General features: G+C 38.5%; 8 protein-coding genes across 8 annotated transcripts; 4 read left to right on the plus strand and 4 right to left on the minus strand.

The window, feature by feature from the left end:
* Positions 1–6,564: 6,564 nt before the first annotated feature.
* LOC122653834 (subtilisin-like protease SBT3.11) lies at positions 6,565–11,942 on the minus strand. The gene is made up of 3 exons (XM_043847781.1): positions 11,710–11,942; positions 11,536–11,633; positions 6,565–6,811 (listed from the first exon to the last, which is right to left on the minus strand). The coding sequence occupies exons 1-3, from the start codon at positions 11,919–11,921 to the stop codon at positions 6,735–6,737; spliced, it is 387 nt and encodes a 128-aa protein (XP_043703716.1). The 5' UTR covers positions 11,922–11,942; the 3' UTR covers positions 6,565–6,734.
* A 4,858-nt stretch (positions 11,943–16,800) lies between these two features.
* On the plus strand, positions 16,801–22,174 carry LOC122656893 (trimethyltridecatetraene synthase-like). The gene is made up of 2 exons (XM_043851586.1): positions 16,801–17,756; positions 21,488–22,174. Exons 1-2 carry the CDS (start codon positions 16,854–16,856, stop codon positions 22,115–22,117), a joined length of 1,533 nt encoding a protein of 510 aa, XP_043707521.1. The 5' UTR covers positions 16,801–16,853; the 3' UTR covers positions 22,118–22,174.
* Positions 22,175–23,157: 983 nt separating this feature from the next.
* Positions 23,158–31,250, minus strand: LOC122653725 (ABC transporter G family member 25-like). The gene is made up of 3 exons (XM_043847660.1): positions 31,056–31,250; positions 29,953–30,796; positions 23,158–24,307 (listed from the first exon to the last, which is right to left on the minus strand). The coding sequence occupies exons 1-3, from the start codon at positions 31,173–31,175 to the stop codon at positions 23,262–23,264; spliced, it is 2,010 nt and encodes a 669-aa protein (XP_043703595.1). The 5' UTR covers positions 31,176–31,250; the 3' UTR covers positions 23,158–23,261.
* Positions 31,251–48,454: 17,204 nt separating this feature from the next.
* LOC122654978 (TBC1 domain family member 5 homolog B-like) lies at positions 48,455–49,132 on the plus strand. Its single transcript, XM_043849232.1, has one exon. The coding sequence runs from the start codon at positions 48,455–48,457 to the stop codon at positions 49,130–49,132; it is 678 nt and encodes a 225-aa protein (XP_043705167.1).
* A 20,930-nt stretch (positions 49,133–70,062) lies between these two features.
* On the plus strand, positions 70,063–79,724 carry LOC122654054 (receptor homology region, transmembrane domain- and RING domain-containing protein 2-like). The gene is made up of 5 exons (XM_043848023.1): positions 70,063–70,240; positions 70,414–70,736; positions 70,919–71,146; positions 77,617–78,021; positions 78,861–79,724. The coding sequence occupies exons 2-5, from the start codon at positions 70,562–70,564 to the stop codon at positions 79,421–79,423; spliced, it is 1,371 nt and encodes a 456-aa protein (XP_043703958.1). The 5' UTR covers positions 70,063–70,240; positions 70,414–70,561; the 3' UTR covers positions 79,424–79,724.
* Positions 79,725–82,321: 2,597 nt separating this feature from the next.
* LOC122654055 (protein disulfide isomerase-like 5-2) lies at positions 82,322–92,491 on the minus strand. The gene is made up of 5 exons (XM_043848024.1): positions 92,216–92,491; positions 90,126–90,229; positions 89,528–89,898; positions 84,226–84,533; positions 82,322–82,914 (listed from the first exon to the last, which is right to left on the minus strand). Exons 1-5 carry the CDS (start codon positions 92,432–92,434, stop codon positions 82,645–82,647), a joined length of 1,272 nt encoding a protein of 423 aa, XP_043703959.1. The 5' UTR covers positions 92,435–92,491; the 3' UTR covers positions 82,322–82,644.
* Positions 92,492–99,740: 7,249 nt separating this feature from the next.
* Positions 99,741–107,989, plus strand: LOC122654979 (serine carboxypeptidase-like 45). Its single transcript, XM_043849233.1, has 7 exons — positions 99,741–99,933; positions 105,917–105,996; positions 106,096–106,365; positions 106,465–106,597; positions 107,368–107,434; positions 107,565–107,682; positions 107,840–107,989. Exons 1-7 carry the CDS (start codon positions 99,741–99,743, stop codon positions 107,987–107,989), a joined length of 1,011 nt encoding a protein of 336 aa, XP_043705168.1.
* A 9,804-nt stretch (positions 107,990–117,793) lies between these two features.
* On the minus strand, positions 117,794–120,100 carry LOC122656863. Its single transcript, XM_043851545.1, has 5 exons — positions 119,840–120,100; positions 119,211–119,730; positions 118,627–119,125; positions 118,423–118,504; positions 117,794–118,064 (listed from the first exon to the last, which is right to left on the minus strand). The coding sequence occupies exons 1-5, from the start codon at positions 119,981–119,983 to the stop codon at positions 117,843–117,845; spliced, it is 1,467 nt and encodes a 488-aa protein (XP_043707480.1). The 5' UTR covers positions 119,984–120,100; the 3' UTR covers positions 117,794–117,842.
* Positions 120,101–122,748: the final 2,648 nt, after the last annotated feature.

Below are 122,748 nucleotides of genomic sequence, written 5' to 3' on the forward strand. Positions count from 1 at the left end.
TTCCGATTTGGATGGGTCCTCTCCATTCTTCATTCACCACTCTGACAACCCCGGTGCTGTGTTGGTCCCTCAGCCCCTCAAAGGCGATAATTACCCCACTTGTAGCCGCACCATGCACATGGCTCTCGAGGCCAAGCATAAACTGAGATTCATTGATGGCTCCATCCCTCAACCTGAGCCAACCTCTCCTAAGCTTCTCAACTGAAAGCATTGCAACAGCATGGCCCTTTCCTGGATTGTTAATTCTCTCACCACCGACATTGCCCACAGTGTGTTATATGCTTCCTCCGCTCATGAAGTTTGGGTTGATCTTCATGATCATTTCTCTCAAAAATATGCTCCGCGCATCTTTGAGATCCGTCGTGCAATTTCCAACCATCGCCAGGGCACGTCTTCCTTGGCTACTTATTACACCCTTCTCAAGGGTTTTTGGGACAAACTTGTGTCCTACGATTTCTACCCGGCCTGCACCTGCGGTGTTCTTCAACACCATTCTGATCTACTTCAACGTGATCGATTGCTTGAGTTTTTTATGGGTCTTAATGACTCATATTCTTCAATCCGCAGCTAGCTACTATTGATGGACCCTTTGCCTTCCATCAATCGTGCCTATTCACTACTTCTACAAGAAGAACGTCAGCGCTCCATCCTTGCGGCACCGGAGCCCTCTCTCACCCAATCGGCCCTTGCTGCACATGGCCGCCCCAACTCCAAATCTGGACACCCTAAACCACATTATCAGTGTGATTTTTGTGGTCTTGATGGTCACTCTGAATCCCGATGTTTCAAGAAACACGGGTGCCCCCCAAAGACCCCTTCCAAGGCTCCCGCTCCTTCTACATCATCACCCTCAGTTCGGTCTCTGCAGTCCTCCTAAAGTCCACCTTATCTATCTATTTCAAAATATCTTTAGTTAGTTAGTTTAATCCTAATCTCATGTAGATCCATCTATTAAGAGACTAAGATTAAATTAATGAGATATTAAAATGGGATTTAATATCAATAGATTTGTTACCTGCTGTTACCCAAAAAATTTAGAATTGTTACGTTGGGGTAACACCTCTCTCTCTCTCTCTCTCTCTCTCTCTGTGTCTGTCTGTTGTGATTCCATGCTTACAGTGTTTGAATTGATCTCTTCCTCCATTTTCTTCCTTTGGCCAACATAATATCATGAAATAGGAAGCCTCAAAGTTATTGACTTTGCTTTATGCTTCCTGCAGATATCACTAATAGGATGGAGTTTTTCAATCTAATTACTTCTCTCTCTCTCTCTCTCTCTCATGTTTTCTGAGGATAGGACTATAAGGGAAGAGGTTCAGGAAGGTATGACTGACTATTAATGTGGGATCGGTATATGGGGAATTATTAATTATAGGGGGTTTAGATTTATTTTTATTGACGGGAAGTGTTTCATGTGGGAAGCGTGGCTTTTGCATGCATGTGGCAGCCAATAAGAGAGAGCACACGGAAGCATTAATATAGGCGGCTTTTGATGGGGACGGGTGCCCACCCCCCTCTGTGTCTAGGTGCAGTGTGCATGCTCCCCCACAGAGTTCTTTTTCCCTATATATTGATTTACATTGAGAAAAAAATCAAATCTTTTTTTTTTTTGGGGGGTGGGGGTGGGGGGGGGGGGGGTAGAATCAAATATAAAATACTGGAGCGTGTAAATAGAATCCTAGGACTAACCGATTCTTTTATCGATTTTAGATTTTTAGTATACAAAGTTAGTTCAATAGTATTCCAGTTCGATCTAATTCAAAAGAAAACCACGGATTTATCAGTTTAAAGCTGAACCAATCCATTTAATAAATGGATTTACTTTTAAAAATAGATTCGAATGGTTCCAGGCTTCCGGCTTAAAAGGTATAGTTCGATTTCGATAAACAATTTCGATTTGCAATTCACGCCCTTGGATCTGGTTTACGATCCACTGGTTAACCAGACCAAACTGGTGTTTGAATTGGGAAAACATTACAACCGCCCACTTTTTATGTTTCAGTGATTTAAGTCATAATCAAATTGGTCAAGAATTATAAACAAAAAAAAAAAAAAAGGAACTTGTGCTTTTGATCAGTCTAGTTTAAAAAACCCTATGGACATACCTCTTATTAGATCCATGAGTTGGGCCCGAAAAGCTCGAGCTTGTGTGAAGCCCACCCAAAATATCCGTGCTTGAGCTGTGGTTTTTTTTTTTTTATCCCGTTGGCTTGAGTGGGCCCCTGAAATTCTAGCCCAAGGTCTGGCCTGGCCAGACATTGGTTAAGGATTCGGGCTAGGAGGCAGAATTCCCATCTTTAATGTGGTCATTTCGCCCACACTCTCTCAAGACAGAGTAGTTCTTTTTGACAATTATTAAAGAAAATAAAAAGAAATAAAAAAAATAAAAAAATAAAAAACACCATAGAATGTCAATCCGATTCAAAGTTTTGATTTTATTTTTAAAATTTTAAAATTATAAATGGGTTCTAACAATACTCAAAAGCCCAAGCCTGAGTTGGAGTAGCACTAAGCCCGATATGGATTGGGCTCTGAAGCTAGCTCAATGTTGGTCAAGGCTGGGCCTAGGCCAAGGCTAAGGGTAAGCTACCTAGGTCTGGACCTATGTCTTCAAAGACCAGGGCCAGCCCAACCCAGTTTCACCCCTACCTCTTATCTGAAAATTCTTCATTGTTGGGGTTAAACAGCTGGTTTTGATTTGGATATGATTAGTTGTTATAGACTTAATAAGCCATAAGATGAAGATCTAAGGACATTTATTGCATTCATCTCAGGAACACCTCCAATTTCTTCACCAAACAACATAATTATGCCTTCGAACAATAATTCAGGTACTAGATTCCACAATTTTTTTCTTCTTCCTCTGGTTAAATATGATAGATGGTGTTCATTGATGATCCTAATCTGAGAGGTGCTAGAACAGTGACCAGCTTCTCTTAAAGATATAGTCAATGTCTCCCACAAGGTGCAAGGGACTATGGCAATTTGGCAAAGTTATTTCCAAGATTCAACCTACCTCGGATTCAACCTTTTACCTCTCTAGTTTGCATTACTAGAGAGAGTATCCTTTCTATTGGGGGACATTGCCAACCAGCCCCCCGGTGCAGCGGATCTTTATCCTCTCAGGTTTCTTGTCTGGTACAGTTCGTCTAGTTTCTCTCATGGGAGATGGAAATGATTACCTTACCCCCTGCCCGAACACACTGTTCGGGTGAGGTCCACCCCCTCTTATTAGAGGCACTAGGGAATTGTACCGGACAGAGAACCTGAGGATAATTTTCCCAGTGCAGCTCTCAAGTTACTCCTACGGTCTGAGCCTCACAAATGGAATCCAAGGGAGGTGGGTCCCACATCCTAATCCTATCTGTGCCGCTCAGACCTATACAAGAATGGTTCTCACACGAGAACCTGAGCCAGCCTCAACCGTCCCCCCCCCCCCCACCCCAACCCTCCCCCCCAAAAAAAAAAAGGAAAAAAAAAAAAAAAAAAAAAAACTTTGTCAGTGAGGGATTCATTATTCATTACCATGGGACTCAAGAAACTATGTCAATGAGGGATTCATTACTGTGTCCATATATAATTCATAGTTACTACTATGTTTTAAATTCCTTTTAATTACAGGTAACAACAATATTGTTGGTGAGCATGTGCTCATAAGAAGTGTTGCATTGAGGGGACTTTATGGTTTACCACCGATATTGAGGTGGTTGTATGGTTTGTTACTATCATCATACAGGATCAATGCAGGAGTTCAAAATGGCCAGCGTCCAGGAGTAGAGGTACGTAGTTGTTTTTAGATCATCCATCATGTACCCATTCTTTTTGTTGTTCTTTTATAATGTTATGCACCTTTTGTATTAAGAAAATGAAGTTCAAAACCTTTTTTTTTTATTCTTTTTATTTTTTATTGTCAAGCAAGAAATACAAAATACAACTCACGGGAGCACTAACCATTCACAACAAGACAACAGAGCATGATCCAACAGGTAAATTTACCACACAAAAAAAATCCAACATGTAAATAAAGTGCTAAAAACAAAAAAAGATAAAAAGAGACTACTATTGGGAGAAAGTTCTTTGTCTGAGAATGTGACTTACGCCAGCACTCCCATGTGTCTATCTCTCTCCTCCTCAAAACAAGGGGGCAGAGGTGTCTTTTCAAATGGGTAGGAGATAGATAGACTCATTAAAGTACTAACATAGGCCACACTCCCAGATAGAAAACTACTTCCAATTTCTAATATATCCTTTGGAAAATTTGTTTTCCCAGTGACATTTCATGCTAATAAGCATATAGAAAACTACAACTACAAGAGTTAGGCCAGTTGGGTTGGGCAAATCGAAGAATTTTTATTCGTTTGACTTAAAGCACTAGGTTCTTCAAATATTAGCCTTATTCTTGTTGGGTTGGAAAATTAATTTTTCCAACTTTTTTCTTTCGATATGAGCAATGCACAAAGTCGGTATATGCAAGATCAGCAAACACTAAAGAAAACAAGCACATAGACAAAGAAGAGGCAAGAGATTTATATGGTTCGACAAAACCACCTACGACTACGGAATGAGATTCAACTTCCACTATGAATCAAGAAAAGAGAAAATAGTACAACCCCTGCAATTTGATATCCGAACCCATGCACATTCTTCTCTCATCTCCCATTCACTCTACATCCCTTCACCTTAATTGGCTCCTCATTTAGTTAGTCCTTATACACCCACATTGTACTTTTTGGACTCACTTTAATCTTCACATCTTGGCTAATCTCTTGGATCAACACTCACTCTCTTTGGTAGACATCTCTATCCTTAGAGAAAACCCACAAACTCTCTCTCCTCTACCTTGCATAATGTCTTCAACAACCAATCCACTTTCACTCCTTTAGAAGACCTAAACTTGTTGAAGACTCCACTATTTCACTTACTTGGAAGACTTAATCTCCTTGAAGGCTCCACTTCCTTGAAAAACTCCTCCTCTTCCACTTTCTTGGAAGACTCATCCTTGTTTAAAACTCTAACTCCTCCACTAACCCATCTAGACCATTGTTCCAAACCTTCGCTCAATCTAGATTAAAACCATCAAACCCAACAATTCTTTCATAGCCTAACACGAATTGCACCCTTAGCTGAAAACCAGCGAACTAATGGAGCCATCTCCTGCCTATTGAATCACACCTCTTGGGAGGGGTGATTGGTTCCCATTTTATATTCATATTCTTAATTAATAAAATTTCAGATTTAATTAATAAAACTATCCTCCAGGTTTGAAAAAATTCAAGTTCAATCATTATGTCAATGGTGCTTTAATGGATGAAACAAATCTAGCATTTAGAAACATTTTTCGGGTAAACTTTATCATTAATCATCCAATTTTAGAGAGCAATGAAAAAACAAAAAATCCTTCTATTGTTATTGTAAAGTTGAAATATCCTCTTCTACTAAGAAAAAATAAATCAATACAATATTAAATTGTTTTGTTCATTTATTTATTTATAGGACCTAGTTTCTCTTCACCCTTGTGAGTGAAGAAGAATGTAACCCTCTTGTATAGTAGGTCATGCATGTTTTGAACATGGAGATGACTGAACATCAAAATTTAATTTCAAAATAATATTCGTAAATACTTTTTAGGCTTCTTTAATACATTCAGTTTTGGCGTTGTTCTAATGACTTATTGGATGTGAGTGATATAGGAAACAAGACAAACAGACCTTCGCCATATGGAAGACCCTGAAGCTCTTATTAGATCAGCGGGAAATGAAGCTCTTGAGACAGAAATTTCCCTTTTAAGAAAAATTCTGCGTGTCACTACCATACTGATTTCTATAGCCATTGGTGGGATCTTTGGCTTCTTACAAGTACAAATTAGCAACGACAAAAAAAACAGCAACACTGAAGCTCATCTACATTGCTTGTAATGTATCGTTATCCGCATCATTCACTGTTGCAGTTGTAGGTGGGACACTCATTTTTATTCCTTGGAATTCCGTATGGAAGACTTTGATACTCAAATTAGTCATTGGATGCTCATTGATTCTTATCGTATTAAATTTGGCTTGGCAACAACTTTCAATCTCCGAAAAGGTTGATTTACACTATATTATCATCATTATCCTGCCGGAGCGTCTTACAATTGTTCACCCAATAAAACAAAATTGGGGAAGAAGGGGGAGGAAGGGAGGTTGGAGTAATAATGAGCCAAGATTGGTGGTAGAAGGAAAACTTTATTCATTTTCATTTGTTATAATTATCAAAAAAAAAGGGGGAAAATAGCTCAGACTCACAAATGTAATTGAGACTCTTGATTAAGTGGCTTCTATGAAGGAAACGGGGAAAAATAGTTCAGACTCACAAATGTAATTGAGACTCTTGATTAAGTGGCTTCTATGAAGGAAACAGTTCTTGTACCCCTCTGAAATTTTCTTTCCAACTCTTATCAATAGATGTGCCATGCGCCACAAATACAGTATTACCATACCGAATGACAGGTTTGAGACCATATACCAAAGTTTTCTTTTTTTTTTTTTTTGGTAAGGGGGAATTTATTCAAAAGGGGGACATGAGATATATACTATTAACTCTTTTCATGATCAACCACTTATTATGATGCCCATTATAAGCATTTATTCAGTTATGAAACCTTACTAAGGAGTTCGGATTACACCATGACTAGCCGCATGATTAACTATACATGCAAGTTTATGATATAACTGCCAGTACGAAGACCCCGGATTGAACTAAACATGTAGCTTACCAGGTCCCGAATGAAGCTGGTATGTCCTACTTGGCACCACCTGGAGAACACCTGGTTGCTCTGCCAAAAAATGGTTCTTTTAGTTTGCAACATTAACTGGAATCTCCACAAGGAAATAGACATCTTATAAAAGAAATCAGCTATCAAGGCATTTAAGAAAGTATGGCCTACACATCTTGGTAACTTCAGTTTCATACCAAACAGAACATACTCTACTAATATTTTCATATGTAACAATGCATTATGCATGCCAAAGAATAATCCATCACACCTCATACACAACTTATTAATATGTTAAGAGTAATGTAGGCATGACCTCAACATGTGTACCTGCATCATATGAATACATTATGCCATGGAGTCCAGAACAAAAGCCAGTGTCTCCAAGGTCTTAAAAATAAGTTGAGCCTGCATCTTTTTAAGTTTCCAGAGATTCAACGAACATAGAAGAATGATACTCAAGGGTATAGCCAACTAAATAAGCTGTAGGTGTAGCATGGACAAAATACCACAGCAACCCAAAGTGCCTACAGTAGAAGGTGACCAAAAGATGGTCGGCCCCTCAAGGCAGTGGTTGCAGATCTCCTCTGACTGATCTGGAATATGATTATGTGAATTCTGGCCAAAGAGATGGACTAAATTTCTGACCATATCATTTGACATAACAAGTACAATCCATTCTTCTAGGAAGGTTATAATGCCTATTCAGGGCCCTGCCATAGCCAGTAGGATAGAGGTAACAACAATGCACCAATGCTGCTACACCTTGGTCCTCTCGAGAGACCATATAGTGTAGCACAATAAAAACTGTCGTCCAGCCACCATATTGAAGTTCTGAACATCTTCAATTAACTATGCAATAATTTGGTGGGTTTAGAAATAGTTTCAGTCTTTTTATATCATTACTTATTAAATATATTTATAAAGATGTCCTATTTATTGGCCAGTAAAGTCTTTGGGATAAAGCTAAGAAAATGTCACTTGGTTAGATTTATGCAATTTTATGTCATAAGAAATTTCAAAAAATGACTAACTTTTTAAGCTCTACGTAGACATTAGAAACATACTTTCCAAAGTACCTTCAGAATTGTTTATAGAGGCTACAATATAAAGTTAGGGGCTGAAAAGTGACACAAACAGTATCTTCAGGTTTATTGCAAGGGAATTGGCTACATTAATGCTTTCTATATATTAAATAAACAAAATTAATTTTTCTACAACTATGCATCCTACTCCAACATAAAAAAAAATAACAAAAGAACATGCCATATGGACTAATCCACTAAAACTCAAGACACCCCTCGTTATTTTTGTTAAGTCCTTTGGGCTCCAAGTAAAATATTTTATACCATAACGGGAGCAACCCCTTATCTGCAAAAAGATAACTGGTTGTTTCCAGAAATCAGGGTGGACCGTGAATTATAATACTTCAATCTGCATAAGAACAAAAATAGAAAATATAGTTCCTCAAATGCAAAAGATGAGTTTTTCCTCTCTTCCTTACAAGACCCTCATTCCAGAAGTTCTATCATTCATCTCCTTCCAAATACTCAAAAGATGGCAAAGTTTATCATTACAGCAATTACTTGTGTTGTGTGTTGCAAATACCCACAAGAGGTGAAAAAAGTTACTGTAGTGTTAACCAATAAAGTCACCCTGACTAGTGATGAGCGCATCAAGAGACACAAGAGGCAAACAATTCTTTGAAGTTCTTCCATAAGTATATTCAAAGGCTGACGCCTATTCAAGAATTAGAAACTGGTGTCTAGTATGGTTTTGGTTAGTAGCTATGTTAAGTTGTGGTGTCTAGGTTCTAGCATTGGAAGTGTTAGTAGCTTTGTTAGTAATCACAATAGGGGGGGGGGGGGGAGGGGGGGTGTCCCTACCGTGAGTTGAATCTTAGTCATTGTTTAAGTCATTATTTCCTTTGTTAACTTGTATTACGTGCTGTGTTCTTAGGAGTGCTACTAGGAATACCACACCCCTCTTAGCTGATATTATAAGTTTACTGCCCACGATAGACTAAGCAAGCTGATTCTATCGTGGTTCAGCAACATTACTCTCTCTTCTCCCATCGTCTATCTCTGTCTACTGCTGCTTCTTCTTCAAAGCTGTGGGAGTGGTTGATTATTGATTTATACTCTATTACATGGTATCAGAGAATCAATAATCAGACTCTTACATTCAATTCTGGTTTTGAAGGTCTAAGAGGTCTCTGTTCATGGGTTGCACGACTCCGGATCTGGCCTATCTATCAAATATTGAAAATTGTTACATCATTAGGCCATGTGGCAAAATGAAGTTGACCATCAAGAGAAGGTTGTCGACACTAGACTGTGTAAGGGAAATTTTCCCAATTGAAAAATTCAGTAGAAGAACTTAAAGACAAAACAGAGTAAGAGTGAGTCGATTAAGATATAGCAATACTCATGGCATTATATAGAGCTATCAAAAGCATATGTATGCATCAAGAATCCCTGGGGTTTGATACTCATGCCACAATTGGGCCAACGTAATAAGGATTTGAGAAACAAATTAAAGTACGTGTGATATAGATTGCCTATGCATGGCATAGACAAGTCGCAAAGGCAGCCTCCAATTGCCATCAAGTAAAATAGCCTACTAGCACATCCTAAAAGAACATATTAAAGAACAGCATAGAGAATACTGCAAGGGAAATTCAAATTAAAGGTTCAGTCAGATGCAATTAGAAGATCAATGACTACATTTAGAAGTGATTTCGAGCAAATAGAAGGGATTAACTAAAAGGACAAGTTCTAAGGCCAGATAGGAGTACTTAGGTAGCAAGAGGACTAAAAAGATTATGATTCAACAGAATATAAAGCCTTAACAAGACTTCCAACATGCACTAGATTGATGGGATAAGGCTTAATAGAGTTTTCTAATATTCTTTACCAGATGATATCCGCACTTTGACACCCGAGATCCGTATCGAGTAGATACTTCCGCGGGAGCATAATCAAATTTCTGGTTAAATACACTATGAGATGGTTTTCCATACTTTGTGCATTTAGTTCTAGCTTTCAACATTATTTATCATTCATGGTGAAGATAAGATGACACAAAATCTTCATAAGGAGTATTATTATTTTGCAAAAAAATCATCAGAAAAGGTGCATTTCTCTCCTGATTAATGATTGTTGACATTTGGCTGGAAATCTACCACGAGTGTGCTTCCAACATACCCTTAGGGAAGGGAACTTTGTTGTGAATGCCCTTGCAGGTTTTGAGGCTCAAAGTCAATATGTCATCTTTGGGAAGGTGTCATCCCAGACCTCGTTTCTTCTTGGCTTTTCTTTGATCAGCGCAATATCTTGTTCCCTCGAGGTTTTTGGTAATGAAATTATCCTTACCAAAAAAAAATAAATTATAACACCCTTTCCAATCAAACTTCACTTACTTAACAATCACAACCTAAACCAGTTTCTCATCTGATTCAATTAAAATACTCTCTTTAATTGCAAAGCATTAACAGATATAACCAGTTAAGGCTACCTAATCCCTGGGTTTGATATTCATGCCACAATTGGGCCAACATAACAATGATTTGGAAAACAAATTAAAGTAAATGTGCTACAGATTGCCTGTACATGGCGTAAGACAGTTCACAAAGACAGTCTCCAATTGCCATTAAGTAGAATAGCCTACTGGCACATCCCAAAAGAAAATGTTAAATTACAGCATAGAGAATAACGCAAGGGAAACTCAAATTAAAGGTTCAGTCAGATGCAATTTGAAGATCAACGACTACATTTGGAAGTGATTTGTAGAAAATAGAAGGAATTAACTAAAAGGACAAGGTCTAGGGCCAAAGATTGGAGGACTAAGGTAGCGAGAGGGCTAGAAAGCTTATGATTCAACAGAGTATAAAGCCCCAACAAAAATTCTGATGAGCACTAGATTGATGGGATAAGCTTAATAGAGTTCACTGTATGTTCTTAGAATTAAACATCTTTACTGCTGAACACTATATTAGTCCAATATAGCAGATCATTCTTAATTCCTAATCCAAAGACACATGCACAGAACCAAAATCCAGAGACTTCAACTAGATAATCTAGGCATCAGCAACCAGTGACAACATACCATAAGCGCATATCTGATGCAAGAGATCCAACCTAGCTCAGTAAATCAAATTCACTTCAACATTATTTATCATTCACTGTGAAGATAAAATGACACAAAACATTCATAGGGAGCATTGTTATTTGGTACAAAATCATTAGAACAACCAAATTATAACATCCTTGCCAATCAAACTCCAACTACTTAATTATCACAACCTAAACCAGGTTCTCATCTCATTCAATCAAAATACATTAATTTTCATTTTAGTACATATAACCTTCCTTTCCTCTTTCTTATTGCCTCTCGAAATTCCTTAAACTCCAATGGAGAGAGAAAAATAAAAAGAAAATGGAAAGAAAGGAAAGGGGGGGGGGTCTTATGAATTGCACTCTGCTTAATGGCATGGCATCAACAGATATTGCCGCTTCAGAATACCTAATTCACTTTTTGATTGCCATTTGGAACCCCACTTAACCCCCAAAAAACAAGAAAAAAAGAAAAGAAAGAATCTCATCTTATGCATCAGAAATTATTTTTGTAATTTGGTACATTATGAAAATTATTACAAATTTCCTCATTCAGAATTATTCATTTTGATTCATTAATTGCAGGGGGGGAAAACCTAAGAAATAACGACGAATTTAAAAAAGAAAAAATAGATGCAGAGAGAGAGAGAGAGAGAGAGAGTTCCATACTTGAGATCTCGGCGACCTGTTCCGGGGTGAGCTTAGCGGAAAACCCACTTGCAGCGGTCTTGTAACTGTAAATCAGAGATTCCTTCGCTGCCTCCTCGCTGCAACATCAACAGATGCGTTTGAATTAAGAACACAACCCCAGAGAAAGAGAGAAAGGGAGAGAAGAAATTGAACCTGCCGAGAACGGAAGAAAGGGTTTTGAGGTGGAAAGCCTCGGGCTCTTCTCCCTCGGGCTGCTCGGTGTAGACAATATGAACTGCTGCACCCTTCGACGAAGAGTCCCCTGCTCCTCCTGCTTCTGAAACGCCTTTCTCCGCCATTGTCGTCGACCACAGAAACACCGAAAACACCACAAGAACAGAAAATAATCTCATGTTCCTGTTCATTCCTCGCTTCCCGTCACTTTACCTTCCTAGGACCGACACGATAAAGAAATTTCAATATTGGCGTGTATAGCATATCCTTCGCGACGAATAGATAGGGGCCTGGTAACCACCAGTCCACGGTCCACCCACATCCTAAGGGTATTAAACGGTTCGATTTCCGTGAAATCGGTTTGGTGCAACTTGTAAGGATGCTTGGTTGTGTAGCCCCTGGACCAGAGTGGGGGCCCCAATGAGAGTGTACATAGGGGCATCCCATACAAATGGTATTTAATTTCAAAAGAGGTTGGGCGGTAATTTTTCATACTCTTATGTTTGAACGCAAGAGCCACACAACCAAGCAGCTTTCGTTTTTCCCTTTTTACTGTAACAGAAACTATCATGATTTATTATTAAGAGCCTATCTAAAAAACTTACCATCAGAACTTTAACCACCATACATGAGAGAAACAAATTCAAAGCTTTAACAACAACACAATGAGCCTTCGAGCCTTCAAATTAAATCTACAAGAAAGAATCTTGAAAATTACAGAAGATAACTATTGAACAACAAATAGATATCGTCCATTAGAATACGAGTTGCCCAATCCACCGAAACAGGAGCTTGATTCATAGAGGCCATGTTGGTGCTTCGTGACAATTCTGGTCGTTTTATTGCCAGTAAGAGTTCCTGTGGTGTTAGGTTCTCTTCCTCTGCTATAGAAGTAGAAGCGCTCCAAGATGAGATTTTACTTGCATTATGGCTAGAGATACAACATTTAGTCTTGTTTTCTGATTGCTAGGTTGTTGTGGCCAGATCAGATCTTTATTGATCACCTACAGTTTCCTGCCCGACTTAGTTCCCCAGTTCCTCTAACAAGGGGGGCTACACTACCCCTGCCCGGATGAGGTCCATCACCATTGGATGAGGTCCACCACCCCCTATTAGAGGAATTGGGGAACTGAACCGGGCAAGGAACCGGAGGTGATAATTTTCCCATCAACAAACATAGAAGTGAAGAAACAGGGAAGCACTACCATAGCTATTGTGAGCAGAGACGTGATTGATATCTTATATTGAGTCATTGACCAGTCGTGTGTGTGTGTGTGAGAGAGAGAGGTTGCACGTGGGGTGGAGGTGGCGAATACATAGACGGGGAGGGTGGTGGCTACGATGAATAGAGGTTAAGGGGAGCGGTGGCTACCGTGAGCAAAGGGCAAGAACACATGGGGAGATGTTGGGAGGGAGGCAAGGGGCAGGGTGGTGGCCACAGGATGGGTATGGAGACCAAAGACAAGGGAGATGGGGGCTCAAAGTAGGATGGTTGTAGGGCCGATGGGGCATGACAGGGGGCTCGCGAATCCGGTGGGGCATGAGAGGAGGGTGGCTGGTAGAGAGAGAAGGAGGAAAGGGTGTTGATAGTTGGGCCATGTGGAGTCAAGTGTCAATGTGTTGGCAAACAATTTTTTTTTTATTTTTTTTGATAAAATGTTGGTAAACACTTTTGTTTAGTGAACTTTGTAGTAATACGAAGAGTCACTGGGAAAAAGAAAAGTAGAGTCTTTAGAGAAAAGAAAGGTTTTGGGGAGAGCAAGAAACAAGTTGTTGGAGAAGACAAAGGAAGCGTTTTGAAGCTTTTTTGAAGAAGTGTAGTTTTCTATAGGAGGTTTATTCTCCAATTTAAGTTATTCTTGAGGCCGTTTTGTCCTATCTCTCACGTTTTTTTATCAAACCATATAACTGAAACTAGTGTTTGTTTTTCAGTTGGCTTTCCAAGCTATTAGAGAGATATATTTGGGGTTTTTAGAAGTGAAGTAGCATTATCTTGTTGATGATTATGAGGTAAAATCTTTAAATTTTATTGTTCTTCACTCATTTTTGTTATGAATCTCAAGTTTTGGGCAAAAAACTTTAAGGGAAACAGTATAGTCCCCATTTATTATTAGTGAATTCATCTCGGAGTTGCCCCGTACTTGGAAAGAAAGGGATTTTGCAATTTCACCTGTCATTGCCAAGGCTATCAAACCCCTCATTTTCACTGTTGTGGCCAAATTTCATGTGTGCACAATAAGTCATCATTGATTTCACTCTTCCCTTTTTCAGGGAGTCCCCGTAGCAGAAACAAAAATAGAAACATCAAAATTATCTACCTCCCCTTTTCTTCTTTGTCCCTTGTATCACCAATAACTTTCAGGTTGAGAGTTGGGATTTCGGAGTTAAACAATGTCAAATAAGGACACAAAGTAGAAGGAACATGGATTGAGGAATTGGTATTGGATTGATCGAATTGACCAATTTGTATTGGTATCAGTAGAGATGATATCGATTCCTGAACGATCTCATATCGATAGATCGATTAGGACCAAGGGTAAAAATGTAAAAAAAAACCAAATTTTTTTTAAAGAAAATAATGGTAAATTTGTTTGATCCAAACTGATATGGACTAGACAAGTTTCATGTGAATTTGGTTGCAATGTTGACTTGGACAAATTCGGGTTGGGTTTGATAATTTTTTTTATTGATTGAGTCAACATGACTTTTGATCTGATTTTTTTATTTTTTGATTTTTTGACTTGACTTGAAGAACTCGATCGAGTCAAAGCCTGATTTTTCAGCTATGTTTGATACTAACATTCATTTTAGCTTATACCATTATATCAGATGTTGGCCTTACTAATTAATTAATTATGAATTAAAAAAGGGGCAGCAAGGATTCATCCTCCCCCTCATGTGGAAGTAGAACAAGTGAACACCGCCTTTACTTCCAATGGTCAAAGTCTAAAATTTGACACATAGCAAATTCATATAATTTTCTTGACATTCAATGGTCAAAATTTTTGGATTGCCCTTCCACACGAATCCAGATCCTCTGCCATAATGCATAATTGAGAAGATGACACATGGCAAAGGACCATCCAACAGTCCAAATTGAAGTCTAACAATTTACCCACCCTCCCCAAGCCCTGACCCTGATCTTCTACAGCTTGCTGCTTGGAGCGGCCTGTCCGGCACAGACAGTGTCTTGCGTGAAATGACCGCCTTACCCCCTACCCAGCACCTTGTCTGAGCGGGAGTAAGGCGGTTATTTCACGTGCGACACTGTCTGCGCCGGACAGGACACTCCGGGCAGCAGGCCGTAGAAGATCTCGATTGCCCCAACCCCTAACCCGATCAGCATTTTCAATCTCACGCCTCCATCTGTCACTGTCAGCAGCCTCTCACCGCTTCTCTCCTCTCTCACTCATCTCTCACTGCCTGTCGGAGCGTTCGATGCGAACTTGAGAGGATAAAAATCCGAGAGGGAGAGGGTGAGGGTGATGGTGATGGTGATGGTGTTTTATACACTCTTGGCGTTGCAATTTTCTTGGAAAGGTTTTACACAAACACAAACTCATTGCATTTGTTAGTACAGAAGAGGATCTCCCTATAGAGCTTCCTCTCTCTACATCCACTCCGAATTCCCCTTCCCCCTTCACCGCCCCAAACATATCTCCCTCTCCTTCCGCTCATCTCACCCGCATCTCTTGTTGATTTTGTGGCATCTGATGGTGTTCATGGGCTGAGAGATGGAAATATGAGGTGCTTGTATTCATCTGGAGGGCAGGTTTACCCTGCTTTGGAGTTGGCCTGGGTGAACTGTGTAAATTCAAGGTTGTTCTTGTCGAGGAAGGATGAGATTGTTGGTAAAGACTCAGGGTTGGGGGGTACAGGTATTGTGAAGACTAGCAGGGAAATTACAGGTTGTTTTTGCACCCCATTTACCTAAAGCTGCTTGTGAGTTGGTGATTGTGAGAGAAGGGATTTTTCGAGTGAACATATAAAGATTCTTTTAGTTTTCTTTTGTCTAGTTTTGTTTTTTTTTTTTTCAAGGGAGCGCTGAGACTTGACATTCTGAGATATAAAGCTCTTTGTAATATGTTGAATGTATCCTTGTTCATGCCCACCAAAAGATTTTTGAATTCGATGGTTTCTTTCTCTCTCTGCAATTGTGCTGAAGTTTCTGTGTGTACAAAATTTAGTGAATGAGAACAAATTCAACAGAAAGCAGCTGTTATCCCTGGAATTCGATTTACATTCTACAAATTATATATATTGGAGGATTTGGGATCTTTGCGTCTGATAAGCTTTAATAATTTGAACGAAATGCCTAAATTAAATTGAGAGGAGATTGAGAAAACTCAAAAGTGAGAGTATTTCAAAGCAGTGTGGTTTTGTTATTGGAGCTCATCAAGGGCATGGACTTCCATAAGGTTAGCCAATTGGTCCTAAAAAATTGGATCACAGAACAGATGATGAATTCACAAAACTTGAAAAATGCTTTTCAATCTTAAGGATCAGATTGGATACTCGCTGAAGAACCTTGCCCTATTACTTCAAAAGTAACTTTTCCTCTGAAAAGCTGAAGAATAAAGTTCTCCAACTGGTTTTTTAACAGACTTTAATTCCCTGTTGTACTCATTGTGCAGCGCTGCAGGTGCTATGTGTGCATAGCGGGCCCCACATGACATACATGACACTTGTAATGCCACACGATGAGTATAACAGCGCTGCAGTTAAAGCAATGGATAAAAAGGAGATCTCCATTGTCATCCTATTTTTTATTTTTGATTCATATTCAATCGGCCAAGAAACCGTAGATGATATAGATCCATTCAAACATATCTTTATGAATAGATTCGGATTCAATTGATGGCCCCACAACCGATTTGGTTTTCGGTTCGATTCCAGATCATACCTTCAAGTCATGGAACCGAACCGATTGACATCCTTCTAGACACATACTTTTCGATTAGACTTGCGCCTTTTCATTTGGATAGGTATGTATTTTGCAACTTTTGTCTTTTCTTTGAATAAAAAAAGTAAAGAGTTCTTGACAACGATCAGACCTAGTTAATACTGCGTTGTTCGACACCAAACAGAACTCACACTCACAAAACAGAACACAGCCTCTATTCATGGACATCGGCACTCCTTCATGGCCTCTCTTGACATCAGTCGTACTTGCAGCACTAACCCTTGTCTTTTTCTACTTCTCAGCCCATCCCCGGCGGCGGCGACCAAACCCTCCACCAGGCCCAAAACCATGGCCGATAATTGGAAATCTCAACCTCATAGGCCCTCTCCCCCACCGTTCCATCCACTCTCTCTCCCAACAATACGGCCCCTTAATCCAAATCCGTTTCGGTCCAATCCCTATCGTGATCGCCTCCTCTGTCGCCATGGCTGAACAACTCCTCAAAACCCACGACCAATGCTTCGCGTCTCGACCAAGAACCGCAGCAGGCAAGCACACCATGTTCAGCTGCACTTCCATGACCTGGTCTGCCTACGGTCCCTTCTGGCGGCTTCTCCGGAAGATCTATCTCACAGAGCTCTTTAACCCCAAACGTCTCGAATCTTACGAGAAAATTCAAATCGAAGAAATGGGGTTTCTTCACAAGGGAATCTATGCCTCTTCCGGCAAAGAGATCACTGTGAAAACCCATCTTTGGAATACTAATCTGAGCTTTATAAGTCGGATTGTAATGGGAAGGAAGTTCTCCGGTGAGCCCGCAGCGGCGTTGGAGGAGTTCAAGACGATGTTTGAGAAATTGTTCTTCTTGAATGGTGTGATGGATCTTGGTGATTGTTTTCCTTGGTTGGGTTTCTTGGATTTGAAGGGTTATGTGAAGCAGATGAAGGTGTTGGGGAAGAGATTTGATGGGTTTCTTGAAGAAGTGATAGGTGAGCACGAGATGAGGAGGAGAAGTGTGGACAACTTGAAAGAGAAGGATATGGTGGATGTGTTGCTGCGGTTGGCTGATGATCCTAATCTGGAAGTCAAGCTCGATAGGACGGCTCTTAAGGGGATAACGCTGGTATGTTTTGTGAATTTATCTTTATATTTTCAAATTTTGTTTTCTGAGTCCGGTGAATTACTATTTACTTCCAAAAAAAAAAAAAAGTCCGGTGAATCCACCACGCAGGTCCAAGCCTAGGTCCCAAAGATGTAAATGGATCGGATTCGGCTCGGATAGTACTATATCTGCATCCGCATCTGATTAGCTTTCGGACGGATTCGGATAGTGCTAAACGGATATGGACACGGATACGAATCGGATATTTTATCCATTTACATGTAAATATAGCTTTTCGGATAGCAATAGTCTATCCGTATCCGCATCTGTTTAGCTTTCGGACGGATTCAGATAGTGCTAAACGGATACGGACACAGATTCGGAAACGGATTTCGGCTATTTATGTACACCCCTAGTCCCGATCCCGATTATTAACGATAGAGGACATTATTGGTTCCTAAAATGGTTTTAGGCATAGTTAAAAAAAAAAGGAACTTTTCACTATTATGAGATCTAAGGTGTTTCTAAGAAATCAACTTAGAGTATTAAACCATGAATTTCATGGTTTTACTTCTTAGTCCGATCACATTTAAACTTTTCAAAATAACAACTAGGAATTAATGAGGATGAAATAATCAAGCACATATATGGTTTTAGTGTCATCGCTAAAGAAATTTATAGAAACAAATTTAAAGGTCCATCAGTTTAAACCACCATAAGAAAAAAAAAATACCACCCAAATACATCAAACTACCACCATAAAACTTGAATACAAGAACATGAAATATACCCTTTGAAAGGGCACTCGTGGTTTTGATTCCATTTGGTACCTAACTTGTATTTTGGTACTGATACTGTTGGGAATCCTATCCCCCAGAATTGTCTCGTATCATTTATTATTCGGTACCAAAATCAGATCCCAATACCCTTCCATTTATTAATGCAACAGCTCGATATCGGGTTTTAGCATGATGATTCTAGGACGATTCCCCAATTGTATTCCCAAATTGACACCAATAAAGTGAGAGTCCGCTTCACTTACACCCCTTAGGGCGACATGTGGATCCCACTCATTCTTTCTCCTATTGCATTAACTACCTTTCTTTTCCTCCTCATGGTTTATTAAATTTCTTTATTTTTTATATTTTTATTCAATATTCATTTTTTATTTTAATACTATAGTCTTAAGTATTGGCCTTGGTCGATATTAATCTGATACCCATAAAAATAAAATTAATAAAATATTGGTAAAAACTGGTATCATTACTAGATAACACCATGATACTATGGTGCCATGGTGTTACGGTAGTGATCAATATCAATTGGTATCTGTGTATTGAAAAAATTGCCAGCATTACGTCATATCACCTTCATGACGTCATATCACCAAATCGCCGGCATGGCATCAAATCCCCAAATTGTATAAAATGTCATATCTTCAAATCGCCGCCATGGTGCTATATCACCAAATTGCCATACTGCCATGGCAGCCATATTTTGGCGATATGCCAATTTGGCGCCATGGCGGGGATTTGGTAATGACAATTTGGCACCATGGCGATGATTTGGCAATATGACGATTTAGCTATTTAGGGATTTAGTGATATGACACCAAAGGCGATATTGGCGTCATGGTATATCATAACAACGATTTGGCATCATGATGACGATTTTTATCAATACGTTGATACAAATCCATACTGGTCTCAAAAATAGCGCTGTGGCGTTATATCTTATGTGATGATGATATTGGATTGATACCGAATTTTACAGTATTTTATTATTTTTTTAATTAATTTTTATAGGTATTGGATTAAAATAAAAACAAATGTTGATAAAAAATTAAAAGAAGAATAAAAAATAAAGATTTGATAAACCGTGTGAGAGAGAGAGAGAGGGTAGTCGGTTAATGCGATGAAAAAGAGAATGAGTGGAACCCAAGTGTCAGCTGAGGGTGTAAGTGAAGCGGACTCTCACATCACTTGCGTGAAGATTCCCAGACTCCCCGCCCCATATCACTTTATCACACCATCCATGGATGGTGTGAGATGGGGTGTGGTGGTCCACACCCATGGAGTGTGAAATGGGGTGGAGTGGTTATCCGCAGGGAGAGAAACCTGATTCAAATGACTTTCCCAAAACATCAGGGTGCAATTTCCTTGTATTTTTCTCTCTTATCCAAAATATGTGGATGATAATTTTTTTTTCAGAATATCCACTGGTATGGTGTGTAGATTCCTCTCTCAATTTGATTTGTTTTTGGAAATTTTTTTTCTTAATTGCTAAGGTTGTATTTTCTTGCCACTCGGAGACTTTGGATCCATGTGATTTAATGGAGGACTCATACCAATATCCGGCAAAGTAGGGTGAGTTTAAAGCTTCATAAAATTACCAAGATTGTCGTAGATTCCTACTTAAGTGGGATTTAGGGGTATACTTAAGGAAAAATGATGACTGATACTCTCTCTCCTCCCTGATATGTGACTTCTTTTTATACGAACCTTGCAATGCCCCTTTATGCTCTCTTATAGGCTTGGCGTGTGTTAGAAAAACACTAATATCAAAAGAAGAGGACAAAGAGATAGCCTGAGTCGAACGAGAACGCTCTGTCCTTAAGACAGTATTTGCACCCTATTACTGCACTGGGTTGCAGCAAATCTGCCTCCCAACATAAAACAGGCTGGACTGATTACTGATTTGCAGATACAGTAATCATTTGAAACTATCAGAGAATTGAGAATTTGTTAATGCCTGACTGACTGAAATCGTACCACAAAAATTGAATGATTTGGGCTGTCCATTTCACCTCTATTTATAGTGGTGGATGTATCCCTTCAAGACACCTCAGGGAATGGGTGTGTCCGTCCATTGACATAAGTGGATAGGATTAAAAGATTCTAATCCAAGCACTTATATGTAAGTGTCTCTTGAAGATACCCCATGGTGTAGGTGTCTCTTGGATCAATGGATTAAATTAAAAGATTCTAATCCAAGTGCTATGAATGCACCTATACAAATGGATGTCTCTTTGAAGATACATGTCCCTTGGATATGTCTCTTTGAAGATACATGTCCCTTAGATATGTTTCTTTGAAGATACATGTCCCTTAGCCAAAAAACCAGGCCAACATTGAACCAAAGAATGACCCAAAACCGTCCACACAATTATTGAAAAAAAAAATCCAACAGCATGGATCCCCAGCCCTTTTCATTATCTTGTTTCTTTGAATTCTTGTATATCCTTACTTGATGAGTTTGTTTCCTCAATCACATGAACTTAACAAAATGGCACAAATAGTCATTACTCATACATGAGCCCTTTGGGTTTTTCCCAAATAAATTTTAGGAAGGTCTTCTACCATATAGGTCCTGTGACTGAGAAAGAAAAAGATGAAAAGTTGCTAGAGTGATTTATTTCATTCCGAAAGGGATGGAAGATTACTACTACAATGAGATCTTCTACCATTGGGTAAAGATCTCATTGTGTGAACTTAGTAGTTCATCTATTGACAAGTGGTCATAATGTGGCAGCCATGTCACCAACATAGCCCTACTTCACAGCTGAGCTGGCTTGACTTTTCTCATCCCCAAGCCCTAGACCTTCTACAAATTGAATAGGGCTATAGAAGTGATCTTTGCACAAAAATCCATCCTGGACTCAGTTCCAACTGAGAATAATGTTCTTGCCCAATATAATCCTAACAATGACATAGACAATTGTAATGACTTGTTTTCATGATTTGATCCTTCAGGAACTACTAGCAGGTGGCACTGAGAGCTCTATAGTCACAGTGGAGTGGGCTCTCTCCGAGCTCTTGAGAAACCCAGAGACCTTGAGAGAAGCAACAGAAGAATTGGATAGGGTGGTTGGGAGAGAAAGATGGGTTGAAGATAAAGACATCCCACACCTACCATACATTGATGCCATAATGAAGGAGACAATGAGATTGCGCCCAGTGTCACCACTGCTAACACCTCACCTGGCTCAGGAAGATTGCGAGGTTGCCGGCTATACCATTCAAGCAGGATCCAGAGTACATGTCAGCACATGGACCATAGGGAGGGACCCAACACTATGGGATGCACCGGAAGAATTCCGTCCTGAGAGGTTCATTGGGAAGGCGATTGATGTGAAGGGACATGATTTCGAGCTATTGCCATTTGGATCAGGAAGGAGAATGTGCCCTGCCTATGTGCTTGGGTTAAAGATTATTCAATCATACTTGGCTAACATCATACATGGGTTCCTGTGGAAATTGCCAGATGAAATGCAACTTAAGGACTTGGACATGGATGAAGTTTATGGTCTCTCAACACCTAAAAAGATACCACTTGTTGCCATTCCTGAGCCTCGACTTCCAGCTCATCTATATTGTGGATGATAGATACTAGTTCAGTTTGCATATCCTCCTGGCATTGTAAGCTAAAAAGTGCCTTGGCCTTGCTCTGTTTGCTTAGCTGATCAGAGGCCATCTAGTGTACAGCAAAAGGAAGTGTAGGCAAGGCATGAACATTTAGGTACTCATGCTGAAAATTTTCATTTCTAGTTAATCAGAATCACTTTTGTTTCACATTACAGTTGGTGTATACCTATGGATATAGCCACTCTACTAAATCAAATATATTTTGCTGTGCTCATCTATCATTTATTCTTTATTACATTATGGTGCTAATTGTTTTCAGAACGTTTGGTTGTTTGTGATGGCTGCAAATATGTCAAGCACAGTTTGATAGATAGTTAGAGGTCTCCTGCTACAGAAAGGGTGATTACAGAATTAAACTGCACTAAGTGGTGAGTACCATTAATTCCTCACATATGAGCTCATACATAATGCCCAGAAAAAAAAACAAACACTTTACTGCTAGTTTGCCCCTTAAAACACAGCCGGACAGGGAACTGTTTTATTGTGTTGGGATTTCCTTGAGGTGCAAGGTTGGATATATGTGCCCCTCTATTTGGTTACAACTTCTCTTCAAGACTTGAAAATTTCTGAGGGCTGCTCAGGTGCTGAAGAACAACATAGGAAAGAAAAAAAAAAGAAACATGTATTCAACATATGAAGAAAACACAACTTTCCATTGCAATTTTTGCTACTAATCAGAACATTAAAATAGTAGCCTTTCGGGGCGATGACATTTCCTACACTCTTTTGTTATTGTTAACACTCCATTACAATGGCAACAACAATAAATCAGCCTTATCCCAACTAAATTAGGTTGGCTACATGGATCCTTACCCTCCAATCAGCTCTATTCGAGGTCATACTTGATACGAAATTTGGGTTGTAAGATATGGCTGAGAAAGCTGCACCCCTTGGATTAATTTCTATTCAAGAAATAGTGGATGACTAGACTCCTTTTACTTTTTTGTTTTTGGTACCCAACCTGAAATTGCTACTGGAAGTTACAATGTGAACCTAAATGAAAGAAAAATTCAATTTCAATACATTGCATCACCAAGCTGCAACTGGTTCAGAATAACCCTAGGAAGAAGCTTTTCCAATATCTTCATCATTGTTAACTGTTTCAGACTTTGATACGCCTTAATGCAGTGTATGCTATTAACCTATAGCCCACAAACATGATAATCAATATGCCAATGTTGACAATTGGATGGATTTGTCCTTCCAAATCCTCCTCCACAAACCTGCAACTTAAGCTGTACCTGTTGCTCCCTTGTGAGCAACCCAATAGAAACCAGATTGAGTGGCCTTCCCCATATTGAATATAGATCAAGAGCTTATAGCAGTAGAATGTAATCGAAGTATACTTGATCCAGGCCATGCAAGCAGGTATCTTGTGCACATAAAAGCCTCCTGTGAGCACAAATGCCAGCATTGTAACTGTAGCAACCGTTGATGCCTGTTTGGCATCCATGATGATCGCACCAAGTGCAAGGCCCAGCCCCTGAGCCACCAGTACATAGCCTAGCAACACTGCCAGCGTTGAAAGGAATGCTCCCAGCTCAGGCTTTAACCCAGTCATCCAATAAGCAATGGTGGTGAATACCATAGGCAAAATGAGCTCCATAGGGATATCTCCCACAGATCGAGCCATGAAGTAAGAGGATAGAGTGTACATGCCCGAGGACCGCTCCTTCATGAAGATGGCACGTTCTTGAGGGAATGTGAAAACAGAGTTGTATGCAGGTAATACACCCCAGAAGATGGCAATGAAAAAGAGGAGACCAAGACGGTCTTGAATGTCGCGAATGTCAGAGTGCCACCACATTCCACCAGCTAATACTGCAGCTATTATAACTTGGAAGACTTTTAGTGAGTTGAATGATTCATGCCTCCTCTCTTTTAGGCTTCTCTGAAGGAGGATAGTGAATTGGTTGAACCAACCACTGTTGCTGCTACTATAAATACTTCTTCGAGATTCTTTGTTTGGTGACTTTGATCCATGGCTCTCAAATGCCATTTTGGTTTTCACTCCATTTGTCATGATAGGGCTTGTATCCAGGCAGGCAGCCTTCACCTTGGGAGCTAACAAATTGTTGTATGAGGAGATAAGAGTTTGCTTTAAGTTAGGTTTATCTGTCTCACTAGTGCCATCAGTTTGAAAAACTCCTGCAAAGTATTGTACAATGTATTAGTATCTACACTGTGCCATCAGGGCAGCACTATCAAAGATCAACAGTCATAGTAAAGCTTTTTGGATCACAAGCAATTCATCATCTTTCAAGTGAATTGTATTAGATGACTATGATACCAAGATAAGTGTTGTCTCCATAGAATTGTTTCTTTCTGTTGACCCAATCCTATCCCCTACCCTTGCAGTTGGATTCAGTATATACCTTGATGGATTTCTAGGTCTAATTTGATTCCAAATAAAAGGGGGTCAGATATAAACCATGATGATAATGATAGTAACAACAACAACAACAGCAACAACAATATCAACAGATGAAGCGAAGAAAATCTAGTGAACCTGCTGTCACATTCAGATTGTGTGGTTTTCCACCTCAGGTTTCGTGACATTTAAAGTAATAGCTCGCGCACTAAACCATTTTATTTTAATATAAACATACTTAGCATCTAATCTCTAGTTAGCAAGTAATTGCAAGGCGGCCAGAGTTTATAGACCAGTGGAGTAATGGGCATCCACTGATGTTGGTTGTAGCTGGATTAGGCCACTTAGTTTCCTTTTATAGTGGAAATTTTCTATTTCTAAAGTGATCAACAACAGATTATATAATAATAAATGAATTAAACAAAGCATTGTACTAGGTTTAAGTTATTTATTTATTTATTTTTCTTTGTTGGGTCCCACACTCGAGCCGAAAATTTACTTTGAGTACCAATCAGAATTCATCACTTCACATTATCATCACAAGATCTTTCTGCCACAATCAAATCTTGACAAGCCTGACTAAGATAGAATGTATCACACGTTTCCAAACTAGATAATGTAATCACTCTTAAGATTTATTTAGTTGTTAATAATTCATTTAGTGCATTCTCCATGTCATCAATCTGTCCAGATTGATCCACCAACCAATGCTTCCAAACAGAGAAGCTTAATGGTTGGTTCTGTTTCAGAAATCCATCTGTAGTGGGTTTAAAAAGAAAAGATTTATCTTTAGCTACAGCCTATTAAAGAGAAACAAATCACTTGGAATAAAAAATAGGGATGATAAAAGGATCCAAGGGAGCGAAAAATGAAGTAAAGGCTATGGGAAAATAGAAAAGAAGGAGATGAGGAAGAGTGCTACCCAGAGGGTACCTCTCTGCCAAGAAATTAAGAATCACAGCATCGTAATATCATACTAAGCAAACTGTCATCTTAAATATATAACATAAGGGAAAATGTCCTCTGCACGGGGGTGCGGGCTACACCCAGACACATGGAGGATGGGAGAAATGACCACCCCACCCCATGTGTCTGGTGCAGCCTGCACCCCCGTGCGCTGTGGTGCAGAGAACATTGCTCCATAACTTTAAAGTTTTACTGTGCCAGATTAAGTTTGTTAATTTGCACAAGATTTAAGAAACTCAAATTAACCAAGCCAACCCATCCAGTTTGAAAACAGAGTAGCTAGCAAGTAATATCAGACGCATCCACGTGGCACAAAACCATTGGATGATGACCCAATCTAGATAAACAATTCCCTGGAAAAGCCTAACCACTACTTAAGGCCTTAATCAGTCAAAAGGGTACTGTAAGGTTTTCTATTTTCCACCCACACATGGTTGGGAAAAGCACAGAAAAGAGTGGTCCTCCCATTGAGGGTGATGGCTTAATGGGAAAAATATTCCCTTCACGTTTCATGGCACGATCATAGTGCTTAAGTGTATGAGCTAGCTTTAAAGGAAAATATAAAGTGTCACGAAACAAAGAAGAAGACTTGCTGTCGGTCTCTGCCTAACCCTTCCTTCCCTTCTTCCGTCTTTCCTACTCTTAGAAACACTCAAACTAAAGTGAAGTTTTCGAAAGAAAAACCAGCGCCCATGACTCATACCATAATAAAGTATTGTTGCAATGCGCCACACATGCACTTAGCTTCTCTCTATTCTTCATGGATAAGATGCTTTCTTACGCAATCTCTGAGGTCACACTCTGTTTAACCACATTACTATGATAGTGTTTGAAGAAATTCCTCAATGGTAGTTAATCAGCTTTTCTTCTTTTTCTCATCTTCTACCCTTTTAAGTTAAAACGACAATGGTCAAATGTCACTCCACCAATAGCTATAACATATTAAGACAAATCATGTATCATGGAAAGGGATGTACCTAAGAAAGTTGCTTAAGAACCTTTAAACAAAGACCCTTTAATTTATAATGATGACTTAGGGGATAAAATTAAGGATGTAATAGCTTTAAACATTGGATTAATTAGCACGTCTACCATCATAGGGCTTTTAGAAGACCCAAGGAGGAGTTTCCCCATTTGAAGAAATAGTTACATTAACTATATTAAGGTTATGTTTGGTACTTTGGTTATAAAAATCTGTAGAAAATTTTCAAAATAGCCACATAATTTGTAATTAAACTATTTTTTTCTTCTTTCATCTATGGTTTTATCCTATCTTTCTTTTTAATAACCAAACCTCTTCAATTATTGGATTAAATTTTTAGACCTAAGTAAAATTATTGTTGAGATCTGCATAAAAGTAGTTAGGCTCATACAAGGAGACACTTTCATAAAGGATCTAGTCACATGACTTTGATGGTTGAGAGCTTGTTTGTTTATAGAGGACAATTTTCCTTCCGTCATCCCTTGACCATGGTGCTCAGATGATGTTGAAAAAGGATATTGAGAACAACAACGAGGCATTATCGACTTCATACTATAGGGACAGACATTAATGACTCTAGATGTGTCTACAACAATGGTGTTTTATGAAGAATCACTATTGGGGTTTTAATAATGAGTGATCGTTGGATTAAAGAGAATAAACTATATAACGGTGACTCTTACCTAATAAAAATCACATCGATGAATACCTCCATAACACTAATGAAATACATATAAATCTCATTAGTCTAATGATTGGCAGCTCAATATTTACCATGCAACCAATAGGATTTCATTTCGTTTCAATTATAGATCTAAAACATTTTTGGCACGTCAAATATAGGCAAACTAACTTTATAACCCTCCTTTTAAAAGTGGTATGTGAAGTAAACAAGCAACTAATTGATAATTTAAATAAAATTGAGAAGGAAATGGGGTAGAATATTGTAACTCATATAGATATAAACGTAGAGAACCTAAGTTGTACAATGTTCCTAGATAACTTATGTGAGAAAATTTTGGCACACTTATCGTGACCCGAAAGTGTTCATTTCTTCAAAGCATATACAAACCAAAAGCAGGGGCCGGCAAACTAGAAAGCAATAAAGGATAATTGTTCTTACATTAGTGAAAAGATGAAATTTAAAACTAATACTTTATCAAATTTTAAATATTTTAATTAACTTTTAAGGCTTTCATGTTTTATTTTAATCTTTTGGGGACAAAGGGATCATGATGACTGAATCAGATTCAAAGTCCAGATTTGAGGCTACAACAACCATTAATTTAGAATACAAGAAAAATGATTGATGAAATAGACTATATAGAACATGTATCTAGTCATCTTAGAGAAGTTTGCTTCTATGCAATGGTAATTTGATTAATATGTTCCATACTCATTGCATGAGATATATAATAAAACTCTAGCACTCTATTGGAATATGCCAAATTTTTTAGAAAAAAGATTCCACATTATGAATGATTTTGACCCCAAATTTAGAGCTTTTAAGTTTTGACTAACACCAAGTTTCGAGCATTGCTTTTAGACCTTAGTTATGAATGCTTAAGACAAATGATTTTTCTCGAAATGAAAAATATTCTTCTAATGAAAAGTTTCGTACATATATAATTGTATATAAATACAATCATCACTTCAGTTGTTGGATAGATATAAAATAGTGATTATACGATATTATTTCTGCTCTTAACAAAACGAAGGACAACTATGCTCATACACTGTCTAAGAAAATAGGACCGAGTTTCTCTTTATCCATGGTGAAGGGATTCTCTACCTTCTTTGTCATTAGATCAGACTCCTATGGCCATGACCAACTTCATACAGTAAAGAAGCCGACATTTTTGCATATATGGTGGAGGAAACTTTTGCCAAGACAATAAGCTACTAAACTGTTTTTTTTTATTTTTTCCATTAACTTTTCTGGGATTGAGAAGGGTTGCTCTAACTATGAATCATTGCATGATTACCACAATCGTTCCTGTGTCTTGTCGATTTTTACATAGGACAAGTCTTCACGACTCTGAGTCATGACCAAGATTTCTTTTTTTTAGTTTTTACTCAACTAAGGTGGCTTGCTCGAGTCAAAACCTAGTTTTCTAACAATGATAAAAACACAATGTAATGCACATTTTTAAGCTATCAACTATTATAAACTAGTCTTTCTAAATATTAATTATAGTATTTGATATTCAATTAAAATTAAAATAAAAAGAATTAAAGTAGTGCTCAAATTTCAACACCATGGACCTTGAAATCAATGATGCATGAATTTAGTGCCATTTAGTGAAATATGTGGACAACTATCTAGCACAATTGGAAGAGGCTAATGCGGTAGGCGCTTAGGCCCTATGAAGTCTCAGTTTCAAGCATAAGTTAGACACGTAGTATCATCCCCCCACTTGGACCTTTATTCGCTCTAATACTGGAGGCGCTACTATGCACATCGTGCGATGCAATAGTGACCATGTGTGCATAGGGGGGCCCGCTGTGCATACATGTCCGCTACTATGCCGCACGATGGCACAGAAGTGCTACAGTGCACAGTAGCGGATAAAAATTCCCCCCCCCCCCCCCCCCCCCACTTTAATCCCTTGGGCAGAGAATGGAGGAGATAATTTTTCCTCTTATCTCTTCGATCCTTTGAAATGACTCTCCTTTGCCTCTATTATATGATACCCTGTCCTATAACTCCATTGGTATTGGTGTTAGCTTATCCCACCGTGAGTGATGTGCCTATCTCTCCCAATAGAAAAAAAATACAAAAAAAAGGTAAAGGCTAGCACAAGCACATATATCTGTTTAAAGTGCCATTATTTTGTCACGTGTCTCATCTTCAGAAGCCCAAGGCCCACCATAAAATCTTATAAAATAATCTAAAGGAGACAACCTGAACTACACTAGCATCATCAACAGATGGAGTCCATTTTACTTTTCCTAGCATCTTCTAAGAGTGTGACACATGGATAATGAGGTCGAAAGAGAAAGGAAGAGGATCAAACCTATTGAAACATGGACATGCACCAGAGCCAGTTGGGCCTGGCTCACCCACTAAACTCGTAAACTGTACTCTTCAGGAGGTGGGGTAGTATCCATCAAAATTTCCACATTCCAAAAGAGCCAGTTGGCTTTGGCTCATCTCACGTGGGGTCTCACCCTCATCACCATTGGATAGGAATATATGGTGGACCTCAAAAGAGATATTTATTCCAACCAACTACCCCACCTGGAAGTCCCCGCGTGAAAGAAACCTCATTCCATCTTTCCATTTTTGAATAGACAACACCAGTGATCAGACCAGACAATCCCCCTGGAACCCCCCAGTCCCACCCACCAACCTTTTAATTAAACCAATATTCCGATTCAGACTAACTGAGTCACCGAGCCCAACTCGGATTCTTATGGAATAATTATGAATTATAAAGACAGGTATAGGCGTATAGCGAATGGGGTACGTACCATTTGCGAGATCAACAAGAAAATCGGCGGGATTGACATGGAATGACGACGAGAACCCGATTGACCCGAAATAATCCATGGCATCGGACGCCTTGCCGTAGTAAATACACCTTCCTTCCGACAAGAGGAGAACCGAGTCAAACATCTGGTAAACTCGGCTCGACGGTTGGTGCATGGATGTGACTATGGTCTTACCCTTCTGAGCCAAAGACTCCAATGCCGACACCAACCGGTGCGCCCCGGTTGAGTCGAGCCCCGAGGTGGGCTCATCCAGTAGTAGCAAACTCGGGTTCAACAGCATCTCATGTCCAATACTGACTCGTTTCCTCTCCCCACCCGAGACTCCTCTAATGAAGCTATTTCCTATTATTGTGTTCTCACATTTGCAGAGTCCGAGTTCTGTTATCACTGACTGGGCCACTCGGATTTTCTCGTTCTTGGACAACGAGTCAGGCAATCGGAGTAACGAGCAGAAGACTAGAGTTTCACGGACGGTAAGGTGAGGGTAGAGGACGTCGTCTTGGGTGACGTACCCGGTTCGTCTCTGAACCGATTTGTTGCGTTTCTGGCCGTTGTCGAGGACCGTTCCGGTGAAACCCGGACCATGGACTCTACCTGCGAGAGCATTGAGAAGCGTTGATTTACCGCTTCCGGAAGGGCCGAGGATGGCTAAAATCTCTCCTGGGGAAACCATTCCCGTAATCCCATTTAGGATGGTTCGTTCCTCGGGGGTGCTTGTGGTCCGGTCTTTTCTGGTTGGACCACCCAGAAACCCTCGAACGCCGCAATGGGTACTGCCGCTGCTCTTGCTCTCCAGCTTTACTCGGTAACAGATGTCCACGAACTGCGAGAAAGAAGGGAACAAAGTCAACACGTGTTGTTAGCCACTTGGTGCGAAACTGGTCAACCCCTAGTCGTCTTCGTAGGTCCACAGTAGGACTTAGGAGTTAATGAAAGAGTCTCTCTCTCTCTCTCTCTCTCTCTTCTCCTTTTTCTTGCATTAAAGCTGTGTGGATGAGTTTATGAGATAAGAGCAACAAAAAACCCATTTGAAAATTTGAAGAGAGAAGAAAAAGAATTGAAAGATGCAAAGTGTGGTCTACCTTGAGAGTGATGGGATAGCAGGAAGACATTAGAGACTCCAAATCTCGACAATTTTTGGTTGTTTCAGAGCCGTTTGGTGACCTTTCATTTGGGCTTTCTCTTCCACCATCCATTGGCATTTCTTAATTTGTTGTCTCTTTCTGTGTCTGTAAAGTGAAGGGGGAGAGAAGGAGACAAGAAGAAGAAGCTGATACTTAAAATATCCTAGGAATGGAGAAGCCTTGCTCACCCTAGTTTTTATAAAAAGAAGTTCGTGGAGGAGGAGGAGGAGGAGGAGGAGAAGGAGAGGAAGAGAGAGGAGAAGAAGAAGCTTGCAAGTTGAAAAAGATGGCACAAAAAATTGAGACACCTGAAGCATCGAACCACCTCTATTTATTCAGTTTTTAGGGTTCCAATGCTTGCCACGTCAGACTGAAATGACCACAATAAAATATACGACGTGGTTGCTCCATATTCCAACTGGCAAACTTTTAACATGTTATGGCTTTCAGGAAACCGACCAATTCGGCGCCGTACAATCCATCTTTTCGACCAAAAAAGGGCCAAACCTCAAATTCTTTGCGGAAGCACTAAGGAAAAGAGCAGATGAAGACCGGGAACTGGGAGGTCCGGGGACTGCAGTTGCTTCTAGAAGAGCCACGTCACGATAAAGTTAGTGACGGGTGGCGCTTAGTTACAGCCCCGGGACATAGCCTTTCTCACTCCTTTCCTTTTCTTTTATTGTCACTAAAATTTAATTTAATTTTAGGGGTTTCCTTTTTCCTCCTAATATAGAAAAAGAAAATTCTTATTCTCAAATAATCTCAAAATATATATATAAAAAAACTCAAGGCTATGATCCTTTTCCACTGCTAAACCATCCTCCACCCTCCGATTAGGAGAATAAGATCACTCTCACCATCCTTTCTGAACAGCCTAAAACAAATTGTATTCGTCTTATCCCATCAACCATGAATATCAATTGGGTCCCACTGATTGCTGGCCGTTAGGACCATTGATGCGTAAATATTATGAGAATCCAAGACAGGATAATCTATCAATCATTCTTTGTTGTGAGGAGGCCGGGTATGTGAAGTGTTTGGAAACTACTTTTTGTTTTTCTAGGGAAATGATATAACTATTGGAGCAAGTTTTTACTACTACAATAATGCAATCCGATGATACAAATAGTAATATGGATGTACAGATTATCTCTTCACCCAAAAAAAAATTATCATTTGATTTGTTTAATTAAAGGGTAAATTAAGGGTGGCAAAATGGAATTGAAACCATCCGGCACCATTTAATATTAAACCTATTAGAATTACCAAGAAATGATATGATTTTGATTTTATAAGTTTTATTATTATTTTTTGATGAGATATAAGTTTTTTTATCTTGTGCAATTTGGTTTAGAACAAGAAAACCAAATAAGATTCTTTTGGACATGATGAACAGATACAGTTTTTTTCGTTCAGTAGTATTAATTATAAGTTTCTCGCGATTTCACAATTTTTGCAGTGGTAGGTGAAGTATGTTAAGGAATTCCATACATAAGAAGATTAATATGCCGCACTCCTATGTGTCTACCTCTCTCCTCCTCAAAACAAGGAGACAGAAGTGTCTTTTCATATGAAAAGGAAAGAGATAGACTCATGGGAGCAAAGTTGTTTTTTCCGTAATTAAACAAGGATGTAAGTATCCTATTCTAAACTATCATACACATTAAATATTATTAATTGTTGGATTGAATAGCAATAAACTCTTCAAACAGTACAGAACAGAGGAAGTATGCAAAAACAAAATGGAATCATTTCATTCCAATTGATACTCAAAAGGAGTCGTGAGGAACTTGTAATTAACACACTTTTTCGTTCCGTAGTATTAATTACAAGTTCCTCACGACTTCACAATTTTTGGAGTGATGGGTGAAGTATGTTGATGAGTTCCGTGCATAAGGGGATAAAAAATTAAATAAGAATGTCGGTTTCCAATTCTAAACTCTCATACACATTAAATATTATTAATTATTGGATTGAATGGCCATAAACTTTCCAAACAGCAGAGAACAGAAGACAAAGTGTAAAGGCTATGCAAAAATAGCATAGAATCATTTTCATTCCAATTGATATTGAGAAGCAGTCAACAGATAACTTGGAACCACATTTTTTTTGGGTAAACATAATTTTACTGCTGATAACGTGTGTTACGTATGAAATCTGAATGGAATCTGAATTACAAGTTTCAAGAGACCATGGAGTAGAAAAAGGTCAAACAGTCAATTGATAACTTGGAACCACTTACTTATTGTGCTTTGGATGGTCTAAGGTTCAATTAGGTACTAAGCTTTACTAGTAATAAATTAATGTAACAGATCGATATTATTTCATTACTCTTAGTATACTGTAGGGTCAACCATATGAAGAAAATGCATAGATATGTGGTTGTGAGGAATTAATAAAGATGTGGGAATCTCAACTGATTTGTATTTAAGAAAGAGCTGTGCTGCCCCAACCCCATGACCCACAACCACAATAGGATGAAATGCTTCATTATTATTATTCTGCTTAAAAGCAAATCATGGCAGAGTTCAACAGGGGACTTATAGGGGATTCCCTACCGACACTTGGATAGGAATAAGAGTATAATTAGGTCCAAGGTTGATTCCAATTTAACTGTAGAATCAGGGGATACCATAGTGGAAGCATTTCCACTAATGTAGAGTCTCAACCTTGTTTTCTACTTGCTTTACTTAAAACAAATAGTTTTAATAATAATGGGTAAAGGTATTTGCATGTATACGAAAGATTTATCCAGTAACTCAATCAAATAAAGGAGATCAATATTTGGATTAGTATTTATTTCGATCTGACTGTATTTAATGTAGACCGTGCTCATACAAGCATGAAAACTTTTGTCATAATAATAATAATCTATGATCCGATTTCAACCCGAGAGCTGATCCAAATATCCAATGTTATTTATTGATTGGTTTCGCTTTCAAGTAAGTAATGTAGAGAGAGAGATTGCGGGTACCACACGAAGAAGAAACTTTGACTTTTGGGGCCTTCTAAAAGAGAGAGACCAGATACCAAAAATATAGCATGGGAGCCAGAAGCAACCTGGCTGGCGGCAACACCCTACACGCCATCCCTCAGCTCTATTAAGTCTAAAGAAATTACCTTCACAGTGTTTCTCAACAGGAAATATAGTGGAAACAAAATGAATTGAAAAATAGAGAGGAAATTAAGGTGCTCAATGATCGATCATGGGATCATTGATCATCATTCCCAAAAATAAGATCCTTAGGTCCAAAGTCCAACGTGTGGTATAGTGTGGTGTGGGGTCTACCTTTTAACATTGGTCATATTTAAAGGTAGGTGACCAACTCCTTGCTCAGTTGGTACGTAGCTTAGCAATGGAGTCAGGAGTGAATGCCCTCAGGGGGTCACGAGATTAGCTCTCTTGTTTCACATAATCAAATTTGTGTCATAATTAAAGGTCTATTAAGTACTTGATCGATACGTCAAAAATTTCAGAACGAATGGAAATAGATTACTATTGCTTGATCAAATATTGAATCAGAATACCAAATCTTCACAAAAGCTTTATCTCACCTGCGGTTCCACTTTCTTCTCTCCAATTAGCTCTAGGTTTTCTCACCCGCCTTCATCTTGAGGGGGCATATAAGAGATAAGAATCATGATGAAAAGATATCATCTTCATCGGTTGGCAAGAATAAGAGATAATTGAATCAAATTCAATCACCTCAAGAGTCCACGTTTGAGTCTCCTCAAGAGCCAAGATTGAAAGAGTTCAAAATCAAATCATTAGTTTCCTTGTATATCCACAACACCTAGGTTCCTTGAATGATGTAAACAGAATTCCATTATTTTCTCCAGCTTTCCTTCTTAAGGAAAGAATCGTGGTTCATCAATGGAATTGTAAAAAGACGACTTGCAGTGTGGACGTAGGTTCTCGTTGAACCGAAACACATTAACCCTTCATCTACTTTCGCTATCTCCTTTAACTTTAACACGATGAGATATTTGATTTTAGGAGAGGCTAGGCGATAATTTTGCTCGTTTCTGTGTCTGGGCACAGGAGCCACGCAACCAAGCAGTATTCATTTTTTCTTAATTAATTTAATCTAATTAAATTGATGAACATATAACAAATGTCATAATATCCAACAAATGTACAAAAATATATGTTTAAAAGAACATGTACCAACAGCTGCCTAGTGCAGTTGGTGAGCCGTGGTGCGCTTCATGCTCATCAAGAGGACTCGAGTTCAAGTCTCCTGGCTGGTACATTCTCCCACCCTATCCCCCCCCCCCCCTAAAAAAGTAAAATATATAAAAAGCTCTCAATTCCTAAAAAGAAAAAGAACAAAGAACATGTATAATTTGGAATTTAGCTCGTCTCCAAGGAGGCGTGCGCCCAGGGTGCTGCCAAGGGGTATCCAGCGGTTGAGCAGTACCGTACACATTTCGACACATGCCTAGGGATGTGTGTGGCACAGCCCAACAACTAGCAGCACCCTAGGTGTTCCCTGCTCCCTGGAGACGATCCTGATCCATAATTTGTGTATTAAACATGAAATTACTAACTATGATTAGATGCACCAAGTTTGATCAACTTGACACGTTTGAGCTGATGAGATATCAAAGTGGATCGAATTTAATCAACTCAGTCGATTCGGAAGTGACAAATACTGAGATTTTTTTTTTTTTTTTTTGATAACAAAAAGTTTTACTAATAATCGTGTGAGGGGTCTTAGATTTCAAATAAAACTTGAAGCCAACAAGTAGAAAATGGTCAATCAGTCATACACACGATAGATAAGGCCATGGTATCTGCTATAACATTCGGATACCTTGACAAGGTTATTAGTGTGAGTTAAACTTTTTGTTTAGAAAAGCTGGTCCCCAGTATTAAGATCATTTAATGAGTCCAAGAGTCATTAAGATTCTAAATAAAACTTGAAACCAACAAGTAGAAAATGGTCAATCAATCATACACACGATAGACAAGATCAGGGTATCTACTATAACATTCGGATACACTGACAGGGTTATTAGTGTGAGTTAAACGACGTTTTGTTTAGAAAGGCTGATCCCCTGTACTAGGATCATTTAATGAGTCCATGAGTCATTAGTGCTAGCCAGCATTTCTTCGTGGAAACAATGACCAAAGCTACTCTCACACCACACATTTTCCGTAGATTGAATTAGAAGAAGCTCTCCCAACCCACAGAGACAGAGAGAGAGAGGAACATATGAGCTGGGGCTGTCAAATATGTGAGTTCTTTTTCCCATAAAAAGAGGTAGGGACATTGGAAGTTTTGAAACAACCAAACAAGATGGAAACCCTAGAATTAAAGATGACTAGTAGGTAAACAAAGCTCGACTACATGATGTGAATATTGAAACAATTCATCATTGTTAGCACAAGGCTCTCTATCTTCAGTCATGGATATTATCAAGGTTTCTTGTCAGGAAATGGCTCTTTTTCTTCTTCCTTTTGGGGTTTATGTTTGCTAAGTGGGTTCTAAACTGGTTGCAAGTTGCTTTGATTGGAAATTTTAGTGGCTACAGCCATTTGATATGACAAGTGTCTTTGATCATTTGGGCTTTTTCTGTTAGAATAACAACAAAAAAAAAAGAAAAGAGAGAATCTCTTCACCCTGGAGAGATTATCTGCCTTTATTGCCACTAATGAACTTTAACGCCATGTTTGTTTGACGGAGAAAAGCGGAAAAAGAAAAAATGAGTGGGAAACTTGTACTTGTTTTCCAAAAACTATCACAAATGTGATTATTTGGTTAGATGGGGTGAGAAACTTCCAGACAAGTTCATTACCTGAATTTATTCTTGTCTGGGGAGGTGGCATCCCTCTTTTTCCCACCCCATTTATTCATGGAAAAGTTATTTTTGAGTCCCCTCTCTCCTCTTCTTATTTCTTTTTTTTCCCATGAAATCTCACCCTATGTCAGTTTCCTCTCTCTCTCCACTAAATCTCACCCCACTACAAAATGCACATTCCATTATTCCATTTCTTTTTTATTTCCTTGTCAATCTAACCCACAACATGTGGGACCCACCCCTTTTTATCCGTCAAACAAACGGGACCTAAGGGTAGATGCAAACTTTGTACAATAGGGTAGAACGATGACCCTAGATAACCTCTTCACCCACAATGAAGAGATTGTCTGCCTTTATAGTGATTTTTTTGAAAATAATGTTGTTTGGTATAATTTCATAAAATACATTATAGACCTAAAATGTATTCAAAAAATATATATCAAACACAACATTAATATTATTTAAACGTATCATATAATACTACTAGTGCTATGACAATGTAGCCCTACCATCTCTACATAGAGATGTAGTAGTAGTAGTAGTCATGAGAAATGGAAGTGCTACTGGCCCAAGAGTCAGATGAGCACATTCACCAAAATGAATCCTCAGTGTTCTAAAAAAGAGATCCAAAGATTAGTTGGGTTGGGCTTTAGTCTTGTCATTCTAAGCAAAGTCTTTTACCAAGAAAAATATTCTAAGTGAAGTCGCAGTACTGGTAGTACAATGACTCAGTAGCACTAGCATATATCCCTCAATGGGAACATATATCAAAGCCTCGATACACACGAAGATCAAATTGAATCTCGAACTGGGTTGGATTGACTAATGGTAAATACAGTCACAGATCCTCTTTCAACTCACATGAAACTACTTATGAAACAAAGTGAGAATTGATCAATTTGATTCAAATTGATCAATTCCACATAATCCGATTCCATTTTTAAAACCATGGTGAGACTTCTTTGACCCCATACCTTCAAGTTCTATCCGTTAATGACTTTCAATCCACAGTTTGGCAATGCTCACTTAAGAGCATGTCCGAGGTTTATCAAATCCGCACAAATTGCACCTGATACGTGTATTTCTTTGGCCAAGTGCCTTATGTCTCGGGAATTTGGATAGAACTCATCTTTAAAAGCTAGTCATTAAGAAACTAGTGTCCAAGTAACAATATGTCTCTACATCGGGTTATTCACATCTGAATTATTATTTTTGCGTAAATCCCCGACATTATGCAATGTAGCCAATCCCATCTTCTGACTCCATTAATGGGCTTTGTAATGCCATTTTTTTTTTTGTGCCTATATCTATCTCGGTTTTTAGCCTTGGGGATCTTAGTAAGTCGTAGTATTACTAGGAGTAGGGTGGTGGTGGCACTTAGTAGAGAGAGAGATATGGTAGTGGTCCGGGCTACAAAAACACAAGGCATACAGAGTTTTGTCGTTAAAATGGTACTCTTTTGTACCAGCTGCCGTATCACTTTGACCTCAACTATCCTTCTATCGTAGGAGGAGGATCTACACCGTACCTTAACATATCTATTTATGAATTCTCAATGCCAACCAAATCATAAAAGTAAGGAATTGCGGGTCCAATTCCGATTCCAATTCTAATTCTTCAAAGTGAGAGTGTTAAAAGGAAGGAATCGTCTCCGTTCATCACCCCCCCCCCTCCCCCCCTCCCCCTTTTTATTTGCTATTCCTCCTAGCCTTTAGTCTTTTTCATTTTAGCAAAGTTATAGATAGTACCATGAACCGTCCTTCCATTGGTGAGTGGCACTAGCATCTCTTAATAGGAGTCATGAGAGAGAGGCTAGTGGCATGAGCCACAGGCCCACAAGGATCATTGGGCCTTTACAATTACCAAAAAAAAAAAAACCACTGGTGGTCCTGTAGTGTTTTGTCATTAACATGGGCTACTACGGACCATGCAGTAACAGTAAGAATTCCATGATAGGATCTAGCAAATGGGGTACTACTACGTACATTCACATATCTAATTATGGTGATGGTAATAAAAAAGCTTTACCAAAAAGATAGTAATAAAAGTGGCTTTCAGGGATGGAACCCTATAGTCAGTGTATGTTAAAAAGATAATGAAAGCAAAAGCAAAGGCTTGCTTGCTTTGTTTTGCTTTGCTTTGTTTTGCTTTGCTTTGCTTTGCTTTGCTTCCTTGAGATGCATGAACTGAATGATATAGTGAAAACACAATTAGTTAATTTCCACCGTTTATTTGGGTCTCAGATTCTATCTGGGGTATGTTTGTCGGGGTATAGCTATCAATTGGATTCCAACCTTTTCTTACTTTAAATCAAAATTATTCCCATCATCTTTTTTCGATGTAGTCAGATATATTCTGGTTTATCAATTTCACAATTGGTTTATTTTTTTTCCCCTTAAAATGTAATTTTCGTTTATTAATTTCTAAAAAAGAAGAGGATATGTTACACTAGGTTAAATTATATTTCAGTATATTCTTAAGGATCAATTTTCCCTCCACCCATGATGAATGGGATCCCATTCACCATGGGGATGGGTATCAGGAGGGTATTTTGGAACATACTAATACCCTAGGAGGGGGTTTGTGAACCCTAGAATGGTGAGTGAACCATGCATCCTCTATGGGTGGAGGAAAACTTAGTCCTATTCTTAAAGATGACTCATTATGTGGTAGTGCATGCTTGAGTTCATGTAATAGAAGATCTCAGAGTAATCTCACTAGTAAACTATATACACGAAACAATTGATTCTTATGGAATCCTTTGAATATGGAATATGATAATGGGTTTTGTTAAAAAAACAGGTAGAAAGTTTCTTCCACGAATTTTTAGGATGGAATTGAATTCCTTAATGGATTCACATAGTTTTCCCACGAGGAAGAATAATGTGATGAATGGTTGCCGATCAAGGTGATGCCCTAAATAGGTTAAATGTCAAATTTCAATCTCAAATTCAATTATTTGTCTTCCCATGCATGTAATGTCATATCCTTCCATGCATGCCCATGCATCTCTCTAGTCATATGTAACTTTTTCATAGCCCTAATTTTTTTCGTAGTTTGCTTGCCACGTGAATGATTCCATCTAGGCTAAAACTTGATATCAGTGCAATGAACCTTGGGGTTTACATGTTCATAAAATTTCAATCCCATCTGACTTACCATATGACAAAACTAGGTGAATTTATGAAGATTCCACTATAAAAGGGGCTGTTAATTAAGAAATTTAAGTTGAAAAACATAAAAGGAAAATTAGAAGATGAGAAAAGGAGATTGTAGTGGCCACAACTCCCCACACCAAGAATTATTGTGGGGGTGGTACGAATTCCGATTGTGGCAAACAAATACATGAATCTGCAAAACAACCGATATGATCTAGGTAAAAGAAAACCTTTTCCACACATTACACAGGCCCTCTTTAGATCAAACACTTTCTCTACCATTTTAGTATTCATGGATTCCATTTGTCAGGGCAGTGGAGCTGAAATGGGCCGGTTTAGTTGGAATATATACTTATTTCATAGCTTTCCACCAACAACTTCCTTAGCCAAAATGCTTAGTTAGGTGAGTGAGAGTGATGGAAAGATGTCTTTCAAAAATACAGAATACATAAATGAAACAATTGATGCAGCTGAATGTGCATGATAGATTTTTTTTGTGCCTCATGGGGTCTACTTTGGTGTAATGACGTTAGATTGGGGCAGCCTAGCTAGTACGGAATAAGTTAAAGAGCTTGATTTAACATGTTCCATCAACTATGGAGCTTTTGGTGTATCAGTCAGGTATCAAACATTTGGTATCAAGGTCAGTCACTACATCACTGGTTCAAGTCACGAAAAGGGTTACCTAAGAGAAGGGTTACCTGGAGTAAAGTGAAAACCATCAAAAAAGGGCTACCTACTATCAGGCTCGATCTAATAGGTCCCACTCTTGTGTATGAACGCTAGATTGCGGGCCAGACTGGTATGGAATAGGTTAAAAGGCTTCTAACCTGGCCTGATTAAGCCTTCATCCAGGCCACACTGGACTTGATATGGGTTCTCGCTCCTTTATCAAGTAGGCCAACAAACAATCATAGATAACTATGCTAAAATATTAATTACATGTCTTATTTCCTACTCCCTCTTTCAGTTCTTAATGATTTAAATGCCATTAGCAGAAATTATTTTGGGAAAATGGGGATAAGAGTTTAGTCCCTATAGTCAAGTGGTCAGCTATTGGTACTGTTAAAAAATCTAGAGGAATAGATTTCAAACTTTCATCTCCAATGAACAAATCTTTTAGCTAAGAAAGCTTGGGATCTTGTTGGTCCCACTTCATCTCTTTGGGGCAGGCTCATGAAAACCAAGTACTTCCCTCACACAGATTTTGTTCAGATTTATGGGGGTGGAAGTACATCTTCAAAGCCTGGGATTATTTATTAAAGGGCCTTTTATCAAGGTTGGTATTAACCCATGGGCTCGCATGGCCCCTGCATTCTGGCTTTTGTTGCATCATCAGGTCCATTCCCTCTCCCTCCAAGGGCTCCAATAATATCTATGGCAGACTTTATAGATGATTTGGGGAGATTCTGGAAAGCTAATATGATTAGACTTTGGTGTCCTCCAGAGCAAGTTGAGCCTATTCTCTCCATGTGAGTGGTGCGATCATTTTGCGCCCAGCGCATCCGGCTGTGTTTGGGCATAGGTGCCCGTCATAGCACACGATCGGGTGGCATTCTTTCGACCTTTTTTTTTGGATATAAATTTCGCTCCATTTTAATTTTCTTTGTAAACTTAAACTTGAAAAGTGGCTGTTCCAAGGTGGAGCCTTCTCATCTAATGCTGTCTTTAACCAAAAAAAGTCCAACACATTGCTCATATAAAGGGCAAAAGTATAGAGAACTTTCTCTATTAGGATTTACCCTAATTATTGGCATAAAATGGAGTATGTCCAATTCAAGAACTTCACCAACCCAAGTTCATCACAGAATCATATGAGGATATGTAGTCAAATTGGGTCTAGTTATTCAAACTTATTCATACTTGGATTTCAGAGGAAGTTTTGAAACTTGACACATTGGGATTATTGGGCCGGATATGGACCAAGATGCTTAATTGGGTCTTAATCAAATCAAAACCTAAACTTAAATATACAAATGGAAAACCAAATCTGCATCCAGATCCCTACTGTTCCAACCCAATCCAGTCAAGTCCATTTTGTGCCCTTGTGTTCACCAAACAGCATTTTTTCTCCCTTTTATCATTCTCGTACTCATGTGAACTTTCAATTCAATAAGACTTCATAACTTACCATAAAAATGGCAATAAGAAGAGGTTTAGCCGCATGGGATGGTTACGTATGATGTCTGCTTGTCACGATCAATCTATCTCTTTTGATGCTCTAATAGACTAATACGCTTTAAACCTCTCATTTTATGATGGGCCTTATCAGGCCCAAAATATTACCTCTCCCCAACTCAGCCCAAGGATGCATTAAGGCTGGGCTGGGCTGGGCTGCCCATGTTTTGAGAAGACCAAGGCCAGATACTTGAAGAATTTTCGTGTGTGCCAAACTCAATCAGAGTATGATTGAAGATTTATTTGAAGTGTTTACCCAAAAAAAAAATATTTATTTGAAGTAATTAGGGGCGAAATTTTGCTGCTACACAGGTTGCAAGAATGTTCCTGCTACCCGGTTCATAGCTAAAGAAACCGAATCTAAAAGGGTATTTTGGAAAATACTAAAACCTAAGAGGGTATTTGTGACCCCTAAAGAAAAGTGACTTATTCCATTTCTTTGGAAGCAAGAAATTTTTCCGGAAGAAGGGGGTTAATGTGTACTTTTCTTTTTGTACAATATGGAAGGCAAACTGTTGCATATGTTAGGAAAGGTCTGGGTTTGCTATATGTAAAATTTCAATCCCAATTTCAATCTTGGGATGTTTGGGATGTTTCTAGAATCACAAGGCATATCTGACCCTTCCATTTTCATAATTTATTCTATACATTAATGGTTATAGTACGAGTACATATGCATGGACATACACGAGGTGCATGCTAATACATGGGGTATTTAATAGAATTAGACTCAAAAAATCTAACTCTTGGCTAAACTAAACTACTATGTCCTCTCTGTACAAAGGTTGGAATAGACTGTAAACATGTCATCTATCCATGTGATGAAATAGGTGCCTTGTGTTGTTTAGAAATGTAACAAATCATTGTAACAATAATATTTTGTCACTTTTTAATACTTTAGTTTGCCATAAGGTTAACTCCTTTTGAGCTGAAACTTTAAATGTGAGCAAGGGACTTTATGGTCAATCTATCTACAAAATTCTGCGATGTCCGTTGACAGAAACGGGACTCTTGCCAAAAGGAAAACCAAAGTGCAAATTTTTTTTTTTAAGAAAAATAATAAATTTAGTATAATAATATGTATAACATATAGTGCAATGAGCTTAACCTAAGGTTTCTTAGGAACTTATTGCGTGAGTATTAACAATCTAAACAACGATCTTGTGGACACATGATTACTAAATACATCTTATATATAGTCTACACACATTGAAAAGCATAGTTAGGATTAAGTTGGCCACACCAACTTTGTGATGGCCCAACTAACCAAGATTGGGTGAAGCAAAACTTTCACCTTAAAAAAGTGTTGAAGACTCAACATTATATAATTTCTTTTTTCATCTAAAAGCCCCAAGGAAAATTTCCAGTAAATGAATACAAAATGATCCAATGCTTTCTTATTTTTAATTGAATGAACAAACAAAATTATTAGGGGATAGGAGAGAGGCTTTTGGGTGAATGGAAAGAGAGAGAGATGTGCCTTGAGGACTTGAAGAAATATGGGATGCCTACAAGTGGATGACATGGAGAAGTTTTTTTTTTTTTTTTTGGAACTGGAGATGTCTAACCTTTGATCGACTAATTCCCCCAAGGTTCGTGCACGACCATGCAACACACATGAATCGGGAAATATTGGGGCCCCCATGTTCACAAAGGAGTTTCCTCTCAAGCGAATAGCCCCAAGGGAGAGGTGGAGTCGAACTTAAGACCTTCAACTTCCTTACACTTCGTACCTTGTCAACTGCAATGCCTCTTGGGGTTGATGACATAGAGAAGTTGAGTGAAGGGAAAAAGGAAACAAATTTTTTTTGTTTTGTTTTTGGAGAGAGAGAGACAGAGAATGACAGAGGTTAATTTTTTAATATTACTTTGGGATCTAAAAAGACTGATCAAAGAGAACTGCAAGAGGACAAATGGCATCTGAAGATATATTACTTTATGAAGATTTTTAATATAATGGGACCAAGACTCAACAGAATAAATCAAATTGTATGAGAACATTTGTTATTTTGTTACTATATTTTTTGGGTAATTTACAGGTGGGATACCTAACAATTTGAGATTCTACACCTAGAGTACTTTATGTTTCAAAAATTATGCTTAATGTACCTCACATTTATAATTTTTATGTTTGAGATACCTTGTGTTTCATAAATATTATGTTTTGGATACATTCTATTTTAATATTTTTAATTTACCCATATTATTTATCTCCCACTCCCGCATCCTTTCAATGTCTCTCCCCTCTCCCTCTTCCCTCCCTAACCCTTGCCCTCTGCTCCCCCTCCCGTGCCGCTTTGCATATCCCTCCCCTTCCCTTTGGTTTGGTATTGTTTTTTAATATATGAAGGTATATCGTTGTTGTCCCAAACTAGATAACATCAATATTTTATCAATTGGGGTGTTGTGTGAATTTTTGCATTGTTTTGATCCCAAATCGAAAGGATAAATTCATTATTATGGTCTTAATGTGAGCTCATAAGTCTGAAATATTTTTGATAATTTTATTTATTATTTTGTGTGTGTTTTTGGTCATTAATTATATTGGAATTAGGTTAGTTTATCATTCTATAATTTTTTTCTTCTAAATTTAAGTTTATATGTTAGATTAGGTTTTACATGTAGGGATGTTTAGGTCGTTTTGTTATTTAATTTTATCCAAATTTTATAAATTTATTTCATCTATTTTTATGATTTTAGGATTAAATTACATTTAAATGTTTTTTACATGCATCCACATATATGGTTAGTTTTATTTTTCTTTTGTTTTATCATATTTAGGTTGCTTTTCATATAATGGTGTTTTTGCAAATATCATATACTTACTGTTTAGAGTTTTATTTCAGAAGATAACAATAATGCATGGATAGAGGTCCATCTCTTCTCTTTTCTCTATCAATTTTCAATTATTTTAACAATTTATGTTTTATATTCATATTATATGGATCATGATGTAATGCATTTGTAAGTGTATAATATTTATTATTTAATAAAATAATAAATAAATTAAGAAGATTGATTTGACTCAATGGACTTAGGTTAATTCCTAGCCTAACAAATTCTCATTATAGGGTTTAACTTATGCCTCCAATCCATTGGATCCTATTTAGTAGAGTTATATTGATGAGTTTTAGACCTTAATCTAGGATTCTTAAGCACTTTTGAGTGTGTATGTTTTGGCGTGAAGGAAAGCAACGTGACAATACAATAGAGTGGAGTCACTTGAGCCAACTTCACTTTCTTGTCTAGATATAGGGATATGTGAAATGACCATCGTATCACTGGTCATTTTCATTTTTCTAAGGGGTGCGAAAGTCATTAAGTGCACTTTTATGTCTTGGCGCAGGGGTGATGTGCGCTGCAGGACCCGATGGCGTACTTTCTTCCAAAAGAATATTACATACATAGTAAACATGTGTGAAAAATGGGACCCAAAACCTTCTTTTTTTTTTTTTTTTGGTAAATCAAAGATTCATTGATTGGAACGTGTTACAGCCGGGGCATCCAAATCGCATATGGTTTGGAGTTAGGGAGTGGAAATGGGCCAAGTTGTCTCACATGTACAAGACAATGTTCTCCAAGCAAGGGAGTCAGCGACGCTGTTATTCTCCCGATAAATGGGACCCAAAACCTTCGACTATTCAACCACAAGTGACACACGAGGTTTAGGGACAACATTGCACGTGACAACTATTGATGGTAATTACGGTATATGAGATCAAATACCCGACCACTCACATCTACTCAAGGACGTGGGCCCCACAATTCACATGCTTTCAGTACTTCGGTGCTTCCTTTCCCACGCAGCATTGCTTGTCACTCAGTGGTCAGTGGTCAGTGGTCAGTGGTCAGTGGTCACCCTGATCTGATCAGATGTGCCATTCTTGCTTTTAATTGTGTTGTTCACGAAATGGACAGCAAAGGTCATCGTTTGGACATCTCTCGAGTATAGAAATCCCGTGGTCAGGCCTGTATTAAGGTTATTAACTGAGGGTCCTCTATTTAACTTTACTGAAATGATGAGGATGTTTTTGTCTTTCGAAGAAATTAGGGGATCCGATTAAAGTGGTTCCAGCATGCAAGAAAGATACTACAGAGAAAGAGAGGAGAACCTAAACAAAATCCCCAACACCCAAAAGGGAAAATTTTGGATCTTTATCCCCAGCGATTCGTGCCCGGTAAAAGTGCTGCAATTCCTTTTATAAGGAGTGGAAATGATCATTTTATCCCTCTATCCGAATACATTGCCTTGGTGGGGTCGGATCTATCCCCCCTTTTATTAATGGCACTAGGAAACTGTACCAGACAGAGTTCACCTTGATGCTATGACTTTTATTTTATGTTTTTGGAAGAAAAAAAAATTGTATGGGAGAATGGTTCTCATGATTCTATCTCTCTCCTCCCTCGTATGAAAAAACACCTTTACCTTTGTTTTGAGGAGAAGAGGGACACACACATGAGAGTGTGATATAAGCCACACTCTCGAACAAAAAACTACTATCCTTATTTTTTTGTTTAAAGACGCACTCACCAAAGATTGGGCATAATTTGGTTCAAAGAATTGAATTAGACTTATCAGCAGAATCATCTAACATCGATTCCAAATCCAATTATGTCGAATTTTTTCAATACATAATATTAATTTGTTGAAGATAACATAGATTTGCAAATAACTGTAATAAATACACTAGTTAGAATCATTCTTTACAAGGTTACATGCATAGATCAACAGGAAACTTTGATGTTTAAATAACAATTTCTAGCAATCCTGTGTCCATGGAAGCTATGTAGTTAACAAGCTGATTCTTCTCGTGCCAAACAAGTTGAAATTGATTCTAAAGCATTCTCTGTCCACCAAATTTCAGATGGCGTTTGTTAGTTGTTGCATTGCCAAGGGCTTTGCGATCTTCGCTCTAGAATATAAATTGCTAACTTTGAGTTAGACCTAATAGTAATTTTCTGGAAATTCTTCTTTACACATAGGACCAAACCTCTATCAATGGCCATCAATCCATGTGTAAAACTTATAAATAAGACCCAACGCCTAGGGGTGTAAATGAATAGCCGAAATCCGTTTCCGTATCCATTTAGCACTATTTGAATCCGTCCGAAAGCTAAATGGATGCGGATACGGATAGGCCATAGCTATCCGAAAATCTATATTTACATGTAAACGGATAAAATATCCAATCCGTATCCGTGTCCGTATTCTTTGAGCACTATCTGAATCCGTTCGAAAGCTAATCAGATGCGGATGCAGATATAGCACTATCCAAGCCGAATCCGATCCATTTACATCCCTACCAATGCCTACATAAACAAAAATGGGAGCTCCTACTTCATCATGAACCAGTCCCCCATATGAAGCTCTATCCTGATGTAGAGACCCATCACAGTGAATAGCAATTATACCTGAAGGAAGAAACATCCAAGAACAAGCCTTCGAGATTCAGGATACCCATAAAACTTGAATACGCCCACCGTATTTGCCCTAATTATTTCCAGTAATTAGGGAGTCTCATGCATGTCTGCTCATCTATCCTAACTTATTTTTTATTTTTTTGTGGTAGAAATCTATCCTAACGTACTACCATGAGTAAGAAGTATTGAAACAAGATCTAATTTAGGTATTCAATTTGCCAATGTGGTGCAGTGCGAGCACCGGAGCTCGAGACCTGATAGATGCTAAATCCAACGGTACTGTGCTCAAGAAAAAACATAAAAAAAAAAAAACAAAAAACTGGGTCAATTGAGCTCAACACTGTTACATGTAGCATCTGCCGGGTATTGAGCTCCGGCACTTGCACTGCATCGCACTAGCAGATGTGAGCAACGGAGAGGATTTTAATCCATTGGATTCTCTTTCGTATAGACCTGAAAGAAGAAGGAAGATTGAAATGCCAATAGCGTCTACTATTGAATTCAGCCGACCCGTCATTTTGGGAACGTGTCCAGATTTAATTTTGATGGATTTAAATGAGCAAAAAGACTAGCCCATTAAAATAGGCCCATGTCCAAAACTTTGTTCCCCATTTTACCCTAATTTCTCTCTCTTTCTGATTCTCTGGCTTGGTTCGTCGTTTTGTTCTTCGTTAAAATATTCATTTTTATTTTCAGATTACCCTATATATAAATGACTCATCACAACAAGAAAAGGAACCAGCTAGAACTAGAACACTGAACTCTCTTTAACCTTTCTCTCCCTGAAGCCTGCAAATGGAATCCTCCTGCATAGCATTTCATGGAATTAATGGCGAAAATCTTCAAGTAGAGAGAGGCAACACCACCACCAACAACAACAACATCTCCCCATTCGGAAAGCGCCGCCCATCGTCTCGCCGTACTCATTCTTTCTCATGTTCATCCTCCTTCGGATCATCATCATCTTCCTTTGACGATTCCTCACCTTTAAGTCCAAATACTCCTCTTCGATTCTCCGGTATTCCTTTCTCATGGGAACAACATCCAGGAATCCCAAAAAAGTATTTGATCAATAATTCTGTGTCTCCAGCTTCTTCTTCAAAAACCATCCCATTGCCTCCTCCCAATCCAATTCCTTCAAAAAGATTCAATCTTGAATCAATTTTACCAACAAGAAAGAAGAAGCAGTCCGAAGTGAATAATAATTTTCATTCAGATCCATTTGTTGCAGCATTAATGGAGTGCTCCAAAGATCTCACAAAAGATGGCGTTGATGATGAAGATTATTGGAAGATGGAGGAGAATAATAAGGGGGCGTCAAGAACATTAAGCAATAGACTTGTTGGATTCGTTGATCTTCATGCTTCTTGCAAGAACACAACCAGTTGTGCTGTTTCAAATTCAACTGTGTTTATCCCCAAATCATCGAACAGAGCAAGATATCATCTCTTGAATCACCACCGGAGGGGATGATCGAATTCGGTGAAATTTGATCGAAGAACTGCCGACACTGTTAGATGAGTAACTAAAGTTACTGCCGTGTGTTAATTGTTCTTGTTTTATGATTTTGTTTCTTAATTTCTTTCTTGTCTTTTTAATTTCCTTTGATTTCAGAGGAGAAATTTCATGAATAGTTTTTTGTTAATAAATAAGTAAGGGTTTATGTTTTGTTAAGAGATTATGAAATTTGGGCTTATTATAATTTGACATGGTTTAGGCTTGGAAAGAGTGTTTAATTAAGACAACGTTACTTAGAAGTAGAGGAAATGTCCCCTCCCTTTGACCTGTTCTTCCAAGAACAAGGCCCTAGGAGACAATGTTCCATCATCCATCATCTCTGTGTCATTATTTTGTTTTCTTCTTCTTCTTCTTTTTCTTCTTTCCATAATTTGTTTTGTTTTCTTCTTTTTCTTTCTTAAATTACAATCTGGAGTGAATAAAGTAGAAAATGTAGAACTAGATAAATGTTACTAGTACTTGTGGCTTCTAGGGTCATCCGTGGGTAGGTGGAATGCTCTCTCTCTGTCTCTCTCTCTCTCTCTCTCGCTCTCTCTCTCATGAAATGAAAATTACTTTCTACCTAAATCTCACTTTAGAATGCTAAGCTCTTGGAATTAATACTTACTTAAGATCTTCTAACATCAGGGAATCAAGAGAATCCCAGTAAATTTGGTTCATAATCACAATGTGTATGGTGTCATTAAGTTTAATTAATATGTTAGTACAAAATGGGGACTGATGTGAGCTTTACTACTTTCTCTTACCCTTTTTCTATTTTGTCAACTATGGTCCACCATATTAATCCATGATCATCATTCTATTAAGTGGTAGAAAATAAGAATATCTTTTGGAAGCTTCAGATCTCTTTAATTAAAGCAAACTCCATTGAGACATTCACTTCTTCATGGAAATTTTTGGGTCATATAGATCACATTTTGGAGGAAGCTAATTACCCACTAATTAATGATCAAAGCTTAAGCTAGTTAGTACAAATTAAGCTATTCTGAAATATTGCTAGTTAGCCGGCCAATATTGGATCAATGATACGATATGGATCGATTGAGGGTAAAATGATCAAAATACAATATAGTATCAGTATCTTTGAGGGCAAATACATCTGATATGACTGATACAGACCAATACATATCCGTATCGATTCCGAAATTGATCGATACACGATCCAATACCGTGCACTAAAACTATGAACATGCCAAGTTGGAGTACGTCTAGAGGCTAGTACTTTATGGTTGAGGTTGAAGTGCCATAGTCCATGGTGGGGCCCCACATGCTACAATACTATCCGTTTTGGCTAAGGTTTATCGCACAACTTTAAAACACGTCATATATATCATGTGAAAGTTATCAGCTTTGTGTTGGGACCTGCATGGTTTTAAAATGTTTAATATCATATGAAGTTGACCACCACTTATATAGCCATTCCATGACCTAGACACAGCTGATATGAGACTAAATTCCATGACACAACATAGGTGCTATAAATCACCTACATAAGTTATCAAATAGATCTTTTTACTTTTCTATAGTGGTAGAATTTGAAAAGAAGCTAGATGAGAAAAATAGAATTATCTTGCTAAACAGATATTAATTTCTGCTCCTTCCAGCCAGAAAGAAGATAAGATTATCTTTAATCAGTTGCATCATGCTTACGCTACAAATTGCACTTATAATTAAGTGACCTATGTTAGCTGGTAGGATATTCAAAATCTGTTAATTGGGTAAACTCAAAGCTCGGACTTTTTTACATGACTCAATCTCCAACCAATACAAACTCATTCTCTTGCTTATTTTGGACATAAATGACTTGCCACATTACCACAAGAATTTATTTATATTTCATGACCTACCCCCATCTTAAGTATATCATAGTTATAATAATAATAATGATAATTATAAGATAAATTGGTAATTCTAATTGTTATTTTATCAACTTTTGAGTCAACTTACTGAGTCAAGAAACTAATTAAATAGGTTTAAATGTTTAATTTCCGAATCTGAAACAAGTTTTGAGGGGTCCATTTTGTGGTATATACATAACTTTGGTTCTCTTTTCAATCTTTGAATATTCATGAGTGCTGTATCTCTTTTTCCTTTTCCTTTCACTTGGGTTGCCGTTTGGGACCAAATGATGAAAATGATCTTTTCCCACTTCCTTCTTTTTCTTTCTTTTCCATTTCTGAGGTAGGCTCCATCATCATTGAATTCTTCTCTTTGATTTCTTCTGGTTTGGAGGATCACAAACCTTTGGAGTAAATATCAAGAAATGAAACCCATTCTTGTAGTAGTCTAGTTTTATTAATGATTCCATAGCAGGCCTAAGCTTATGATTAATATTTTGGTGGTACGTTTGTATAGGCCAGGTTATGACCCATCAGCCTATAATGAATTGTCTCAATTGATGATGTGCTAATGGGGGCATATATATATACTACCAAGTGGCTAAACCTATATTATAAATGATGGGAAAGAGAACGCCACTTGGTCGTGTAGTGCACGTCGCCCTTGCAACCTAATACATGAATGTGTTAAATGACCATCATACCCCCTAACCCTGGAAATGATATAACTACTTTACAAGTATCCTTTAAGGTTGTAATTCAATACCTGCTTAGGGTTTGAGACATGGCCCTACACTTTTATGTTTATTTAACCATGCTCTCTTGTGATAAGGTGTTGTGAATTCTGCTATTGGTCATGGATATCCTGCATTTATGAACTATTGAACACTTCATTTCCATTTTTTATTTTATTTGGGGTATGGGGGTTGGTGTACGAAGGAGAAGCACGAAAAGGTTTTTTTTTTCCCCTCTTCAATATAGGGTTTCGCTATAAACATGTTGCGAGAGTTCTTTCTCTGTAGATCTCACCTCACCATGGATGTAGGCAATCTTGCCGAACCACATAAATCCTTGTGGGCATTGTGTGATTGTGTTTGTGTTTTTCCTTTGCTTTTCTGCATCGTGTTAGGGTTCTACAATAGAAAGCAAATGGGTGCACACTAAAAAACCAAATCAAATGAGACAGTTGAACGGTGCAAAGCCAAACTTCTATTCGTCTTCGATTTCTCTACTACAAACTTCAAATGGTTTCTCATTCACCATCATGAGTTTGGAGGGAGTGTTAGCAGCTGTAATATTCTATGATTAGATATAGTATATTTTCTGTAATCTGTAATATTTTCCTTTCCTTGCTTAGTCCTAATTAACATGACTTTGATTCAATTCAATTGAATAGATCTAGATCCCTCAATTGAGATGTTTTGGATCTTTTGTTAACCCCAAAGTGAAAGGACCTATATATGTATGCTAAAGAAATGCTTAAATTTAAAGAAATTTTCATATTGACACCCTTCAAGGTGTTAAATAATTTGTTATCTTAAGTTTTTTTTCCCCCCTTTTGATGACTTACAATTTTTTTCCAATAAGGGCAATATTGTCATTTTATATACACACTCTAAAAATATGCATGACAATGACATATTTTAATAATGACATAATGATACATCACCTCTTTTATACTACTCCTATCTTCAAAACCTGTGGCCAAAGGTTACATGCATCGTCGTGCACACATAGTCGTACACATAACCGCGGGATGGAGACAAACTTCTCCTTGGGGTTGAAATTAACAACCCCCCCCCCCCATGCATGAATTCTCTCCTCAAAACCTTTTAAGAATAAGACAATCACAAGTAAAAGAAAATGTTCAAGATACGCCTGGTGTACGTCATTCAGACACTAACAATATAGCCAACCCTAAATAAGTGGGATAAGGTTTGATTATTGGACCCAAGGTGTATTTTCTATTTGGAATACTAAAGAATATATAATTTTATAATAATGGCAATAATGGGAAATGGCAGTAGTACTAATTAATTAATCATTTGCATGGGCGAATTTAAAAAAAAGGAGGACGGGTATATATACCAATAAATAGTAAGTGATTAATAAATTTATAAACCTATATATTGCATTATGGACATAATCCAAAATTTGAAAAACAAAGCAGCACAGAAGTCTTTTTCCAAGTGTGATAGCTCATCCTATCATCCTCGCTTGCATCATTTCAGTTTTTTTTTCTTTAACAAATTTATGTTTTAAAATGACCGAATTATGTCTCATGTTTCAATTCTTTGCCAAATTTCTACTTTTAAAAATAATATAAATTAAATTCATTATTTATTTGTTTTTTTTTTTTTCAAGAAAATAATCCTTCACCAATTTTGGCAGCCAGAGTGCTAAGTACTCAAAAGCACACACGAGGGAGAGGTTTTCCTGAATGGCATAAATATCTGCCATGTAATAGGAAGTGAAATTTTGTGGAAAGGTGGGGGAAGGGTTACATGCAACCACTAGGTTGCAATAGAGCAGCCTTACCTTTGTGTTGTGGTCCGTCCTCTAATATGTTATATGAGATTGAAATTTTATGGATAAGTATATCCCCTGCTACTTATGTGTTAGGTTTTGATTTGAAAAGAATAGGGGAATGTTCTCTATATGGGAGTACAGGAGCCACCCGCCATTCATAGGGGTGACCGGGGTGATCATTTTTGCCCTCAATGTGTTTGGGCATGCCCTTGCGTCTCATGCAAGGAATTTTTCTTCTAAAAAAAATTTAAAAAGTGACAATACAAATTAAGCTAGAGAAATTCGGGATTTTCGAACGGACCCATTTAGGGGCTAGATAGGGGACCCACTCAAGAAGCAAGAGGGCTACTTATTGTTAGAGTGGTTATTATATCTACTAGTATTACTTGGAGAAGGTGAGGGGTAAGAGGGTCCATCACTTGACCTCTTCCCAGATTTAGGTTAGATCTCCACTGGCTAGCTGCAGCCACTAAGGTAGAAGCTCATCCGTCATTTGGTCTTAAATTTGCACACTGAGCAAAGGTTGACATAAACAATAATATACATGTCCCAATAATGTCAGATAAGCTAAAATATGTCAGCTTGGGAAAAACCCACTATCAAACACAAAATTTATTTTCCCTTCTCTTTGACCCAATCTTAAGGCTGTGTTTGGATGTCAAGAAAAGAAAAGAAAAGAAAAGAAAGATTCACTAACCACCTAATTAATAAGTGTTTGTGTTATGATGTATATAAAAAGAAAATGCATTAAAATAAACATATAGCAACAATATATAAGAACAAATATAGATCAACAGCCATTAATTAATATAATATAATAGAGAGAGGTTTTTTAAAATAATTTTGGTTCATGAGCTTATTGACTGCCATTGTCTTGTGATCATGCTAACAATTTTTCTATTAAAAAAAAAGTTTAAAAAAAAGTTTAAATAAATAAATTGCTGGAAGGCTACGTTTTATATCATTATTACTTCATGTTGGTTGCTTGATGGCTCAGCAAATATATCACAAATTAAGCTCAATGACTATCCATATATATACAGATTCTTCTAATCCTTTTGGCATCTTTGAGTGGGTCAGGACAGCCAATGCTCCTACTGATGATGAAGTCAATTATATATATATTATATATATATATATCGATTTGAGACTTCAAAAACAATCCTTTCTTCTTTTATTTATTAATTATATTAATGTAAGATATCTATTACAATTAATAAAACAATGCAATAGGACATTCAAATATAGATATATAGCTCAATGGACCTCCCCCACTCAACCACACTTAAAGAGAGAAAGAGAGAGAGAGAGAGAGAGAGAGAGTATTACTTGAATGAAAGAATCTGGTCGGAAAGAGAAACTTAATTATTAGCTACGGCTACTTGTCTGCTCCCTTGCATATGTTGTTGAAGGTAGATTGTGTTTAAAAAAGGACATCATCAAGTAGCTAGGGAGTCTTTAAATTCTAATCAGTAATTAATGAACTAATATTATATATGATACTGATCACTATATAGCTACCGTAAAAGGGGTTTCATGTTCTTATCAATTAATATTCCAAACTATCTATCTAATCTTCTTAATTGCTTCACTTTTTAACTATATATCCATCCATTATAATATATATGTATCCACTTCTGTCCAAAAGCTTAATTTTCTGATTTATTAATCTTCAATTATTAATCATGCATGTCCACGATTAATCCAATGCTATACATGGGATTAGAATCAAGAATCTATAGATCTTCTTCGATCACTCGTTTATTATTTATATGTGATTGCTTGCTATTTTCTAAGGTTGATCTTCGAGAGATTACTTCTTTGAAGAATTGCTTAGATCGATCTCTACTGTTGGAGTTGGACTGCGAGATAATCTATAAATCTTAGTAAGTCCAGCCCTAGCTTGTATCCTCGATCTCCAGCACACATGTCAAATGGAGAAAGTTCGTTCGCTGGAGACGATCCAAATCCTTTTTTTCTTTTATCATTCATCTACTAAGCCTATGGAAGACTGGAAGTATCAACAATTTGCTTTCAATTCCGATATGTCACTCGGATGAATAGAAAAAGATTCTCACTAAAATAATATAAGGGTTGGTGTTCTCTGTGGAGGAGCATGGCCCCTGTGCATGCACGGGGAGCCAATGAAAGTACACGCACTGACATCTTGGAGGGCAGGATTTCCTCCTTTCATAGGGGTGAGGTGGTCATTTCACTCCCTCTATGTCTGGGCGTGGGTTTGGTACACTCACTCCTCCCACTGAGAACTTTCTTCTATAATATAATTACTTTTAGGGAGAAGGTTTTCCACACCGATAGTTTGTACTGGAAATTTTCTACCTTACACTAATCTAAGGGTGCAAGAAACGGTTTCATCCAATGGAAAGCCCGCATGGTCAAGGAAGAGAGAGAGAGAGTTTCAGTGCGACACACATGGTCAGGATATGATGAGGGGTTTGGGGATCTTTTTCCTTTACTTTTAACCAAGGCCAGGGCAGCTGCTTGGTGCAATTTAGCTGGGCCTGATAGGGTACAAGAGATCCATTGGAGTTTAAGAAAGCCCAGTTTATAGAAAGGAAGAAAAAAAAAAAAAAAAAACAAAAAAGCAAAGGTTAAGACAAACTAGAATCCACTTCTTGGCCTATTGGGTGAAAACCTCCCTAACGTAAGGAAAATTGGCCCGGGCAAGGCCCATTCTAGCTTTACCATTGGACCATACGAACTAAGCCCATCTAGCCCTAATTGTAGTCCAAGCTACCATGTTTTATTAAGGGCCCGGTGGACCTCACCTGGGCAGTGTGTTCGGGCAGGGGGTAGGGTGGTCATTTCCTCACCCTATTAGATGGAATTGAGGAAATTGACGGGCAGGTAAATTGAGGGGATAAAGATCCGCATGAAGTAGAGGCAATCTAATCTAATATCCCCTTCGGTCCTTGTCCAGTTGTCTACCTACACGAGTTTGAACCTTAGAACTAGATCCGGTTAGTCTGGTTAGGTACTTGGTCGAATATAGGCCGGTTTTTCAGATGTCAAATATTGGTCATAGTTATATTGATCCGATTCAAATTTTGATCCAGACCCAAACTTTGTGATGAAATTTTGCATCCAATCTCAAATCCATAATATTACTGCAATATAGGGCCAATCCATTTTATAATGGAGAGATGCAATGACAGTCCAAAAAAAAATGGAGTTACAATAATTGCTCTCCTTGTAAAGCCCAGCTCTTGGATCTCTCAAAGACCAAAACTTCACACCAGTCTGTCTCCTTTCTCTTTCTTCAGTTACAAGATTAAAGAGACAACTCCTCAAAGAATTCCAACCCTTGGCTCTTGATATGATTCATTGTCAAACACTACAAGAAATGGACAACATGAAAAACATCTGTAGGTTGGAAATCCATAAACCCAATGAGACCTTTAAATATTAATAGGGGGTCTCACTGTCTCAGTGGTCCTGAGGCTCGTCGGTGTATCCATTAATCAGACACCTCGATCAGTGGTTTATATCCTGAAAATGATATTTCATTTGTGGTTTGAGTATGGAAAATATCTCACTTTTCTACACTTGTCCTATGTTTACTTGAACTTTCTTATTCAGTTTTTGTTTTTTTCCTTTTGATTCCCTTAGGCAGTTAGGTCCCATTTGTTTGACGGCCACTCAAGTGAGGTGGGAGAATTGAGATGGGAAAATGTTGGCGTGCCACTTTAAAATTCCACCCAACCTTGTTTGTTTAACTTGGGGTACATGATGAATTTACAAAAACTCAATAAACAACATTACATGTTTTGTTTGTTGATCTGACCTTTGAAAATCTCACCTTTTTACTATCCAAAGGTCCCAAAAAACAAAAAACTAGGACTTTGGTTACTTCATGGGAAAAGTAAAAAATCACACTCTTATTCCCCAACCCACTATACTGTGGGACCCAAAATCACAACATTCCCACCCATCCTCTCTGTCAAACAAACAGGACCTTAATAAAAGTAAATTTTCACTTCTCTTTCGCCCTTGTTAATTCCAAATCCCTAAATTATCCATGTTCCTCTCTCCTCCCTTCTTTTCCCACAAGTTTCTTTGATGGCATCCTACTCCTGCAACCTCTCTCCGACATCTTCCCCCACCCTCCACCTCGCCACCTCCTCTCTGCAACTCCCGCTCCATCCCCTCTCCACATTCCTATGTCCCACTCCCTTTGCGCAACTCCCACCCCACCCCACCCCCCCTCTCCAACTCACCCTCCATCCCCTCTCCACATTCCTATATCCAGGGTAAGGGTGTCAATTTAGAATGAGAACCAAAAAATCGAAACCGAAACCAAACATTTAAAATAAAACCAAATCGAAAAAATTTGGTTTGGTTTTGGTTTTGCACAGTGAAATTTCATTTGGTTCGCTTTAGTTTGATTTTAGACTAAAAAACGTCTATTTTGAAACCCCTCCAACCCACCCACCCCCGCCAAAAAAAAAAAAAAAAAAAAAAACCTATATAAACTGAACCTAAACCATACTACTATACTCTACAATAATGTTCCTTTGTTGAATTGTGTGAAATTACCATTATGGCTTTCTTTGAAAACTTGTATAAAAATGGTTGAAAGGTACCAGATTTGACATTATGGACCCTATTGCATGAGATTGTACTTTTTTTCCAACTTTATTTGTATCAGCAGATTATTTCCACTTAAACTGAAGTACTTACCAAGACTATGCACGAATCGAATGAATTTGAATACAGAAATCGAATAGGATCCGAACCAAGTCAATTCAGTTTTGATTTTGAGATTATGAAAATTATTTCGTTTTGATTCGATTTCGGTTTGCATATATTGTATTTTGAACCGAACCAAAATCAAATTGAAAAACTGAAACTCAACCGATTGATACCCTTAATTCAGGGTATCTTTTTCTCAACATTTTTATAAGCTCAAAGATGGTGGTGGCCCTGGAAGAGCAAATGTATCTATCATCAGCTTTGAGATTCTCCAACAGGAAGATATGAGCATTGCACAAGTTGCACCCAAGTGAATTAGTTGGTTCGATCTACTAAATATGGATTCTATATGTACCTACCAGATTTGTCGTAATGTTATTGAATTGGTTAAATATATCATGCTTGAGTACCTGTTCTTCTAGCATCGTTATATGGTTTTATTTATCCATCCTTGAACTTAACACCTAAATCTTTAGGGTTCATTTCTCCACTTGAATGACAAAAGCATCGAATTGATCCATCTCAAAGGACTAGGTATCAACAAATATGCTCAATGTATTTGTGGTTTTATTTGTAAACCCAAAATTTCAGCTGTCCTCGAGATCAGGCACTCTGAAGAGCGACATTAGAATAATAACTTCATTGTTACGGAGAATTTTGTTTCTTATCTTGTAGAATTCCTAATATAAATTGAAACCTATGTTTTATCTATCATTTTTATCTCTGCATGCCAAAAGGTATGTGAATTCATATTCGTTATTGTTATGTGCTTAATGGGGCCCACTCTAGTATATGGGGTACTAGATTATGTCAGCATAGTATGAGATAGGTTAAAGGACTTGATTTAACGCGTTCTATCAGCTCTAGAGCTTTTGAAGTATTGGTCAAATAGCTAACATTTGGTATCAGAGTCAGTCACCATGTTACAGGTTTGAGTCACGAAAAAGGTTACCTAGGAGAAGGACAACCTGGAATAAAGTGAAAGCCGTCAAGAAAGGTTATCTACCGCCAGGTAAAAATCTTGGAGCAGAGTTGAGCCGCTTGAAAATGACTACCTATCGCCATAGTGAGAACTGCCTAGAATGAGAGCCGCTGAGGATGACGACTGCGGAAGCGTGATGATCTATTATATACCTAATGGGTCCCATTCTATTGTATGGGTCCCTAATACCTAACAGATATTAGAGTAAATTGATACGAATTCGAATCGAATCTGAATTTTCAATTATCCATTTATATTTCTATTCAAGATTCTTGTAGATAAATCTACAAGAGGTAACTTTTCATTGAACTTGTATTATATTATTAATAAAATATTTTTTAAAAAAAGTAAAAATTAATCATGCATGGCCAATTCAAAAAAGAGGTTTGACAATAGAAAATAATCAGAATTGAGATCGTAAATCCAATTCGAATCGATCAATATCATCTAAATTCGAATCTATTTGATTTTATCGATCGAGTTTTCTTTCAGCCATGACCAAGGCCTTTGATCGGTATCCATAAGGGATCATACATAATACGAATATGTTCGATCATACGTAAATAAGGGGCTGATTTTTATAGCTATTGATGTGGCGGAGATCTTTCACCACGTGGTGAAGGAAAACTTCTTAATTCATCTATTAGTGTAAAAGAGTGCTTCATGATTAGGGGTTTTATATAACTTTGATTAGAAGATTCTACTTTAAACACTATACACGGCCATGCCGACAAAAAACAAGTGGCTTCCAAAGAAAATATAGTTATAAATCACATCTATGTGTTAAGTGACAAAATCATGATAGGATGCATAATATAATAATAACTTTAAATTCTTAAAGTATTGACTTCAGCTCTTGTGCTTCCTATATGTTTCTTGAATTGTTTTTTTTATTTCTTCTTTCATAAATTGATAGTGATGGTAGATTTTGGAGGAATCAGGATCCTCGACTTCCGCTTGCTCGTACTATCGTGTGTGCCTTAGACACAGTAGGGCAACGAAAATACCGTCTTACCCCTATCCGAACAGGGGTAAGGCGGTATTTTTCACCTTACTCTGTGTGGGGCGCACGACAGTACTGGGCAGGCGGAAATAGAGGATCCAGATCCATTTTGGAATGGTTGTTGTGCAAAAGAAAGAGAGTGTCGATCCTTAATGAAATGACTTATTTCAACAAAAAAAATAAAAATAAAAAGTAATTAGCCAGTAGTTACACTCACTAAGAGCATACCTAATTACCTACCTCAATAGCACATATGTTAATGGGAATGGGTTTGGCATAAGCTCTCTTTTTTGGGGGAAGAGTTGGAATAGGAAGGCATAAAGTTTGGATAAGTTTATCCGACAGCCTAAGTTGGAAGCTTTGTAGGTAAATTCACTAAATTGTCAACCTCGACCTTAATTTATGCAGTAATTTTGAACTTAAAAGCATTTCACCACATGGAAAGATTGATGGGTCAAGTTTTGGTCCACTTAATTTTGGCGTTAACACTTAACTAGAGCATTAATCTATATGGTACTTTCTCTATTAAAAAAAAAAATTCATCAGATGGTGGGTTATATGGTTGAAATAGATCAAGAATGTAATATGTGATTATTCAAAGAATACTTTGCCTTTTTAATGGTCGAATATGATAGATCACACTTTGGCATAACTCAGATTAAATGAGCTTATCCGAAAGAGCTGTTCAAGAAACACGTGCCATTGAGAATAATTTTTTGTAGGGATATTGTTTGCTACGTGGGGGTGTAGCCTCTGCTATCACCCCCCTCTCCCTTTCTCTCCCCCATGAAATGATCTCTTAGGCTACGTTTGGTAATGGTCTGAACAAAGAACACCCATTCTTGATTAGAAACGTTCTTTGGCGTTTCTGATCTGGAACAGCATTCTATGACTGAAAATGATCGTTTGATAACGATCTCAAGAACGTGTTTAGAACGAAAATGGTGTTTGGTAAAACCTGTTCTTCCCAATTTGATATTAATTACAATAATACCATTCTCATCTATATTAAGAACAAAAAATACTTGTCAACCCATTTTCTCTCTTACCAACCTTGGGTCATTGTAGAAAACAAACCAGCAGGGGCAACAACCTTTAAAATCGATTCAGTTCCTCAAACTAGGTCACCCATCTCATGGAAGATCATGAACAGGTCTGTAACCCGTACCCCTATTGAATCCACACTACCCCAACATTTTCTTTTATGCACCAGCCCTAAGACAAACTCCCGAAGTTGAAGATGCATGGTACAGTCACAACCAGTTTAGTTTGTAACTCAGGCAAAAGTGAGCTTTCCAGATCTGAAACTCTGGGAACTATCCCATATTTGGGAGCCCTTTGATAAGGATCTCAAGGTGCAAGGGCTAGGTCAGAGAGAAATCAACCCACTGCTGTAGGATTACAACTATCACCTAGATCAGAATATGATTCACAGTAGCAGCAAGAAACAGGGAAAAACAGAAGGAGGAAGAAACAGAGGGAACCTGAGGAAGAAGTTTAGACTCGCAGGGAAGGAAAAAATGAGAGAAGAAACCCCCTTAAAGAATAAACCCCTCAAGTATCAAGGCTAGTTGAATGATCTGAGTTCAGATTTGCAGTCCCAATGGTGAATCACAGAACCCATTTTACTGGTAGGCAATCTGCTTATGAACCGTCCTAAATTCTTTTCCAAAGACTGCAACCTTTTCAGCCTCCATTACTCTAATTAAAAACAAGATATAAACGAAACTAAATATCAAAAATAGAAAAGGATCCAAATTATTTCTAAATTCACAAGATATTACATCCATCTGAACTCATCTACGTTCTTGAACTCAGAAAAAAGACAACCCAAGAATTTATACAAGGAAAACCCACTACACAACAAGTTTCTATCATTAAAAAGGGTTAAAAGATAACAAAGAATTAGAATCTAGCAGCAACTACTTCCTCCCTTCATGTTTCCATTCTTCTGACTTCAATTGATCTTCTACCAAAAGCAGCGATTATTTAACTGTCGTCATCAGCAGCAATGGACTTTGACGAACCAGAACCAGTCTTCTTCGGCAACAAGAGATTGTGAATGTTAGGCATCACATCACCGTTGGCTATTGTAACAGCACCAAGCAACTTGCTCAACTCTTCATTGTCCCTTACCGCCAATTGAATAGGGGACATTTGAAATGCACCTCTGCTACGAATTAAACCCTAACCCATAGATAGGAAAGAAACCCTAATAGATACATAGGGGAAATACGAAACCCACCTCTGCTACAGGTTTTCAAGAACAGCAGCAAGATACACAGGAGCACCGGCACCATTCTGTAGCCTTCTTCGCCGCTCATGAGCCAAGAGATTTTCTGTCACGCCCCTATTCCAGACAAGGAATATAATATCATATAAAGGGTGACTAGGACGACGCGTGTCATCTTACTAAACCGCCCGGATCACTGACACAGTGTCCCAACGCACAGTCATATCCAATATTAACACAATGTAACATTAGAATGCAGAAAAGAGGAATATTACATTCCAAGGATCAGTAGTATTGCGGAAGCGTATAAATCGAATAGTTACAAGATGTTCAAAGCTAGATGATAAATACAGTAATTAGTTACTTTTCCAATGATCATCTAATAACTATCAAAAATGGTATTACAGTAAGTATTTCACCATAGGCCTTAGCCTCAAAAGTAATCAAAAAGGGATCGAGTCCCGAATATCCTCACGGCCCGTAGGCACAATCATCGCAAGGACACCCGTCGCCATGTTCCTCAAACACGGCCTCCGGTTCCTCCTCACCGATCTCATCGTATCCCGAGGGCTGAACTCCAAGTCCCGCGAGATATCCGTCACCGCACCATAATCTAAAAAAATGTGCGCACGAGGGGTTAGCTCCACTGAGCGGTGAGGGGATGGGAATGCACAACACCAATTCACATAGTCCAATGATGCATGCACATGTTAAGTCCATTTTTCCACCTAACAAACAACTAAGTCAATGGCATATGCTACTGTGACAACTCGGAAGACACTGTGGGTCACTTAACTTATCGCCACAATGAAACCTCAATTGTCACGTGGGACCTACGCCGATCGAAGCCTCCAAGACCACTCAGTGGCAGACCCCTAATAACCAATACTACCATGACTGGCCTCTCCCACCTCCACAGAATCCGGTGTACTGATTACCCAACACCTAAACCCCTGTTGGTAAGGGTCGTAGCATAAGGGTGTGAAATCCTAGCCACAAATATACTACATGCAAGTCCTATCGTCCCGAGAGGTAATCCGGGCGCATCAACTTTTCATCTGGTTTAGTGCCCGGTTACCAGCACGGCACGGCGCATCCAGTTCAACATGACATTCAACATAATTTCTTCATAAATGTTTATAGAGTTCGGGGTTCCGGCACCGGTACCCACCGGCACCGAGACCCATCAAGATACAACATTACCAATCAACATTATAACAAATAGATATAAAATTATGCAATATGCGCACACATGCTTATTAATTATAATGAGTACATAATATATAGTGCAATAGTAATAACAAGCCCAAACAACCAAACCCACTCACTCGTATACGCCAAGCACCACGATTATCAGTTGTCGCCTCGATCAAGCAATAAGCCACAAAAGTGAATATTTTAACCTATACAAGGAGTGGAATAAGGTTAAACGAGCGAAGGGAACGGATCCCCAAAAGGTCTCCCATAAACACTTAAGTATAAGGTTTCAGAGACGAAGTGGTTGCAGGAGTGGTTTCATGCCCAAATTCTGCAACCACATGTAAATCCTAGGAAACCGGGGGTTCGGGACAGTTTTAGTCAAGGTCGGATGCAGATGTGGTTTCAGAAAAACTGAATCCGAGTGTAAATCCGAGCTTCACAGGGGCTCAGGACAATTTTTGCCAAGGTCGGATGCAGATGTGGTTTCAGAAAAACTGAATCCGAGTGTAAATCCGACCTTCACAGAATCCATCTCGGGAAGGTAATTTCAGGGTGGTTTCTTGCAGGTCCGAACCCACATGTAACCCTCACACCTTCAGGTCCAAAAATCCAAAGGATTCCCCTCCAAGGACCCCATTTCAAGTGGTTTTAAGCACAAGGACTTCTAGAAAACTCCATCCTAAGCTCATTAGGGTCCAACCTTAAATCTCTCAAAAGGCAATGAGAACCCTCACATTAGAGCTCATAATGGAGTGAACTAACTCCACCATAGCTTGGCTTTAAAGCTCCATCTACTCCCTAGGTTCCAAGAGAGATCTAGGTCAATCTCTCCCATTACCCAACCCCTTTTTGAAACCCAAAATAGAAGAAGGAAGAAGCTTACCTACCCCCAAGATGAGAGCTCCACGATTTCTGGCCCAAGAGATGGGGTCTCCACCTTCCTCCAAGCCTCTCTCTCCTTCCTCTTTCTCTTCCTCTCCTCTTTCTCTCCTCTTTCTCTCCTCCACGATTTAGGGTAGAAGAGGATGTTGAAGAAGAAGTGATGTTCTCTCTCTCCCTCATGGACTCATTTATAACAAATGGGTCTATGGGTACCCTTAGTCAAATGGGTCATGAGGCCTAATGGGTCAACCCATTAGTCCTATGTGGGTAAGTGGATGGAATAACCCATCATTGGGTCAATAGGTTATATGGGCCTGCCCACAACCTCAATTAGGGAAAAGCCCATTCTTAGATGGGTTCATATGAGATGGGTTTAAGTCCCCAATGTACTTCCTAAAGGTACGCGGGACCCGAACTTAAATTATTCCCTTCTCTCATGAAATAGCTCGAGCGGTTCAAGCCCGGACCCGCACTTCGAGGTTACCAATGGAAGAATAATTAATAAGACTTGAGGCTAGAACTTACTTTTCCCCCCTGTCATGGTTTATTACCCATGACCCCGAACAGCTTCGCCACGGCAACGCTAAGCTCATCACCGAACGAAATATCCAGCTGAGGTGACGGTCCAGGATGCTCTCTCCTGAACTCCTCGCTTCCCGGGCTGGTACTTGGAGGGTAGTCGACGAAGTCGCCGTCAACGAACTTTCCCCACTGGCGGTTGAGGAATCTTTCCTCCACAGGCAAACCCGTGCTGTGGTCAACGATTTTGTAGCTAGGTTTGACCATCATGGAGAACAGGTCACCAGCATACATGGCAGCGGTATCTACACGTCACGAGAAGAAATGATATTTAATTATATCCCGGGATACGGGTATAACATTTTCCCCTTCCTGCCATTGTCAAATATCAAACAAAGAAATTTTGCAGAGCTCTATTGAGAAACCAGGGTTATTTGAAGGAGATACAGAAGAGGAAAGAGGGATTTGAACAATCGGTAGCAAGAGAGAGGAGCATCATAAAATGAGAGGCATTTGAACAGGCTAGGGTTGCAGCAGGGGTCTTCCAATGAGAGAGGTGATGTCGAAGATGAAGTCCACAGTTGATCGCAAGAGAGCCCTCTGAACTTCAAACTCAAACGCCAAGAAATCATGGGTTTTCCTCGATAGTTGCTGGCGTTATTTGTTCTCGTTCTTCTGAGCCGTGTTTGAGACGGTCGTCAGAAGAACGGTCTTTTAATGAAGATTCTCTCCGGTTCGTTCTAAAAGACCAAAAAAAGGAACCGGCAATCCAAACATAATTTCATGTTTTTTCGTTCTTAAAGAACGAAAAAACGACAAAGAACGTTCTTCAGACCGTTTTCTTCAGACCGTTACCAAACGTAGCCTTAGCAATTTATTGGGGTCTAAACCAGAGGGTGATTTGAATTTTTTTCAAAAACCAAGGGGTGATTTGAGTTTCATTTGAAAATCAGGGGGTGAAGTGTAATTTACCCTTCTATTTTTTATTCTGACAATCACCACACATAACCAAACTTCTAATTTGTTTATGGGGGAGTGTTTTCTGAGGGGAAGCGCAAGACCACGCACGCAGCACTCAATGAGAACGCACGTGCTGACATCTCGAGGACAGAAGTTCTGCCTTTCATTGTGAGGGGTGGGACGACACATACAAAGAGAGAATATTTTCCCTTATCTTACACTGTAGTACTTAGTGTGAGAAAAGCCTTGGTGTCATGATTATTATTTTATATAAACAACAATTGCCAACCATTAAGATAAGACATGATTATAGCTTAATTCTAGGGTTCATGTTAACCTTATAATGTAAATTAATTAATAATACTCCGAACCCATATGCAATTTAAAAATTAAATTATCCTTAATCCATATAAGAACTGTCCAGATTGCATGGTGAAGGAAGTCAAGGGGATTGCACACTGAGGTTAAATAAAGTTGGAGAAGGAAAAAGGCACATGAGGATACCCTTATTGGCCCAAACTCATCTATAAGATATTAGGAGTTGCTTAGTTGTACAAGATTAGAATGTCAAAAGTCTAGACCCTAAACAAATTTGGGTTAATTATTTACCAAAAAAAAAATCTTAATTGATTTTCTTTCAGGAGAAAGTTCCCCATGCTGCCATTGGGAGGGAGGGGAATGCAATCTCCCATGCCATATAAATCACAGCAAAGAAAATAATTTCATCAAGAAGGGCTACGGGTGCAAGTTTGACCTGGCAAGCTCAAGCCTGTCCTGAACCCGATAGGGCCTCCTGGGTTAGGTTTTTTTGCCCGCGGGCTGGGTTAGGGTTGAGATTTCCATACCTGGTCTGGCCCTGTATATATCAATAGGTAATATATAATAATAAATCATACATTCGATAAAAATAAAAAAAAAGGCCAAACAGGGCTAGCTCGACCTAGTCTAGCCCTAAAATGTCAAAAATAGGGGCTATCGGGGTCAATCAAGGCCAACTCAAACCAATGAGGGTCAATCAAGGCTGAGGTAAGTTGGGTTGAGCCCGATAAGATTGAGACTGGACGCAATATCTTAACCTGACCTAGGGCTGGGCTGTGCCTATGTTGAGCTAAGAGGACCTAAGGTTAAATTAGAGTTTCAAAAAATCTGGCCCAATCCAACCCGACACGTGATCAAAGAGGAGTTGGAAAGTGTTTGTGTATGACCCCACATGGTTAATATGTGAAAGTCACGGAAAAGCATCCCCACACTTTTGTGTGGGAATCAATATCTTTTTGTTTTCTTAATTCATGATCATCAAGTCATCTTCCCGGCCTAGTTTACCATAAATAAATAAAAAAATCTTCTTCTCTCCATACAGTCTCGTTATTTTTGTATAAGCCAAGCCTCTGGTTCCAAAGAATGAGTTATGCAGTAAAGGTGGTACCTTGCACATAAAGGATGTGAAGAAGAAAATCACCTAAGACTTTGTTATCCAGTTAGGTTGATACAAACAAGTATCGACCTGCTATGAGAATGACTGTAATGGAAGGGATAAGTGCCACTTCGAGGGGTCAGCCTCCTAGAAACAGGGGAAGAAGGAAGAAGAAGATGGACAAGAAAGAGAATTCATATATTCATTGCCTCCTTTACAAAGGATCCCTACATTATATAAAGCCCTATCTAACGAAATTATCCATTTACCCCTAATATGCTAATTACCTCTAACAACTAACCCAACACAAATTACCCATCGATCTATGATCATAACATTGGTCTTAGGTGGCCCTGAACCCAGTTTATGTTCTGTTTTTAAACTCAAAGAGACCATTCAAGAATATAATGGGCAAGTCAACTCTTAAGAGATGCAGAGCCGTTTCCACTTGGATTTATATATATCCTAAAGTTAATGCACGAAGGTGGCAATCAACCAATTGGCAAGTTTAGATCACCACTCTCTAACCAAAGATGGAAAAGGATTCACAAATAAGTCAATGGCTTAAAGCCTTGTAAATGATATTATCTTTATTAGAGAGGAGGAGTGCTACCAATTTTGTGGCATTATTAGCGAACCCTCATCGCTTATCCTCTTTACAAAGCATATATATGGATCCACATCCTCTACTTTCATGGGCTGGACTTTCATCCTACTTCCATTACTTCTCAGTGCGCCACCTTTTCTTTATGAGCATCCAACGGCCTGTATTTTATTAATTCAAATTTTTTTGAAAATCTGATGAGACCCTCTTTAAAGCAGTTTAAACCCCTAAACCAAACCTACTAACCGAACCAAATTTCACTCAAACCAAACCCACTTCTAATGGAATCATTTTCATCCAAACTAAACCCATCTCCGTTTCACTCATTCCCATTTCATTTGAACGAAAAACCCTAAAAGTTACAGAACCTGTCCATCACTCCATCGCTCAATGTTGTTCATATGCATCTTGCCTATGGCACCGTCTCAAACTATTGAAAACCCAAAGAGATGATGATGTTTCAAGCTCTGTAGAACCTCTTCCATTTCTCCACAGCCTCGTTCCTTCTCCTCTTCTTCTGAAAAATCAGTGTTGTGGGTCCCCAAGTATTGGTTATGATGCATGAATGATTTTCTTTCGAATAGATTTTCTCTACTTATGTAATATGTCTTCCAATTGACCACTTCATATCCAACAGATAAAATGTTCTCCTTCATACTTGACCGAGAAGTGGTGGAAATAGGATGGAAATACAACCCATGAAAGATGTGGATCCGCATATATATATATATAGAAAACCTTTTGTCTCTTTTGTCTTGTCTTCTTTTAATTTTTTGGGGTCAACCCATCATGGGCTTACAAGTCACTAGATGCCTAGATGGGCACCCTAGCGGGCAGCCTGGGTGGGGAGGGTGTAAGTCTCGAGGGTGCATGCCAAGTACCAATGCCAGTAAGAGGACCAGATTCATTGACCACACCCTCAACACACTTCAACCAGCCATGCCAAACCACAATAGCAAGTCTAGGTCCACACAACGTGAATGTGAATGTTTTTCGGAAAATTATCACCTCTAGTTTGCTGACCGGCTCAGTTCCCCAGTTCCTCTAATAAGGGGATGGTAGACCCCACTCGGGCAGGGTGTTTGGGCATGAGTAGAGAGGTCATTTCAGCCCCCCTTTGTTAGAGGAACCGGGGAACTGGGTCGGTCAGCAAACTGGAGGTGATAAAGATCCATGTTTTTCCCATTTTTTCATATTTTTGACATTTTCTTTCCTTCTTGTTTATGATTCTCAAACCCGATGATGCAGTAATCAGCATGGTAGTTTCTCGAAATGTGTGATTTAGGCAACACTCCCATGTGTGTCTCTCTTTCTGAAAATAAGAAGACATTTTTGAAAAAAATCTAAGATTCTAAAATTTAAGTATAAAAGATTCTAATCCAACAGTCTTTCCTTAATATTCACTGTTTACATACCCCGACCATGGTTTAAGGAATCGATAGCAGATCAATTGATTTGAAATCGATATCAAAGGAGATCGATAACGATTCTTGACAATCCGATATTAGTGGACCGATACAAATAAGGATAAAAATAGTAAAAAAAATCTATTTATTCTTAAAAAGAGATAAATCTGACCGATCCGTATCGGTATCCCCAACAGATTAGACATGCGAAGACCATAAAAACGTTTATGATTTATCCACTATGTTGAGTTGATGACTAGGAGGAGAGGATAGAATTGCATTAAAGCAATGATCCTATGGGCCTGAGGAGTATCCCAAGCTTTCCCCACTTAAAATTGGATTATTCCATTCCAGGCCCCATTTCACGGTGTGAAGGATATGCACGGAACCAATTGATTGTGATTACTTAACTTTATATCTCTCTCTCTCACTCGCTCTCACTCGTATTCGCAACGACTCGGAGTCAGCAGCTGAGATCCTCAACCCCGAATCCTTAAACCTCGCTGGGACGCTGTCACAAGTTCACAACTCACAAATCGAAACCCAAAACAAATTGATAAAGGAAACAGAACGAAAATCTCTGCGTTCCCCAATAGTAAATAAAAGAGAATTCTAATCCGAATAGAATGACCTGAACAAGGAAGGAGAAGGAGAAGCATGGAAGCTGATGTTTCGATCCATACAACAATACTTGTAAACCATATACCGTCGGAGCAGTTCTATCTGCCATGAGCCACTGCTCCCCTCCACCCCATCAATCCAACTAGTGGGTTTAATCAGGTAGATACACCAGTACTCTCTCGCTGTAAAACTTATTTGTTCTTTATCTGGGTTTCTGGGTTAAATCTCTTTTTTTTTTTTTTATGATGATTTTGTGCTGTTTGAGATCTGTTTCTTCTGTTATTGTTTTCTGAAACTGGTTATGCAATTTTCTTATCTTCTGTTGATTTAAGTGATGATAGGTAGAAGAAATCAAGAAGCAACCCGAGATGGATAACTGAGGATTTGGAGGGTTTGGTTTGACTTTTGACAGGTCCAATTTTTTCGTGCTTTTTCGATTGTGTGCGATTTTTTATATTTACTTTCTCTTCGCAACCGATAATGACCTGCATGGCTATGGGAAGTATCAGAACGGGTCAATATGTAGGGAGATTGGTATGTTATCTCCCTCTATTGTATGTTATTTTGTGTCTAATGGTTCCAACGGTGACTGCGAATGTGGTGTTGATTGGGGACAATATAATTCGGTCGTTTGATGACATCGAAGCGAACTTTGGTAAGCTAAAGGATCTTTGTTATTTCTCTTTAATTTTCAATTTCAACAGAAAGTTGTGTTGGATTTGGTCAATTTGCTTATTGCACGTACTAATGGAAAATTGACCTTACTATGGTAATGACTGTGTGGAATGGGTACATAAGGGTTGAAATTTATATGATTTTCCCCTCCTGTTATTACAGCTCCTACCGTCAAAGGATCAGGAGAGAGTGGGACCTTATATATGGCTGAACCCCTTGATGCTTGCTCACCATTGACTAATAAGATTGACACAGGCCGAGGTGCAAATGCTTCATTCGCATTGATTATTAGAAGTGGATGTACCTTCGAGGATAAAGTTAGATTTGCACAAGCTGCAGGGTTCAAAGCAGCGATTATTTACGACAATGATAATGGTGCTTTGGTTGCAAGTAATGTCCTCTTCCTTTGAGCAACTTGATTAATGGTGTCAAACATGTATAAATTTCTATTGATGTGACTCTCTTTCTCTCTCTCTCTCTGTCTCTCTGAATATGATGTTGCACCACCTTACCCTTGTTTTTTAACTCGTTAATTGTGCTTCGCGCCACTCACTATTGGCATGTTTTGGTCTTCATTGCCTATATCGCTCCTATATTCACTGAATAAACTTTGCAGATCCCATTTAGTTGGTATAAGGCTGAGTCGAGTTGATATTTACTGAATAAACTCATTTCTAATTCTATCTTTTTTACTCTTGCCATTCTATCTCACAACCACAAATGATCATTCCAAACTCTCTGGGATATGCATTCTAACAGCCAATAAGTCCATTGTAAGATCTTTCTTCTTTTTAAACTTTTACGGTAATCACCTAACTAAATAGCTTGTCCTGTTCTGTCCTTGGTGTAAATGTAAACTGATTTCTGATACTCTACTTTATTTTCTCAATTTTTTTCTTAGTCACTTTCATCTGATGTTTCTTGGTATGGCTTTGAAGTTTTATCTCACGATTGTTGATGCAACGCTGAAAATCTCGCTTATTCTTTTGAATTGGTACCACTTTGTTTTTTGTCCATTCATGCACCATTTCTTATTGCTAACAATATTGTTGGACAATTTAGTTCCCTTAGGACAAACCTCAATTGGGATACCATTTGGTTATGAAGTTTTTTAGTATTCATCTTTCTTAAAATCTATTGTGATCAAGTGGACCTTGGGGCAACGGTAAGGTTGCTCCATCGTGACCAAGTGGTCATGGGTTCGAGTCTCTGGAAATAGCCTCTCTGCGAAGCCGGGGTAAGGCTGCGTACATTATGACCTTCCCAGACCCCGTAGTGGCGGGAGCCTCGTGCACTAGGTATGCCCTCTTTCTTAAAATCTATGTAGCTTCAACAACCAAATGCTGTAGATTTTTTTTGGGTTTTTGCTCTATTTGGTGTTGTCCAGTTGTCCTAGAATTTACTCCCTTTATGGTTTTCATTTATTTATTAATTCCAAGGTTAATGCTTTGAATATTCTTTTATAATTTCATACAAATGTTCACTCTTGTTATGATCTAAGCCTCAGCTTTCCTCCCTCAGTTTAGCAAGAAAATGTGCATCTTTTCACCATTTGTAGGCTATTTTATAATTAGGCCATCTTACGCATTGAAGTCTTATTTTTTTTTGCTTTCTTAGCTTTTCTCTTAAAATGAACATATCTTTTTCGTGGTTTCCTCTTTCTTTAGTCCCTTGTCATGCCTCCATTTTGACCTCTTAACATTAATAGCTTTATGATTCCATCACCAAGTGATCTTTGTTTTGCTCTATATCCTCTGAGAACTTCTTTTTCCACCCTTTGACTGTGACAGGTCATCTAATTTCGCATAATTTTTTGTTTCCAAATTCCATTTTCTTCCTCTTTATTTATTTGTTTTTTAATGCACTAGTTTAAGTTTCACCTTCCAGTCTTTGGTGCAGATAATCTTTTCTTTCCTTTTTTCTCGTCTTAATTTACACATCTAGAATCATTGACCTTTGTTGTGGCTAGGCTCTCTCATAGGTTAACCTTTTCGTCATTTATCTTCCCAATGACCTAGGTGCTTGTTGGATGAATTTTGTCTTCATCCACTTTACATGCTCACTAGAAAGAAAGAGAAGACAATCCTTGTGACCTAAATGAGTGATTCTTGTATGACACTCCGTAAATGCCCTATCAGCTTTTCCAAGAAATCTAACCGAAATGCCGAATGCTAGCTCTTACCTGCACTAAATGCAGGACATCTGGCATCCACTTCTTCCTTTTTCTTTTTGAATTGATTACAATGGCTTTAATGCATTCAGTCTCTCTTTCTCATTGTCTTGTATCCTCCCTCCCCACTGTTGCAAATGTTGCCTGATTTAATGGCTCTTCCTTGTTCTTTCTTCATTTTCTTTATCTGCAATCAGAAACTGAAGAAAGACAACTTGTAATACAAGATAATGTATATCAAGATGTAGAAGGTGAAAGTCTTCCCGAGAGTATGGCCAAGGCTGTTGTGGAAATCACTAACAATCTATATTGAATTCTGAATATATTTGCACGTTGTACACAATTCCCTCGAAATAGAAATCCAACCCTCTAAACCTATCCCCAACAGCAGCTCCATGGAGAAGCCTCTTGATTCTCTCGTGGAAGATCATTATATCAAATGCAGACTTTTTCATCTTATTTTCTCCACTTCATTTATTGCTCCATTGTAAGGATGAAACAGTCTTATCAAAGGAGAATCATTTTTCTCTCATGGAAGATCATTATATCAAATGCTCCAGTCTCTTTTGATCCACTACCTGCATTATCCCGCACCATCCATCATTGCTTCCAATTCCCCATGTTTCAGTTCACCTGCTAGATCCTTTATTCTCAATCTTTGATTTTCTTTAGCAGTTCATTGGCATTTTTTTTTGTTGTGTTGGGGATGTGTCTTGTATTCGCATTGGTCCATGCAATTATTGTTGGGCTTGTATATGTTTAATTGGGTTGGTTTTGGGTCCATTACATGCACTAGGTAAAATTATAATTATGTGAGAGTTAGGGTTTCTAGGGTGCCTATTTATTTCCTCAATGGGGAAATCCCTAGTAGAGTAGATAGATCTCACACTGAGGTGGAAAGAGGTGTTGAACTTTTTTGGTTAATAAAATGTTCTCTGGTTCTCTTATGTAGATGTAGGCATCCGTGTCAAACCACAGTACATTCCTCCTGTTTGTGTGTGATTCCTTGTTTGGTTTCTTTCTCGTGTTTGCACTCAACGTAACGGTAGTATTAGAGCGAGGTTTAGCAAATCTTCGCAGGTTGTGAATGGAGATCTGGGGAATGGGTGGTGCACAAGGATTCTATGGGAAGAAGAGAAGACCTTTTGATGCAGTTATATCACCTACATGGAGTTATTTTATTAGAAATAAGCTTTGGTTTGGGTTATGTATGTGTTGGGCCTTTGATCTAATCATCTAATGGGTTTTCTTTGTAATAGGCCACTCTAATGGGCCTATAATATGGGTCGAGGTTTGGTGGGATGCTTAGTCATATCTTCTTATTCGCCATCAATATTCAAGTAAGTATTCCACTGTTTTCTGCGATTCTATATCCTGTCCAATGATTTCAATACAAGTGTTTTTTTTTGGTCAATATCTGCATTGGCAGTTAAAGTAGATCTGACCAGCACAGATCATCCCCATCTTTTGGGGCATTCAAGACCTCCCTAAAAGAGGCCTTCGGCCAGGACAAGACCTGGTGCAGATCAGTTCTGCTAATGTGGAGTGATATGGAGTTTTTTAAGATCTCCCAATTTCTGCGCTTTTGTTTCCCAGATTTGGTTCTTTGTTAATTAATCTCAATCCGACCATTTGATTGTCAATATATATTTGAAGATTTCATCTACCCTCCTAATAGTAAAATCGATCTGACTTTAAGGCTGGTCTGAGCTTGCAAATAGAGTTCTAGTATATTCTGATTTAAGTTCCAGATTTCACTATATTGTCAATTGGGTTAAATCTGGCCATTGAATCATCTCAGTCTTTTGGGGCTTTGTTAATCTAATATTATCCTACCATTGACCAGAATTTGTACCCCATCCGATAGGTTGGTTTTTAACCCTATTGTTAACCTATTTATATTTGGGGTTTGACTTGGGATCTTGTTAAAAGGGGTGTGTAATCTGAACCTGGGGTTCATCTTACCCCCTATCACCTTTGTTTGTTGGGAAGAGGTGAAAGGATGTAGGTCCGAGCCGCCCGAGGCTTCGCAGGTGGTGCAATCATTTTTAAGCAGTAACGTAGAAAGGAGAAAGGGGATGTGCGACATGTATGTCCCTGCGAGGGAGAAAAGCATGTTGAATAAGGGGATAAATTGTCAACTCTTATGCACTGAGTTTAAAGCGACCTGGATAAGACTATAGAAACGAATTTTTATCCCCTCCTGTTACTGCACGGTGCAGTACTGCATCGTGCGGCGCTGCAGAGGCCATGTGGCACAGCGGGCCCCACATGGTGCACATGGCCTCTGCAGCCGCCGCACGATGCATTACTGCACCGTGCAGTAACGGGAGAGGATAACGATTCCTATAGAAACCGGGATGCCATTGTTGCCTTGTTGGCGAAGTTGAGTTCCGTGAGGTAGCGATTGGAAAAACCCTCTTTTAAGAGAAGTTGAGGTCCATGAGGCAGTGATTGGAAAAGGAGGGAGTGAAAGCCACAATTTAAGCAGAAGAAAAAAGAGTACGCAGCCGAAGACGGAGAAGAGTAGATCACACAATGAGGTGGAGAGAGGTGTAGAACTTTTTTGGTTAGTAAAAAATTCTCTGGTTCTGTTGGGTGGATGTAGGCATTCTTGTCAAACCATAGTAAATTCCTCGTGTTTGTGTGATTGTTTGCTAGATTTTTTTTCTTCTTGTGTTTACGCACTCGACCCATCAGGTTGATGGGCATTTGTGGTTATTATGGTTTTGTAAAGGATTTGTATGTTCTGCAAACCAGAGGCCTTGTTCAATTTTACTCCTAGATGTGGTAAACTTACTCATTTCACATATGAAGGGGAGAAAAAGAAAGAAATATAACCTAATAGTCTAATACTGGTGGTGACATTCTTGACATATGTGAGTTTATTCGGCATCCCATTTTGTTCAAGCGGCAAGTTGGTATGTCAATATATCTTGCGGTAGGAGTTGAGGCATCTTGGAGGAACACCTGGTGCATAGGAGATCTCTAGGTGTTTTTGATTCTATGATACTTGAAGTAAGATGGTGGACATTTACATTGCATGTAATTTTCTGGCACCTGACACTGTCATTGGAGTTGGCAGGGGAGATTCTCACATTTTCCTCTCTCCTTGATTCACCTTTCCTTGATTCCTCACGATGATTGTATCAAGTTGAATTTTGATATGTGTTCTCTAGGTAAGACAGGGCCCAGTTGGTATTGTTGGAGCATTTCTTCGGACTCATTGGAGTGTTGATAGTCGATAACAGAGGCCACACTTGTGTCAGACACCTTTTTTGGATGTAAAATACTGGATTTGTATCCTTGTAGCTTAGATGGCAATGACTTGTGCTAGTTGTAGCCATTAGCCAAATCCTGGAATCGAATCCTGCTTCACCATGTGTACTATGTACTCTAATTTCCCACTTGGTGCACAGGCGACCCTTTGATGCGAGCAAAAAGCCAATTTCGATTTGAAAAAAGAGATTCTGGAAGTAGTAATGGCCGAAATTTGAATGCTCTTCATCTACCTGTTTTCCTTGATTGTTGGGGTTGAATTGGACTTGGGTTTTGGTTCTGAATCTGGCCTTGAAGGGACTATATGCTTTGGAGTTTGGTTGTCAGCTGCTTTAGTTTCCTGCTTTTTAATGGCATTCAAAAATTCTTCTTTCAGTTGAGGGGCAGGGGATACATGCCTCACCCAGGTAACTTAGTGAACTTGGTGACAGGCACAGTGTGGAGCAGTTCTATTGTTCTATTTGGCCTGCCACCTTAAATATTTAGGAATTGGAGGTTGGAGATATTTCAGCTATTTATTTGTGGTTTGGGTCAAGTTTTCTTGTAAGTCCATGGAGGTTTCTTCCCCTATAAGGATAACAAGGACAAAAGTTAGAAGTCTGTGGAGAGTTTATGTGGATTCTCCCATTGTTTAATTACCTTGCTGATTAAGTTGAGAAGGTTTTTTATTTCTTCCCTAGAATTGGATTGTCTGCACTCGTAGTACTCCTTGTACTTTTGAAATGTGAAGCATACTGGCCTCACATTAAACTTGCGCGATATACTTGAAGGTTGCTAAATGTTTACTTGATTCGCTTTAGGAAATCTCTAATTGCATAAAAAATTCGAGTGGATGGGATATATAATGCATGCTGACAGCATATAACTCTGATTTGCTTTGCATTAAACTGGGTAATGCTCCTTTTTTTTACTACAGGGAAATTGGGTCGATAAACTATGCTACTTATGGTCTCTTTTGGTACTCATCTGGATTGCTCTTTCTGGGATCTATTCCCAGTCGCTTTGTCCAAAAAACTAGAGCAAAAGATCTGCCTGGTGATCCTTAGGTTGCAGCATATCAGGTCGTGAACTCCTCACGTCAGGTCAAATATTTGCTACTGAAGTATTATAACGTAATCTGAAATTGTAATGTGTTTGTAGTTGGCCTGTAATATGTTGCAAAAATCCAGCAAGAGACAAAAAGAATCCCTCCTGCGAAAATACAGAAGCACCTTTACATTTATTGTTTCATGAAAGAACGATGTTCTCCTGCACTGTCAAATCAAAGTTCTTTTTTCTGGTAGTCTATGTCTATCATCTTATGGTGTGTGTAATTTCCTTAAGTAATCAGAATTTGGTTTTTTAAAAGGATGACAAACATTTTAAATTGAAACTGTACTCTTTTCTAATCCATTATCCTTGGAAATTGCAGTGGCAGGGAGTTCTGCAGGTATCAAAATACATGCTGTGTTTATCTCCAAAGCCTCAGGTGAAGCACTTAAAATGTATGCTGGCCTTCCCAACATGGAGCTGTGGATTATCCCTACCTTCGAAAACTCAGCATGGTCAATCATGGTCATTTCTTTTGTCTCTCTTCTAGCTATGTCCATTGTGCTGGCTACCTGTTTCTTCGTTCGCAGACGCCGTGTGAGACGAAATCAGTCTCAAGCTCCACGTCTTCGGGAGTTCCACGGCATGAGCAGCCGTTTAGTGAAAGCCATGCCTAGCCTAATATTCACGTCCGTTTTAGAAGATAACTGTACTTCAATGACGTGTGCCATATGCCTTGAGGATTATAGTGTTGGAGACAAGCTCAGAGTACTACCATGCCGTCACAGTATGTGTTCTCTGACCACATTATTTCTTCACTGTTGTGTAAATTGCTTGGTCAGTGCAGATGTTGCTTTGACTCCTTAAATTTGATCATTTAAGGAAGCTTGTCATTTTGATGGAACAGCTCAAGGTGGGTCATATAGCTGAAAGTTGTGGATAGGATATGAAAACTTCAGAAGTCTATGTATTCTTCCCTTTTTATTCTTTTTTGCGCTTTAGGGTTGGGGGGCGTTGAGGGGTTTAGGCAGTGGGGGAAGGGAAGGTGAAGGTTGCTTTAGAAGTTAGAATATTGGGAAAGACAATATCTTGGGACAACCGATATTCCTAGGAAATTTGATTGTGTACCAGGAAACATATTTATTTAGAACCCCTTTTCCCTTGTTGGAGCTAATAGAAGTAGCTATGACTCAACAGAAAAAGGAAGGGGATGTTGAATTGGCACTGGAAATGCCAAAATACTATTATTATACAGTTTTGTTGTTATAATTATATCTATTTCTAGAATCTTTTGCCTGACCTGAGAGAGCTGCTCAGTATAATTAAAATGAAAATCTTATTTTTCTTTGTTAGAACTCGGAGAAGTAGCTGTTGCTGTGAAAAATGGAAATGAGTGTCCGTTGAAGCTGAAAATAAGTTGTCTACTTCAAATTTGTATTTTGATTAAATCTTTGCCTATCCTGAAAACCATAGTAGAATAGTTTGGTGGACTATGTTATAAATTTGTTGCTATTGCTACATTCCTGATTCTTTATAAGTTATTGAACATCCAAAGCTTTAGCTCCTTTTCTCATTCATATTATATCTTAACGAAGTCGTCAACTCTGTATCTTGGGATTTTGGCAGAGTTCCATGCTGCGTGCGTAGATTCTTGGCTTACTACATGGCGGACATTTTGCCCTGTCTGCAAGCGTGATGCTAGGACAAGCACAGGTCAGTTTCCAGCATCAGAGCGCACCCCATTGCTTTCACCGGCAGCCTCCTCTTTGGGATTGTCATCTGCTGGATCATCATTTGCATCATCATCTTCAGCCATACAAATAGACCCAGCATTGTCGAGGTCCTCCTCTATATCTCGTGTTCGCTCCCTTGCTGGTACTCCCTTGCCTCAGTCTCTTAGGTCCTATGGCAACTCACCTGCCCTCTGCCCAAGCAGAAGCTCAGTAGATCTTAGGAATGCATCTTCCCAAAGATCTCGTGCTTCCCACCTAGCCTCACCCCACTCCATGGGCTACCCTTCATTTTCACCACTGAGCTCAAGATATATGTCAACTTATGTTCCAAGTCCGACCAATGCCTCGCCAAGTTATCTTGGGTCATCCAGTCGGCAGCCTAATATGCTGCATTGTAGTGAATCAGCAGCAAGTTTTTCTCCATTTGCCTCTGCTCAGTCTCTTCCAGGTTGTTGATATGAAGCACCAATACTAAATGGAGAATTTGATTTGTTATGAAGACTAATGAACTGATCGTGCTGACTTGTAATGAAGATTCATGTGCAGTTGATGTTGCCCCAATCATGCCAACCTCTGAAGCAACAGTCAATGCATGTATATTTCCTTGGGTTGTGATAGGTTAATGGCCTATGGTGGCTTTTCGTGCTCAAGTGATGATTGGTGCCCTTCCGACACAAAGGAACAGGTGTAAATTGTAACATAAGATTGCATAATTTTTCTGGAATTTGTGCAAGTTTTCTTGCCCTGAGTGATTCTTGTCTTCTGGTGACCTCTATGGTTTTCAGTTTTGATAATCTAGTGCTTTTTTCCCCTTATTTTCTGCATCTTTCTGTTTCTCAATTTGTCACATTAACTGGTATATCATTGTGAGGGGAATAGGGGATTTGTTGGTAATCGGGAATTCTATGAAAATTAGAGTTCTTGAAGAGTCCTAGAGTTTCATTAGTCTGCTCACTTATGAGTGCCTTGTCAACTTTGTATTGGAAGGGTGCGGATATTTTTTTTCACTAGGTTTAGTGGACTGTAATGCTTACAAACTTCTATCCATTGGGTGGGTTCTTGTTATGGAGGACTCCGTAACAATGTTACTAGTCGCCTTTCAATTCAAAATTAGCAAACCAAACGGGTTAAAAGTGTCAGGAGATGTCGAAAATTATGAAGATACTAACATAGAGTGGCTGAAAATAATTAGATGGGTCTGTGATTCGATATCTGGTGACACCGTCCTGATACTGGATCAGTGAACGATACAGAAATGTTATGGACAAAGGTTATAATTGTCAAAATACACTCAGATAAGCGTCGGGCTCCTCTACTGCCGAGGCGCAGAGTTGCCTGTACTGTGGTGTGCGTCCCAGACACAACAAGGTGGCAAAAGACCAACTTACCCTTGCCCGAGCGAGGGTAAGGTGGTCTTTTCTATCTTGCTGTGTGTGGGGCGCACAAAAATAGGGGCAGCTCGGAAGTAGAGGATCCAGATCCCTCAGATAATGGTATCTTTAAGAGCAAAAACCATGCGTAAGATGTCCAAGTGGAGGGGTACTTCCGACCCCAGACAAAGAGGGGTGAGGGGGTTGAGAGTTTGTAAAGGGACAAGAGTGCCATCACATGGGCACATCACCAGTGGTGACGGAAGACGGAATTCATGCCACTCCACTGGTGAAGGAAAACTTCTGCCTAAATTGCTTCACAAAAATCATATCATCTTTAAGTGCAGAACTGCACATTCATTTTGGGCTTTGATAATTGCTTCTTGACAGACTGAACTGGGCATGACACTTAAAAAGGGGAACTCTACCCACAAGAAAGAAGAAGGGTAGTCAACCATTTAAATCACACAAGGTATTCTCAATACAAAAACAAGGTCAATCTGTTCTTTGGTTTACTAAGTTACCTGCAACCTCACTTAGCAATCTGGGATTCCAGTGGAATGATGTTTTCACGGAAAAGCAAAGGTGACATGCATCTAATAAGGGAATGAACCGACTAGTAGTACACATCCCTAAGAGCTCAGCTCTAACAGAATAATAGCCCTCATCAATGGGAGAAAGATAAACTTAGAGCATGCCATACTCATCCCTAATTGCCTCCAGAACTCTTGGATGAAATACCTATTGTAGCTGCGCTTGAGAAACCCTGTCATGAAGTCCACATAAGGATGTAAACCGGTCGAATTCAGTCGGATAGTGACATTATCATATTCGTATCCGATTATATTTGGACCGATTCGGATAATATCCTATCGGATTTCGGACGGATTCGGATAGTTCCGGATTGTGATTTTTTGAATATATATTCTCTTAAATGGATATGAACACGGATCGAATACGAATTTTCAACTATTCGTTGACATCTTTTACCGTTTTTATGATGAAAGTTAGGGTTGAGACTTGAAAGTTCAGCAACTACCCTTTCTTCTACTCTTTTTTCTCTTTGATTTTCTTATGTTTTTTACATTTGATTTCATCTAGTTATTTTAATAGATATGTGATTCCATGTGTGACATTGCATAAAACAATATATATAACCAATAGAAAATCTAGAAAAAAAAATCACATTATCTTATAAAATTATAAAAGTAAGATAGCAAAATCCAATAAGGTAACTTAAAAGGATAGACGGACAAAGAGATATATTTCAAATATTTTATTACCGTCGGATTGCTAAACGAATCGATAATAATCGATCGGATAGGGGGATTATCATATTCGTATCCGACTAGTTTCAGACGGATTCAGATTCTCCTAAACAGGAACGAACGCAGATCGAATACGGATTTTTGAATATTCGTTGACATCTCTAGGTCTACAACAGCAATAAGCTTATAAGCAGTGTCATGTAGTGGGTGATAGGCCAACCTCTAAAAAGATGGTTGAGATGAGTATGAGCAAATAGAGGTTCAACTTCTGCTCAGAACAAATCTAGCAGCCATGAACTAAATAACTACCATATCAATGTAAACCATGTATGAAAACAATTGCATATTACTTTTCTCCAACATGCCTTAACAGACTGCAAGAAGATGGATTTTCATGACTGCCCTCTCCTAGCAAAAGGATCCTGATACCAAAACACTTCAATCTACAACTCTTTAGAGGTAACCCAATCCATATAGACACCAATAGAGACCCTTTTGCTAATAGTGGAAACGAATTGGGCCAAACACTTGTGCCTAGGCCAAGGAACCAGGTATAAGGCCAGATATCAGAACTCTAGATTTCCATTTGCTTGCCTTTTCTTGGCAAATAGTCACACCCTCAAGTCCACAATTTTCATTTAGCACTTCACTAGAAAAAATATGTAGGATGGATTGAGAAAGAAAGCGAAATGTTATCAATAAGAAAGCAGCAACCATTTAGCACCCAAAAATGTTATTTGCTCAGCAGGAAAAGTTGTTGGTTTTATCTTAAACAAGTACTGATAAAACAAATGCTGGTTAAGCTAACAGTGATATAATTATATACCGATGCAAGGGCTCACCCCAGAAACAGCAGGCTGGACATAAAATTAAATAGGGGCTTCTTGTATGTATTAGCAAGAAAACATAAGAAAAAATTTGCAGTTCTTATTTGAACCACCCCTTCCTTGCAAGCAGAGACCAAAAATTCTTTCTGCGAGAATTCTTGCTTCTTTGATATCCTCCAAGGAACCAAATCAAGAGTATCATCAAGCGTCTCCTAATCCTCTTTGTCATCTGGTTGATATGCTTCAGTGCTGCTGCTTTCATCATCTTCCTTATCTTTGCCAATGGTTAGGATAAGAATTAGGACCGCTACCATGAAGATGATCATAAACACCAGTCTAATGCCAATCTGAGATTTGAAGAAGCCCATAAGTGATGGACCACTAATGCTTTTCTTCTCTGTTCTTCCTTCTCTGTATCCTTCAATGAATCGTGTTATTTGGGACCCTTGATCCTCCTCATCAAGACTTTCTGAGCCTATAACCTTTTGCATGGATGAACCAAAATAAAACATGTCAGTATTTCTAGCACTGAATGGTGTGACAGTGATTTACCTATTAAAGAACTGAGAAGGATATGATTTATTTGAAAATTACACATTCAATATTCATATTTTATAGAATCAAATCAAAGATTCATGGAGAAGCAATCTATTAATAAATCTAACTCTATTTTTAGGTGTTTAGGGTCATTGGAGCCTCTATCTCTTCAATTTCCTATTTCTTTTAGGTTTCTTCATGTGCATACAAGAAGAAACCGAGGATAAGATCTATTCTTATGTCATTACCTAACTGAGTCAGTAATTTAGGAAAGGAGTAGATTTACTTATTTCTTTTAGGTTTTCAATGATCTGTTCAGAATAAATTGGATTGTACCCTCATACAAAATTTGAATGTTTTTGGAAGGAATAAAATTGTTATTTGGTTGCGAGGCTGCTGTCTACAAATCTGGTCTCTCTCCTCCTCCTCTTATCTATTTCCAGCTATTCTAACCTGTTGTGGGAATTGTTTTGTTGCTGAAATCTAATCAACAGATTTGAATCCTCTCTCCTTTCTCCTGACACCAACAACACTTCTGTATTCTCCCAAACTTCACCTAATATCAGGTATTTAGACCCTATCCTTGTTTTGGCCCATTACAAAGGTTATTTAGGGTTTTGGATCCCTTCTTGCATCATATAGATGCCCTTTTGCAAGTTTGTATTTGGTCAACAAACACATGTTCTAAGCTTATGTTGCACCATATGACTCATCAAATAGGTTAAACTTAAAAGGAATCTAAGAACAAGGTAAGAGTTTGTGGGTTAATATATTCATGTGTTCCCCCTCCCACATTAAAGCATATAATGAGTTAGAAAGGGGAATGGAACCTAGGCCAATCTCAGCTTTTCAAGTACTTAGTCAATGCCTAGGCTATAGAAAACGCCATAAATTATGGCGACTAGGCATTCTGATAACAATGTGGCAGTTTTGTAGTTAAGTACAAGCATGTAATGGATCCAAGAGCTCAGCCATTTGGGGTAATTTTTAGTTATTCATTTGTGGTGGGTAGGCATGGGCAACAGCTGGTTTCTCCTAAGTCATTTAAGTCGGTGTTTCTAATGGCATGTTATAATACACTTGTGGGTTGCAGAAATAGCTTATCTAACAACATATACAATCAGTAATTTTAGAAACTTACAGTAATTGACACCTCTGATGCATCTAAATTGTACAACAACAAATACATTTGTAACAAATATTAAGTTCTAGTCAAAAGTCAAATGAAACTAATTTTGATGATAAGAAGAACTTACTGAGAAATACTCTTCATTTCTATTCCAAACAATCATTTTTGGCAGTTTGGTCTTCTTATTGACATCAAATGTATCAGTAAAGTCTTCCCACTGCTTTAGTCCAACATAACCAAATATTAAGTCACGATTTGCAGACGCAGCAGCTTTGAGCATCTTGAATAATTTTAACGATTTCTCATCAGTCTCATCATCAACGATTGTAAGGACAATATTCCTCTCCTCATCTTTCAACAGCTTTAGTGTCTCATAGTTTATGGGCAAAGACAGCGGCAACAGATTTTGAATGATAAAATTCCCCAAGAATTCCTCTGCACATCAAAACAAGAAGCTCAATTGTCATTCTTGGTTTCTTGGGCATAACTATATTGACCATCATTTATGAAAAACAAATTGGAAGCAGAAATTGTAGCTTCCATAAAAGATTGCCCGAGGACTTCTTAAAGGAATAAATGCACAACAACAAGCATGTGAAGTTGTCAAAATATCCTACAAAAAACCTGAAATTAACTAATGCAAGACCACAGGATACGCCTAATCAAGATGTCCACACTAAAGATTGATTTTTTATGATCATCAAAGGTATGGGACCAAAGGTATAAATTTGACAGAATAATAATGATTCAGGGACATCATCAAACTCAACTAATGATCATTGCTTTTTTGAGGAACCTATGCCCTTTTGGCATGGGAGAACTTTGGAGCTAGCATCAAAGATATTAGTCTGTCTCATTCTATCCTAGTAGAAGAGGGAAGATTCCACACACATGGAGGTCTCACCGCCTGACCAGGGCCCTTGTCTGACTCTTCATCTGGATCCTATAAGAGGTTGATTCTTATGAGTTATTGGATGGATCATCTCGATAATGGTGGCTCACTTTGTGACTGTTAGTATGCTTCTAGAACACTGCATTCATTTTGTTGAAATAGGTTACTTATCCCCTATCCGATTGGGGTATTAGGACTGCTTCCTAACCGATTGGGGAAGTACCCCTAGTTAGATTAGGATGTTTCCTCTTTATTCCCTTTTATTTTTCTCTTTTATTTTTCTCCTTTTTTATTGTTTATCTCCCTCAACCGAATCCTAGTTTGGTATTCCTAGTTGTATTAGGAATCCCTAATATGATTAGGACTGAGGTTGATTCCTATTTGTACTTGGATCCTTATCATTCTACTTAATATAAATACAAGGCCTGTGTGATCTAAGGATCTACAGAGTCTTACCCTAATTCAATTATCTCTACATGGTATCAGAGCTAATCTCGAATTAGGGACCATCTCCCACGATATTTCAGTTTTTTCTTTTTTTTCTCTCTTTCTCTTCTCCCTTGTTCTCTACTGTCACATAGGGCAGCACTGATGAGGTGATCTTTCGATCCAGTTGCTGCCCCCATTACCTCATGGATGCTACTACATAATTCTGCTCGATAGGAACCAGCACTTCCAGCTTGCGCAAATTGGAGCTTCAGTTCTTTGAGGATTGCTTCCACTTCTAATACAAGGCATCATCTCCTTTTTTTTGAAGACCAGAAACTGCAGCAGGAATATCTTATTATTGCTTCATGTTCCTATCTCAGATCTGATCATAGTTTCAAGACCTCCTTGAGATCGATATTTACCAAATCAGGGTTTTTTCCAAACCCTGACAATTGTCGATCTAGGAGTTTGAGCTCACTACTGTATCTGATTTTTTGAAGGCTTCTTCTCCACCTATTTGGACCCACTCGACAGCAATTTGGGCTTCCACAGTTCAGTTTTATTGAAGAGGACCTCCTTGAGATCGATATTAGCAAAATTAGGGTTTTTTAAAACCCTACCTCTATCGGATTTAGAGCTACTGCAGTTTTTTTTGGAATCTGATTTCAGGAAGATTTTTCTCCCATTCTTAAGGGCTCCTTATCCTCAGTTCAAGTCCATTCACTGCAGGTTTTTTTCAGCCCCTTGGATCCTTCATCGATTTCATCAAATTCAGGGTTTTTTCAAAACCCTGACCATATCGATATAGGGTTCTTATTGGCTGCTGGTTCTCATATTTGGGATATCACTTGAAGATATTTTTTGGCATTCTCTGTTGCCGGTATGGGTGAGTCTACCAACTCTACAGCTACCTCGGATCATGATAGCAACCACAAGACAGATTATCACAGTTTTTCACATAACCCTATCAAACTGGATGGCTCTAATTACCTTCTATGGTCCAGATCAGCCTCCTTTGCCATTGCTGGCCGTGGTCTCACAGACCATATTGATGGTACTAGTGTGAAGCCCAGTGATAAAGGCCCTGCTCAGACTAAGTGGCTTGCCAATAATGGTGTTCTCATGTCATACCCCATAGGCTCTATGACTTCAGAACTACAGCATAATTTTCTTCTTCTGAATACTGCCGACCAGATTTGGGCTGCTTGCAAGGAAACCTACGGGCAGCTTGGTAATGATGCCCAAGTTTATGAACTTTGACAAAAGGTACTTCACACTACTCAGGGAGACCTTTCTATTTCGAAATACTATGCGTGCAGCCTGTGGCAACAGTTGGACCACTTCTCTGATTTTCACCCTACTACAGTTGATGACATTGCTTCCTATAAAAAACATGTGGACAATATTAGGGTCTATGACTTCTTGGCTGGCTTAAATGTGGAATATGATCAGATTCGTGTTCAAGTGTTGGGCCATAAATCTTTTCCCACACTTGAACAATCTTATGCCCTGGTGTCCTCTGAGGAAAACCGTAGGGCTGCCATGCTGCACCCTCCTACTACAAATAGATCAGCTCTCAGGGCTGCTGCCCCAGCCTCTTATGCACCTAGTGGCACTGCTTCTCTTGGTGATTCTACTACAGGGAATGTTGTTTGTGAGCACTGTCACAAACCCTATCACACCAAAGAGAGGTGCTGGAAATTTCATGGGAAACCGGTAGATTTTGAAGCTAAGCGGGCTGCCAAGACAAAGATAAAGACAAAGCCCAAGGCACATCAGACTGCGACTGTTACTGCAGCCCTTGCTACTGAAACTGGTCTATCCCAGGATGATATACAGGCACTCCTACGTATGCTCAGGTCTTCTGCTGCCACTGCCTCTACTACATCAGTGACTGCCAATTCTTCGGCTCCTTCAGGTTCACACTTTGCCCGATTTAGATGACTCACTCGCTGAATTTTACTCTTTGGAGAAGCCCAAAGATAGAGAGACAATGATAATGCTGCAATTCTTCCCTTTTCAGGTTCTCTGGGAGAGAATGACACGTCTAAAGCTAAGTTAATGCATCTATCTTCGAGGCTTCACTTAGATCTTGCTAGGCAGTGATCCATTTCATAGTGGAGGCTATTCTGCTAATGTCATTGGTCGGACACAGAAACGAAGGGAGATCCTTGGGAGATTCTCTCATCTTATTTGACGGGCCAGTCCTGAGACTGAATTTAGAGAAATTCAATGCCAAAATAAATTGTTAATGGTCCTTCAACTGCTCTGGTCAGAGTCTCATTTCTATTCTTTTCTTCTTTTTTCACAAGAAACACAAAGATTTACAATTTTGAAGCTAAATATTAATTCCTACATGATCTGAAACATGATGTATGATGACTGGATTAAAATCAAGTGTGCATGTCTTCTTGGATGCAAATAAATAAACAACAGAATTTTGTAACTCACAAAAAAATCGTTTTTATCTGAAAATTATCTGACTTTTTTCTATTACTTATATGATAAATAACTTACTAATATACCTTGACACAGTAGCTAAGACTAGTAAGCTATGTGTGACAATCAAAACATTTAATGTTTCTTAACATTGCCCCACCAGTGAGACACATGTAAAGATGATGCAGGCAATCCAAAATTGGATATATAGTTTATGGATAACCTACATGAAAATTTCCATAGCTCATTTGAGCCAAGTCAATTATAAAGGGCTAAGAATGTAGTGACTTCCTGTTTCAACCATAAAACCATTCCATACAAAGTTAAAATATTTTATATAGCCATATAGCTAAATAGATTTGGGCTGAAACTTACCACATGAAACGATGGTAACAAGGAAAACATGTCACAAACTCTGACCCTCAACCAAACAGACATGAGGCATATATTATTATATTAGGGCTGTAAGGCCTGTTAATAAAGTGCTACCTAAGTGGACCGTGTAGGAAACATTTGCCCTATAACTTTTATATTATCCCTGTATACATATTACTATCAAGTGTGGTACTAAAATAGTAAAATACCTCCTAATTCTAATTGTATTACAACAAACTAAATATTTGTAATTAGAACAAATAATTAGAAAATGAGTAATACAACAACAATAAGATGGATAAGATAAAGCAATCCCAAAGGCCTCCGACTGAAACTAAGTTCAAAGCTGCTTCAGAATCTTAGGACCAAACTTGAAAAAATAAAAAATAAAAAAACCCAACCCATGCATTAAACTTTATCCGTAACTAGACTAAATAATTAGAAAATGAACAAGTATAAATAAGATAAAGAGGAAGCAAAAGCACTGGGGCTTCTGTCTGAAACTAAGTTCAAATTTGCTTCAGAATGGGCAAAACTTTGGAAAGAAAAAAAAAACCGTGCATTAGAACTTAGATTTAAGACCATCACTTCAAGAGTACACATTTCCTAGTGTAGTGGCACCAGGAATTCCATTCAAGCAGAATATTCTTGCACACCTTCAAGATCTTAACGAGTCTGCACTCTGCAGTTTTCAGAGGTTGCAAATACAGGATAACTCTGTAGTGGAAGCAGATATGTGTTGAAGATTTGGTTGAATTTGGGTAATTTCAGTTGAAACATTTTACATTTAAAATTACAGATATTTTAGTTGAAATCACCAAAGATTTTGGTATCAACCATAACTGAATCAACATCAAAATCAAATCTTTCATTCCTAGATGACTCTTACTAAATAGTTGACTCTCCAAGGTTAGGGGGAATCCTAGGAGAATGCTCAGTTAATAGGACAGATCCATGCTATTTTCCAATTGGATATCTCATGAAAATGGACGGTGAGATCCACAAATTCACTTGCAGATGAAAGGCAAAAGAAAGAGTAGTTAGGCACTTAGGCTTCCTTAAAGTGCTCCATTATTTCAACCGGTCAGAGAGAGTTTTTACTTTTTTTTGGTTCATGCAGTTAGTGGCTATTATCTTATCTTGGTTAAGTATTTCCTTTTCCACTTGATAAAGCATCTAATCATTGCTCAGTATCATAAAGTGCAGTTGCAGAGGTTATGTGATAAGATGTATTAATAGTATGACTAGAGGGAAGAAACATAAGAATGCGAAAGAAAAGGGGCAAAAGAATCACCTTCAAAAGGGCCATAGAAAATGCTCTGCTCATCATAACTTGGATGGATGGCGACTAATGCAGGAACTTTGTCAAAGTCATAAGCTATCATAACTTCCTCTGAGAAACCCTTTGCCACTGAAAACCAAGCTTTTTGCTTATATTTCGTGGCCAACCCTGAGATTATGGATTCATCTAAACCAAAGCCAATATATATAGGAAAATTTGTGCCAGCTGCTTCAACAAATTTATTAATAGCAGAGTCTGACTCAAGAAGAGCAACATCAGGAGCAACAAACTTTTTCAGGAACCGAACAAGCAAATCTGCCTTCCTTGGGCCTGTATATTCCACAGGAGTACCTTGCATAAAGAGCTTTAATATCGGAAACCCACTGCATCATAGAACAAGTATCTCTCAATGTAACAATAGAAGCAATTAAAATTACTAAACGTATATATCTGAAAATAGCATGCTTAGTCCCATCACAAACACTAAGTGTTGCCTCAAACTCAATAAACTATCAAGTCAGAGCAAAGGGGAAAAACAAAATAGCATCAACTATTGGATTACAGTAGCTTATTTCAAGTAGGAAACTAAATAAAAATTAGAGAAGCATACTCAATTTCGTATTTTGATGCAAGTCGAGTGAACTTGTCAGCATTTATTTTTGCAATCACAATGGGCTTGTCCAGTCCAGCGAGTATAGGTGCAGCCACATCTAACTGCACACCGCAGTTAAAGTTTCAATTATTACTATTTCAAAGTTCAGAACTGGTTGCAATAAAAACAGTCTTCAATACAAATAAAAACAAAAAGAATAAGGAGTTTCATACTGTCATTCTATAGTACATCTAGGATGAAACAAGATTTATCTTTACCTAAATAGAAGGCTAACGAGAAAATTTTAAATACTGACAACATTTCACATAGAAAACAAGTCCATAATATGATTTTATTACGTCAAGAAACAGGTGATGGTAAATCAAGACACAATTATTGACTTTATGATTAAGTCTACATTATACAGTTGGAAGATTATTAGGGAAGAACTGTGTCAAATCAAAATGGAAATAAATCATCATCAAATATGTGCCTATTGAGAACTCTTTAAGGTTGGCTACATGTAAGGGTGTCAATTTGGAACCGAAACAGCCATTTAAAACCAGAACGAACCGAATCGAATCGAAGAAGAATCAGTTCGGTTTTGGTTTTAAAACAAAGAATCTTTCGCGTTTCGGTTTCAAGGGTGAAATTTTTTGGTTAGAACGGAACCGAACTGAATATACTATTTTGAACCAAACCAAAAAAACCTATGTACAGATATAAGTCCCATCCTATTAGCACCCATCCCTAAACTTGAGTATACTGGTTACTTTGGTCCAAGTCCAACTATATGGGATGTAATATTGGAAGCTCTAAGGTGTGTCTTAAGGAATACCCAGAGTTTCAAATTATCGAACCCAGAATCAAAAAGGGACAAAAAAAAAAAAGGAGCGTCGAAATGTTGTGGTCCTAGGAAAGGCCCAAATCTATAATGGAAAAATAGGAACTTCAATGAAATCAAGACCTCCTATGTGGGTTACCAGTGCTGGGACCCTATGAGTTGTCTTAATCAAAGACCTTATAGACATTACACAGGTTACTGAACAACAGGAAGACGGTAACTGTGGGTAATGAGTTCCAAGATAACCATGGTTGGACTGTTGGGATCAATGTTAAGGATTCCAAAGATCCAAAGCTCATTTCTAGGAGTAGACATTCTTTGTGGCTTTTTTTTGGGGCTTCTTCATGATCTAGGCGATTCATTCTTTAAAATCATTACATGGGTGAGAAAGGATAGCCTTTCCATTTTCTTTCTTTTCTTTGTATGATATCCTATGGCGAAAGTCAATGCTCATGACCTCTCTAAGCCACTAAAATCTTCATATTATACCCTATGGGAAAATAAATATATCATAAAGGCGCGACCAAAATATTCTGCTATGAAGTAGGCAATTTGAAGCAATTCATCAAATTGAGCATTTGTCTCCAATCCCTGGACAGACCTTGAGAAGGTTTTTTCAGTTCAATGCAGATTCCATGTTACTGATGCCTGACAAACAAAACATAATAAACTATTGAAGCCTATACAGCATTTGATGCCATCTTGTATATGCAATGCAAATTTACCCTTCTTAGGTTTTGCAGAAAAATTTTGATGATACTGATTCCGAAGATTGGTTGAAAATTAAAAATTTATCCATGGAGTTGAGTCCATATGGATTCCTTGCACTTGGTTTGGTTTCCTAAGCTCTTACACCCCAACCCACCCCTCCCCCAAAAAAGAAAGAAAAGAAAGAGCTTTGGTTTTTAAACCAAATTTGTTTATTCCCCATCAGAAACTGGGAGAAAAAAAAAGAGTACATTCATATAACTCTTCACTGGAAGAACTAAGTGTGTTTCCCCCTTCATCCCCCCCCCCCCCCCCACGGGATTTACGCTGATATGGGTACCCTGAGTATTTGATCAATATCATTGTCTCAATCCATAATATTCTTGATAACTTCGTAAATGAAGCAGCAAATAAATCTGAATCCATATAAAGAAGGAGAATTTAATCTATCTCACGTAACCATTTCATTCCAAGATCTAAAACGATAGACTATAACCTTAAAACGAATAATTTTGAGATGGGTAAGTGGAAAAAGTAAGATTGGTAGATAAGAAACCTCAGGAGCAAGCCTCTTGCAGTGACCACACCAAGGGGCATAGAAATCGACGAGAATGAACTCAAAAGCAGAGATGGCCGAATCGAAGTTTGACTCGTCGAGCTCCAACACGGACCCATCAACTGGGAACTCATGAGAAGAGACGAAACAGCAGATCCATTGAAGGGAGCAGGTCCACGCAAGCAAGAAGACTAGAAGAAGAAGAGGAGGAGGGCGCATCGTTGATCGATCGGAAACTGAAATTTGTTGAAGTTTACTCCTTCCAGACACTTATAACGGTTTGTACCGCTTTTTTTTTCCCCCTCTTTCGGTAAGAAGTAAGAACAGGCAAGAAGAGGAACACAAAGTAAAAGGATCGCCAGAGTGACCTTCAGCTCCTATGGTTTTACAGTAATTGGAATCTTTTTTTATATACTTAGATTGGAATCTTTCTTGACCAGATTAGAATCAAAATGGGGGGAAATTTACCTTAATCTCCTTGATTTAAAAAAAAATGTAATCAATTATTTGCACTTCCACGAATTGGATTGTTGATCTGTAGTCAAGAGTCAAGACTCAAGAGTTGCAGAGAAGATTATTTTTAGGGTAAATTACCCATCACCTCTTAGTTTTCAGTCGAAACTCAGATCACCCATTAGGTTTTTTTAAAAACTCAAATCACCCATGTATGGTAATGGTTTTAGTCAGCTATTAGTTAGTTTTAGTCAGCTATTAGTTATTAGTGTGAAAAGTATTATTTTACCTTTGTACTAAAACAACATTAGAATTAAATTTACAATACCACCCTTCCTTCATCTTCAACATAAAATACCCTGCCCCTTTCCTGCAACTCCGTTAGCAGCATCACTACCGCCGCTACCGTCAGCACACTTCGTGGGGAAACGGTGAAGATTTAAAGAAACTTGCAATTCTTCTCCTTTTTCTTCTCTCCGGTGAACTCCCTCCTCTGTTCTTTCTTTCTCCCCAAACCAGAATCCTACTAACCGCTTAGCTCAAGCTGAAGAGAGAAGGGAGAGAGAAAGAGGCAATGGTATCGGTGAACATTGTGACTTACGGAACTGGGGAACTGGGTACTCTGTCCAAGTTGCTATTGAGACACTGTGGAGGACACTTCCCTCTTATCCTATACGATAGATTCCCCAATCCCCAAGGCCAAGAGCCTCTTTTTCGAATCTGTGTTATTTCCAGCGTAAAACTGAAATCCAAAACCTAGAAAACCTCCCCTGGGTTTCTAAGTTCCCTTCTCATTCATTAATAAAACAACCTATAAATATATCCAATCATCTAGATCTTTACTCCCATTTCACAAACCACAACCATAAATTCTCAGATTCCCCTGCTAAAATGATCCCTCCGATTTCAAAGAAATTAATCATCCAAACCCTCAAAGCCCATTTCTCGCTTGATTCTCTCAAATACCCATCTCGTCCATCTTCATTAACTTTTATTCCCTGGTAACCATCTTCTTTGATCTACTTTCTCCTTGTTTTGATCATTGATTAGATCTTAGTTGATCATCAATGGAAACCAAGATTGTTACTATTGATTCCTACAAGTCCGCCAGCAACGACGTGGGCAGTATCCCTTCCTCTGGTGTTTCCATCGTCCAAAACTCGGTGGTGCAGTCTTTGGTAGCTTCTTCCGCCGCAACCATCGCTTGCTGGCTGTGGAGCTTCTTCACCGCGACGATGTGCCCGTCGGAGAGCTGGTCGATGTAAAAGGGGTTTGTTTAAGAAGAAGGTTGAAGATGAAGGTGATGTTTGAGTTGCAGGTCAACTGAGGAAGAGGATTGATTTTGGGGTTTTTAAATTAAGGGTAAAATAGTAACTCTACACTGGTCAAGGGTAGTTTAAGAATTTAAATTTATTTAATTGGCTGACATCATCACTTAACAATATAAAACTAACATTAGGGAATAATTTGTCATTTTGAGGTCTAAATCAGAGATAATCTGAGTTTCGATTGAAAAGCAGTGGGTGATGTGTAATTTATCCTCCCTTTTTTTTTTCTTTATGTCAATGACCTTTTAGAAGATCTCACCAATAATACCCCCAAGAGATGCTTTGGGGATCTTCTCATGAGAATGTAAATTTCTTTCTCACTATGGCTTCTTTGTTGGTGCAAAAACCAATAGGAGTGTATACGGAAGCATCAATAAGGACAGCATTTTTGCCTTTCATGGAGAGTGGTAGTCATTTCGCCCTCTCTGTGTTTAGCACAGCACTCACGCTCTCAGACAGAATTCTTTTTCCATTATTATTATTAATGCAATAATGTTTCAATTTAAAATAGGGTTTTTGTCAAAAGCCCCCTAAAAATGCCCAATTTGTTCAAATGCACCCCTACAACTTTACAAATTGCAAATTCCCCTTACTTTCAAAACATTGTAACACAGTAATACTTTGGTCCAGCCCGTTAGTTTGGGACGTTAGAGGTTAGTTTCAGGGAATCTAATGACCAAAATGCCCTTATGATAAAAACCAACCAAAATTAAAAAGTAAAGTGTCCAAATTGCCTTCATCTTCCCCAAATCGTTTAGGGTTTGAAAAGGAGAAAATTACTCCTAGGGTTTTCTGCAATGATCCAATTTTCTACAAATTCCACCACCAAGGCACCACCACCACCACCACCGCCAAGCTTGACCTTCAATAAAACGGCTTTATGGTTTTTAAAAAATGACTAAACTCGTGATTTTGTCATGATTCAGGTAAAAATACCGAGTCTTATTTTACTCAGACGATTTATGACCCAATCCGTCATTTTTTAGCCTGACCTAGTCTACATGACTCTTGACCAAGTTTTCCAAAGTTTTGACTTGACTCAGATGACCTACCCCAGTCAAAATCCGATTTTCCAACTATGAAAATTTTGAACCTAAAATGATGCCGGAGAAGTAAGTTTCGAGACTTGCTTTAATGCAGATAAAGACAGAGACAGTAGAAATGTGGATTGCAAAGAAAAGTTGGAATCCAATATTTTGTTTTTTTGGTACTCCACTTTAAAAACCTGATTTCATGCATGGAGAAAGACAATTCAATTTTGAAATGATTACAACCAACTGATCAGCATAACTGACAATAAAGAATATATACACAAATCTGACTTAGGAAACTGATAAGATGAGATGCAATGGTGATGGTGAATGTCAGTGTAGATTGCCACTTTTTCTATGTAGTTATCATGGATTTTTTTTTGGTAAAAGAATTTTATTAACGCTAGAAAACAGTCCGAGGCGAACCATCAAACAAAGAAAGGAAAATACAAGGAGGGGACTCCTGCCAGTACAAGTCCTGTTGAGAAAGAGTACCCTGTGAAGCTAAGATATCCGCCATTGCATTAGCCTCTCTGAGAGAGTGAACAAAGTAAATGGCCGAAAGGAGGGTACAAAGAGCTCTGCAATCTTCAACAATTGGCTTAATTCTCCATGGTACTATTGAGGAGGCTCTGGAGAGAATATTTACTAGCAGAAGATTGTCGCTTTCAATGACTAGAAACAGTTATCCCAGCTCCAGCGCAATCTGCATCGCACGCCGGATAGCTAACGCTTCAGCTATCAATGTTGTCGCATTACCCACTCCTTGAGAAAACCCACAGACAAAGGTACTGGTTGAGGATCTAGAAACTCGTCCTATACCTGCAAGACCTGGATTGCCCTTGCTTGCACCATCAACATTAAATTAGACAAATGGGAATTGAGGAGGAGTCCAACTAACCCAACGCCTCATCCGGGGTTTAGGCTTGAAATTATATAGCTGATCTCTTGAGTGTACAATTGCCCGCAAAATGATATGTCGAGGATTGAAACTCAGGTGCCGAAAAAATAAGATCCCAGTAGCCATTCCAAATGAACCACAAGAGATTGCAAAATAGCGAAGCCTTTAATCTGTTCTCCCTACAAGTGTCGATGGAGAGAGAAGCAACAGCTCTGATTCTAGATCCCACTTCATGATTTGAAAAAAAGGAGGAGAGTCCTGTTTGCTGCCAAATTCCATTAATGATGGGGCATTCTAGAAATAAGTGATTGGCAGATTGGGGTTGATCTTGGCATATGGCACACACCGGATTCAAATTGAATCCCCTTTGATTTATAAGATCAATCAAAGGGAGCTTCGAATGGAGTGCTTTCCATAACAGGTGTTGGATCTTGGGAGCAGTAGAGAGATGCCATAGCTTGAGCCAAATAGGGTTAGGGGGAGCAAAGCTTTCCTGGACAGCTAGAAGATATGCAGAGGCCACCGTGAAGGTACCAGTGGAAGTTCCAAGCCACACTATCTTGTCTTCCGTAGAGAAGATGGAAAGAGAAATGGAAAGGATGGATAGAGCTATATCGGGGGGCCACCCCTGAAATACAAGGTCTCTTTTCCAAGTTCTAGTATTCTGGTAAATGAAGTCGGCCACAGAGGAAGAGGCACTAGGGAGCAGGGGTAGGGGTCCACTAGAAGGGGGTTGATGAGGGATCCAGAAATCCATCCAAGGATTGATCGAACATCCATTGCCAACTTGAAAAAATGTACCTTTAAGAAGGAGATACTTGCTAGAATAGACTGATTTCCATCCCCATGAAGATGTATTAGGACATTTGGCTTGGAAGAAAGATGTTGAGGGGAAGTACTTTTTCTTCATGAGTCGCACCCATAGGGAAGAGGTGGATGTTAGTAACTCCCAGCCTTTCTTCGCAAGAAGTGCAGTGTTCATTGGAGCTGACAGCTTGACATTGAGACCACCCATTCTTCTAGGCATACAAATAGTATTCCATGAAATGGTGGGAACTTGGTTATTGACTCCGCTAGACCAATAGAAGCTTCTGCTGATACTATCCAAAGACTTTTGTACAGAGATCGGAAGCTTGAAGCATGACATGGTATATTGTAGCAGTGCAGAGAGCGTAGACACGATTTTTCCAGTAGGGCTAAGATATTGTGTCTTCCAATGATGGAGCTTCTTATTCACCCAATCTATCAGACTTTCACAATGTTGTTTAGCAAGTTTTCCATTGACAAACGGGATTCCCAAGTAAGAATCCAAATTGGTAGTAGGCGCGATCTGGAAGAATTCTCTTAGCTGCCTTTTAAGAGAAGAGCTAACGTTCGGGCTAAACTGCGCTCTGGTTTTGTTGATATTCAATGCCTGACCTGAGTACCTGCAGTATACCTCAAGCACCTCATTCAGGGCCCTTGCTTCTGCCATCGTTGCCTCTCCAAAGAAGATGAGATCATCAGCGAAGGCCATGTGAGTTAATTTTTCACCCCCTCTGCAAATTTGCATGCCTTTAACCCTGTTTTGTTGGTGAGCCAAAGCTAGTTTGGTAGACAAAACTTCAGCACATAAGACAAATAGGTAGGACGAGAGAGGATCCCCTTGCCGTAATCCTCTCAAAGGCTTAAAGAAAGTTTGAGGAGTGCCATTGAGCAAAATACTTAACTGGGTGTTTTCAACGCAGAACATTATTCTTTCGATCCAGCCCTAGTCAAAATCGAAGCTTTTGAGAGTATTCCTGAGGAATGCCCACTCAACCATGTCGTATGGTTTATGCATATCCACTTTAAGGGAAAAATAACCTTTACTACCCCTTCTGGTGCTCTTAATCTTGTGAAGAAGCTCATGGAAAATGAGTACATTGTCCTGGATGTGTCGGCCCTTAATGAATCCATTCTGGCTGAAAGAGATGATTTTATTTAGAATTGGACGCAGACGCCTGACTATGATCCTGGAAATGACCTTATAGATAAAATTGCATAAGCTAATTGGCCTGAATTCCGAGAATGCAGAGGGATGGTCCACCTTCGGAATGAGAGAGATATAGGTTTGATTAAGAGCAAGAGAAAATGATCCTTGGGTAAAGAATTGCTTGATGCAAATAGATACCTCAGCTCCAATCACAGGCCACGCATTATGAAAAAACATTCCAGAAAAACCATCTGGTCCTGGAGACTTATCTGCTGGCATTGACATAACTGTGGATCTAATTTCTGCGTCTAAAACCGGAGTGGTAAGCATTTCATTGTCCTCTCGAGAAACTCTTCCTCTAATAGGATCAAAGTAATTATCTTCTTGAGTGGGATTCGATGACGCATAGATACCCTTGAAAAAATCAGTAAAAGCTTAACCCAGCTGCTGCTCATCGGTCACATTAGTGCCATTAACATTAATAAAACGAACTTTTATTCCTTGCTCTGCGTTTCATCGTGGATAGATGGAAGTATTTAGAGTTCCTGTCACCATTCATAATCCAATTAGCTCTGGATTTCTGTTGCCAGAGAATCTCCTCTTGATGGGCTAACTTCTTTAGACGAGCCAAATAGAGTTTCTCATTTAAAAACCACTGGTCACTTTGCAGGTGAGGATCAACATTGTATAGCAAAGAGAGATCATGTCTTGCCTGTTCAAGATTCTGAAAGATATTACCCACTTGATGTTTGTTCCAATCTTTGAGAACATATTGAAGAGACTTGAGCTTACTGCACACCCTGTATGAAGCAGATCCTCTCTGATTGGAACCAGTCCAGGCTGAAGGTGATCAATTGAGTAGAATTTGGTTGAGTGAGCCAAAAGGCCTCAAATCGGAAAGGCCTATTCCTGCGCTCTCTTGAACTATCAGTATGAAGAATTATTGCTCTGTGATCTGAAGAAGCGAGGAATTCCGTAGTAACCTGAGCATTTGGGTGGAGTTCAAACCACTCAGCATTAGTAAAAAACCGATCTAACTTTGTTTCAATCTTTCTTTCTCCAAATTGACGATTAAATATCCCAAGTAAATTTGTAATTTGTGTGGTGAATTTCCGAAATGCAAGCATTGTTAATCAAATCATTGAGAGGCTTGAGTTGATTGAGGGTAATAGGCCTGCCACCCACTTTGTCGTCTATACTAAAGATAAGAATTCCAATCCCCTACTAGGAGTCATGGATTGGAGATTAAATTTGATAAATTCAAGAGGGTATTAAACTGTGCAAGTCTAATATGAGCTGTGCAACTGATATAAACAAAAGTCAAAGTTCATTCCTGGTTGATATCATGACATCTCATATGAACATGAAAGCACCAATCACTTTTCCACACAACATTACAATCCACTCCATTGGCCCACGTGAGAATAATACCCCCTGCCCCATTAGTTGCTGGACAACAATCATAATTTAGGACATTGAGAGAACGACAAAAGTGGTGCAAATTGGAACTGGATTTCTTAGTTTCAGAGAGAAAACAGAGTACTGGTCGATGCTTATTTAGTAGATAGCGGAGCTCCCGCTTAGTCGACAGTTCAGAGCAAGGACTCTCATTTCCCCCCGGGTGACTGTTTACGGCCAGTCACCTGCGGCTCAAAAACGCTGGAATCAACAACTTCTTTGTCTTGCTTAACCTTTTTGTAATAATCCCCTTGACCTAGAGTACAGAGTTGGAGGATCAGCAGTTCCTCTTCCTCCGACATGGATTGAACCTCCAGTGCAGAAACGTTGAACATTATCGAACACCCAGCCTGCTATGGAGTAGTGAAAATTCAGATTGTCTTCTAACAGAGCTTGCTCCATGACGTCGATCGATGGTGTTTGCATGCCAGGTAAATCTAGCTTAGCCAAGAACTCTGCTGCTAACCGCTCTTCAAAAGCTATAGTACCCGAAGATTCCCCAAAGACAAAAGAGAAAGACAAATTGTTTGGAGCGAAAGCCATGGGAATAACAGTTGATAGACACAGCCTTACCACGGAAGCATTCACAGAAGGCAGGAGGAATGTTTGAGGGTTTGACAACCTTCCCAATAAATACCAAACCACGCACTCTCAGCTTGAGGGTTTCTCAATCGAAACACCAAAGGACTTTCAGAGCAATCATAACAAGATAGGCTAGCATTCAAAGGATGATGATGAAAGCATGCAAATAGATAAAACGCAAGATCCATTTGAATCTTCAAAGGGCAAACTCCTAAAGGCTAAACATGTTTGGGAGGCTCAAACTTAATTAATTAATGCAACGCAGATGCACCAGATTATTAATGCAAAGGAAAGTATAGGGACTTACAAGCAAGGAAAGCAAGATAATCGAAAGTCCCTCAGAATAATGGAGAATCTCTAAAACCCAAATCAACTGATCGATCTTGTTAGAGGAGAAGATCAACGTGCAGTGGCCATTAATGAGGCTGATCTGAACCATGCATGACTGAACCAAGCACGAACCACAATCAACCGGAGGACGAGAGGAACTTATAACCCCCGAATCACCACTTTATAAGCTCGCTGGAGGAGGCAACCTTCATCCAGTAACCGTGTTAATATAGACAATCATCCCCATGCAAGAGGGAGATCATGCGAGCATCTCGAATAAAATCCTCAGAATGATTAAACCCTGAGCCACGAATCAACTGCTATGCTTGAAAGCTAAGGCAGATCCAAAGATATTTCCTTCATGCGAGAGATCCGAAGTAAATTAAACGCAAGTGATCCCACAGATGGCCAAGCTAGACCCTATGGGAGTGGGTAAGGGTGAAAAAGAAAGGGATTAATAAGGCGAAGATGGGAAAGAATCTAATTAAGGGAAACTTTAGAATCATGTGATTCGAACAAGCTAGGGAAGCTGGAGAAAACTAGAACATAGATATATATATATATATAGATATATAACTCCGCTTGAGCCTTGAAAGTTCCATAGAATAAAATAAAGAGGCATGGACTTATCCTCATCAGTAGTTATCATGGATCAGTAATCCTAAATTAGTAAATGGGGCATTTATGTTTAAAAGAACAATTAGTAAGAATAGTCGAAACAGTGCACAAATGGTGATCCTTTTTATTAATTATTAAATATACAAAAGGATTCACGAGACTGCCACCATACATACTTTGAAAACAAACTTTAGCAAACCCTAAGTTGATTATTATTATTATTATTATTATTAATTAAATAGTAACGAAGCAGGGCGATCAAAAAACGAGGAAGATAGCTTCAACATTCATCATGTCTGACAAATGGTGGCCTTTGCTAATAAAGCCATTAATTATAATACGGCTATCATATTCATATCTGACAAAGTTGAAGCAATAGTCTGGAGTTTGTGAACATGCCCGGCCACATCGACATCATTTTCATGTAATAATAAGTCTACAAGGCACAAGAGGTTTCCTAAAAGAGTACAACCCTTATTTAAAGTCTCCTGAAACCATTTATTAGTGAGTAACTGGGTACTGAGTATATGCAGATCGACCTATTGAATTAATTACGAATGTGGCCAATAAGGTTCGTGATACCCAAAAACTCTTCATTTGAAGCCTGTACTCGTACTCGACTTTCCAGGAGCTGTATCTGGTGTTATCATTAATTTATGGATTATTGAATGATAATTACAGTTTTCTAAGCTTCTTCTATTCTAATTGCTGATTGCGTATCAAATGTTCTCAAAAACAATCCTTTATAATTGAGAGTCAGCATTTCGATATCTTACAACTTATGCATTAATTATATTAATTTTCTCATTTCCATTTTCTGAGTTTTGCTTGTGGAGTCATTTATGCTTCTTTAGTTGCTTCAAACATCGAGGTTATATTAAATGAGTTTGATGTGATATGCAATCAAGTGCACAGTTTCCTTTGAATACTCCCACCTCTAGGACTCTATAAGATTAGCCTGGGAGCACTTTGAGGTCTGATTCCAATCCTTAAAAACATATCCTCACGCACACACCTACACTTGACCCGCTTAAGTTATTGCCTATGTTCAACTACGTAAAAATATATACCTGTAAAATAAAAATTTGCTAAAATATTTTTTTTATAGATACGGATTGTTGTAATTGATAACTTGATTTTTCTCTTTGTTCATATATGTTTATAGGGAGAATGTTCTCTATGCCTCAGCGTAGGCTGCGTCCAGGCACATGGGCAGCCTATGCAGGGGGGGCAGGATGGTCATTGCACCCCTCCCAATGTGCCTGAGCGCAGCCTACACTACTGCACAGAGAACAACACCCCATATTTATATGACAAGATGATGGTAAAGGGCACAAATAACAAACGTATAAAATACATAGTTGGAAAACTGGGTTTTGATTGGGACGAGTCATCCAAGTTGAGTGAAAATTTTGGAAAACCTAGTCAAAAATCGAGTAGACTAAGTCAAGGTAAAAAATGACGAGACTGGGTCATAAATAATCCGAGTCAAATAAGATTCGGTATTTTTACTCGAGTCATGACAAACTCGGCGAGTTTAGTTGTTTTTAAAAAAAATCGTAAAGTTGGTTCACTTAGAAACCGAGTTGAATAAAATAGTAAATCTGTATTCTAAATCAGTAAGCAACTCACAGCTCCTCAACTCCCTTAACCTGTTCAATTGAAAAAACTCAAAATGCATTGATATGATGAAAATAGAAAACGTAACTCACCTTGATTGGGTTTGACAAGGCCAAGTCACCAAGTTCTTTTGAAAAACGAGTCAAGTTAGAAAACCTAGTTTTCCAACTAAGCGTAGAATACAACAAAATAAAATCCAGGGAAAAAAATATAATAATACTAACTATCTAATTCTCACTTACAAATAAGCAAAATATTATATGATGAAAATAGAAAACATTACATGCATCCACATGTAATTGGGCAATTGCCTAGTAGGGATGTAAATGGATCGGATTCAGCTTGGATATGGATCGAATGTGATCGGATCTTGATATTTTCTGGCCGAATACGGATACCTCTAAACGGATTTGGATGTGGATCGAATTCGGATTTTCGATCATCCGTTTACATCTCCGCTTTGTGTAATCCGAACCTTCCTCCCCCTAGCGGATATAGTTCATTCTCAATCCATATCTCTTTAGATCATAATTCTCTTTTCCTTATATTCTAGAACATGTTGAATCTTAAAAAAATCCTCAAGATCATTATTTACTTAATTTTTTATTATTAAATATTTAGATTTTTTTTCTGAAAAGATTTTTTATCAGAGTATTTTGATTTTTTTTTCTGAATATTTCTAAACGAATATGGATGCGGATTAGATTCGGATTTTCGATTATCTATTTAGATCCCTATAATGCCTAGGCACATTGGTGGAAAGAAAAAGGAATTTATGATATGATATAAAATTGGGCAGTTAATGATCTTTTTCCGTGAGGTTATTAGGTTATACATAAAAAGAAAAATCTTTAGTAAAGCTCAGATTTAAGTCATCATCAAGAGGCTTTCATTTTATAGATATATTAATTAGTATAATAGTCTTTAGAGTTTATAAAGATAAGTAAACCGGTGAAGTAGCAATAAATTTTTTACCTAAATAAATCTGAGACCCGTTTTGACCTATTGTGCTTGAAGCGATTAGAATTTCTAACGGATTTAATTATATTCGTTTAATTACTTCAAACCTTTATTCCCAAAATTTTCAAAGAAATAACAAAAAGAAACAAAATCTTGGTTCCACTTCCACCCCTATGTGCATACCCTATTTCTCATGGTTTTAGTGCACGGTATCAAAACTGATATTGATCAACTTGAAAATCGATATGGTATTGGATCAGTATCGATAAGGATCAACCGTATCTAACAAATTTGCCCCTAATGTTCTTTAAAAATATATATTTTTTACCATTTTGCTTCTTGTTTGTACCATGTCACTGATATGGTATTGGCACATTATCGTGATCAACAAGGTACAAAACTGGTACAGATCGCTAGATACGGATAATCAGATACAATACTTAGAACCATGCTATTTTTTATTTTTATTTTTTCAATCTCAATGTTGGAAAAGTATTATAGTAAATTCTTACCCAAAATAAAAAAACAAAAAGGTATTATCGTAAATAAATGTTGGGGGCAGATATCATGCAGGCCATATAGGGGTAAGTTACGATGGGTTAAATTGGGGGAGGAGGTGTTTGGTCATTTCAACCTCCTTTTGTCCTCATTCCACGGTCGGTGCTCGACCGTGCATGGTGCACGGATTCTTTTACAAAAAATGTAATCTGTACCGTTGTAATCTCAAATCTGTCTGTCTCTCTCTTCAATTACTATTGGACAATGGCAGCTACGGATAAAAGGTCTCTGCCTCGCCTCTTCGTCTTCTTCTTCTCCGTTTCTCTACTCCTTCAAATTCCAACCCCCCCTCCCCCAAAGAGTAATTAAGCAACAGAATCAAAAAGCTAGTTTTTTTTTTTTGGGTCAAGAATAGGTACTAAATAAAGTTAGGATAAAACATCATATACTATGGATTTAAATTTTTTTTAAAAAAAACCTGGATGCATGTGGAGCCAAATCACACATCTATTAAAATGATGGATGTTCAAACCCTTTTGCTCTGAGCCTTTGGTGGTCTTAAAACATTAATTGCAGTCCAGCTTCTCAGGCCTTTACTGCTACCTGGTGAACATTGATCACCTCCAGCACTTACATTAATTTATTTAAGCCTTCTGATCTAATATACTAGGTTTCATTATTCTCTCCATCAGAAGTCATAACTGATCTGATCAACCCTCTGGTATTGCTCCTGTTCAAGAGAATCTTCTTCTGCATGGTTGTTCTTCACAGGCCGGTAAGAGACACTTCACTTCACATGCACACTCATATTTTTTAAAATCCTGCCCAGCCGTAGAAGATTAGAATCCCCCACCTTCATCATGCAATCCCTTCTCTCTCTCTCTCTCTCTCTCTTTTTCTCTAACGTTTAGCTCAACCTCATCGCTTTCGCTTCTTCTTACTCTCGTTCTTCTCTCTATAAAAAAAAAAAAAAAAAAAAAAAAAAAAACAAAAAAAAACAAAACAAAAAAAAAAAAAAAAAAAAAAAAAAAAAAAACAAAAAAAAAAAAAAAAAAAAAAAAAAAAAAAAAAAAAAAACAACCCCCCCCCCCCCCCCCCCCCCCCCCCCCCCCCCCCCCCCCCCCCCCCCCCCCCCCCCCCCCCCCCCCCCCCCCCCCCCCCCCCCCCCCCACCCCCCCCCCCCCCCCCCCCCCCCCCCCCCCCCCCCCCCCCCCCCCCCCCCCCCCCCCCCCCCCCCGTACTTCTATTTTGATTTTCTTTATTCTGCGATGGTGTTGGTGGGGGGGCCCCCCCCCCCCCCCACCAAAACACCCCCCCCCCGGCCCCCCCCCCCCCTCCCCCCCCCCCCCCCCCCCCCCCCCCCCCCCCCCCCCCCCCCCCCCCCCCCCCCCCACCCCCCCCTCCCCCCCCCCCCCCCCCCCCCCCCTCCCACCAAATTACCCCCCCCCTTTTTTTTTTTTTTAAACCCCCCTTAAAAAAAAAAATTTTTATTTTTTTATCATTTCTTTTTTTTTTTTTCTTTTTTTTTTTTTTTTTTTCCCCTCTTTCCTCCCCCCCCCCTAATTTTTTTCTCCCCCCCCCTTTCTTCCTCCTTCCCCCCTTCTAATTTTTTCTTTTCTCCCCTCCCCCTTCCTCTCTCTCCCCCCCCCCCCCTTTCAACCTCCCCCTCCCCCCCCCCCCCCCCCCCCCCCCCCCCCCCCCCCCCAAGATGGAATCGACACCTTTGCAGGTACTCTTATTTAACTATCCCATTGTTGTGATAATACAAAACATGACTACACCTAGACTAATAGAAATTCATCATGTATCATGTATGTATTAACTTAGGATGACTAGTGCAGTAGTATATGGATGACTAATGTTGTTAGTAATGCAAAGCTTATATGAAATGATAGAATGTATATGTGAAAGATATGTGGATCAGATGTATACTATTACGTGCTTATGATTACTCTTCTACACTACCAGGTCACTATGTCCCACAACTAGCGCTGCGTATGCTTGAGTTTAATAAGAAGGACAAGTTGTTCAATCTAAAGGGAATAGCTGTGAGTTTTATAAAATAAATATTTTCATGTTTTATATATTTTAATTAGTTTAGAATAATTGAGAATTGAAGTACAATTTTTTTTTTTTCTCCTTTTCAGCTCGGAAATCCTACCCTGGATTTCACCACTGACTTCGATTCTGTAGCAGACTATTTGTGGTCACATGGGTTGATCACAGATAGTACATTTGAGGAACTCACTTCTTCTTGTACTTATTCTCAATTCATGAAGGAGTATACTAGAAAAAATTTATCCCTTGTTTGTGAAATTGTGATCACGCACTTTGAGAATGAGTTAAATATTTTTAACATATCTGATCTGTTATATGGGGTAACATTTGATCAGTGTGTATCATTGAGCGAATCCCAGGTGAGGCTTAGCATGATGAGTTTCCATTATCGATCTACCATTGGTTTGCCCTGTTTTGATTATCTCTTGATTAACTTGTGTGTTCATTTGATCCTGCAGCCATTTGCAAACCAACTTGATGTCTGTATTCTAAATGAGACATCTGAATATTTAAATAGGAAAGATGTGCAGAAGGCTCTCCACGCCCGTCTTTTTGGAGTTGGGGGTTGGGTCAACTGTTATAATTCAAATGGTACAAAGTAGGTTTCTCTTCTCTCTTAATCCAAGCTGTCTTGCATTTTTAGTTAGAAATATGCATGAGTTGTAAGTTCATGTATATATGGAGAGAGCATGCATGCATATATAATAATCCAAAGTCTCAATAATGCAAATTTTTTTATCAAAAAAAAAAAAGAAAAAAGTCTCAAAGCAATTTCGAACCTTTATGATAATCCACCCTTTTAGGTTGATGGTGCATTATTATTTTGATATCTAATACTATCTTCTACTTAATTAATTAGTTATTGTGTAAAACATCATCTAATTAAACTTTATCTATTTATTTTTTTTTATAGGATCTTCAACTATTCGGTGTTCGACGTTGAGGTTAGGGATGTAAATGAATAACCGAAATCCGAATCCGAATTCGCATCCGTATTCGTTTAGGGGCATCCGTATTCGTTTAGAGATATCCGGAAAAAAATCCGAATACTCCGATTAAAATCTGTCCGAAAAAAAATCCGAATACTTAATAATAAAAAATTAAGTAAATAATGATTTTTAGGGTTTTTGAAGATTAAACAAGTTCTAGAATATGATGAAAAGAGAATCATGATCTAAGAGATATGGATTGAGAGAGAATTGTATCCGCTAGGGGGAGGAAGGTCCGGGTTACACAAGGCAGATATGTAAACGGATGGTCGAAAATCCGAATCCGATCCGCATCCGAATCCGTTTAGAGGTATCCGTATTCGACCAGGGAATATCCGGCTCCGATCACATCCGATCCGTTTACATCCCTAGTTGAGGTACCCACAGTACCTATTTTGGGAACACTCATCAGCTCTGGGATTCGAGTACTGGTTTATAGGTACGTAACTTCTTATGTCAATCTATGCTGATTTCATTAGAGGGTAGGGTAGGGTAGGGGGTGGGAGATGAAATAACAATTAAAGACTTCGTTTGGAGCTAATTAATTCTGCATATAAACTATCCTACAGTGGAGATCAAGATGCCCAAGTTCCGCTGATTGGGACTCGAAAAGTCATAAATGTTTTGGCAAACCAATTAGCGTTGAACACGACATCTCCATATACGACGTGGTTTGAGAACAAACAGGTTAATGAATCTCTCTGTTCAGAATGAATGATTGTAACAAGCTATTTTTTTGTAATATTAATTGGGTTACTTACATTTGGTTAATTTCTTCTAAGCATGTTATTGTCACCTTATATTATATCCATTTAAGAGTAAGTAGTTTGTCTTGTTTTCCCAGGTTGCAGGATGGACGCAAGTGTTTGGTGGTGTGCTCTCCTTTGCCACCATTAGGGGAGCTTCTCATAGAGCTCCATTTACGAGCCCAGAGAGATCCCTGGCGATGTTCATATCGTTTCTGGAAGGGAAGCCACTTCATGCAGAAAACTAGTTAATGGCCGAACCTCTTATGTTGGTTAATTAGTGGGTACGTGCAACTCTATATATGACCGCAATGTGTTGGTGTATGATATGATCAATACAGGACCGTGACAATTAAGACCTACCTTCTCTCGTCTGGCCCAATCTGGTATTGTTTAAGCCCAAACTTCTATTCTACTCTGCAAATTATGGTTTTGCTACAATATGATAATGAGAGCACAATGCATTAATATATATGTTAATGGTTAATTTCTGGATTATTCCCAATTTGGGTTAGCCAACGTGAACTACATAACCGAGTTCGTTTGCAGGCCATTGTGAAAGAAGGGCTGTATTGGGGTTGGAAGGATTTACTTTAAGGGCCTTTTTTTTTCCCGGGTGGGGATGCCGTCGGTGTGTCCACCCATGTGTCTGTCTCTCTCTTCTCATTAATTCCCTGTGAATTGACACCCTTGCCCAACCCATCCCGTGCTCCCCATTGGTGCATGCTGCCAGTTTACGAAAACAAGTGGCGTGCCCAACCCTTGCCCTTTAGTATAGGCTTATTTTTTATGCTTAGGCACCTTGATTCTTTGAATCTTTCATTTTGGGTTTCAAATCTTAATGCATTAATTTGGATTATTTGGTGTATTTCGTTTTTTATTTGGTGTTCATCTTTTAGGCCTGATTTGATATATATGATTTTTATTTCAATTTCATGGGGTGATTTTTGTTTCAGAAATTGTTTGATTTGATTTTTGTACCTTATTTCAATGAAATATAAATCAAATGGAATTCTGAAATAGCCGAGGAGTTGTTTTAGAATTTCTATTTCATTTGATTTCACTCTTGATCTTTAATGAGCACATGGTTTATTTGATGGGGTAAAGTAATAATTTCGTGTTAAAAATAAAACACCACCCTTCTTCTCTCACTGGTCTCACCACCACCACCCCCCTCCCAGCCTACCCCGCCCTACCTTTCCCTGCCACCATCACCCTTCCCAGAGAAATATAGAGAACCTATTTCTCGGAAATTGAACTACCAAATAGATTTTTTTTTTTATTCTTGAATTATTTCATATTGATACAATCAAAACTATTTCAATTTCCCGATCAAAAATCTATTTCTTGACTATTTCAAGAAATCAATCCAAAATTGAAATAGAAATCATACCAAATCTGACCTTTGTTTGCAATGTTGCAAAACTTGTGAGGATCATTTTTGGGGGTGGACTAACGCTGTGTTTGTTTGGATTATTTAAAAAAATAAAAATAAAATAAGGAATCTCAACATTGTTCAGGGGAAAAATTGTGTTATTAGTTATATGGATTTTGATTATAAAGGAGAACTGAAGAGACCGAAACATGAAATTGTAAGGTTATAATGTTTCCCATTGCATTGGGGCTATTTGATCGAGGTGTACGTGAGTATATAAACGAAAAGTTAGCCAAACAAAATTAATAAGTAATAGGCAAACATAAATAACATGGTCGTTTGATGCACATTTTATTTTGATTTATGGTTTTATTATAGAACCATCAATAATAATCTTGTACTCAGTTCTAATTCCATCGATTGCCTCTATGATCATCAGTAGCATTTATCATTACAAAGAAAAAGCCATTCTTCTTCTTCTTTACTATTTTTCCAACAATACACTCCTTCATCCCTAACCTCTAATATATAGCTTTTCTTGTCTCCCTCAACCTTTTGTTCACATCCTAGAACAAATAAATGTATTGGGCTTGTACGGATCCTGTTATTTTTCCATGTCGTCCAACAATCTTGGAACTCAGTGAAGTATTCATTACCTGGGGTGACAACTGCGGATTCTGGATAATCAAAATCAACCCTAAATCTTGGAAACCAGATAATCCGCAAATCGTTGCCAGAACTCATTCGATTTCGGACCATGACATCACATGATACAGGCCCAGGCCCAGGCCCAGCAATGAGGATCACAGTTAGAAGAATGGCTAAGTGAATTGCCCGCATCTCTGTTTATCTGTACGTGTTTTTCTTAATTTCTTGTATTTTTCCAATAAATTTGTATATATATATATATATATATATGGAGAGCTTTAATTTATACGTTAGATATTCAATTAATATATTCATGGAATCCTTAATGCCTTCTCTTAAAAAATATACAAGTAGCAACATAGCAGGTTTATCAATAAATAAGCATAATATTTATTAATTAATTATATCATTTAGTTGGGCATACATTGATTACATATATTCAACTATTTTACGTTACACTTTTTTAAATAGATTTGTTAAAATTTGTTCAATCGATTTATTTCTTGGTTTCTAATTTAAATGTTGGTTATAGGGAGGCGGCAAGATACCAGTCAAGAGACTCGAACTCAAGACCTCCTGGTGTGAATGGACATGAAACGCACCACATCTTACCAACTGCACTAGGTAGCTGTTGGTCGGTCAATATTTTCACAGATAATTTCAATTTTGGAATGAGCACAACCATCTTATCAGCATAACTAACTACAAGGAATATTTCACAGATCTGACATCTGCCCTAACTACGAAACTGATAAGGAGAGATGTTACGCTGATGATGCATGTCAGTGTAGATTGTCACTTTTCCTAGTTATCGTGGGTTAATAATCCTAAGGTAAAGGGTTTCCTTTCCTACATGGACAGTGTATAAGAATGAATTTGCATACTATAAGCAATGAGGGGTAGAAATGGAATCATCCCTATGGGGCACAACATGGTCAGAATAGAAAAGAAAGAAATATTAATGTGGGCCCCATTATTTATTATGTGAGGAGGGGTATAAAGGAGTCTATAAAAGGGCAGTGTAACTATCTTTTCCCCTAATCCTAAATTAGTAAATGGCAGTTATGTTTAAAAGAATAATTATGAGGAATAGTAGCCAGTACGCAATGGTAATCCTCTGTATTAATTAAGTAGGATTTGCACTAAACATAAAGGGGTCAGGGGCAAGGTTCGTAATCCAGGGATCGGTTAAGGCTGATATTGATCCAATATAAATTTGGATTGATAAAAAATGTCCAAAATCCAGGATTTGTTGGATCAATTAAAAAATACTATAAAATATTAAAAATCGATAACGATTAGTAAAAAATATTTAAAATTTTCAAAATAAATCGATCAAAACCCCTCACAAAAAAAAAAAATAAAACATATGTATCGGATCAAACAATCCAACCGAGTAGATTCATCCAGGCATAAATCCATTATTACCTTGCTGGATCGATCATTAACTAGGATCGGTCGGGGGACCAATACGAATCTGATCTTGCAAATTTGGCCGATCCGATCCGATTTGATACCTCAAACCATGGCAGGGGGATCCATAATGACAATTTAAGGGTGTATTTGATTACGTAAATCCACATATGGTAATTTCGTAGAATCATGATTCTCAATTATTAAAAGTGTTTGATTGTATAATTCCACAGAATTAAGAGAACCACCTTATTCAACTTTTTATACTAAATTTGCTTCATTCTCGAATGCACCTCTTCACCTTAAGAGGTAAACTCACATATGGCCCATTTGATTCCATACTATATTTAAATATCATAATTCAACCTGGAAACAACATTTTATTTTCAATCAGGCCACTCTTGTCTCTCTGTTGGAGATCATGACCAGTAGGCGACAGACACATAGTGGATGAGCTTCTATGCAGGAAATTCCTAGTAAGTAAAACAGGGCCATCATTTCGTGCAACACTAAGATCATTCTTAAAAACCATATCCCCAAAAGTCGGTGATCTCTCCTCCATTGGAACATTAAGTGCAACTTGCAACCTCCTCTTCACTGAATGCACATTGTCACTCCTATCTAACTCCATCCCAAGTACACATCCACTTTCAGTTTGCACAAAGACACGGCTCCTAAATCTGGAAATTGTTTGAACCCTAACTGTTGCATCTAAAAACCTTCACCCGATCTGTTTGCGGATGAGCCTGTAAAAAATCGAGTTAGCACAGGAGAACCAGTGTGGCTCTAGCCAAGGACTCTATGATACCTAAGTCAGGTCTCCGAAATAGTAACAATTCAACTTAGTGAAAGGTTGGATCCCTCGTTTAGAGCACATACCTGAGTATTTATAGGGAAGCTTTGACGACGGGGAAGAGTCCTATTTTTTGTAGGAGTCTTCTGAGCAGAGTGATAGTAGGAGAATGACTTTACGTTTGGTAAGAGACCCTATTCGTGTGTGATACGATTCTGTCGATGAATAACAGTCAAATCTGGCTGAGTCCGCTAATCTTGAGAATGCCGGAATGTGCTTATGTGGTCCCGCGCTTTGCGCAGGCTACGGTTATCGCTTTAGTTCATGGCTCGGCTCGGTGTGTCCGACCGTTAACTCTCGGATGCCTTGGTGACCCATGGGTGTGACTGTGTGACTATGGCTGGTGTCATGCAGTGGAGTTGTTAAAGCTCATCTTTACTCCGAGTGTGAAGGATCCGACCCTATGTCTGAGCATACAGGACTTGGCAGGATGCCTGTGCGTATGTGGCTGAAATAACCCCCGACCATGGAGGGCTCGATCTGGCTGCCAACCGTGGAGTGCTCGGTTTTGGTGCCCTTTAGTGGATCCACCGACCCAGATGAGTTGGCGTCTCCTCGGACTGGGTTCTTTCCCTCGATTCTAGGCCGGCCACATGTCACTCGTCGGTTGGTAGTTACTTTTATGGCTCATCACTAACCAATGAAAGCTTGTTGTTTACAAAACTTGATTTCTGTTGCTTATAATGTTAATGGGTTTGCAAGAAAAATCCTTTCTTGAGGACGCAACAAATTTAGTTTATTTTTTAGATAAATCCTTTCTATTTGCAGGTTAGGGCTGAGTTGAGGGGTTTTGGGAGGTAGAAGATGACGATGGGATTGGGATTGAGTTAGCTATTCATTAAGGGCAATAGAGTGACTTCCTAAAAGGAAAAATAGGTACTATGGTCAGGTTTCTTTTGTTTTTCTATCTCCAACTAGGTTTGAGGGAGTGTTCGATTGAGAAAGCAAAGGGAGAAAGGGAAAGCGTAAAGGTTGTTTTGGGTATTTTCCTTTTTCAACTTTTGTCGTTTTTATATTTTAACTTAAGGGTATTTTGGTAATTATGCCCTAACAAGGGTATAACTGTGCATTACATTCTTCAATTTCAGATTCGTTAGCATTTAATGCCTAATATTAACGACGTCGACTTAAATGGTTTTGAGTTGAAAAATAGGGGGTGTACGTGGAATTTTCAAAGGGTACGTGTGGAATTGTCAATACCTTAGGGGTGCATGCAAAATATTGGGTACATTTTAGAGGGTTGTGTATTTAACCCAATATTAAATTGTATGGAAAAGAAAAGTTAGCCACACCAAATTAATAAGTATATATAGGCAAACATAAACAACATATATGGTCGTTTGATGCTCATTTTATTTATTTATAGTTTTATAATACAACTATCAATAATATTGTACTCAGCTCCGATACCATCGGCGGCAATTATCATTACAAAGAAAAAGCCATTCTTCTTCTTTACTATTTCTCCAACAATACACTCCTTCATCCCTAACTTCTACCATATAGCTTTTATGGTCTCCCTCAAAAGGGTATTTTGGTCATTTTATTCTTTAATTTTGGTGGATTATTATCAGAAGGGCATTTTGGTCATTAGATTCCTTAAAACTAACATCTAACGTCCCAAATTAATGGCAGGGACCAAATTGTTACAATGTTTTAAAAGCGAAGGGGAATTTACAATTAAAAAAATTATAGGGGCATTTGGATAAGTGGGCGTTTTCAAGGGGGCATTTGTAAAAAACCCTTTTTTTTTGTTTGGATAGAAAGAAATCAAATTTGTTCTACCAAAAAAGATCCACTCCTGAATTCCTCAAAGTCGTTCTAATGAAGTCCAACGATTGGTTAAGCAACTCGGCAGGTGTGAAGGTTTCAAAACCAAAATTTATATGTTGAGCTGAAAATAAGGAAAAATAATTACATATATGGAGTTTGTGGTATTGCAGGAGATGGAATGATGTCGTGGACGAGTGGGTGAAATTGAATACAGCAGGAGGAGGAACAGCAAATTCTGCTGCACTCATTGGTACAAGAAATGGAAATTCTTCTTTTTCTTAATTTTTTAAGGTTATTTGGGGAAATTTTTTTCAGTTTCAACCCTAATCAATAGGGGGAAGATGGGAAGATGAGGGTATTTTGATCATTTTATTCTTTAATTTTGGTGGGTTATTATCAGAAGGGCATTTTGATCATTAGATTCCTTAAAACTAAGGTCTAACGTCCTAAAGTAATGGCAGAGACCAAATTGCTACAATGTTTTGAAAGTAAGGGGAGTTTACAATTAGAAAAATTATAGGAGGCAGGGTTTTCATTTACAAAACTGTCTACTCTATACGTTTGAGTTAACAAAAATAGACAAAAACAAGTTAAAGGTTTACAAAACTGGACAAAATAGTCTATCCCTCACTCACTTACTTTTTTAGACATTTTTACCCTTGCCATTGCCTTCTCGCCCAAGCATCCTAGGTAATCAATCACAGGGAAGGGAAGGGAGGGGCGAGCTTGGGTTGCAGAGAATGGCGGTGGCGGGGACAGGGGTGGCTTGCAGGGAACAGAGGATGCCTGGGCGAGAAGGCAATGGCAAGGGTAAAAATGTCTAAAAAAATAATTTTGAGAGGAAGAGGGCACTATTTTGTCCAGTTTTGTAAACCTTAACTTGTTTTTGTCTATTTTTGATAACTCAAAAATAGAGTGGACAATTTTGTAAATGAAAACCCAAAAATAACTAATCATGTAATTTTCTAAAAAAAAAAACTGATAATTAAGGAGAGATCTTAGATCCAATACCGATTCGGATCTATAAAAAATGTCCATACTCCAGGTTTTGCTGGATCGGTTAAAAAATATTATAAAATATTAAAAATTGATGAGGATTAGTAAAAACTATTTAAAAATATAAAAAAATTCGATCAAAATATCCAAGAAAAGCACACGTATCGGATCAAACTATCCAAGACCGATCCTAGGAGAAATCCACTATTACCTTGCCATCATTAATCAAGATCGATCTGGACCGATATGGATCTGATCTTGCAATTCTGGCCGATCCGATTTGACACCTCAAACCATGGCCGAGGGATCCATTATGACAATTTAAAAAAGAAAAAAAGCATTTAAAACGGATGGTGGGTTCTAAAGAGGGCGCGTTCCAACTTTTGCTTACAACTCCTCACATTTCCCTGCATCTTTCTGCTTTTTGTATAGCTATAATAGCTCCCAATTGGCTTCTTCGAGCTCCCTCATTAGCTTATTCATAAATAAATTAAACAGGTAATAGGGGCCAATTGAGAGAAAGCTACATGAGGCTGTAGTACTCTATGAGCGATTATACCTTATACAGAGATAAAGGAAGAATACAAACCCGACCAATCATATTCAGATTCTTATGATTTCTTGCTAAACGTGTTTTGCGTGTCTTGAATTTTCATACTTATTTCGAAGTTTGCCTCGTTCTAACATACTTGGTGGTGATCCAAAAGAAAAATTTTGTTAGCAGTTTTATGATGGTAGCAAAAGGCTTGTACCCAACTTGGAGGAGTATTACCTGTTTTTTTTATTGTCTGGTTGTATAAGCAAGAAGGAATAGAGTCATTTGGACATTTTTTGTGTTTAAGGTTTAATGGGGAAGGGTTTTGTTGTAACTTTTGGTATTCTTGAGAGATCTTCATTGTATTTATTTTTTATTTTTTTTTCATTACATGGTGAATCATTTTTAGCTTCGCCTGAGAAGATAGTTAGTACATATAATTGGTGTGTAAAACATGTTAAAAATCTTTGTGTCATCTTTGCTTAAATCTGTTTTGTTTCTTGATGTTTGCATTAACAAAATGTACAATTGTTTTAAATTACTATCTTTAATTTAAAGAATTTAAAACCATCATACAAACTTGAAACCAAAGTTTTAACAAACCCTTAATTAGTTCATTATTATTAAGAATTTAAGACTAATGAAGTAGGGTGATCAGAAAAGATAGCATCCCATTAAATACACCACTACAAGTGAGCCAAATAGGAGAGCAACAAATGACTTCTTCTTTCATTGATTGAAGATAGCTTAGATATAAGATTAATGTGTCTACAAGGCAAAAGGTTTCCAATATAGGTCGCAGACTCGCACTAGAGAGTAGAGACCAGGGTTTTAGCAATTGGTATCGAATCGATTGTATCGGCTGACAAAGATATCGACACCTGATCGATACTGGATCGGTAATATAGTATGGACAGAGGGTATATTGGTAAAAATTTGATAACATATCGGTATCTTCAACGGCAAAACCGTCTGATAGGGCCAATACAAACAGTACCGGTTTTGAAATTGGCTGATACCCATTTCAACACCATGAATAAAATCCCTGGTTGAGTACTGGCTGCCTCTAATGCTGCCAAGTGAAGGACTATGTTAGCCAATCTAATTGGAAATAGATAAATCAGAAATTTATCCTCCCAAATGTTGGGTGGACAGTTGGATTCATAAGTGTGATGCACTGTAGTTGAGAGGATGAAAATCCAAATGTTATCATTTTGTATACTTATGTCAAATTTCATAATTCATCTTAAATTTTTTTATTTTATAAACCATACCCACCCTCCTATAATGCTTTTTTTTGGCCCAATATTAAATCAACCAGTGTGGACGACAAGATGATACCCAAAATCCTACTCAATGATATGCTAAAAGCGTTTGATCAGGTGGATTGGTCATCTTTCCAAGGTGTTCTTAAGAGGTTGGGTTTTTGTTACAAATGGGTCAACCTTATCATGCAACGTGTAACAACAATTAGATATTCAATCTTGAATCTCGATAAATTAATAGTGTCCATACCAGGGGAATCAGGCAGTGATCCCATCTCCCCTTTTCTTTCTTGAGTCATTTGTGAGACTGCACTTGCTCTTATTATATATAAGCCCATAGATGACGGTGTTGTACAAGGCATCCAAATGAAAAGAAGCTCTCCAATGATTTCAGGATTATTTTTTGCTATGTATGTTCTGAATTCTTGTACTGTTTCAAAGATTGATTCATTTTAACAGTTTTTTGTGGTGACCTAAATGAGAATTTTTTTTTTTCTGAAATCTGTGATGTTAGTGGAGGGCTCGAGCCCATCAGTAATCTCCCTAATGATTTTGCCAAATCCAAATCAAATCTTTTTGTCAATATCAAAGACAAGTTCTTTTTCTTTTTTTTTGGGTAAAGCAAAGACAAGTTCTCAATAAGATGAATAGGTGGAAAGAAAATTGTTACACAAGGTTCTCAATAAGATGAATGGGTGGAAAGAAAGTTATTATCTCACGCAGGTAAAGAAATTTTAATCAAATCAATGATTACAACCATTTCCAGTTATGCCATGAGTTCCTTCAAGCTCCAAAATTTGTTCTTCACCAAATCTTAAATGCAACCTCAAAATTCTTGTAAGGTAAGGACGGAGACGAGAACACTCACTCGATCAATTGGCAAAAGTTCACTAGAAGTAAAGATGAAGGTGGCCTAAACTTCAAGAACTTGGAAGCCCAAAACATTTGCTACTTGGCCAAGCTGAGCTGAACGTTTAATTACATATGAAAACTCTCTTTGGACCCAAGTCATGGTCTCTACTTTGTTATCTCAAGTTTTTTTTTCCCCCTAGGGATTTTGTTTTCTCTAGTTTTATCCCCTACAATTCCCTGCAATTGTAGGGAAAAGTTCCCTATAAAAGGAGATAATTTTCCTTTCAACTTACCCCTCCTAACAATATTTCCGGTTTCCATTGCGTTTTATGTTCATGAGTTCTTCTGTTACAATCGATTGAACTATTGATGAAAATGGTCTCTCTCTCTCTCAGAGGTGGTGGTTATTGCAGGGGAAGCAACCACAGGAGGTGTGGTCCGAGAAATATGAATTTTGTTGGTTCATCTTTTGTGCTTGATCGGTGCCTTTTTGGATTTGCTGTGAGTGCTGTAGTTGGGCTGCTACTCTCCATTCTTCAGCTTTTCTATGAACCATAGCCTTCCTTTTCATTAGCTTCTCTTCTAGATTTGCTCTCATTTTTTGTATTTTCACCTGGAGAGAAATTATTCCAAATTCAAAAACATTATTAAAACTGCTTCAGCCGAGATGGGCTTTTCTTATAAGATACAAAAAATCTCAAGTGTCACTTCAAATTGAAGGGGTAGCAGATATAGTAAAAGGTGGACACAATGAGCCAAGAATTGCCAGTTTTTTTCTGTGTCTGTAACAGGACAGATGAAACAGGATATGGTGGTCCTCCAGTTTCGAATAGAAAAAGAGTCAGGAAAGTGGGGGAAAAGAAATGGGAAAGTGTGAGATAACAGATAAATTTGGGGTTGGGGAGCACTGTAAGAAGAAACAAGAAAAGAACCCAGGTTTGGATGGGAAAGATGGACCCTAGTCAACATACCTCAAGCTTTTTTGATTGAGCTTCTGCTTTTGCACTTTGACGGTTCACCCAAGCTTGTATTTTTGCTTCTTCACTCTGATACCTGCCCAAACACATTGGAAACCCAGTTTTATTGAAGAGGGTAGGAAGCAAAGGTGAAAACCAAGGAATCCTGCAACATAAACAACTAAATCTATCTATATGCAATCTCCATCAAATATTAACCTGAGACAGCTCTTGGTTTTCTCTTCTTCTTCCCATGCAGAAGCTCTGAGCTCGGCAATACTCTTTGGACAACCACTGTCTGTCTCAAAATATCTCAAGCTTTTTGATACTTCCTCTTCTTCCTCCTCCCTAGAGCTCCAATTTGACACAACTGAATCAAACTGTGTCCCAAACTCAAGCTTCGCAAAATGGCACTCCTGGAGCTCAGTAATGCTGCTGGAATTTGAAGACCCCAAGCCCAACGGGCCTGACCTGTTAGCCGGAGTGTTGTGCCTAGCAGGGGAGGAACTTTTGATGGGTGTGTGGCATCTTGAAGTGGTTGAGCTCCCAAGAGGTGTCATCTCTGTACCAGTGTCTCTGTGTTGAACCTGAGGAACCACTTCTGAGGAAGCATCTTTCATGGTCTCCCTGACTGGATTCCTGAATAGAAACCCTTTTTTCATTGCTTCGGAGCATCTGAAACTGGAGAAGATTTGCTCTACATCGTCTGTGAACTTATCTACAGGGTTGGAAATCCAAATGGATGTTCAGGAAAACAGTTTAAAAAAGATTTAGCATATCAAACAGTTTAAGAAAGATCTCACCTTTCAAAAGTACACTTGCAGAGACCCCATTGAAAACAGATTCTGAATGGTCCACCGACAAGGAACCATGATAGTTCGAAGCTGATCTAGAGACCACCTCCTCTGTGACCCTGGACTTCTCTGAGAAAACCTGTGTCTTCGGCTGAAAGACCATATTTTGTTTGGAGAAGCTTGGGGCTCCAGGAGGTTTTATAGAATGGGCAGGTGAATCATGGCAAGAGGTGTTGATGAGCCATTTCTCTGCATCATCCCACTTGGAAGGGAAACTCTTTCTAGGGAGATTTCCAACACTGAAGCTGAACACAGGCCTACCAGGGGTTGGAGGAGCTTCTAGTCTCCTTTGAGTTGGAGTCTCAAGCACACATCTGCTTTCAGCGCCGTTGTTAGCCATTGGAAAGGCCTTCACAAACTCAGAGGTCTCTCTGAGATTAAGCTTGCAAAGTGGATCAGGGATCTTATCGCCAAATGAGTTCTCAATATTTCTGTTGCAGAAACTTGCATTGCCCTCAAATGCCGCTCCCTGAAACACAGTGGCCCAAAACAGAACCAGAAAAGGCAAAAAGATATATATAAGCAAATAAATGCAAAGAAAGAAGAAGCAAAAGGCAAATTAAAGGTGAGATCGTTACCTTGTTATATGAAAATAGCGAAGAAGCTTGAGAGTACTTAGAGCTCTTGAGATCCATTGTTGTGAAGAAACAATAGATTACAGATTTGGGGCTACAGAAACCTCTTATTTCCTCAGCCAGTTTACCTATTTGAATCATTTTCATTTGAAAAAGCCCTTTTTCTCTCTCTCCAGGAAATGTGACAAAAAAGCATTACTGCTTTTGAACAAGGGAAAATCATTGACCTTTAAGACCTTAGCAACTAGGCGTCTAGGCCAAAGATTTTTTTTGTCCTGCAAAAAATCTAAAGGCCACTTCGGAATCTGTTCTCCTCAAGAATCTCCAAAACCCATTACAGTTTCAGCCTGAGAGAAGAAGAAGAAGATGATAATAGTGGTGGGGAGGGAAGAGGTCCTCGTGAAAGCATGGAGGAGATGAGTAAAAAAATGAATGCAATCTCAGTATTTTGGATTCTTGGGAAGCTTCTCTGGTTTGTTTGATTCTTCTCATGAAACAGTTGCAGACTCCAGCCCTTCAAGCACGGTTTTCACTGTATAACTTACTTTAATGCTAATTATTATTATAAGCAAAGCAAAGTTCAAACTTGCAAGACAGAGTAGACAGTACTAATTTCAATAATAATTAGTACTAAATAGAAGGGAAGTACAAAACAAGCAAACAAAACATGAGGATCAGCACAAGAGATCTGTCTAGTTTGATAGGGACACCCAAAATATATAGCTTAGGGCCTAGTGTTTGTGCCCATGATAAGGATGAACAGCTGATTTGACTGCAAATCATCAAGGTTTTAAACATTGGGATTGGGTTGCAGGATCGGCTGATTTGGATTGGAATCAACCAATCTCCCAATTCTGATTCATCCAGTTCGACCAATCCTTGTACAGAAACTAGTGTTAGGGCAGTTTTATATCAATTCTGGCATTCCGATCTTGAATCGAATGGATTCGGCTATCAATGCCGATGTCACAACAGTGGTCTGCATTGACGGGTTAAATGTTATCCTGTATCATTAAATGGTTGATTAAGGAGAGCATCTTTTTTTGGTTGAGGACTGAAGAACATCAAATGTGTTCACTTATCATAGTTGGATTGGAAAAATTGTATCTATAACTCAATCTTACGAAAGAGAGGAAATTTCTTTCACTCCCCTATACCTGGCTTATATTTACTTAAATTCTTCAATGGGATAGGTATGCGATTTCATACATAGGAGATTCTTCATTCAACTCCATCAAATAGGGACAAGGGTTTTTATGTTACTTTAAGTGAATATTTATGCTAATCTGATTGCATCCAATGCAGGTCGTGTATGTACAGTCATGCAAGAAAACTTTTGTCTTTTTCTATCCCAAAATTCTTTTAGAAAAATAAACTCACTTGTTCTTCACCCATGACAATTGAAATCTCTGAACTACCTTAGCAATCCTCTGTAATGCATTGATCCGGTGCGACCTTGCAAGCTCGACACATGGATGATGCGACATCCAATCGTGCCAAGCTTGAAAAAAAAAAGAAAAAAGAAATGCAATCAAACTCAAACCGTTGAATATCACCGCATCCATGTATCGAGCTCACAAGGCCGTACCACAGTGCACCGCAAAGGATTTTTATCCCACTGAACTTATACACCATAATCTATTCATAACCTTGAAATCTCTGACGTGTTCAACCACAATATCACAAATCTGGATCCTCTACCACATGGAATGCCACCTCACATGGTGAAAACCAATCAAACAGAATCTTCAAATGGAAACAGCAACTGCACTCTTAGAAGAACCTGCAATTCCCTGGCCCAAACTGCAAATAGCGCTCTTATATATTTCCGAATCGTTTTAGTTTCCTCTGTTAGAATAGAAAAAAAAAAAAAAAAAAAAAAAAAAAAAAAAAAAAAAAAAAAAAAAAAAACAACCCCTTTCCCAACCCCAAATAAAAAAAAAAAAAAAAAAAAAAAAAAAAAAAAAAAAAAAAAACCCTCTTTTTTTAAAAAAAAAAAAAAACCCAAAAAAAAAAAAAAAAAAAAAAAAAAATAAAAAACAAAAACCCCCCCCCCCCCAAACCCCCCCCCAAAAACAAAAAGAAAAAAAAATAAAATAATTAGGGGGACACAAAACCCCCCCCCAAAAAAAAAAAAACAAAACAACCCCCCCCCCCCCACCCAACCCAAAAAAACCCACCCCCCCCCCCCCCCCCCCCCCCCCCCCCCCCCCCCAAAAAAAAAAAAATACCCCCCCCCCCCCCCCCCCCGTCCTCTTCAAGATATTAGTGCCAATCGGGAGAACTGTAAAGAGATTCAACTAACCTTCTGGTTTTTCAACTAAACATCTCGTTTCTCCAATCTATCTCCTCCAGACCCTCCAAAGATCTGAACCCTTTCGTGGTTTCTTACCTCACAAGATAATGTGGGCTCTCACCCGCAGCTGCAATCTCTGCATCCAAGAAGGTAAATTTTGAAAACCTCAGACAGATCAGACTCGGTTCTTACCCTCTTTAGAAACCATGGATTCACTTAAACCCAGATTTCAAATCTGATCAAGAAACAGCCGTCTTTGCTTGTGGCCAATCCTGCGAAGACCCTTCCTCCCAAACTTGATTTCTTCCCTTCCTTGAGCATTTCAAGCTGTAATTTTTCCAAAATTGTCTCAAGCGACCCGGGGATATTGTACTCTAGCTTAGATAACCAAATCATCCCTTGTTTTTATTTCTTCAAGATTTTAGTTATGTATGTTGTTATTGCTCTAAAATATCAAACTCGTTTCCTCAAATGCGTTCTAGAGAATGTGGGTCGCAATATTGCGGTCTTGCAAGAAAATGGAGTCTCTGAGTCTAATACTGTGATGCTACTGACTAAGTATCCCAGAAGTATGATACCTGGAAGTGATCGTTTTAATGAGATTGTGGAGGAAATT

Source organism: Telopea speciosissima, chromosome 3 (genome assembly GCF_018873765.1).
Source record: "Telopea speciosissima isolate NSW1024214 ecotype Mountain lineage chromosome 3, Tspe_v1, whole genome shotgun sequence".
Taxonomy (NCBI): Eukaryota; Viridiplantae; Streptophyta; class Magnoliopsida; order Proteales; family Proteaceae; genus Telopea; species Telopea speciosissima.

Coding starts and splice junctions, on each gene's coding strand:
- LOC122653834 (XM_043847781.1), bottom strand. CDS start 11,921: ATGAACAGGAACATGAGATTATTTTCTGTTCTTGTGGTGTTTTCGGTG. Junction 11,634..11,709: donor CTTTCTTCCGTTCTCGGCAG/GTTCAATTTCTT, acceptor TTGATGTTGCAG/CGAGGAGGCAGCGAAGGAAT. Junction 6,812..11,535: donor ACAGGTCGCCGAGATCTCAA/GTATGGAACTCT, acceptor ATTTTTTGGCAG/AGCAACCAGGTGTTCTCCAG.
- LOC122656893 (XM_043851586.1), top strand. CDS start 16,854: ATGGACATCGGCACTCCTTCATGGCCTCTCTTGACATCAGTCGTACTT. Junction 17,757..21,487: donor CTCTTAAGGGGATAACGCTG/GTATGTTTTGTG, acceptor TTGATCCTTCAG/GAACTACTAGCAGGTGGCAC.
- LOC122653725 (XM_043847660.1), bottom strand. CDS start 31,175: ATGCCAATGGATGGTGGAAGAGAAAGCCCAAATGAAAGGTCACCAAAC. Junction 30,797..31,055: donor GCTATCCCATCACTCTCAAG/GTAGACCACACT, acceptor TCTTTCTCGCAG/TTCGTGGACATCTGTTACCG. Junction 24,308..29,952: donor TCTTGTTGATCTCGCAAATG/GTACGTACCCCA, acceptor AATACTTTGCAG/GAGTTTTTCAAACTGATGGC.
- LOC122654978 (XM_043849232.1), top strand. CDS start 48,455: ATGGAATCCTCCTGCATAGCATTTCATGGAATTAATGGCGAAAATCTT.
- LOC122654054 (XM_043848023.1), top strand. CDS start 70,562: ATGACCTGCATGGCTATGGGAAGTATCAGAACGGGTCAATATGTAGGG. Junction 71,147..77,616: donor TAATGGTGCTTTGGTTGCAA/GTAATGTCCTCT, acceptor TGGAAATTGCAG/TGGCAGGGAGTTCTGCAGGT. Junction 78,022..78,860: donor AGTACTACCATGCCGTCACA/GTATGTGTTCTC, acceptor GGATTTTGGCAG/AGTTCCATGCTGCGTGCGTA.
- LOC122654055 (XM_043848024.1), bottom strand. CDS start 92,434: ATGCGCCCTCCTCCTCTTCTTCTTCTAGTCTTCTTGCTTGCGTGGACC. Junction 90,230..92,215: donor GCAAGAGGCTTGCTCCTGAG/GTTTCTTATCTA, acceptor TGCGGTGTGCAG/TTAGATGTGGCTGCACCTAT. Junction 82,915..84,225: donor GAAATGAAGAGTATTTCTCA/GTAAGTTCTTCT, acceptor TCCATGCAAAAG/GTTATAGGCTCAGAAAGTCT.
- LOC122654979 (XM_043849233.1), top strand. CDS start 99,741: ATGACGTCGATCGATGGTGTTTGCATGCCAGGTAAATCTAGCTTAGCC. Junction 99,934..105,916: donor CACGGAAGCATTCACAGAAG/GCAGGAGGAATG, acceptor CTACACTACCAG/GTCACTATGTCCCACAACTA. Junction 105,997..106,095: donor TCAATCTAAAGGGAATAGCT/GTGAGTTTTATA, acceptor TCTCCTTTTCAG/CTCGGAAATCCTACCCTGGA.
- LOC122656863 (XM_043851545.1), bottom strand. CDS start 119,983: ATGAAAATGATTCAAATAGGTAAACTGGCTGAGGAAATAAGAGGTTTC. Junction 119,126..119,210: donor TGCAAGTGTACTTTTGAAAG/GTGAGATCTTTC, acceptor CCAACCCTGTAG/ATAAGTTCACAGACGATGTA. Junction 118,065..118,422: donor CTCAATCAAAAAAGCTTGAG/GTATGTTGACTA, acceptor ATTTCTCTCCAG/GTGAAAATACAAAAAATGAG.